The 140,947-nt window shown below is 40.3% G+C and overlaps 1 protein-coding gene across 21 annotated transcripts; it reads left to right on the top strand.

Annotated features, from left to right (window-relative positions):
• Positions 1-5,926: 5,926 nt before the first annotated feature.
• JAKMIP3 (Janus kinase and microtubule interacting protein 3) lies at positions 5,927-104,299 on the top strand. 21 transcript variants are annotated; one of them, XM_065407354.1, is made up of 21 exons: positions 5,927-6,061; positions 29,316-29,813; positions 53,443-53,658; positions 55,581-55,700; positions 58,310-58,456; positions 59,487-59,618; positions 60,897-60,932; positions 62,463-62,522; positions 64,397-64,525; positions 66,921-67,049; positions 73,282-73,365; positions 81,153-81,215; positions 84,788-84,886; positions 89,196-89,294; positions 89,391-89,450; positions 92,832-92,897; positions 93,627-93,695; positions 93,787-93,864; positions 100,482-100,685; positions 101,287-101,352; positions 104,114-104,299. In XM_065407354.1, the coding sequence occupies exons 1-21, from the start codon at positions 5,927-5,929 to the stop codon at positions 104,297-104,299; spliced, it is 2,676 nt and encodes an 891-aa protein (XP_065263426.1). The 21 variants fall into 21 exon arrangements, with proteins under 21 accessions (XP_065263426.1, XP_065263428.1, XP_065263429.1 ...); XM_065407356.1 differs by lacking the exon at positions 104,114-104,299 and adding an exon at positions 103,204-103,254 and having other exon boundaries at positions 92,832-92,960; positions 100,527-100,685; XM_065407357.1 differs by lacking the exon at positions 104,114-104,299 and adding an exon at positions 103,204-103,254.
• The last annotated feature ends 36,648 nt before the right edge of the window (positions 104,300-140,947 follow it).

Below are 140,947 nucleotides of genomic sequence, written 5' to 3' on the forward strand. Positions count from 1 at the left end.
TTGTTTGGCCACAGGCTGGAGCATGCCCAGTACAGACAAAAATCTTTGGGGGATAGCTGTGAAATTCAGCAAGGCTCTACGGTGCATGTTGGAACTGCAATTTTTTACAAAGGCTTAGAACTGGACAGATTTGTCATGGGGATGGCAAAAAGGCACATCTCTGACACAAAGGACCACCCCCTGCCAAATTTCTAGTCCCTGCTCCAAAGAATGGGGGCACTAGAGCTATCCAAAGAAAATGTCACCAGAATTTAACATGGGCAAAACAACATATTTTCCCTTAGCCTCATTCCCCAAAACAGCTGAACTATTTTGGCTGCTATTTAAATAAACAAATAATCAGCCTGAGACAGACACGTACTATGGAAATTTTCAGCCCAAATGGGTTAACTTTTGGCAAAATTATAAGCAACCGAAAAAAGGTCTTATAATGAGACGTATCAGGCAGTCTTAACAACAGGGGGTGCTACCATATATTTGGTTACCAAAAAATGATGTTTATTTAAGAATCATTAGCTCTGTTTTGCACAGGAGAGAGGCTGGAATTTGAAAGCCTGTACAGGGATGTACTCCCCTGTGTGACATGAAGCCCAACTTCACAGGGGCTCCCTTTGCAACAGCTCTTTGGGTTCAAAACTGACAGGGGTTTGTGAGATGGGGCTGTTAGCTGTGCTGCTACATAGATTAACTATTCACTCCGATGTACTGATTGTGGAATGGGTTTGGCTACATAGCCCCCATCATCACCTATAGTATCCCACAGCTGTTAGGTTAGTCCGTAGTGCTCCTAGTAACATACAGTTTACAGTACTTTTATGTTTAGCTCATTGTATCAATTCTTTGATTTTGTATCCAGTACCAATTTAAAAAAATTGAGTCTTTCACAGTCTGTCAGAAAAATAAACCCAGCTGAATAAAACTAATCTCGTAAATACCAGTTTTCTTCAGATTGTTACGTATCTGATATTCAAATTTAAACTGCTATAAGGTTGTTTTATATGCCTCTAATCTGCTCAGGATCTAAAACAACCCCTGACCACACCTACTGTGTCCATCTTTGCAACATATGGCTTAAGAAAATAACAGTAATATGCATGAATATTTTGTTATTACAGTAGAATTCAGTGCTGGTGGCTACAGACTGTTCCAGTTCTGGTCTATATGAACTGAAGTTTTTCATAGTGAAAATCCTCTGACGTATGACAATCACTACAGTAATAGATCTCATTAATGAAAGAAGCAAAAATTTTGAATACTAAAGAAGGCTAGGTTTATCGAATTGTAGAATTTGCTTATAATATCAGCAGCTTTTGTTTGCTTTTTCTGTAAATTGTATTCAACAAAAAAATATATTAAAAGAACTTTAAGGTTGCAGAGTCAAGTACTCAAAAGTTAGGAAATGCCATAATTAAGGTTGCTCGTACAATCTTAATTCAGCTCTCTAGTGCATATGCAGTCTTTAATTACATGATCACATGCTATTTTTTCCACAGTCTTCCACATCTCCCTCCAAGTTCCAGTCTCTCTCTCCAGTCAGTCCCAGTCTGTATACACACCATTCTTTGTCCAAGCTATTTTCCACTGCTTCCAGTAGCTCCCAGTCCTGCCCCCAAGCCTTTTCTGCTCTCACAATCTCCTAAACCCAGTCTCCTTGCCAGTCCTATTAACCCATGTGCAATGAGTTGAAAGATCCTGCAAACAATTACATGTGATTAACTTTAAGCAGATGAGTTGTTCCATTCAAATCAGTTGGACTACTCACATGTTTAAAGTTAAGTACATATAACTGTTTGCAGGAGTGGGGCCCTAAAGCTGAACTACAAACAAAACAAAAGCAGTCTTTGTTTCTGCCCTTTATTGTGACTTTATGATGTATAAAGATCTCCCCAGAAAGCTTTTCAAAAAATCTGTTTGTGTTTTCCCCATAGAAATATTGGAAATAATGGAACATTGTAATTGAAAAGTCCTTGCCTTCCAAGAGAGTTGAGAGAGAATGTTGAATCTTTCTTCTACATCCCAGGTAGAAGTCTGGACCAGCTGCAGCTCAGGTTTCAGCCTGGAAACAAGATGTCATTATTCAGATTTCTAAGATTTTTTAAGTCCTTCAGGGGAAAATAAGGAAATCGGGAAATAAAATTATTGATATTGCTATTTTAAAGAAGAAAAACAATTTAAAGAAATCTTTGTCATCTTTATGTATAATGGAGCAGTAAAGGTAGATGATGGTTGTTGCTTTGTGTATGTGTTGTGGTTCACCTTTAAAGAAAGAAGGAAATGGGCTTCCTCACCCATAATCCAAAGAGAGTGCAAGAAGGAGCATCCATTTCTTCTCTTTAACACGCTATCTTGATCCCCCATAGAGATCAAGTTGAACCACTAACACTCAGTAATAAATTGCTTGCTGCCAGGTTGTTGGCCTTCTGCTGCAAATCTATCTGTAGGGCCCTACTAAATTCACGGTCTATTTTGGTCAATTTCACAGGCATAGGATTTTTAAAATCATAAATTTCATGATTTCTGCTATTTAAATCTGAAATTTCACAGTGTTGTAATTGTAGGCATCCTCAACCAAAAAGGAAATGTGAGGGGTGGGGTCGCAAGGTTATTGTAGGGGGGGTTGCAGTACTGCTACCCGTACTTCTGTGCCGCTGCTGGTGGTGGCGCTGCCTTCAGAGATGGGCAGCTGAAGAGCTACAGCTGCTGGCCAGGAGCCCAGCTCTCAAGGCAGAGCTGCTGCTAGCAGCAGCACAGAAGTAAGGATGGCATGGTATGGTATTGCCCCCCTTACTTCTGCGCTGCTGCCTGCAGAGCTGGGCCCTTAGTCAGCAACCACCACATTCCAGCCACCCAGCTCTGAAGCAGGGCCGGTGCAACCATTTAGGCGACCTAGGCTGTCGCCTAGGGCGCTAGGATTTGGGGGGTGCCATTTTCTTTGGCAGCGCCCGTGGCGGCCGGATCTTCGGCCGCCCCGGTCGCCACCGGCATTTAGGCGGAGGGAGCTGGGGCAGTGGAGCGCGGGGAGGGCCGCCTGCAGCAAGGGGGGGGCGGCACGCAGGGGAACTCCCCGCCCCAGCTCACCCCTGCCCCGCCTCCTCCCCGAGCACGCCGTGGCTGCTTCACTTCTCCCGCCTCCCAGGCTTGCGGCGCCAATCAGCTTAGGTGCCGCAAGCCTGGGAGACGGGAGAAGTGAAGCAGCCACAGCATGCTCGGGGAGGAGGCAGGGCAGGGGTGAGCTGGGGCGGGGGGGTGCCTCAGGGTGTGGGGTGGGGAGCTGCCGTGGGGGGGGCACCTCAGGGCAGAGGGGGGAGCTGCCACGGGGGGGGGCGCCTCAGGGTGGAGGCGGGGAGCTGCTGCGGGGGGGACGCCTCAGGGCGGGGGCTCGGGGATGGGGGAGGCGCAAGGTGGAAGTTTCGCCTAGGGCGCGAAACATCCTTCCACCGGCCCTGCTCTGAAGGCAGCACAGAAATAAGGGTGACAATACCGCAACCCCCCTAAAATAACCTGGTGACCTCCCTGGAACTCCCTTTTGGGTCAGGATCCCTGTGAAATCTGTATAGTATATAGTAAAAGCACACAAAAGACCAGATTTCATGGGGGGAACCAGATTTCACAGTCTGTGATGCATTTTTCATGGCCAAGAATTTGGTAGGGCCCAACCTATCAGCTATAACAGTGGGCCTCACGTTCTTCAGGGCAGGACTTTCTAACCCAGCCCCACCCATTCTGGGGTGTGGGGTCCTCTGACCTTGTCCTAATGAGACTGAAAGTTACAGCCATATAATATCTGTTGTTGTTGCTGACCATGCTGCTAGAGAAAACAACTTTGATTCAAAACAACTTTTCATTGTGAAATTTTAATTAATTTATACCAAAAAAGGGTTACATTTTAAAAGGTCAGAATCCAAATACAATGTTTTGAACTTATCAAACATTTTGCCTGACCTGCTCCAAAATGTTTATTCTCTTCTGATTTTCATTTTGTGGGGATATTTGAGATTTTTGACTTTTTGTTCTGTTTCAAGATGAAAAAACATTTTTGAATCTCAAAAACTCTCCTGGGATGAAAACAAATGATTCCTGCCCAGCTCTATTAAAGTGGCAAGAGACATGAAGTACAATGGGGATTTGGCAATATTCAGACATGATTCTCACATCTAAGCAGCAGAGTGAAAGAGGAATAAAAGGAAACCTTGGCAGCAGTCAGGATAATTAGGAATCTTTAGTTCGCACATAAATGTGGAATCACTATAGTATTTTAACAAGATACTTTTGTTATAAAAACAGCAGTTTCAGAAAATTTTACCTTGAGTGAAAGAAGAAATAGACAAACAGGGGCATTGACTTATAAGATCACACAATGTGTCCACATCCTCCTGACCTAGTAAAAGACCATGAGTGGATTGAGTTTAACATTCTGAATAGTCTTTCCTGACAACTTTTTGTTGTTATGAAATGACATATGCTCAATCTACTGAAAAATAGAACTGTAATTATAGATCATGGGGAAGAAATGAGGCACTTTGAGTGACTTGTTGATAACTTGTGTAGCACAGAGTTTTGTTCCCATGGCCAGGGCCGGCTCCAGGCACCAGCCTGGCAAGCAGGTGCTTGGGGCGGCCGCTCCGGAGAGGGGCGGCAGGTCCAGCTATTCGGCGGCAATTCGGCGGACGGTCCCTCACTCCTGCTCGGAGCGAAGGACCTCCCGCCGAATTGCCGCCGCAGATCGCAATCGCGATCGCGGCTTTTGGGGTGGGGGGGCTGCTTGGGGCGGCCAAAACCCTGGAGCCGGCCCTGCCCATGGCTAGACAAATAATTTTCATGGACTGTCTGTAAACTAAGAGTTGTGTGAAATTGGATCACATACAGACAAATCCTAATAACTGCTCTCCTTGGGTAAAATTTGCCTTCGTACAGAAAGCACAAGGCTTATTCATCATGTAAGCTTGATGTCAGCCCCCAAACGAGGGTATTGTAGATAGGCTTTATGTTGTACCTTTCTGCATTTCATCCAGTTTGACAAATATGTTTATTTTAGCTTTATTTTTCTTTGCCAGGAACATAGAAAAGAAATAATCCTACCAAACCTCTGATACGCAGAACGCGTTCAACATCCAAAAAAAAAAAAAGTGGGTGGTAACTGTTATTCTCAATAACTCTACTGACCTTACCTCAAGAGTATTGACTTATAAGATCTTTTATTTTCATTGATAATTTGGCATCCTAATTTCTGCACATACTCTATTGTACATTCTGTGTATGCTTAATTATGCTTCCCCAATTTAGAAGTTTTATTATGGAACAATCTTGTGCCACACTACTGTCAGTGGGTGACATTAAAGTAGTGGAGACTAAAGTAGGAGAGACAAGGTGGGTGAGGTAATATCTTTTACTGGACCAACTTCTGTTGGTGAGAGAGACAAGCTTTCGAGCTTACAGAGAGCTTGTCTTCAGGTCTCTTCTTCTATAGTTTAACATACAGTCCATATTACCTTTAAGGGGACTCTCCAAGGCACTGCCTGTCTTTATAATATCATTGTTGTAGTCTGTTATTTGAAACTTAATTCATCCTCATAAATACATGAAAATTAAAAATTTTGTTGGCAGTTGTTTATCATAATCTTACTGAGCTGTGTAAATTGATACACTAGGGGAAAACTGCAGGCCATTAGTCACTGTGACAGATTTTATTACTCTGAATTAACTTCTCATGAACTGCTTTGAAATCTTGTCTGAAGTCACTACAATGAATCTTGCATTAGTCTTATTTGCTAATTGTGGAGCCCGCTAAACTCTGGCACTTTCACGGCAGTTGTGATTTCCCTCTTTCTAGGTGAATAAGAAAATGTAGTGGACAGAAGCAAGGAAGAGAAACCTCAAGTGGTGGAACGGAGGGTTCTCTCTGCTTGGGATGTCACGCTGCCTCACAATGTCAAAGAAGAGTGCTAGCAGCCGAGCTAAGGGAGAAAAACCTGATGCCTTAGCTGCCTTACAAGCTGCCAATGAAGAGCTCAGGACAAAACTCACAGACATTCAAATAGAGCTCCAACAAGAAAAGAGTAAGGTGTGCATCTTTTTTTCCATTAATTAAAGAAAAGAATATCTTTTATTTTCTAAACGCCCCTCCTTCCCAGCCCTACACAATGGCGGGTGAGGTACAGTGCTATTTGATAGCCACTGTATAGCATTTTTTCATACACAGGGTCAGAACTACCCATGTACTGCTGTGTTTTGTTGGTGTGTGTTGTGTGCGCTCATAATCTGGGAAACATTCATAATCTGAGTAAATTAGATTCAAGATTTGCAATAAATCTCAATAAAATAATGTTGAGCATTTTTGTTAGAAGGTTGCTCATGAAATAGTACAGTAAATTTTACATGGGGTTCCTTTAATTTTTACTTTTGGTATGAAACCTGCAAGTTATGTTTGCACTATATTTTTGCACAAATCCATGTCTTGATGAATTATTTAGTAGCCTCTCTAATTGGCCCCTCTGGTGGCGGAAGAAGCTATTATCAGCAGGTACTATACATCAGAAAAAGAAGGGAGGATACCATCATTAATTTGTTAAAGGTACACATCAAACAAGCAGGCATGGTAATTTGTGCTCAGGACAATTTGTTCTTTAATTCTGAGCTATGGTAGCAAATTAGACTAAATGGTTGTGTATTCAGAAGCATGAAGCTTGGATTTGCTATTAGAATAGTTTACTGAAAACTATTAGTGACCTTTTTTAGGAGTGGTAAATATATTTTGTGCCTTATATGGCAAAAATCTGAAAGAGATTCTGCATGTAGCAAATTGTTAAAATATATGTAATTTACCAACTTTACTAACATTCCGTGCAAGGCAGACAGAGAAGATCATGATTTTAAAAACTGCATCAGTTGTATTTCAAGGTGTGATATGAGCTAAAAGACTTTATTCCCTACACATGTTACAATCCATCTGTTCATCATATTCATCTAGTACTTTCAGGGTTACAGCCTTTTGGTGGAAAAGCAAAGGAGTATAAATATCAAATTCCTTAGCAACCAGTGTCTCAGATGCATACTGAATGCTTGATAGAGAAGGAAATGAAGTTGCAAAACAGTATAGCTAAATGCCAGCAAAAGCTACAGGAAAATAAGCATCTATCCCAAACCAGACAGATGGCATGTTCGTAGCAGTAGGCTCAATGCTATCCAAATCTTTTGTCTCTCTCATGAATACTTTTCCACTAAATGTTTACCTTTTTTATTTTCCTTGCAGACAATTTGCATGATACAGGGATTATTCTCATCCTTTACTTTTTCCACAATATAGCAATTGTGTCTGGGTTTTCTGCTAACAACCCATCAAGCTGGATGCACGTTACTATTCTAGATCAAGCTCCAAGATTTCCAATCCCCAGTCCCAAAACCAAGCCACAGTTTTGATTTGCACCTTTATAGCCCAACAAGCTGTGAAGTCTGGATCTGAACTTCAAGATATAAGGGTGTTTTGGAGCCAGGATTTGGCCAATCTGTTAACTATGGTTTGATGAATTTGCTACAACTAAGTTCCCCCATCTCAATTAATTGAGTGTTAGTATTTACAAAGAATTTAATTTTTCAGAAGAGCTAAGATACAATGTAAAGTACACCTACTTCAGCAGGAACAGATACGCACTGTGCATTTTACCATAATTTGGATCATTACTTGGCACTGTCGAATACAAACCTTATTCTCAAGGTGGTTTTCAAGATTATACATTGATTTAAAAAACACACCTGTTCATCATTCTGTTGTGGACAGGAAAGCTCAGATCATTCAGACTGAGTACGGCTTTGTCTGCTTTCACTATTTAATACATCTCTTTCAGCTAGGAGATCTGGTGAGTTCATACTGCATTTTTGAACTGAAATACAATTTGGCTCTGTTTAGGCTCTTACGTGCTCATGGTATTCAAAAGCATTTTCCAATAATGAATTACATATAACAGTGACTAACTGTGTAGGATAGCATGACAGTTATGTGTTCAACAGTTGTACACGTACACACACACTCCCCTGTATTACTGAGAGAATAAACGCACTGTTGGACAGAAGATCTGGATTATCCCCTGTGATTTTTGAAATGTGCCATGACATCTTTGATTTCAGCTGGACATCCACAAAAGATGGGCAGAAAGGGCTTTAGTTTAACCACCAATAAACTGGCTAATTCCTAAATGTTTAACACCTTGGACACTAGTTAATTTCTAAGGATTAAGAGGTAGTCACTGTGAGCTCTGAGGAGAGAGGGAGTGTTTCTTGTGTTGAGGCCAGTTTTGGAATCTTATCTTCATTAAGTCCTGACTAGTCCTGGCCCCATTTGCTAGAAACATCTTCTTCCAGTCCTGGCCTACTCTCCTGTGTGCCTCACTTCCCTTCCCCTGCAGCTAGTTTGTGTCCCTTCAATTCGAGAATAAGCAGGAAGAGTTGGAATAATTTCAGAGTCAAATCAGGCATCTGGAGAGCACAAGTTCTTTTCGTTTAGACACACCTCCATTTTCCAGTGTCATGACTTATTTTCATCTACTGCACTAGGACTATGTGTATCCTTTGTTCTATTCCTATTGCCCTCTGCTGCGTACATGGCCAACAGTCTTGTCAAGTATGGCCAACAGTCTTTTCTTTGTAGCACGTGCCTCAAAATGGATGGGACAACTGAGGCCAAAATTTTCTGAAACACTTCAGAAATTATGTTTTCACTGGCACTTAAGTTTGAGACAACAGAATAGTAGTTTGAAGGTTGGGATGGGAACAGAGAGAGGAAAATGGTTTGAGAATGATAGGAGATATGACTTGGAAGAGAGATGGAGAGGGAGAGAATACGCTGAGAGAGTGTTTGTAGGGGCTAGACCTCTGAGCTCTTGAGCTTTCTTCCTGTAACCCCATGGTGTAATGGAGCCAGAGTTTGTTGACTTTCAAGCATGGTGCAAAGCCTATTTGTTTATCCAAGAATTTTTCAGAGAGAAAGGGTTGATTAGGAGATTTTCAGGTTAGGAGGGAAGATCTTACATTTTAGAATAAGAACAATGTTGTTGTTGCAATGGGTAAACTATATAGATGTACTGTGTGAGTATAATGTAAATCGTTGACACTCAGAGCATTGGATAAGTATATTTTATGAAATAATCTGGTGGAAGTGTGTCCTTGGGAAGTCACGTAACCTCGATGTTCTTCAGTGTACCTGTCTATTCAATGTGGATGATAATACTTACCTATATACTTACATTGTATTAATTAATGTTTATAAGGCACTTAGAGATCTGTGGATGAAAGGTTCCTAGAATTGCAAAGAATTATTATTTGTTTGATTGATTGTGCTAAAATCAAGACAAAATCAGGATGTTGTCTTTCAGGTTTTATCTTCATTACTGATCATTTACAAAGGTCTGTTAATTTTGTTTCTGTTTTTCCAAGCCTAATTATGTTTCCTGTTGTGTTGACCTTTAGAGATGTTTGGTCTTTTCCTTTGGCTTATTGGTGTCCTTTCTCTTATTTTCATAAATTACCTTCTCCACTGAGGAATTATCCTATTTATAATACCACATGGCTATTTCTCGAGAGAGATTTACACGTTATCCTATCTGTAATACTACCTGGCTGTTTCTCAAGAGAGATTTATACATCTGTCTTATGCAAATCTCCTATCTTCAGAGTTTCCCCCTTTATGAACTAGTTTTAGGGTCAACACAGTTACAACAACACTGTGAAGTATAGCAATGTTTTCTCTATTGCTTTGGGGAGAATCTAGATCCCAAGAATCTAGTCTAGATTACTTTGGAGAAGGGTAGATTCAGAGTGCAGACAAAGGCTAATATATATGCTTTGGGTAATGTGGGCATATGTCACAAATGCTGTTGGATGGTCTTGTTTCATAGCCTTCAGGCTATCGGTGGGAACTTTGTAATAGGAACAGTGTAGTTTTGGAGTTTGAGTTTAAACATTCAGTACAATTATATTTATGGGCGCTGCTGAAGGAAATTTGTTTTTTTGTAAAAATGAAAGATGCGAGTTTCCTTAGCACCAAACAGCTCCTGGAGTCTGATCCAGCTCCCATTGAAACAAATAGGAGTCTATTGATTTCAATGAGAGTTGGATCAGGCCCTTGTTGAGAAATTGTAAAGATTGTTCTGAACGATTCAATGGCTTACCCGTATCACAAGGACACTTGCAGAAGCATGTCAGTTGGATTTAAACACCTACATAAGTGTTATCCTAGATAGGAATCCTTTTTTGAACCAGAGCTATGGAGAGGTGGTTGGGGTAATTGAACTCCCCTAATTTCATGTATATTTTAGTCTCCTGTTTCTTCATTCAGGCTCTTTTGTTAAAAAATAAAAAGCTCTTCCCTCACTGTGCTGACGCCTCTGGCATTCTACAGTTATTGTGGAGATGTGTGCCTCAGCTATGTGTGACAACTGCAGTACCTATGCCTTAGAGGTACTGCAGTTGTCACAAATTACTGTAGCTGTGAAGTTGTGTAAAATTAATTTCAAAATGAATGTCAAAACCAATTTAAATCAAATTTGATTTTTTTTAGACGTGTGCCCAGGTTAACTGTGTGTGGGAAACTGCAGCCCAGGGTAATTTTTCATGCTATGTTATAATACTGAAAATCATGATTTACAGCAGTGGTTCTCAACCTTTTTGGGCTCAGGACCCATTTGTAAATGTTTATGGCCTGTCGTGATCAGTAAATAGTCTGGGGGTGGAGGCCCTGGGGTGGTTTCAGTCAGACCCTCCCCCACCTCCCTGTGCGGTTGGGTCCTGCCTGGCACTCACCCCACAGTGGCAGTCCCTGCAGCTCCTGTGCTGTGGGGCTGGCTGGGCTTGGCTCTCCACTCTGGTCGTTGCAACCTCTGGGGCTGCAGCGCCTCTCAGGTTGGCCCCGGCCCTCCTGACTGGACCAAATTTGTGTGCGTGGAGTTGTAACCTGGCTCTTGGGGTTGCAGTGCCACTCACTCTAATTTGGCCTACCCAGAGTCCCATTATCATGACGGCTGCGCTAAACCTGAGTGGTGCTGGGATCCCAGAGACTGCAATGCCTGGAGCAGGGAGGTGAGCCCCGCCAGCCTTATGGGACTGGAGTGCACCCCACCACTGGCATGTCCCCGCATAGCTGGGCGTTGTGTTGCAGGTTCTTTCTCCATCTGGCATCCTGCGGCAGTCTCTTTTCCTGTAAGAGAGACAATGTGGGTGAGGTAATATCTTTTATGGACCAACTTCTGTTGCTGAGAGAAACAAGCTTTTGAGCCGCACAAAGCTCTTCTTCAGGTCTGGGAAATGTACTCCAACCTGAAGAAGAACTCTGGGTGGCTTGAAAGATTGTCTCTCTCAACAACAGAAGTTGGTCCAATAAAAGATATTACCTCACCTTCCTTGTCTCTCTAATATTCTGTGACCAACATGGCTACAACTACACTCTTTCCTGTAACTGAGCCCTCTAGCCTGGTCATATTTAAATCCATCCCATTGTCCTTACAAAAATGTCTTTGGCCCTACCCCTAAGCCCTATGCTCCTCATGCCCTTCTCTCAGGGTTCTCTGTCATCCTTGTTCTCTTCTCCTGCCTCATGGCACTTTACCAGTGGCTGGGAGAAGAACCCTGGTTCTCCCAATATACCGAGTTCAAGCCCAGGGACCCTATAACCAGCAGTAAGGGTCTGATCTGCATAACTCCTTGATGCTATCTCCCTGGACTGCTTTCAGTCTAGTCTTTCTCAGGTCTCCTCCCCCACAATGTTTCTAGCTTCACCCTTCTTTTAGGGATAGGACCCTCCCGTGGAATCACCCAGCAAACTCCAAAACATAAACATAAACTCACTTCTGCCCTCCTTGGGCTTGTCTTTACATCCATCTTTGCTTTCCCCTGCTCTGTTCCCCAACTGAGTGCATCCCAGATATGACACGACCTGATGGTAATGTAGTCTACACAGGGTTATTAGAGATGCATTATGGTTTCTCATTGACTTGAAGGAAGATTTCTTCTCAATATGTAATAAATCAATAAAGAATAATGAACCAGGATTTTTCAGTTACTACTCATGCTAATCTTTAGAAAGCTTTTAAGATGTGGAAAAATAGGGAACCCCATCCACAGTTTAGTTTTGAAAAATGTAGTAATATTAATTGAAAAATTAATAATGAAATAATATCAAAACCCCAGCATAAATATGCAAAAGAGAAGAAATTCATAGTTACCTTTCTAATCTTCAGTGGAAGGTGCATACACAGCAGAAAACTGAGGGGTAGCTGTGGGAACAACTGGCAGCAGTTGGTTACCCTAATTCTGCATGTTCTGGAAATTTGTATTGACACCATTACATAGGTCTTCCATGACTGACAAAACAGACAGCTGATAGAAGTATGTTGGGGATGGTCATGAGCATGGTCTAATGTATATGTGCACACATGCAACTGTTTGGACTAAGGCAGGAGCCTATTAACACTGCTTCACTGCTTCTATGGCATTCCAGTTCATGGAAAGTGGTGTAGGCCATCTTCCTCACATTAGTCAGAACTTCATAATATCTAGTTGCAGTCCTAGAAGAGAAAGAGACTCCTGTTAGGTGGCATTGTAGTGATATTAGGATATCATTGGTTTTGAAGGCATAGATTTACTTTTGTACACACTTCACATGAAATCACTGCTCTAAGCATAAGTAAATGAGCTAAGTGCAGGGAACTCCATGGAAGTTTAGGGAAACAGAATTCACCCTTCTCCACATGCCATTCTGTGCACTAGAATAGCGGCCACTGCTTCCCCACTCTTGTTACAGCATCTTGTTGGGCTGCTGGATTTGAAGAATCCATGGATTGACTTCCCCCTCCATAGCTCATGGAGCATATGGAGGCCTCTCTGCTCTATATATCCCTGGGGCTTAAGTAGCATGGAAGTAATTGCACAGGCCCTGCACACTAGTCATGTTTCCCCTCTGTGAATATAATGTAAGCACTGAACCAGTGCAGTAAGGGTAATATGGTGAAGCTGCAGCATTAACACCTCTTTTGCCTAGATCAACAAAGAAAACTTTTGTTTACAGAATTCCTTCTTATTAAGAGTTGCCAGAGTGATTTAATTGCCCCTGAGAGGAGAGTTGCTTATTCTCCTTAAATAGGGCTAATTCATTTTGCTCAAGAACTGCCTTGAAGTTACTAAAATAGACTTCATTTCAATCTGTGTTTGTGGAATAAACTTCAGAAATAAGAAGCAGTTTTTAATTGAGAGAGAATTTTCAAGTACTTTATTTTTGCTCTGTAAACATTTCTCATTTTGATGTGTTTCTTAATGCTACTTATGTGTGCTGCAGTGATAGTCCATTGGCATTTAAAAAACTCTTGCTATCTCAAAATCTAAAACACTGTGAGCTAAAGGGTTTTTTTTTTTCTTTAAATGGAAAAAAGAACAACTTTTGAAGTGAGATGTTAAACCTGAGCTATTTTAAAAGGTTAGGATCTGTTCCTCAGCTGACGTCAATCAGAGTAGCTCCTTTGAGGTCAATGGAGCTATGCTGATTTACACCAGCTCAGGATTTAACCCAGGGATCGGTAACCTTTGGCACGCAGCCCCTCAGGGAAATCCGCTGGCAGGCCAGCACATCCCTCGGCCCACGCTGCTTCCCACAGCCCCTATTGGCCTGGAACGGCGAACCGCGGCCAGTGGGAGCTGCGATCGGCCGAACCTGCGGATGCTGCAGGTAAACAAACCGTCCCGGCTCGCCAGCGGATTTCCCTGACGGGCCACGTGCCAAAGGTTGCCGATCCCTGATCTAGCCTAACAAGCTAATGCTTCAGTCATTGGAGAAGGTATGTGATAACATATCTGGAACAATGAACAATGAACTAACAGAGCTCTTTAAATAGTTAGGAAATTGGCAACTGTGTGCTAAACTAGTGTACTAGACTATATATCCTCCCTGTAGTTTTTAAGTGTAAGTTTATTTTCTAAATCATAACCGATCTGACAACCCAGAAGTACAAAACATATTTATATTTATCCTCTTCCTCTTTGCAGCCTTTACAAGCCCTCATAGCAATGTGTTTCCAGTCCTCCCTAATGAATATCCATTGTGTCATTGCAGGTGGTATTTATTGGACATTTCTTCTTCCTTCCATGATAACACCAGTCATGACAAGATAAACAATGCATCTTTTCTTAACGGTTGAAATATACACGTATGCAAGGCAACAAATCCAGTAATCACTAATTAAAAAATAAGAAAGATTTTTGGCAGATGTAAGTGGTATACATAAAAGATGTCTGCTATGGATGAGCAATTATAGTCCAGAGTTTTGAATAGACAGCATATTTGTAATTCATTGCCATTTAAAATACATGTAGCCTATATTTAATGCTTGCTCCAATATTCTCTAGCAGATTAGGTGTTCAACCAGTTCAACAGTATTGCAGCATTGAATCATTTATGTAACACAGCAGCATTCCTGGAATGACATTATTAAAAACAAACTATTTGTGTGTTGTGTTAGGAAGTGTTTAAGTGCTAGGTACTATAGAACAGTGCTTCTACCTTCAATAATTTCATACCGGATGAATCCCCAAAACAGACAGCCAGATAGTCAGTAAAATGGCCTACATTTATTTTAATTTAACTGTTATTTTATCATTGTAATTTTAACTATTTTTTTAGCCTAGAGAATCTTTATTTTCTTGCAGCTAGTTTGTTAGTGTGTGTGAATTGATGTCCTCAATGACCTGGTTCTTTGTTAGAAGTGTTGTGGTGTATTTCATAGCATCATAGAAGATTAGAGTTGGAAGAGACCTCAGGAGGTCATCTAGTCCAACCCCCTGCTCAAAGCAGGACCAACCTCAACTAAATCAAAACTTTTAAAAAGTGTGTTAAAATTATAGGCTGTCATTTTAAATTTCAGTTTTTTGTTTTTTTTTCTAAACCTGTTTGCAGGCGAGGGGGCTCTGTAGAGAAGTGTGTGATCTGGACCTAGCAACAGTCAGTTAAGTTTACAGCCAGCCAGCCTGCCTAGAGTAAGGTTAGGGTTACCATCCGTCTGGGTTTCCCCGGACATATCCGGATTTTTAAGCTTTAAATGGCCGTCCGGGGGGGACAGGGAACGGGGGGTTAGATTGGTTGGGGGTTCTGGGGGGGGCTGTCAGGAGAAGGGGGTGTAGAGAGCGGTTGGGGCAGGCAAGGGACAGGGAACGGGGGGGTTAGATTGGTCGGGGTTCTGGGGGGGGGGCTGTCAGGAGAAGAGGGTGTAGAGAGCAGTTGGGGCAGGCAAGGGACAGGGAACAGGGGGGGTTAGATTGGTCGGGGGTTCTGGGGAGGGCTGTCAGGAGAAGAGGGTGTAGAGAGCAGTTGGGGCAGGCAAGAGAAAGGGAACAGGGGGGTTAGATTGGTCGGGGGTTCTGGGGGGGCTGTCAGGAGAAGGGGTGTAGAGAGTGGTTGGGGCAGGCAAGGGACAGGGAACGGGGGGTTAGATTGGTCGGGAGTTATGGGGGGGGCTGTCAGGAGAAGGGGTGTAGAGAGTGGTTGGGGCAGGCAAGGGACAGGGAACAGGGGGGTTAGATTGGTCGGGGGTTCTGGGGGGGGCTGTCAGGAGAAGGGGGTGTAGAGAGCGGTTGGGGCAGGCAAGGGACAGGGAACGGGGGGGTTAGATTGGTTGGGGGTTCTGGGGAGGGCTGTCAGGAGAAGGGGGTGTAGAGAGCGGTTGGGGCAGGCAAGGGACAGGGAACAGGGGGGTTAGATTGGTCGGAGGTTCTGGGGGGGGCTGTCGGGAGAAGGGGGTGTAGAGAGCGGTTGGGGCAGTCAGGGGACAGGGAGCAGGGAGACTTAGATAGGGGGTGGAGTCCTGGGGGCAGTTAGGGTGGGGGGTGTCTCAGGAGAGGGCAGTCAGGGGACAGGTAGGAGGTAGGGGAATTCTGAGGGGGGTGGGAGGGGGCGGGGCTAGGGCGGCACCCCGTGTCCTCTTTTTTGATTGTTGAAATATGGTAACCCTAAGTAAGGTGGAATGAGTTGTTCCTCACTGCTTTAGGGAGAAGCCTGTTTTGTCTCCCTCTGTTTTGGGTAGGGTTGCCAGGCGTCCAGTTTTTGACTGGAACGCCCAGTCGAAAAGGGATCCTGGCGGCTCTGGTCAGCACTGCAGACTGGGCTGTTAAAAGTCTGGTTGGCGGAGCAGCAGGGTTAAGGCAGGCTCCCTGCCTGCCCTGGCTCTGCACATCTCCTGGAAGTGGCTGGCATGTCCCTGCAGGCCCTAGGTGGGGGGCAATCAGGGAAGCTCCACGCGCAGCCCCTGCCCTCAGCGCCGGCTCCACATCTCCCATTGGCCGAGAACCGCGGCCAATGGGAGCCGTGGAGGCAGCGCTTGCGGGCCCAGGCAGCATGTAGAGCCCCCTGGCCCCTCCACCTAGGGGCCACAGGGACATGGCAGCTGCTTCCGAGCCAGTCGTAGCCCTGCTGCACTGCCGACCGGGAGCTGCCTGAGGTAAGCACCGGCCAGCTGGAGTCCACGCCCTGATCCCCCCTCCTGCACCCCAACCCCTGCCCCAGGTCAGAACCCCCTCCCGCACTCCAAACCCCAGCCCAGAACCCCCCCTCACACCTCAACCTCCTGCCCCAGCCCTGCACCCCAACTCCCTCTCAGAGCCTGCACCCCTGCCCCAGCCCTGAGCCCCCTCCTTCACCTCAAACCCATCATCTCTGGCCCCACCCCAGAGCCCTCACCCCCTCCTGCATCCCAACCAACTGCCTCAGCCCAGAGCCTCCTTCTGCATGCTGAACCCCTCATTTCTGACCCCATCCCATTAGCCTGAACCCCCAGCCAGAGCCCTCACCCTCTCCCACACCCCAACCACCTGCCCCAGCCCAGTGAAAGTGAGTGAGGGTGGGGGAGAGTGAGCAATGGTGGGAGGGGGGATGGAATGGGTGGGGTGGGGCATGGTGTTCAGTTTTGTGTGACTGGAAAGTTGGCAACCCTAGTTTTGGGGCTCATGTGTGTTATCACTGTGAATTCTAAGAAATAAAGTACTGTTATGCTGCAACCTTCCAGCAAGAGTATTTTATGTTTTTATTTAATTTCTCTGTTTGTATGCTATGCGGTGAAACTTAACAGGTGCAGTAAATATCCAATACAGATACAATATCATTATTATTTGTATTACGGTAGTGGTTGGTAGCCCCACTCATATATCAGGGCTCTTTTGTGATAGGCAGTGTATCAACAAATAACAAAGAAGTCCCTGCCCCAGAGCTCCCTCAATCTGCATGTCAGATAGGACTCAGCACCAGGTGGAGGATGCAGGCAACAGAGTCAGAGTGGATTAGGAGGGTAAAATAACCACTTATCTAACTAATGCCAGACAGGTTAGATTTGTAGGTATTGCAGCAGAAATAAGTTTTGAGGAGAGATTTAAAGAGGCTAAGGTGGTAGCTTGATATATGTTGTTATTGCAATACATATTATTTTATGTATAGGCATTTGGAAAAATGGGGCTTACATTCTACTTCCTGAAAGTACACATAGACAAGAGGAAAACATTCTATACATGAAACACATGCACAATATATGAACTGCTCTAGATGAGAACTTTTGGTCATTTTATAACATGTATTAATATACTTCCATTTAACATGTGTTAATTAACATGATTATTATACATGCTAATGTAGACACTTCAGAAACATTTGTTCCTGGAAACTTACATTTTTTCCTAGTTATGGTTTATCCCTGTAATACTCAGCCTGTCTACTAGAAGGGAGCACAGTCAGGATACCTCTATGCTACACCAACCTTAAGCTTTGTTTTTTGGCTCCTGGTGGTCATTACCAGGGCCGGCTCCAGGCACCAGCGCAGCAAGCAGGTGCTTGGGGCGGCCAACGGAAAGGGGCGGCACATCCAGCTCTTCAGCAGCAATTTGGCAGCAGGTCCCTCGGTCCCTCTCAGAGGGAAGGACCTGCCGCCAAATTGCCACCAAAGAATGAAGTGGCGGCGGTAGAGCTGCCGCCGAAGTGCTGCCGATCACGGCTTTTTTTTTTCCCCCCCGCCGCTTGGGGCGGCAAAAACCCTGGAGCTGGCCCTGGCCATTACCCACCAACAGAATTTATAGTAGCCCTCAGACTGTTCTAACACAACATCTAGTGCAGGGGTAGGCAAGCTATGGCATGCATGCCGAAGGCGGCACGCAAGCTGATTTTCAGTGGCACTCATACTGCCCGGGCCCTGGCCACCGGTCCGGGGGGCTCTGCATTTTAATTTAATTTTAAATGAAGCTTCTTAAACATTTTAAAAACCTTATTTACTTTACATACAACAATAGTTTAGTTATATATTATAGACTTATAGAAAGAGACCTTCTAAAAACGTTAAAATGTATTACTGGCATGCGAAACCTTAAATTAGAGTGAATAAATGAAGACTCGGCACACCACTTCTGAAAGGTTGCCGACCCCGATCTAGTGGAAGAAATGCAGAAAGCAGCACTAGGATCAGTATAGTGCTTTATGCCCCCTCCACACCCCACCCTGAGCTGTATGTGTTTCTGGAGCTCTAGAGAATCTGGCCTATTATTTAATGGAGGGCTTGTCTCCATGGTTCTGCAATGTAGACTCCAGGGGTGTGAGTTGCAGCGTGCAACTGCTCTATTTAGATTCTGCTAGCACAAGCTAAAAGGTTCCTAGTTAGTTTTAACATCGTTCCATTTCTGTTAACAGTAACTACAGGGCCGGCGCAACCCATTAGGCGACCTAGGTGGTCGCCTAGGGCACTAACATTTGGGGGGCGGTGACCGCGGTGGCCGGATCTTCGGCCGCCCCGGTCATCGTCGTTATTTCGGGGGCGGGACCTTCCGCCACTTCTGTCAGGGGCAGCATTTCGGGGGCGGGACCTTCCGCCACCTAGGGCGGCAAAAAAGCTGGTGGCGCTCCTGGGTAACTAGATACATTTTAGTTTGCATTTGCAGAGTCTACACAGGGCAGTTGCAGTGCAATGGTTTAGTCCATGCTGCAACTCATACCCCCATAGTCTACACTGCAGTGCCATGTAGGCAACATTAGATATGAATACATTTTATCTAAGATACATCCTGCTACATTAGATGTGTGGCTATCCCCTGGATTTATGGGCATTTTGCCTTTAATTACCCAAGAAATGTGTTCAAGTATCCAGTATTGTAGCTACACTATTTAATAAGTAGACTGCTTATAATATAAATGAACACATCAACAGTACTACACAGGGCCTTGAGAGGATTTAGACACTTTTCTTTCTCCTTGAGTTCCTCTGCCAGAAGACACAATTGATTATAGGCTGGATTAATGACATACTACTAATAACTTGCACTGTTTTCAAGTTGCAGTAAGCCAAAATCCCCGATTTTAAATGGCACAATTAGTACCTATACAGGAGTTGAGAAAATCTCTTTACTTTTTAGATAATTAATTGTAACTTGTAGCTGAATAAACGCAACCACCATACACTGTGCTCAATTATTTACAATGAATTGTGCCTTGTTTATATATATTTTACCAAAAATATTTTATAATTAGTTTGGTGGGGGAGTGAGGGGGCATAGTGAAGTAACAAGCTGAATATTCTAGGTATCTTAATTTATTCCAGCAATTTTCTTAAGTGCTGCTGGTGGACCAAATACTGTGATTCATGCTGTAGTTAACAAATATGTCAAATATGTCAAAGTAAGATTAAAAGGCTGACACAAAATAAAAAAAGTGTATGGTAGGAAATTCAGACATATAGCTTGTCCTCTGCTGAGGTCCCTTTGTGCTGCTGGAATGGAGCTAAAGCAGCCCTATGCGACTGTTGAGAATCCCCTTAGCATAGCTGGCTTAACACTGCATTTGCTCAGTAGTTAGTATTCAACAGTTTTGAATCCAGACTTTTTAATCCAACCAGCTTCGTTGCTTGCTAACTCTGACAGCGTTTTCTAATGCTGTGGAGCAATAACAGTTTCCCTTTCTAGGTCCAAGCATGGATTTAAGTGCTTTGTTGAATGAGGTCCCTAGCTTGCAGATGTAGTGCTTCTTCAGTGATCCAGACTCAATATGCTTGACCTTGTTCAGTTACTGTTTCACCCAAGCTAATGACAGTTCTGAGGAAAGTAGGTATGTACGTGTAGGGAAAACAAATTAAAGCCTGATTCAAAGCCCACTGAAGTCAACAAGAGTCTTCCCATTAGCCTTAGTGGGTTTTGGATCCAACCCATACTAATCAGCAGTGTAAAATGCCTTTGCAGCCAAATCCTGGTAGCTTCCAGTGGAAATACTTATGCGAGAGAGGCCAGTGGGATTTGGTCTTTGATCTTATATATAGCAAAGGGTTTGCCTAAAGCACTGGTAATTCTCAACATGGAAGCATTTATCTACTGATTTATCTATAGATATCTGACCCAGATGACTTTTTAATACTTTCTTCACAGAGTGAAAAATACTTTTCAAATGTGTTTCTTTATCATTTGATAACATATAATGTTTAATTAGCCTCCATGCTAAATCTAAACTTTTTAATTGCCTTACTTAGACTTTAGTGTTTCTTTGACAAGCATCTTCATTTATTTTTTAACCACCACCCACTTTCTAAAATGTCACAAGGCTGGTTTCTGATGCAATTCCTCCTAGTAGGATGTTGAACTTAATTAGATTGTGATCGCTACTACCTGTTAGTTGCACTCTTGTTAATTTTGAAACTAACTCCTGTGTGTTACCTAGCCCTAAGGGTTTGTCTCTATAGAGATGTTGCATTGTTTTAACTAAAGGTGTGATATTAAACCAATTTAGTTAAATCCAAGCAATTTCTGTATGTATGCCAAGCCTAAACTGAGAATAGCCTCTGCTCTTTTTTGCTCTACAACTAGATGTGCCAAGAAGCACTCATTTAAGGTAAGAAATTGCTTCTCTACAATTTGTTGTACTTGTCAATTTATATGCAGGTAGCTTGCTCTGTATATTTGAGAACAAGCTAACTAAACATTCTTGTAGGATAATTTGATCAAAGTAAGACACTAAGGTTAGGTAAACAATGTTGAATCCATTTTGTTTGCAGGTGAGTACTGAGGCAGTATTTAAAAGCAGTAATTGTAATTTCAGAGTGTTGTTTATGGGGATCTGTTAAGGGTAGCCTGCTGTCAATTCAAATTACTGCAAACTGATTTCACAAGCTTTTTATTACAGCCTGCACTATGCCTATCAATGGGAGCACTGCAGAAAAAATACAAGCCACAAACAGTTTTATTTTTACTATTCTTTAAATGGATTGCTAACATTTAAAAAATCCTAGCTTTTAGTTAGTTAATATTTTGCCCACAGTGTGCTGTCACCAGCCTTATATATTTTTGTCCAGATAATGAGCCATAATGTACATGCTCACGTAATAATCATTTATTAATAAAATAATCAATACTTCATTTTTAATGCCTTGTCATTAAACTTTTGCATTCAGTGGAGTGTGAATCATGTAACAGTTTAACGGATCATAACAAATTTATGTCATTTATGTATAGTCTACTTCTCTAAAATTGTATTGTAATGTACCATTTATTAATGTATGGAAATCAAGGGCAATAGCTGACAATTAATGGATAATTATTACCAGTACAGTTCTAATTCTGTTGGTACTTCCTTGTATTAACTTAATCATTAGTATTAATCATTAAATTACCCACAAAGGCAGGTTAATAGAGTAACCTTTTATTTTTATTATTGTGATTTGTTTTAGTCATTTTCTGCTGGGATTCTTTCCTCTATTTCTACCTATGGAAAAAAATGACGCAGAGACTTGAGTTAATAATTGCTGTAAAAATATTCTGATCCCTGTTCCTCAAAGCTATATTAGTAAATATTATTTATTATTATTATTATTATTATTTCTTTATGTTAGAATGTAGAGACCCAACACTTTGCTTGTGTGTTGTCTGTCTATCACTGTTTGTCTTGCCCATTTAGGGCCTGATCCAAACCCCATGTAAGGTAATGGAAGTCTTTCAATAGATTTCAATGGTGTTTGGTATTGAGACTGTAAGGTTTTCAGTGCAGAAACCATCTAATATTCTGTGTTTGCACACTGGGCTACAATCCATTGAGATCTCTTAAACTAAGCCTAATTACTATGTGATAGGAATCCTTCTAGGCACCTCCTTTCTTCCTTAGCAACTCTTTGCTAGGAGAAGACTCTCGTTTGTTTGCTAGGAAACTGCTAGTATTAAAGATTCTGGGATGCTCCCAGACCCCTTAGTTACTAAGTTGATAACAGCAAGTCTGTTTCCTGACTTTATGTAATTTTAGACAGGGCATAAACAGGCCTATATGAAAATTATTTTCAACTTCTAAGCTGGGAAATTTTAAAATGATGATAAACTCTGGAGTGATGCCTCGGTTTTGTGGGTATTATCTATTACTTATTACCCACAACCATTATTTTTTAACCCTGAAGCATGTCTGGTTACTGGTTTTAACAAAAATGACTACATGAACTGTAGTCCCTCTTCCAATCGCTCTCTTGTGACCTCCAGTAAAATAGGATTGAACTCAGCAGGTCTAAAGAGGTGAAAGGTTTGGTTCAGATAAACACTCGTCAGTTTGGGCTGTTATCTGAATGTTATCTCTTTGGGCTACGAAACTGGGCTGGAAATCTGGTTAGAATATGCTTTCTTGTGCAATCTCCAGCGCTTCCGCCTAGAAACCAGAAATGCAGTGATATGCAATCTTGAAAACAGCAGGGAAAAAGAGAACAACCTTTTTGGTTAACCTCAAAATTGGTTGGGTCATGTTCTGGGTGGAAAGACTGTGCTTGAAATGGAGAAGTGGAGTTGCAGAAGTTTATGCCATGTCTGCATTTCTCACTGCTGATAGTTGGGAAAGTTGTTGATTCAGATCACTATGCTTGCAGGTACGTGGGGATAATGCCATAACTCTTTGTTCAGTTTGATCACTGGCATCTGGGAAGCAAGCGGATTTGTTATTTCGTGTGATGCAGTTTGTCCATTTCTATTCATAACAGAGTTTGTCGGTGTGACGGGTTGGATCACAGAAACCCCCTTGGGAGCTGCCACCTAATGTGCAAAGACTACCCCTGCTTCTGTTTTCCCTGCCAGCTCAGGACTCCAGCACCCTGTTTTGCTGAGCCAGACACTCCAGTCTGCTCTAACAAAGACTCAGGGTCTGAATCACTTGTCCCAAAGCTGCAAGTTTACCCGAAACCAGCTCACAGGAGTGTGCTTGTCTTTAGCACTCAGATGCCCAACTCCCAATGGGGTCTAAACCCAGATAAATCCGTTTTACCCTGCATAAAGTTTATGCAGGGCAAACTCATAAATTGTTCGCCCTCTATAACACTGATAGAGAGATATGCACAGTTGTTTGCTCCCCCAGGTATTAATACATACTCTGAGTAAATTACTAAATAAAAAGTGATTTTATTAAATACAGACAGTAGGATTTAAGTGGTTCAAAGTAGTAACAGACAGAACAAAGTAAGTCACAAGCAAAATAAAATAAAATGCGCAAATCTATGCCTAATCAAACTAAATACAGATAATCTCACCCTCAGAGATGCTTCAGTAAGTTTTTCTCAGACTGGACACCTTCCAGGCCTGGGCACAATTCTTTCCCCTGGTACAGCTTTTGTTCCAGCTTAGGTGTTATCTAGGGGATTCTCCATGATGGCTCCTCTCTCCTTCTCAGTTCTCTTCCACCCCTTTATATATCTTTTGCATAAGGCGGGAACCCTTTGTCCCTCTGGGTTTCCACCCCCTCCCCTCACTGGAAAAGCACCAGGTTAAAGATGGATTCCAGTTCAGGTGACATGATCACATGTCACTGCAAGACTTCATTACTCACTTGCCAGCACACACATATACAGGGAGACTCACAGGTAAACAGCCATCTGCAGACAATGGGAGTCATCAAGATTCCAAACCATCATTAATGGCCCACACTTTACATAATTACAATAGGCCCTCAGAGTTACATTTTATATTTCTCGTTTTAGATACAAGAGTGGTACATTTCTACAAATAGGATGATCACACTCAGTAGCTTATGAGCTTTGTAATGATACCTTACAAGAGACCTTTTGCACAAAGCATATCCCATTTGCATTATAGTCACTTATTATCAAATTTTTTATAAAACTATCCCAGTTACATTATATTCACTTATTATCATGTTTTTATAAAACCATGTAGACTGCACAACGTCACAGTCGGTATTCCTGCAAACTTTTTAATAACAGGGCATTACCATTTTAACAATAGGTAGGAAAAATTGCACTCAGAGTAAATATAGTTTTCCCTTTTATCAGCAGTTTATCACTTACAATCTGCATCAGTTTATCATATTTTAGTAGACGAGGGGAGAGGAATACAAAGAGAGACTATGAGAGCTTTTACAGTTTTCTTTCATACTTCTAAGGATGAAATATTGCTCTTTAAAATTTTTGAATTAGCATGAAGACCCCAGCAAATCTTTAACATCATAATGTGCATCGGATATAATTTCTGTTCTGTTGCAGCAAATTGGAATGCATTTTCTAAGGAATTAAGATATGATTATGACATTTCCTCTTATTTGTTTTTTTTAATGTATTTTTGGGTACACTTATAGCCACTGACATCCCAGCTGAAAAACAAAAAAAAACCCATTAGAATAGTTGTGGAGAAATTCACAGTGCAAGAAGCTAGTGTTGTTTTTGTTGGGCTCTTTCTCCTTGTAAAAGCATCACAATATAGAGGATGATAATAATACTTTGCTCTTCTACAAATCCTATTATTTAAAGTGTTTAACAAACACTAACATGTCTGTGTCACAGTTCAGCGCAACTTCCCCTGTGTTTCCTCTAAGTGGTCCAGCAAGGGCACGCACTCTCAGGCTTTCAGCTCCCCAGCTATTGCCTTTCTTGAGTAGAGACCTAGGCCTCACTCCCTTCTGCCTGGGGTATTTCCAGATCGTACAGTTCCTTGCCTTCAATGTGTTATTCCCAGCAGAGAGTGGCTTCCCAGCACACCTGCTTGCTTCCTCTTCAGAGATGGGAGGCTTGTCTATACTAGCGAGCTTACAGCAGCACAGCTGTACCAATGCATCTGCGCTGCTGTAAGATCTCTCTTGTAGCCACTCTATGCCAACGGGAGAAAGCTCTCTCATTGACATAATAAAACCACCTCCACGAGTGGCGGTAGCTATGTAGGCGGAAGAAGTTCTCCCGCCGACATAGCGCTGTCTACACCGGCCCTTCTGTCGGTGTAACTTATGTCGCTCGGGGGTATGTGTTTTTTCACACCCCTGAGTGACATAAGTTATACCCACAAAAGTGGTAGTGTAGACAAGCCCTAACAGAGTGATTGTCAACAGGTATAAGTTATCCACACAGCACAGAACCTACATACGTGCTACGAAACTTACCAGACAGCATCCCAACTCTAAGGTGGGCTCTGGCAGGAGCAGTCCTTCAGCACCCACCCATGGGCTTTCCTTTGTGGTCACAAGTTCATCACAGGTTCAGCTTAGAACAAGCACACTCATAACACTTTAGTCCATTCTTTATACAGTTCAGGGGTCTTTGATCTGGAGTTTCTAGGAGCAGGAGTAGACAATGGGTTTTTTCTCTCCAGGGCATAGCTTCAAAAGGGTGGATTCAAAGGGGTCATTTGCATTTCCCTCACTCCCAAGGTATTTCCTTTATATGCATTGTCCCTAAAAAGTCAATTGAAGTTCCTAACATTTACATTGGTCAAGTCCCTAGAAAAGTTGCATACAATCCTACAATAACACACAAACAATTACATGTTCAGTGCAATGGATCCCAGAGGCACCAAACCCAATTCAACATGGTTTAACTTTATAGAATTAAATTTATCTTAATTCCATAAGGTTTGTTCAGGATATAGCAGGATACTGTCAGTCTGTCACAGTTAGCAACTAGTGAAAGAGAGCTATATCTCAAATGTAATACTGAGCTGTTCAATAGTCCATTACAAGACTACACAACATGTTAGGACTGGAGGTAAAAAATACTGTATCCAAACTGTGAAGGAAACATAGATAGTATTTTAATTATATTAAGTTTGAATTTCGCTACAACACCAAGTTTAGCATCCCCCACCCCACACACATTAATGATATTTGAAAATGTCCATGAAAATTGTTTTTGACAGAATATTGGGTTTTTGATAAAATGAATTTTTTTGGCTAAAAGTGTTTGTTTCTGAGAAAATTTAGACATTTTGATGAAAAACCAAACACCCAAAACCGAAAAAGTTTTCAGTTTTTGGCTGCAAATTTTTGGCCAGAACCACAAACTTTTCAGTTCAGGAATGTTGACATGTTTTGACATTTCTGAATTAAGGTTTTGCTTCAAGTCTGTTCAACAGTAAACCTATTCTCCTAAGCTTCTGGGAGAGCGTCATGGGATTTGTAGTTCAGATGTCTCATGTCTCTATTCTCCTCTATAGGCCTGGCTCCCCACTCATACTACATCTCACATGATGCACCACAGCCATGTGACTCCCACGATGCACTGTGACAGGTCAGCAAGAGAGAGGCTGTGGTGTGTCATGGGGGATGTTGACCAGCCAAGAAGCACAGCCCATAGGGGAGAATAGGGAGTCAAAGATCCTGGAGAGCACCCCCTCCTGATCACCCACTAGGACTGCTGTGAGCGGAATCCAAGCCTCTGAGCTAAGGATCCCCTGGGGTATGTTAAGCTTCTAGGGCTTCAGCCCTGCTGCTTTCCTTTGGCCTCTCTGGCACATTTCCTGGGCATTGAATCCCATTTTGCTGCTGCTTCTATAAAATGGGGCTCCTCAGCCCACCTGGCCTAGGCCCAGGACCAATACTGACTTCTGAGATACCTCAATTACTTAAACACACCCCTTTCCCAGAAATTTACCACAAAGGTGCGAAACTTCCGGTTTAGTTTTAACTCTATCAAGGGCACGCGGCAGTTGTGAAGCAGTTAACATACAGAGAAACACTTTGCTCAGAGTCTAACCCCTTTATGCTCTTCATTACTTTATCGTGTAAAGCACAGGAGAGTACAGATCATACAAAATAATAAACATCTGAAATGTCTTTTATTTTCTATCTCACCCTTTTCTTGGGAGCCCTTGGGGAACTATCTGGGTCTGGGAAGGCAGGCAGGCGAGATGTCCCCTCCTCACGCAGACTGCTGCATGCTAGCTGGTCTCTCTCCCTCCTGGAGCCCCTTCCCAGCTTCTGTGACTTTGTGTTCTCCTGACTCAGGCTTCCTTTTTCTGTTTTGTTCCCCTATACCAGTGTGTTTCTTTATTTTAAACCCATCCTGGTTACCTGGCCTCTTTTGTTCTCCCGGTAACTTTCCACTGCTTCCACCTTCCCCACTCCCTCAGGGGAATCAGCTAAAGTATTTTTTCTAAGGATGCAAGTCATCCATTGTCCCAAATGTTTGAACCTGAATATGTTCAACAAGTCCCAAGCACCTTCTGTTGAATCTGTCTGGGGCATACACTCTACAGAACTTGTCAGCAGTAGTGGACTACATACATATAGGCACTCATGACACAGCAGTTTTTCATAATACAACTTCATAATATCAGAATGCATAAGTTGTAAAGACATAGCCCCAGTTTCATCACAAGGGGCACAAACTAAAACTCCCGTGAGGCACCTCAGCAGTGTAGGTGAACACAGTTTAATGTCAAACTGACCCAAATTGAAATGTTTTGATTCAGTTTCACATACTGAAATATTTTGACTTGGGTCAGCCTGACCTGAAATAACATGTTTAATTTAGATTTTCCTGATGGAAACTTTACGTTTTCATCCAAACTCATCAGTTTTCAGGTTTTTTACAAAAAGTAAAAATTTTCCACTGGGGGAAAAAAGAAGTGTTTTCCAACCAGCTTAAGTCACACCTGTCAAAAATTTTAAATGAGCAAAAGTAGTCAGCAGCTTGGAGTTTTCATATCATTGAAAAATAGTGGATGCCCTTTCAAAGATTTGTGGTTAATTTTAACTGTGGAGCTTCCACTGACTTTCACCAAGGGTAAGATTAGGGATGGTTGAGTTCATGAATCAGAACCATTCCAAATATTCACCCAAAACTTGAACAGAAACCAAATTTAACTTAGTTTTTAAAGAAATGGGCTATTTTTTAGACATATATTTGTTTTTCTGTTCTTGGTTCCAACTGGGATCAGTAGTGAAAATGCCAAGATCATACAAGAAAGGTTGTTTGCATGTTTCCAGCCCAATTTTGGAGACTAAAGATGTTTGGATAATTTAAATAAGATTCAGATTTTTAGATTCCTTATCTAAATTGAACCTCTAAACCATGAGGTTCACCCATCGGTAGTGTGTGTGCACGCGGGAACGTGTGCACACACTCACACAAACAACTCAATAGCACATTAGCATAAACTTAAGAGAAGGGGGGAAGAATGAAAGGAAGGAGGTTTTTAGCCAGTGCTTACTTTTAGTGTAACGACCAACCTCATTAGAAAGTACTGGTCATGATTTTAGGGGTCATATTCCTTATCACAACTGATTGCGGTGATGATTTTAGCTGAATATATAGGAATTACAAAGCAGACATGACACTTATCTGGGCTTCTGGATCATCTGCATGAGACAATGGATCTATGTGGTACTAAGACTAGAAGTGTTCACAAAGAAGTGTTTATGTTGCAAATAGAATTGACTATTATTAGCTGAGAGTCCCACTGACTAAGTCATCTATCTGAATTTCAAAACTAGGACTGGTTGTAATAAGCTCTTAAAACTCCTTAAAAGGATCAGCTATATTTTTAACCAAAGATTATGACATCAAAATAAAACATTTTCCTAAAATTCTGAAAAAGCCTTTTCCTCCCCAGGAAAATATTGTAGTGTAGATTTTGTTTAGCTTTATGAACAATTAGCTTGTGTCTAACGATTCTAAATATATTGTATTCCCTCATTTTAAGGCTATTTCTTGCATAAAGGTGTTTGGTGCAGTGAAGTCTATAGTAAACCAGTGGATATTTCTTCTGGACATCAAAGGAGTTAAGTACCTGAGTTCAGTAATCTGATTTTCATCTGAAACCATTAGAGAAAGGAACATTCACCACATAATAGAGCGATGGATCATAAAATATGAAACAAATACCAAATAAAGTCTAATTCTATGTATGATATAGCACACTGCAGTAGGTTTGTGTTTTGAGCTAATAAACAATTATATAACTCTAAATTACAAAATTATGAAATGAGAACTGCCATTATATGTTGCCCCACATTAGAATACAGAGACTCCCACTAAAAGAATTATTTTGTTTGCAAAAACCTGTATCTTTTTTTTTTATTCTCTTTTTAGATCAGCAAGTTGGAAAGAGAGAAAAACCAAGAAGTTAAACAGATCAAAGAGCATGAACAGCATAAAAACACAGTGTTGGTAACGGAACTTAAGGCCAAACTTCATGAAGAGAAAATGAAGGAACTCCAGGCTGTTCGAGAAGCACTTTTGAGACAGCATGAATCTGAGCTTCTTAGAGTCATAAAGATTAAAGATAATGAAAACCAGAGATTACAGGGCCTTCTTAATGCTGTACGAGATGGGGCTCCTGATAAGGTTAAAACAGTGCTTTTCACAGAAGCGAAAGAGGAGGCCAAGAAAGGGTTTGAATCTGAGAAAATAAAAATGCAGCAAGAAATTTCAGAACTTAAGGGGGCTAAGAGACAAGTGGAGGAAGCCTTAACTTTGGTCATTCAAGCTGACAAAATTAAAGCAGCAGAGATAAGGAGTGTGTATCACTTACACCAAGAGGAAATCAGCAGGATCAAGAGAGAGTGTGAAAGAGAAATTCGCAGACTGGTATGTGTTGATGTAAATATATATGCTTTTTGGTTTTGTTTGTTTTTGTTTTTTTGGCCATTAAAAAAGAGCTCTGGGCTGGAGTAATGGTTCAGATGCACATGATTGGGCATCCAAACTTTTGGGTCCTTATTCAAGCAGGATCTCTGACTTTTTTGAGGTTCACCCATCACAATGACAATGTCTAAAATGAGGTTTTCTAAATACATAGGCTAAATTTTTAACATGTTTTTACAGCATTCTTTCTGCCACTAAGGTGAGTGCTGCACAAAGTTTGTCAAATGCTTGGAACAAACATTCTGTTAATACAGATAAGGGAAATCCTGCAAGATGATTATGTTTCTCAGCTCTCAGAAATTTAGTTCAAGGCTTTTCCTTGTTGTGCTGCAGCATCATGTGTTTAAATTATAATTTCTGTTCCAGAAGGAAAGCTGCTCCATGTCACTGGTGAGCAATATATGGTGGCTTTGAAAACAGTAAGTTTCACAAAGCTGTGAACAGAAATGGGCTGAAATCCTAATACCATCTGTCTAAATTCACCCTTGTTATCTTTCAGTTTGGTGTAGATTTAACTACTCAGTGCCTGCAGAATGGATAATGGGTACATAAAAGAAAAGGGAAAAGTGTTATGCAAATTTCCCTGCACCAATCCATATTGCAAATCTTATCCACAATGTGGTTCTCTTATCTACTGAGTAAATTTCTGTTCTATTGAATAGTCTGCACTTCTTCCTCTTATGAAAGTCCCACTTACGTGAATGGGAGTTCTGTGCATGGAACAGAGGTTATTATTATTATAATGAGTATTAGCACTTAGCCTCTAGAGCCTCCAGTATAGATGGAGGACCCATTTTGCTAAACACTGTGTAGACATATGCAATATCCACAGTGCAGGTTAAAGATGCGATTGTTTTCAGAAGCAAACACATTTGCATTAATTATTTTGTACTCTGTGATTCTTTTAACCACTTTTCCTCAGAAAAGCTCTTTTTGAGTCCCTTTATTATGTGATTAACACTGGGTGGAATAAAGTAATTGCAGTTGATCAACTCATGGTATAGAAGCTCAGAATATTTCAGTGGGTAAAAATATTAATCCCAGGTAGCAAAGTATGTATCTTTCTTCTCAAACTGTTGGAAGCACATCTCTAAAATACCTGTTTAATACAGCTGCAAAATGTGTTACTTTCCCCTGAAGAAAATCAGAGTTGAAGCCAAGTTGACCTCCAAAGGAGTTTGTGGAAAGAGAATGCTAACAACTAAGGAAAAGTATAGGACCATTGTAATTATAGACAGATAACTATGAATTTATAAATTGCTAATAGCCAATGGGTGATATGGTAGAAAAATAAGAATTTCCTACTCCTTTTGAAGTACTTGTAGTTATCCCACTAAACTTCAAATTGGGTTGAAAAATAAAGCACAGTCAGAGTAGTTACAATAGAGGGCCGCCCAGAGGATTCAGGAGGCCTGGGGCAAAGCAATTTCGGGGGCCCCTTCCATAAAAGAAAGTTGCAATACTATAGAATACTATATTCTCGTGGGGGCCCCTGCGGGGCCCGGGGCCTGGGGCAAATTACCCCACTTGCCCCCCCCCTCTGGGCGGCCCTGTTTCAATACAAGGGTTTTTGGGTACGTCTTCACTTACATCCGTGTCCGGATGTAAGCAATCGATTTTCTGAGTTCGATTTATCGCGTCTGGTTAAGACGCGATAAATCGATCCCGGATCGATCCCGGAAGTGCCCCGGATCGATCCCGGAAGTGCTCGCCTTCGACGCTGGTACTCCAGCTCGGCGAGCGGAGTACGCAGCATCGACGGGGGAGCCTTCCTGCCGCGTCTGGACCGCGGTAACTTCGGACTAAGGTACTTCGAATTCAGCTACGTTATTAACGTAGCTGAATTTGCGTACCTTAGTCCGAAGTGGGGGGGTTAGTGTAGACCAGCCCTTAGTGTCAATCCTTCTGAGGATCTCTTCATGTCAGTAGAGACACAGCATGGTTACTTTGTAATAGCAGACCATTTCTCCATCTTGTGTAACATAGAGTTTAAGTAGCTTGTTATGCATTATCAAATTTGTGCCAAGTTTCTTACATTGTCTGTGTCATTGTAGAGTACCTAAACACTATACCTATATGTTAAGTTAGTACTGTATTAACCAGGATCCTTTGAAACACCTACTTAGGTGCCAGGTAGCTCAGATTTGCCATCTGAGCCCATCTCAATGAATTGTGACACATCTAAAACTCATTTTTAATAATGAGTGTTGTATTGATAGACTGTTGAATTATTGATCATGAAAGCATGAGACTAAGGGTATTAAAATGCTTTTCCACTTTTAAAATGTAGTGGATAGGCCAGATCTGATTTAGATGGGCAATTCATTGGATTTTTTCAGCCTTTTAAAATTAGAAATTTTGAAATAAAAGTCAAATATAATGAAAATCAAATATTTTCATGTAATTAATGCATTTCACCTAACTTGTTAGTGTGCCCTCAGAGTTAGTGTGCCCTCAGACTCAATCTTGTATTTTTATTTATTTGCTATAATGTTGATAATGAACCCAAGTCAGCAAAGCAATTAACAGTGGGGTTAGATTGAGCATCTGGTTTAGTCCCATTGAAGTCAATTCTTAAATTTAAGCATAAAACTAGTATTTTGCTGCATTGGAACCAATATTCTTAGCATTGTATAAGGCACAAAAAAGGTATAGTCTTTGCCCTGACAAGTTCATAGTAAGACGTTAATGGGACTTTGAATGGAATTGTCATTCCTTAAGTACCTGCTCAATACTGAACAGAGATTTTTCCATGAAGTCTACTTTCTCTGCTATTCCTTGTGTCATGTGTCTAGATTACCCCATTGTTAGAAGGACACCTTTCATGTGCTCCAAATACGGATTCCACAACAACAAATCCTCAAAACTCTCTAAAGGAAACAAAATCCCAATTCATCTTGTGCCATTCATCTCTATGTCTGATTGTATGTTTGTACTATTGCTGATCAGCAGTGTATGTCACATGCCAGCTTCCTCATTTGTGGTCAACTGGACGGGGGGGGGGGGGGGGGTTGAGGGAAAGTAACAAATTTAGAAACATTTTGTCAGACAATGTAGAAAATATTTGCAGTAAAAATGATGGAGAGAGGTAAATAACAGGGTCCCCCAAGGATCTGTACTTGATGTATATATTTACATTTAGCCAGATTAAAATGCAAGTGCTCTGTGTCAATGACCTATCCTCGGGGTGAAAGTAACTTAAATGACTTACCTGTACGCAGGGCGGCTGGGGTCCTGGGCAAGGTGCGGAGGGTGGCTCTGGGCCCCCGGAAGGCGCGGGGTCTTGGGCAGAAGGGGCGGGGCTGGGGCCAAAGTCCCCCAGCCAGCCCTTCAGCACTGCCTGGCCCATGCCACCTGGGGCTTTGGCAGCGATTTTAAAGGTCCTGGGGCTCCCGCCGCAGGCACGGTGGCAGCCGGGAGCCCCGGGCCCTTTAAATCACTGGGCAGCTGCCCCTTTTGCCCCCCCCCCCACACCCCCATCAGCAACCCTGCCGGTACGGTCGACTGTGTACCGGTGGCCACTTTCTTACCAGTACGCTGGACCAGACCAGACCGACTTACTTTCACCTCTGCCTATCCTCTTAATCATTTACCTTCTCCCAATTTTTTTCTCATGTGCAAAGTTTATCAATGATGATTTTATGTTTTCTTCCAAGTCATTGGTAAAAATGTTAAATAGTGTAGGACAAAGAACGAATCCTTGTGGGACCCCACTAGAAAAACCATACCCATTTGATAATGATTCCCTGGTACAATTACATTTTGAGACCTATTGGTTAGCCAGCTTTTAATCCATTTAATGTATGCCATTTTAATTCTGTATCTTTCTATTTTTTTTTAAATCAGACTGTTGTGTGGTCAAGTCAAATGCTTTACCAAAGTCTAAGGATATCACATCAGCAGTATTACCATTATAAATCAAAATTGTAATCTCATCACAAAAGTTATCGAGCCAGTTTAACAGGATCTATGTTCTATAAACCCATGTTGACTGGCATTAATTACATTACCCTCCTTTTAATTTTTTATTAATATACTCCCTTATCAGCTGCTCCATTATCTTGTCCAGGATCAACATCCGACTGACAGGCCTGCAGTTACCCCGGTCATCCCATTTACATATTTTAAATATTGGCAAAACATTAACTTTCTTTCTGTCTTCTGGAAGTTCCCTAGTATTTCAAGACTTATTGAAAATCAACATTAATGGTCCAGAGAGCTCCTCGACCAGCTCTTTTAAAACTTTTGGATACAAGTTATCCAGATCTGCTTATTTAAAACTGTCTAACTTTAGTAGCTGCTGTTTAACATCTTCCTGAGATACTAGTAGACTGTTATCATATGATATGAATATATCTGTTTTTCCCCAAATGAAGAACAGAAATATTTATTAAACACTTCTGCCTTTTCTGTATTATCATTGATAATTCTACCATATCTAATAGCATTTTTAGGACTCTGTTTGTTCCTAATATACTTAAGAACTCCTTCTTATTGTCCTTAACTCTGCTGGCCATAGATTCTGCCCTTTTGCTTCCCTTATCAATTTTCCACAATTTCTATCTTCTGATTAATATTCATTACCATCAACTTATCCTATCTTCTATTTGGTGGTTGTGTGTATATATATAATTTTTATAGCTCCCTTCACTTTTCCTCTAACATAGGTTGTTTTTTAAATCCAGTCAGCCTTCTTCCTTGACTGTGGCTTTTTGGGCATCTAATAAAGAGTTTTTAAACAAGTTTCTGATTAAATTTGACCTTCCAGCTGACATGGCTCACAATTGTTTTCAGCTTTGTAAAACTGTCCCCTTTAAAGCGCCAAGTGTATGTACCACTGGTCTGGACTTCATTCTGTTTTTACATTATTAATATGGTCAAGTCATGATCACTTGTACCTAAGTTACCATTAATTTGTAGTTCTCCAATCAGTTCCTCTTTATCTGTCAAGACAAGGTCAGATATAGAATTCCCCTATGTTGGATGCTACACTTTTTGAGTTAGGAAATAGTCATCTGTAGTATTTAGAAATTCCAAGATAGGATCTCTGCCTTTGCAATTACTGTATATAAATGTTTTCATTTATTAAACCAGTTGCAAAGAAAAAAAACAGTATAATGCGAGTCCTATAAGAGAGTGTGCATACCAAAAATCATGAAACAATATGTTTTTCACTTTATAAATTAAATATTGTTAATAGAAACATAGACATTGTATGGTATATTATGAGCTGGATCTTTCACTGCTGTAAGTCAACACAGGTCTAGAGATTTCTGTGGAGCTATGCCATTTTACACCTGCTGAGGATCTGGGCCTATACGTTTCAAGATTTTAAAACTAATATACATTTGTTCTGATTTTAAAACTAAAATGCACCTGTTCCTATGGTGCAGGAAGCTATTGGTAGTTTGTTGTGATGGCATATACTGCTTTACTGAAATAAGCCAAGGATCATATTTAGGTACGGTTTCAATTAACCAAAGTATACATTTATTTTCTAATGCAATTCCTAGGTGATATTTTTCAGTTGTTTTTAAGGGCTTGGTCCTGTTTAGTACTGACCAACCACAACACTCCCTGAAGTCAGTGTGCCATCTTAAATTCTCAGCATCTAAATTGTGATTTAAAATAGATCAGTGTGTCAAAACAAGACTCCAGGGAAAGTATAACTTGAGAAGCACTCAGCAGTGAAAGAATAGAATTCCCGTAAGTCATGAAGGGTGATGCTAAATGAGTATGCCATATTCTCTCAGCATTTCTTCCTCCAAGGGTTATATCCTGATTTTTTCAGAGGCACTACATACTAATCATTCCTGTCAATGTGAGATGAAGGCAATTGGACTTCAGAAAATTATGTAATTAGTGTATTAACAATATAAGTGGCTAAAAAAATGAGTGTGTGAAGGCAGAATGTAGGTAGTTGTGGGGGTTAGAGGTACCAGGCAAATATTATTTATGATTTTGAAGCACTTGGAGGGGAGGAAGGTGATCTGGAACAGTCAACATGGATTCACCAAGGGCAAGTCATGCCTGACCAACCTGATTGCCTTCTATGATGAGAAAACTGGCTCTGTGGATATGGGGAAAGCGGTGGACGTGGTATATCTTGACTTTAGCAAAGCTTTTGATACAGTCTCCCACAGTATTCTTGCCAGCAAGCTAAAAAAGTATGGCTTGGATGAATGGACTATAAGGTGGATAGATCGTCGGGCTCAGTGGCTAGTGATCAACAGCTCAATGTCTGGTTGGCAGCCCGTATCAAACTGAGTGCCCCAGGGGTTGGTCCTGGGGCCGGTTTTGTTCAACATAGACTCATAGACTTTAAGGTCAGAAGGGACCAATATGGTCATCTAGTCTGACCTCCCGCATGATGCAGGCCACAAAAGCTGACCCACCCACACAGAATCTTCCAGCCTGCGACCCCTGCCCTATGCTGCGGAGGAAGGCGAAAAACCTCCAGGGCCTCTGCCAATCTACCCTGGAGGAAAATTCCTTCCCGACCCCAAATATGGCGATCAGTAGAACCCCGAGCATACAGGCAAGATTCTACAGCCCGACCCTCATTTTACCTGCGATGGCACGTTAATGCCTAAATGACTACAATCACGTTATCCCATCAAACCATTCCCTCCATAAACTTATCAAGCCTAATCTTGAAGCCAGAGAGGTCTTTCGCCCCCACCGTTTCCCTCGGAAGGCTGTTCCAAAATTTCACCCCTCTGACGGTTAGAAACCTTCGTCTAATTTCAAGCCTAAACTTCCCCACGGCCAGTTTATATCCATTCGTTCTCGTGTCCACATTAGTACTGAGCTGAAATAATTCCTCTCCCTCCTTGGTATTAATCCCTTTGATATATTTAAAGAGAGCAATCATATCCCCCCTCAGCCTTCTTTTGGTTAGGCTAAACAAACCGAGCTCCTCGAGTCTCCTTTCATAGGAAAGCTTTTCCATTCCTCGGATCATCCTAGTGGCCCTTCTCTGTACCCGTTCCAGTTTGAGTTCATCCTTTTTAAACATGGGAGACCAGAACTGCACACAGTACTCCAAATGAGGTCTCACCAGCGCCTTGTATAACGGAAGCAGCACCTCCCTGTCCCTACTAGAAATACCTCGCCTAACGCATCCCAAGATCGCATTAGCTTTTTTCACAGCCACGTCACATTGCCGACTCATAGTCATACTGCGATCAACCAGGACTCCGAGGTCCTTCTCCTCCTCCGTCACTTCCAACCTATGCGTCCCCAGGTTATAACTAAAATTCTTGTTAGTCATCCCTAAATGCATCACCTTACACTTCTCACTATTAAATCTCATCCTATTACTCCAACATCTTCATTAATGATCTGGATGATGGGATGGATTGCACCCTCAGCAAGTTTGTGGATAACACTAAGCTGGGGGGAGAGGTAGATACGCTGGAGGGTAGGGTTAGGGTCCAGAGTGACTTAGACAAATTGGAGGATTGGGCCAAAAGAAATCTGATGATGTTCAACAAGGGCAAGTGCAGAGTCCTGCACTTAGGACGGAAGAATCCCATGCACTGCTACAGGCTGGGGACCAACTGGCTAAGCAGCAGTTCTGCGGAAAAGGACCTGGGGATTACAGTGGACGAGAAGCTGGATATGAGTCAACCATGTGCCCTTGTTGCCAAGAAGGCTAATGGCATATTGGGCTGCATTAGTAGGAGCATTGCCAGCAGATAGAGGGAAGTGATTATTCCCCTCTATTTGGCACTGGTGAGGCCACATCTGGAGTATTGCATCCAGTTTTGGGCTCCCCACTACAGAAAGGGGGGACAAATTGGAGACAGTCCAGCGGAGGGCAATGAAAATGATTAGGGGGCTGGGGCACATGACTTATGAGGAGATGCTGAGGGAATTGGGCTTATTTAGTCTGCAGAAGAGAAGAGTGAGGGGGGATTTGATAGCAGCCTTCAACTATCTGAAGGGGTGTTCCAAAGAGAATGGAGCTAGGCTGTTCTCAGTGGTGGCAGAGTGGATTATTCCTTTTTTCACATATTGGATTATTCAGTTACACTTGCTCCAAATGTCTGTTTGATTTAGCACTGAGTATATTCAGAAAATTTAGAACTAGCAGATAACAGTCCCACAGTCCAGAGCAGCCCCCCAGTTGTTGGAAGGAGCAGACAGGATCATAGGATGCTCCATTGACACATATTTAATGTGTGTTTTTGTGTATGTGTGTATGAGTATGTCTACACTACAATTCAACACCTGCAGCTGGCCCAAGTCACCTGACCCTGGCTCATAGGGGCTTGGGCTGCAGGGCTGTGAAATTGCTGTGTAGGCATTCGGTCTGTCTTGTTTTTAATATGTTTTTTTCTGTAATGCTTTTTTACCTTCAGAATAAAGTAGGCTTGCATATGAAGAGCTGTGTGATAATTTATAACTGTAGCAATTATAACTGTTAGCCGTCTCTGAAGAGAAAACAAACAAATGTCCTTGGGCACCCTGTCTGTGCTGGGAAATGCAGTGAGGGCAGGGAACTGTGTATCCTGGAAATACCCTGATCAGAAGGGAGAGAAACACATGTTCTACCCAAGAGAGGCAACAGCTAGGGAGCTGGAAGCCTCAGAGTGGGTTCCCTTGCTGGACCACTGAGGGGAGATATAGGTGCTGCAGTTGCCCTGAACTGTGACAACTGCGTAAATGTGTGTATTGTAAAAGGCATAACCCTGTTGGAAGGGAGATGTACTCATACTGGCAGAGAGGAGACTAACGAGCTCCTCTGGGCCTGTTCAATACTAACGAGGTGCTCTGCCAGGTTTTTTCTCTGACTGGAGTTTCAAAGAGAGAACCGGCCGCAGCAAGTGGTGGTGAGCAGGAAGAGGGTTGCCCCGCCTCAGACAGCAGAGACAGGCCTGCCGAGAGGGAGACAGCATCAGGCCTCGCCGCTCCCAAAGCTGCATGACCTAGCCTCAAAGCAGTATCCCCCAGAAGAGGGGCTGGAGGTAGACCCCCCTTTTTAAACAAAGCCCAAAGGACTAACCCAGGAAGACTATCTGATATCCAGGTCACCCTTCCCTCTCTTCCCTCATGAGAGAGGGGAGTCTGTAGGAAAACAAAGAAAGAGGCCCGAGAACTTTTGTTTGTTTGAAGAACCTCCCTCCCTCCCTCCTTGGGTATCCACTGACGGGGGCTGTGGGGGGGGGGGGGGTGGAGGGAGAGGGAAGGAGGAAGACATTATAAAGGAATGGAAGTGGGGTCTGGAGGGGACTTGAGGGAGCCCTTGCCCCCCACCCAGTTTGCATTTACTATGCACCCTTCTCTAACTGTACCCCTCCCACACCTCCAGCAACAAGTTGGGTTCAAAAGACACTTAAGTTGTACCCTCTTGTCCCGTGTACCTCCACAGTGAATTAGTTTCCAATGTATATGTGTTTGTCATAGAGCAAAAGGGGTGTATTCACTGGAGCTCATTTAGAAGTTATGAGAAAGTTTAGAAGGCTATTCAAAAATCCATTGTACCTGTGACTGTTACTGGTGTTACAAATTAGCTATTCTAAGTGATGCTGAGTTGGGGAAGTCCTCCAGCTGTCTGACTTGTGTGACACTAGCACTGATTTTGTAAACTAACATATTTTGCTTCGGGCAAGTCATAGCTAAGTCTCAGGCTCGATATCTGCACAATGTTCCTGCTGATCTTCTTCCCAAATAGAATATAAGTGGTTTCTCTGACCTCCATTGATTTATACCAGCTGGGGATCTGGCCCATAATTCATAAACGTTGCTTTGCTCTTCACTGCAGTGCAAATGCCCTGTTGCACATTTAGGGACTACATGTTTTTGTAAAGGGCATGGCAGACATCCAGTTCTACATTGTTAATGGAATCATGACAGGACATTAAAAGCTCCTCGGCTTATATGCAATTCATTATTTAGTAATTTTAACAAAGGCGGTGTGATAAGCCACACCAACAAACAACTATTTCACCCTCTGAAAAAATACTGTTTTTTGTAAGTGTGGACGAGAATAGGTTCTACCCACAGATCAGTCAATAATTTTGCAATGAGATTAAGCCTTTTTAAATAAAAACCCTTTGAAGCTATTTATTGCTGAGATGTACACTTCTTAATTTCTAAGTCAAATTATTCATCTTTACAATTACTCACAGAAGACATCCTGCTGCATCATGGCAGGCTTAGCTGCAGAATGGAAAATAGATCCATACATAATCAGCTACAATTTGCTTTAAAAAGGTAATTTTGTATTGTTCCTATATTCTCTTTTCAAATTAAGATTGATGTTATTTTCCTTTTTCATTATATGTAGATATGATATAGAAGATGATCACATCTCACTTTAGAACTGCAGAAAAATATAAAATAACCTTTTAAACAACAAATATTATATGGCAACCTCAAATTGAATAAATAATGTATGACTAATTCAGTAGTTTTAAACTGTGAGCTGCAGGGTAAGCACTAGTTAATCAACCAAAGAGCAGCATTATGTGAAAGGGGAATCTCTAGAGGTTCAACTTAACCCTGAGGGGATGGGAATTAATTCTGGTCATGATCCAGTAAAGCATTTCACTGTGTGCTTAACTTTAAGCACCAGGAATACACCACTCTTGTGTAATTTCATACCATAGGTGCTTAAATATTACATAGTCCTGCAAATGATAGAAACGAATGGAACAAAGAGTCTCTGATCTCATAAATTTCACAGTTAATATTTACCACATGGGAGTTCCAACCTATTACAGAGTGCAGCAGGTTACTTACCAAGTGACGGGGGGACATTTATATGTTAATACCAGTGATCCATGAAATCATAAACTTTGGACTCATTTGGATTCATCTGCCTTCATCTATGAACATTGCAGGAAAGAAAATTTTGGATTGAAAATGGGTATAGTTGAATTCTAACAGTGTATGTAAAAACATTCCACTTAATAGACTTCTCAGGCATTTTATATGAAAGAGTCATGAAGTTATGACTTTTATCTCTTGTATTTGAGCACTTCTAATTAGATCAGATGTTAATAACCCAGTGCTGATTACCTGCAGGCAAATTGTGCCCATCAAACAATATTGCTAGAATATAATGTATACGCTACTTTGCACAGAGTCAAAATGTTTCTTAAACATTTAATTTCAGATTTTTACACTAGTAATATGTAATGTCATAATTTTATTTTTCAGAAGCCAGTAGCAACTAGAGATGGATCAGACCTAGCAGCCATCTTTTCTATCCCCATGTGATGGATTTTCAAATGGGCATTTTCTGATCTACTATTAAATGTCCTAAGTGAGCAGTCTTTTACTGCCTCTTTTGGGAGATTATTACAATTTCCACAACATAGCCATACTGTTAGAAATTTTTCCTTTACTCAACAACATCCCATTATTCTTACTTATACTTTCTTGGACCATGCTAAAAATGATCTTCTCTTTTGTTTACTTCTTTGATATTTGTATATGCCCATGGTTATCACATCACCTTTAATCATTGCTTTGCCAAGCGACACCTGATTCATAGATTAATATCCTTTATGGCCAGAAAGGACCATCATGATTAAGGCTGCGAGTTTGTCATGGAGGTCACGGAAGTCACAGATTCCATAACGTTCCAGGACTTCTGCAGCGGCCAATGAGGCTGGCCCAGGGGCCACCTGAGCAGCTGGTGGGGCATTGGAGGGAGTGAGGGCTCTGGGTGGTGCTTACCTTGGCGGGGCTCCCCAGACATGGCAACATCCCCCTCCCTCAGCTCCTAGCATCCGGTTCTGCGCACCACCTCCACCCACAGGCACCGCCCCCGCAGCTCCCATTGGCCATGGTTCCCAGCCAATGGGAGCTGCGGAGCTGGCACTCGGGGCAGAGGCAGCACACACAGCCAGGTAGGGAGCCCGCCAACCCCTCCCTCCAGCGCCTGTGGGGTTCCTGGGCCACGCGCCGCCCCTCTCCCCCAGCACCCATGGGGTTCCTGGGCCGCATGCCGCCCCCTCCATCACTAGCAGGAGTCCCAGGCAGCGGGCCACTTCCCACCACCCCCACGAGGACCCCTGGCGCCCCCAGGCTGCTCCCGCCACGAGCACCTGCAGCCCCCCCTAGGGTACGCCTCCAGCACCCGCGGCACCCTGGGCCGCTCCTCCCCTCCAAGATTTAGTCAGGTGTATATAGTAAAGTCATGGACAGGTCATGGGCAGAAAACAAAAATTCATGGCCCGTGACCTGTCCATGAATTTTACTAAAAATACCTGTGACTAAAATGTAGCCTTAATCATGATCATCTACGCTAACCTCTTGTCTTGCACAGGTCTTAGAACATCATTTTGTAATTCGAGCATCAAGCTGACCTTCCTTTGCAACCTAACCCTGATTCACCTGGTGTGCTACTTTCTACTCATACAAAGAGTACAATTAGGCCCATATGGTTAGGAACAATTAAATGTGTTTAGTATATAGCCTAAAATTGCACTGGCTATTTTTCCGTCTTATTACTATATAAGTAATGGATTTTTCATGGAGGACCAAAACCAAGGATTTACCAGCATTTTTTAGCTTTTGAGACTAAATGAGATCACAGCCTTGATGGTATGGCTGCAGACGTACATAAATCCAATATAAATTCCATGGTCACATAAAAGAGATTCCATTTACAGCTGAAATAAGATTGGGCTCACAAGTGCATTTCAACATCAAAGGGCAAACACTGACTGGAAAATAAAATTTTCTTTGTAAGTGTTGAACTTAAATTGAGTATTTTAGAAGAAAAGCATTTGCTGGAGGCGGAAGTCTTCAGAGAGCAGATGATGACATTGACTCCATTTCTTGTGTCAAGGAAGTTCTAATGCACAGGGCTTATTATTTTTAAAATGTGACATCTGTTTTGAAAATAATACAAAATGTGATTTTGTAAAACTGGGATTTTACATATGGTTTTACAAATCATCACTCAGTAACTTCTCTTTCCCGCTGGATACAACAGAATTTAAAGCAGCTTTTATCACCCCAACTTAGCATCTGGTATGTGATCTCTGATCACACTTCTAGTTTCTGTGATTTTCATGTCTGTCATAATGCATTTCATCAAAGTCCTCTTCCACTGCTATTGTCTGTCCTTATGAAAAATGTTAAAAGAATGTGTCCCACATTTAAAGAAATGGGAAGAGGTTTTGGTCACATAGAACATTATTTTATCTGTTTAATAGAGTGAAAATTGTAGCTCCTAAACCCAAGATATTTTTTTTCTTTTTGCACATATGGCACGAGCTATTTATGTCTGGAAGGTTTGTATGTGATGATCTCCAGAGAAGCACAACTTTAGCACAGTCAAGCTGTCCCTGGTTCACTAGCTTAAGAACAGTTATGAAAGATGAAAATCACATGTCATATTGTAACAAGTAGACATATGAACAATGTCCTCTTAAAGAACTTGTAATTATTTAATAAACTTAATTTTTATTTTTTAATTTGGGGCTCTCTAAATATCATAAAATGATACCAAAGTGGCTTCAATTACATTCTTAGGGTCTAGTCTCCCTCCAGTACATGCACATTTTCTGTTAACATTAATGGGAGTTCTACATGCATGATGCATATCAAGGAAAAATGGGTCCATTAGTCATGTTAGCATTATCAGATTAGTTGGATTGCAGTTTATGCACAGTAGGGACTAAAATCCAAGATAATGTAATGTCAGTGTAGGTTTCATATGAGATGTATGTTGGTCAGAAAAGATAAGTGACAAATAACAGGATAGAATGTTTAAAGGGAACTATACTATGGACCAGATTTTTAAAAATTACTGTTGTTGACAGTGACCATTTAAAAGATTAATAGCCCACCGGTGTAGGATCATGCAGTGTTCCAAGTATCCCTGCTTCTTATAGAGATGCTCTAGCAACATAGGGAAAAAAGGCAAAAATCTTGTTGCTTACCAAGCACTACATGTTTACAGACACATGCGTCTGACACTTCACTTTCCCTAGGAAGCGATAACATATTGAAGAAATGTGGGCGTTAAAGCAAAGTGTCAGGTGAGTAGAGTAGGAAGCAAAAATCCTTCAATTGCCCATTTTACTGTTGATTGACTCAGTCCTTTATTTGTAAGTAAGAAAAGAATGGAAGACCTGCTGGTTAAAAATTCCCATGTGCAGTAGTAAAGGTGATTTCTCGGTTTAATGGCATCTCCATCAGGCTTCTTATAGTCAGAGCTGGCCAAATTATTAATTATGAATAATATTAATTGAAAATATAGCTAATTTTTCCTGTTTGCAGTTTGATCCATATTTCTACTAATGTATTTGTTATTCACATCTATCCATTTGATAGTTCAGATGAACAATTATCAGCTTATGGTTTTGGCCATTCATATTTCTGTGTGATGGTCACTTAAATCACATGGTAAATAATAATAGGATGACTTAAACATTGTAAAATTCAAATGATGAGTAGTGAATAACTAATAGTGATACCAGTTCATTCATATAATATAATATATGTGTGTGTGTGTATAAATGTGAACATTGTTGTTTGCTTGGAGATTTTCTCCCATCATTCAAACAGATAAACCCCTTTTATGTGGGTGTTCCCAAATAGTGAATTACAAAGGAACAAAACATGATCCAATTGAATAGGAGTTTCAACAAGTGGTCACAAATACTGTTTTGTAATATTTACCTAGCTCTGATAGTTAAGAGTCTGTTGGCATCAATACTGGGCCAGATCCTGGCCCCTGCTACATTCCCTTTCCATCATTTTGGCAACAGAAAGGGAATGGAAAGCTGCCCTGTCATAAGTTTGCATAAGGGAATCCCTGGATGGCATAGAAAACTACCTGCTTCTGCTCACACCTTATGTAGTGATTGCAAAAGGAATGCTTTATGAAAGATATATAGATATTGTGACGGTGTTGAGACTCACCACCTGGCGCCTCCTACTGGTTGTCTCGGGAATTAGCTCTGTCCAGTGGAGCGCCCCCTCCTGGTGGTGTCCTGTCCATCATCTCGCACTCAGTTGGCGTGTCCGGACCCGCGTTGCTCCCAAGCTCGCGGCGTCCTCTTCGAGCCACTGCCCTCCGGCAGTGCCCCTTAGTCCATCCTTGCCCCCTTCCAGGGGAGGATCAATCAGCTGCCTCTCTGCGTTCTGGCCGATGTGTCCAACTGCACCCTCAAAGTCACTCCCCTCTTGGCAGGGGGTTGGTGCAGCTCTAGATGGCTGCACCGTCGGCCGGGTGCAAGGCAAGGGGGAAAGGGGGGGGACCCAGGCCCGCCCACTGCTCTGGGTCCCAACCCAGGGACCCTCTAGTGGCAGCCGTCCTGCCCTCCTTCTGTCCCTCCGTCTGTCCACGTCCCTGGGCTGCTTCCCCTTCGGCCCCTCGCACCGGCTAGGCCCTTCCCTTCAGGGCCTGCAGTCTGACAGACTCCAGGCTGGAGTTACCCTCTGCTCCCCCGGGCCTGCCCAGCACTGCGCTGTCCCAGGTGCTAGTCTCCCAGCCTGGAGACAGACCTTCCTCTGTCAAAGGCCTGGGACAGACCCCCTGCTCCTTTCCTGAGCACCTTTCTTATAGGGCTGAGCCTGGCCCTGATTGGCTCCCTCTAATCTGGGCCCTGATTGCCTCCCTGTCTGCAGCCGCCCCACTACAGATATACACAATTGATACATAAGATGACAGTATGTAGCACTCAAAAATCTACAACAGTGTTCCTAGGTTTTGTAGGCTAATAAAGCCTCTGCTTGTTGTGCATGGCAAATGGCTTCTTGTGTGCAGCTCTTTACATGAAGCTCTTAACAGTGGTCATTTCAGAGGTATAGGAAAGAGCAGAAGCGGGAACTTCTGGAGTATACTGTGTGACGGACTGACAATTTCCTGCAATATCCTGAATGAACTTTACTGAATTAAGTTAAATTTTATTGAATTAAGTTAATCATTTGGGGGCAAATTGTAGTAAAATGCAATTGTGTATATGGTATTGTGGAATTGTATGTATTTCTATGGGAAGGGTAAATAGGAGAACAGCAGGAAGTGATTAAGCAAATTCATTCAAGTTGCAGCATCGCCAAAGAAGCCACCCCGTGGAAAGATATGCATAAATAGTTCAAACTGGATTCCCCAGAGATCAACAGACAAAGAGAAGACTTTTGGATAAAAAGCCTGAGTTTAGACAGACTCAAGGCCTTCTTCCTGATCCAGCAAATGGAGGGCCCCAATCCTTAGGGTAGGGTTGGAAGGACTGGGCCTGCCAGAATCCATGTTTGGGAAGCTTATTAGGATGTGTGTAGGTTTTTTTCTATTATTTTTAATATGTTTTTGCTGTATTGCTTTTACCTTCAGAATAAAGTAGGGCTTGCTTAGAAAGAAAGTACCTTATATCTGTAGCAATCACTAGTCTCTGAAGAGAAATCAGACAGGTCTGTTTAGACAAACTCTGTTTTCTGGGAAATATACGGAGAAGGCAGGGTACTGTGCAGCCTGGACATATCCTGACCAGAAGGGAGAGAGAAGCAGGTCTCTACCCATGAGTGGGAACAGCTAGAAACCTGTGAGTGGGTGCCCTTGCTGGACCATTGAGGGGAAATACAGGTGCATTTGCCCTGATTTGTAACACTCTGAGCTCCAGCTCTTCTGGGCCAGTGGATTCTTCTAATAAGAAGACTGCGTTCCAGCCAATTCTAGTTAGAACTGACCAAAGGCTGCCCCTAACTTGTGCCTGAGGGTGAACCATCATTTACTGTGATATGCCACAAATGTTGTAGAAAAACTGTTTTTACAAATGTTTCAGACAGTTTTAAGAACAATGTTATTAAAGTTTTATTTTTCATATCCCTCCTCCTGTAAAGCCAGCCTTAGCTACAATGAGTCAACCGCACAGGGTTCCTAACTCCCATAAAACTTCTAAAACGGGCCTAATGTTGCTTTTCTGCATATAAAAATATCACTGTGTTACAGTCTGTTACCTTTAGACCATATAGGGCTAGCGCTGGCTCCCGTTGGAAGATGAGTATCTCTTCGTGGCAATGATGAAAAGCTCCCATTTCTAGAGCTGCAGGCTGTGTGATAATTGCAAGTTGTGACATGTATATGCACAGAAAAGCTGTTACTGGTGTAGGACTCCATTCTGCCGGGTACAGGTGGAAAAAAACTACATGTAGGAAGCAAAGACTGATGGAAAAAATACTGGCTGCTGGTTGAAGCTGCTCTGTAGTTCAGAATGTTAGAACAAGGCATGGAGGTGGATTAGTGAGCAGACTACTGGTGAAGTGGTCAAAGGCACATGATAAATTCACTTATCACAATGCTCTGGAATTTATCACCTAGCAAGCACCTTCACATATGTGATATACAACATCAGAGATCGGCAACCTTTGGCACGCGGCTCGCCAGGGTAAGCCCCCTGGCGGGCCAGGCCAGTTTACCTGCCGCGTCCGCAGGTTTGGCCGATCGCAGCTCCCACTGGCTGCAGTTCGCTGCTCCACGCCAATGGGGGCTGCGGGAAGTGGCGGCCAGCATATCCCTCAGCCCACACTGCTTCCCTTAGCCCCCATTGGCCTGGAGTGCCGAATCGCAGCCAGTGGGAGCTGCGATCGGCCGAACCTGCGGACACGGCAGGTAAACAAACCAGCCCGGCCCGCCAGGGTGCTTACCCAGGCGGGCCACGTGCCAAAGGTTGCCGATCCCTGTACTACATGTATAAAAATATTCCCCAAGGACCCAAATACATAAGGCAATCTTTTTTTCCCCCTTCTCTTTCTGAATAAGAGTTAAATTCTGCTTTACAAAATTATTTTTTCTGTAAATACATTGTTATATTTTAAAAAGTAAAATGTTAGTTGATTTTATTACAAATTCAGACTAAACTTTAGCATTTAGGGCCACATGTTTAAAGTGGGCTTTATCTTGCCCTCTTCATCAGTGCCTGTAATTCTGCACACAGAAGGCCATATCCTCAAATGGTGTAAATTGGACTCATCTTCATTAGATTCATCGAAGCTATGTCAATTCAGTTTTGAGAATCTGGCCCACAGATTTTTGTGCATACAAAGGAAAAACTATCCCTTGTATTTATGTATGCAAATGGGCTTTCCACATGTGCATGGACAAATGTAGGGTTTTAGGCATGAAAGATTCTCCACCCCCAAGGTTGTCTTTATTGCAGTTGAAGTATGCCACATTTAACAGGTTGTGGGAGAGCCGGCTGTTGTTGCTCTCCCCATGGTCATGGAGAGCCTGGCTTCAGGCAGACAGGTGGCCTTTCATTTTTCTGCTATCTGTGCTGACTGCAGCATGGAGCCTTCAGGGAGCAAGAGGAGGTGGCGATGGCTGGTAGGGAAATGAGGGGGAGAGTGAGGGACAGGCTTGGAGTAGTGGCAGAGAGGAATAGAATGGGGGAGCAGGGGCTGGAAAGGGACAAAATTTCAGAGGCCAATAGGCATTGGGGCAGAATAAGAGGCTGCCCATGGTTCTCCCAACAATCATAGTATGCTTCTGTTTCTGTGATGGTAACACCAAGAGGCCCCTGCTGTGATCAGAGACCCATTGTGCTCTGTAATATATAAACATTGGAAGAACAGTTCCAGCCCGGAAGAGCTTACAATCAAAATCAATGAGAGAGAATGGAGGGATTATTATCCCCATTTTACAGGGAAGTGAGACACCAAGAAAGTTGGCCCAGGGCTCACAGAACTAGCAGAACTGGGAACCCAGATCACCCAAGTCCCAGTCCAGTGCCTTAATCATTACTACCTTGGTCATCCCTGGTTTCCCCAGCATACGTGTCTGCCCCTTGTTCTCCCCAACTCCCCCTGGCTTCTGAAGTCTGCAGGCAATATGCTCCTGCCTCCCGCAAGCCTGCTGCTATTGATAGGGGCACCTGGGAGGGAAATCTGACATTTTTCACTGTTGAGAAATGTCACATACGAAGATGCACAAAACTTAGCAGCTGTGAATTGCAGGCACAAATTTAGTCTGTTTTATAAAGTGAAACCTATGATGTTTGAGTGCTTTTGCTCACATTCCCCAGATGTGCACTTCGGGGATAGTAGGCAGAGTGTTTCTGGTAAACTTTCACTAGAAGTTTACTCACCTTGAGAGTGAACTTTGTCCATTTGGCATTTGCTTGCCCATGGACCAGTTCTGAGTTACATATGATTGGTTAGGCAGTCGAGGAAGGGGTGCTGTTCATCCAGCACCAGTTTGATTTAATTCAATTTTGCATTAACATGGATTGTGTGCAGATGCTACATGGATGGATGCCAGGCAAAATAAATACATATGAAAAATGAAATCAGTAAACAGAGACTATAGTTCTTTTTGTTGTTTTTGTATTGGATCTGGAGTGTGAATTTTTCAAGCTATTTAGGAAGATGGAAGGATATTTCATTATCAACAACAACATAATCACCCTTTCACTGCTTGTCTTCCACTGCATCTGCTGTGTTGCTATCATCTATTCATAAGTGAATGGACTGAATGACAGAAATCAATGTTGGGTTGATACAGCACATATGCTCAGCTTAGATGTGCTTAGAATATTTAGCAGGAGTTAATTAACATTTTGGACTTTGACTAGTTGACAGTATCCCTTCACTGGGAGACTGTCATACCCAATCAATTTATAAAATATAAAACATAGTATACAATTGTGTAATACCGGTACAATGTTCTGAGTTATTCCCTCCGGTGCAATTAGTTTGCCAAGGACACAACGTGGTTAGCTACTCCTCTGTAGTGACAAACATTAGAAAAGATCCAAAGAGGCAAATATATTAATGTATTTCAAAACACTGAGAAAATCTTCATGCTGAAAGAAGGAATATGAAGGAAAATTGAATGAGGGTAAGTGCTATTGCATATAGAGACGTTCCCTGGGTCTCTCCTTCTGTCAGAGTGCAAGTGCGCATCCCCAAAAGGTCAGAGAGACTGACTTGAGAAGAGATCCCCTTTCTTTTCGTTACCATTCCACTAATAAATGATTGACAGCTCATTCACCGGAACTTCTGAAACTGATCGCTAATGCAGATTATTTTAAACATTCTAATTGCTTGCTCTGACATGCTGCCTATGGGGAAATGTTTATGTCATGTAACAGCCTCTTCTTTGGCAAGGATTTTCTCATTTGCAATTAAAACCTTTTTCTGGGAATAGCTTTGGCTTTTTGAGCATAGACATACGAAGCTTCAAAAGCAGACTTCTGCTGTTTACAGTCATGTTAATGATGCTTATGGAGACTGCAGAGCTATAAATGCCCTGTGAACATTACAAGAGGAAATTTCTACAGCATTGAAGCTCACATATTGATTTTTATATTGCCCTAGAGATCATGTCATAGGGTTTGAAATCAGTTTGATGAAAAATATTAGAAATTTTATTTGCTAGCACAAGGGATGGGGGGACCCAACTTTTCATGCCTTTACATTTGCATAATTGGCAGTAGCTATGCGCACTGGCTGTTTATTAATTAGCACTTCAGCATAAAAATTCATTCTAGGTGGAGACAGCCTGCTAAAAATAAAGTGGGAATATCCACACTGGTAAGCAAGACATTCTCCTTTAGACGATTGGATACTGTGCTCATATATATTCATTGACATTGTTTCACAAGTAGTCCTGTTATCTAAAGCAACCATATACAAATATAAGGAAGGTAGCCACATTAATCGAAGGCACTTCATTGTTTCTATGTAGAGTAATGAAACAACTGTGTGCAATAGCTTTGTTTTGGACACACACCTGGAAATTCACAACGATCTTTCAGTGAGTGGCAAATAATTTTCTTTTTTAACAGCACCTTAATGTTATTAATGCTGTGAAGAAAAAAACCCTGTAAAATAATCTTTTAAAAATGCTTTCTTCATTTATTCAATACATTTTGCTGCTATAAAATTATATGAATATATTTATGTTTAACAATGAACTGTAAATATAAGAACATTGTATTTAATCCATAACTATGAACTTAAACAGATAGGAAAGATGTGAATATTAATGTTTTCTTATTTCCTCACTAAGCTAAGATTTAGTCTTTTTTTTTTTTTCAAAAATCAAAAGCTTACTAGAATATATTATATAAATATATTTACTAGAATATAATTATTTTGTTGAATCTTTTGTAATTTCATGTTTTTCTTAATTGAAAATGTTGTCTGTGTTACAGAATTTCTTTGTGTTCACATAAGTGAGACTTTGGCTATATAGATATTTTTCATTTAAAGTCTCTTAGTTTACTGTTTGATAATGCATGCCATGGGAAGACTTCATCAGACATCTCTTTGTTATGAGGCAAACTTTAGTAGATTGCTGCATTCCTAGGAATTCACTATTTTAAAGCATCTTTAATAAAGTAGTACACAAAATGTATTTTATTTCCTCAGTTTTCTAAGGAGACTAACTTTTGCATAGAAAAATATCATACATGCACGTATTTAATTTTACATGTCCTTTTCACGAAGGTAGTTTACAAACAATACTTGTTTTTCTTCAATTAGACTCTGTATTTACTTCCTATAATATTGTAGATCCCACTTATGGGTTTATTGCTTTTATTTTAGGATGTGCAAAGCCGGTGAGGAATTGTGAATACTTTAGATAGAGCACATATCCCTCCATTGTTACTGCAGGTGTTGCTAGTACTTTCAGATAATGAAAATTGAGTGTTGTGTACTTTGCTGCTCTTATCCCAGAGTCTGCACAATAGGAGGGCTCTGTATTTTGAAAATAATCAGTGGACAAGATGATTGCCATTGCAAAACTAATAGATATATATTCCTCTCCTTCTCATCATAGATACCTTTACTGGGGCTTTTGAGGAAGGAGAGCAGCTAGGGGAGGGATTGTGCTCAGCTACCCAACTGAACTTTCAAATACTGGACTGAGATTCTCAAACACATAGGGTGAAATCCTGACTCCACTGAAGTCATTGGCAAAACTTCAGTGGGGCCAGAATTTCACATGTAGCATCTCTAGCCCCAGGCTCAATGCAAGTAGATTTGCAGTTTTGTGTACATATTACACACAGCTCTGCTAAACAATGACCAGACAGTAGATATTCCCTACACAGTATGAAAAGTCTGGAAGTAGGAGCTAGGTCCCTAAATACCTTTAAAAATCTAGCCCTTAGGTCATAGTGTGATCTTAGGTACTAGGGATGGTGTGCCATATGTGGTCTTATGTATTGCATCAGCTGCAGTATTTAGACACAACAGGATTGCTATGAAGGGAATGTCAGCCTTGACTCTGAATTTCCTTATTTGCATCAATCTGTTTCACAATCTTAAATGTCTGATACTATCTTTGTGTGGATACTGGTGCTAAGGATTGTAAAACTGAGTCCAGTACTAATCAGTCTTATGAACAAGAATCACTTTGAAACAGATATAACTTAAGAAAAACTGTGGGGTTTTTTTTGTCTCTTAGTCCTGTGTTTGACCATGATATTAATAATTTAAAGCAAATTAATTCAATGAAATATTCGGCTAATTAATTCCTCCATTTTTATCTGTGTTTGGGAACAATCCTATAAAAAACAAAACAACCAAAAACCAGTAGACTGCCCCGTTCTTACTGTCTGTCCCATTAAGGGGAAAGCATTCTGTCTATGAACAGCTCACTGTTAAAAAAGCTGCTTGTTTCATTTAAATGTGTAGTGTTTCAGGAGTATTTAAAGTACTACAAAGATTATACACACACACACACACACACACACACACACATATATATAATATGGTGTCTGAAGTTAGGAACAATATGGTTGCTTTAGGAAGTTGACATGATTAATTTTTCCCACACTGATTCATTATCTACAAGTATATTTGACAACCATGTAACTTGTGAGTGTAGTATCTTGTATTTCCACATGTACTGGATATTGGTGTAATCTAACTGGTGAAGATGCTGTAGTTCTATTACAGTAGTGTATATTATCACAATCACAAAAGGACTATTTAGGCTGCTCTTGGAGAATTATTATTTATTAAGCAATACATGGTTGGTCTTCTGCACAAAGGTAAAATTCAGATCCTTAAAGTAAATAAGACTGTAACTGTCAAAATTCCAAAATTTGGGGGTTTAATCTTTTGGCCTCCCTCCAATCCCAAAATTTGGTTGTTTCATGTCCAGGGTCAGCCCAGCATTCAGGTAGGGTCCCGCTCTTAAATTAGCAACCAGATATAAATTCCAAACCATTTGCTCTGCAAAGTTTGGGTGGGTTCTTGAGCATTGATTTGGACCCATCTCTAATTCAAAGCACCTGGGACCTGATACTAATAATTCAATAACAATAAATAGATACAGTAGCTGAGAAACTCTTGGTGCAAAATGATCATTTCTGCTGGGTGGCTCCCAAAGTAGTTAAAAGTATAGAAATAATTACTGAAGCAATTAAGCAATTCCGTTCATATGGCCATTGTCAAACACTCATTGCTATTTTATTTTCCAAAGGGTGTTGTTTTTTGTGTTAAGGAATGTCAAATCTGTGAAACTGACTGTGATATGGTTGCCATTGGGTACAGTCCAAGATGCTGTGCTAGTGTGATGCTGCCAGTTTCCATGGTAACCAGAGACCTGTAACATGCATGCTTGTGTGATTGTATTTTGTTCTCCTTGTAGATGGAGGAGATAAAATTTAAAGACAGAGCAGTCTACGTGCTGGAAAGAGAGTTAGGGGTTCAAGCCGGGCATGCTCAGAGACTTCAGCTCCAAAAGGAGGCTTTAGATGAACAACTTTCCCAGATCAAAGAGTCTGATCGGCATCTGAGCAGCCCCAAACGGGAACTTCCTTATGCAAGTGGTGCAGGAGACGCTTCAGATCATTCAGGAAGCCCCGTAAGCACTTTCACGTGGTTTCACCTAAACAAGCAAACAAAAAATGACAAAATCTTGATGAGTGCACATTTTAAGCAACAGCTTTCCCATAGCAGTACAGAGCAAACCAAGGAGATTTCCTTTAATGTGGCAATTCAATAGTGGGATCTTTAAAACTAGAATCAAATCTGATCATGGGAAAGCTTTTGCTTTTTCGGTTTAGTTTGGTTTTTGTTAGCAAGGTGAAATATTCAATTTTTTAAAATGTATCATACTTCAAACACCTGCTTTAATTTGACAGTGTGACATAGTATCTGCTGACAAATTATGCAAATGCTTTTCTAGTAATGTGTGTGTGTGTGCTAGTTTTCCAGTCTACTAACACTATGTGTTGTAAGCAAATGTAAAAGAACAATTTACAAAGGGAAATCAGTAAAGGTAGTGTGTGTAACCAACAGCATGCAAGCTTACAGGGTACTGCAGTCCGACTAGAACATCTCTATTATTAATATTTACATGCTGCTAAGTGCTTTTGCTTTCAACCAGTGGTCTAGGAAGTGAACTAAATACCTACTAACCTATTCTCCACTGTTTCTTTCATATTATGCAATATCCTATGGCATTAAACTTTAGTCACCTTTTTATATTGGCTTTCTATGTAACTGTGCCACCTTCCTGCTTCTGCATTAATTTGCTAATAGTAAAAATGTTCAGTTAACTGACTTCATATGTCTGCGACATATGTTAACTTTTTTCATTGTTGATTCTCATCAAGATTTATTTTGCAGTGGTTCTTAATTTTCTCAGTAAAAGTATAGATAATAGAAAACACAAACAACAAATCTTTTTTATTCTGAGCCTCTCCTGCACCTGTTGAATGAGGAATCCTAGAACTTCTGAAAGTTCCATTAGGATCATGGACTTTAATTTGCTTGCTCTGATTAAAGTTCTGTACTTAAGTTTTATCAAACATTAGAATAATGCTAGTGAAAGAAAAAATCCTATAACTTTTGTAAATATAATGTAACTGCTTTCTGATTTAGAAGAATAAAAACATGTCTTCTTATATTTGTATTCATTTACAATTTGATTTAAACATTTTCACTTTTTGGTCGATTAAACCATAAACCTTTATAACTGACCCATTAAAAGCTAAAGTAGGGCCACAACTTCATAGAAGAGAAACTTATGCAATGGTATCATTGCATGGATTTCCTACATTTATTTTTCAGTATTTATAAATATAATTTCCCTTTAACAGACTACTTAGAGTGAGTCACATGTCTGAAATACTCAGTTCAACAGTGGCATATATTGGAAACATTGCCTTAGTTTTCAATTTTTGTCTTTCATGTTTCCAAGTTTAACATTTGTGATTCTGTATTTGCATATACATACTTTTGCATTTGCATACTTTCTTACATTTCTGCTCCTTCAATTTTCTGTTGGTCTCATCTTGCAGTTTTCAGTTCTAAGGCAGCGGTTCTCAACCAGGGGCCCGGGGCACCTGGCAGGCCGCGAGCAGGGCCAGTGTTAGACTTGCTGGGGCCCAGGGGAGAAAGCTGAATCCCCGCTGTGTGGGGCTGAAGCCTGGGGCTCCCAGCCCTGCCACCTGGGGCTGAAGCCAAAGCCTGAGCAACTTAGCTTTGCGGAGACCCCTGTGGCGTGGAGTCCGGGGAATTGTCCTGCTTGCTATCCCTTAATGCTGGTCCTGGCTTTTATATGCAGAAAAGCAGTTGTTGTAGCACTGGTGGGCTGTAGAGTTTTTATAGCATGTTGAGGGGCCTCAGTAAGAAAACAGTTGAGAACCCCCGTACTAAGGCACAGATTACATTCTCCTGTGTAATAGGTTAGAAATAGTTGGATTCAGACAATAACAAAGTTGGTGTCTTTGAAAAAGTTTGATCTTATGAACAGTTATTTGCAGTTGGTCTTTGTTTTAGGAACAGCAGCTGGATGAAAAAGATGCCCGGCGTTTCCAACTTAAAATTGCTGAGCTAAGTGCAATCATCCGGAAACTGGAAGATCGGAATGCATTGCTGTCAGAAGAAAGAAATGAGCTTGTAAGTAAGAACTACCATTACATTTTAGGAAATGAATGCATATCAGAATTTGCACTGGCAGGTGGACACTCACTAGAGACAACATTAAACTCCTTTATCGTGGTTCATATGGTAACTGTTGCAGAACATATTCACAGAGTAAGAGAAGAACATCTGCTTTGGAAGATTCATTATGTAGTATCAGCTCTCAGTTGATCCCCAGAGAGTGAATGGGGACATTATCCAGGCAGCATGGAAGACCTGAAGAGCAGAATGGAGGCTCTTGAATTTGTGAAAGTGGGAGCAAAAATGCACAGCTTCTTGGAGGTGCTTCCCACCTGGCAGAAAACACCATGAGAAACATTTATCACCATAAAATTCACTACTAGGAGGTCACAGAATCAAGTACTCTAGCTTGATATAAAGGGGTAATTTTAAAACCAACCATTCAGCTGTAGCCATGCCTGTCTCCTGTAAAGAGCTAATCAAATCTCATATCCTGGTCAGCTCGCCCCACCCCACACTGTCCTATCCCTTTGTATGACATGGCAAAATTGGTCAGTGTATTATGGATTCCCCCCCCCCCCTTCTTCTGAAGCATCAGGCATTTGCCACTGTCATAATTTGGATTTCAGAGATGATGAACCAATGCCCCGATCCTGTAGAGTAGATGCCATGTTCCTGTTTTGGCACTTCCACTGCTCTTTCCAGGCAATTAAGTGACATACAAAATTGATGGGCGGAGGGCAGATATGAAAGCCTAAAAAAGAACAACTTTGGATTCAGGATTAGGTTTAGTTCAGGTTTTGGGAGAAGATTGATATAGGCCTTTATTACCCAAAACTATTTGCTCCGTCTTATTGGTTGCCCATACTTGTAGAATCTAATCTCTATTGAGTTAAAAATACACAGTGCACAACATGGAGCATATTAGGTTTACTGAAATTGAGAACACCGTGTATAGAACATCGTGTGTCATCTCTGGTACGACTTTATAGGCTGCAATGGAATTACAGTAGGGCTGAATTTGGTCCGCTGTGTGTTTGAAATGCAAGAATGCTGTTTAAAGATTTGCTAGTTAATGGTATGTATGCTGTCAAACACAGAATGTATTTTACAGTACTGGTGCCATGCAGGAAAACTGCATATAGACTGAATTATGGAGAATATTAGACCAGCAATTCAAAAGTGTAATCTGGGGTTACATATAGCGTCCATATTAGATTAGAAAATTGCTAACCCTGCTTCTCTCTTTCCTTTATGCCTGGTAGTATTCCATACAATAACATAACATTGTCCACAATATGATTAGTTCATAAAACAATTTTATTTTTAAGTAAATATTGGTTGGCATTTTTTTCAGTGGAACCTTTAATTAGGTAGTGGTATATTTTTTTCTGCAGTGTGCTCACACTATGCCCTTTAAAGAGACTCAGCCTTACATTGGGCTTTTACTCATGAAGGATTGACAGTTTTAGAGTTAGAAAAAGTCTTAGGTTGCTACAGGTTTTGTTGTTGTTTTTTTAACTTCTAATGAACTTATTAAAACTCTTGGAAGAGGCATTGTCAAAGAGTCACCTTGTTGTAATTTAGTTATAACTTAGTGCCCAACATGGGCTTCTGGGCTGAGCCTGAACTGATATGTGCTCAGCTTGTTCTGTATGCTCCAGTACTAGAAGTGGCACAGCAAGCAGAGTGATGATCCTGCCTCCTGTTCACTCTCCCAAGCATCCAATGCCCAGAGTTGCCAGGCTGAGCCACTCCCTGCCCACTGAGGGGAGGGAGTGCAATCCTGTGATGACATCCTCTCCAATGACCTCTGATATGAGGAGGGGAAAGAAGAATTTCTGAACCCTTCCTGCCCCTGCCCTCCCCACTCCACCCCGGTGGGCGAAAGTTGACATCTCTAATCCAGGTTTCTCTCCTCTGGCCTGTTGGGGGACAGAGAGAAGAACTGTCCCACAATAACAGCACAAAGGAACAAACAAAATATACCCAAAGTCCAGAAGAAGGAGAGGGAAATGAAAATGATTTATGGCTGTATTCATAATGTTGAGTGACAGGTGCCATGTAAGAACCTAGACAGGTAAATCGAATTGACAGATACAGTTGAATCCCTGCACCTTCATGTGATCAGCAGAAGACAGTTTGATGGAGTGCCTTGAGGACATGATCTAAAGTTCACTGATATCAATGGTAGTTTTTCCATTGATTTCAGTAGGCTTTGGATCAGGCCCCAAGTTAGCAGAAATTGGAGGGGACCTGATTTTAAAAACTGCTGCTGTCATATCGCCCCTGGCCCTGTTGCATGTTTTTTCCTGTACCCCCAGTACTTGACTGGATATGTGAATGAAGGGTTTGTGTGTGTAGGCAAGGGAGGGGGTTGGGTATATGGGTGAAGGGTCAAAGAGGTCAAGCGTCTTGCCCAAGGTCACACGGTGAGTCAATGGCAGAGACAGGAACATAATCTAGGAATCCAAGATGACACTGCTTTGCATTTTTCAAAATTGGAAGTGAATTATATTACTCTGGTAGTAAAATTACTTTAGTTGTAATAAATTCTATCAATATGTCTTAAAGTGATAAATGGAAATAGTTATACCGTGTAATGCATTTTTTTAATATTTTAGTTAAAACGTCTAAGAGAAGCAGAAAGTCAGTATAAACCTCTCCTGGACAAAAATAAGCGTCTCAGTAGGAAGAATGAAGATTTATCCCATGCCTTACGTCGAATGGAAAATAAATTAAAATTTGTAACTCAAGAGAACATAGAAATGGTAGGTTTCCCCCTTGCCACTGTCATCTATAAGAAGAGCAAATAACTTAATATATACAGGTTTGAGGAAATCAGATATTTAACAAAAATATCATCACAAGCTTGCAGGATATTAAACAAGTGTTTTCATTTTTCTAAGTGTTTTTTCTGGTATTATTTTATATATAATAAGTGATTATGGCTTTTGCTTATTAACAGATGACGTTCCAGTTATACAGTGAGAAAGTGATCAAGAAAGAGTTTGCTTTTCAGGCATTGATATCCTAGTTCAGCAAATGTTTTACTTTTGCTTTTTATTTATTTTTATTTTTTTTCAAATTCTGAGCTATAGTAAAATGCCTATATTTTGATCCAGCTGAATGCTCAGTAGTGCTCAGGAGAATATGGATGCAAATTATCTCGCTTAAATTGTGATTTTCGTATCACAATTGCCTTGCGGTGATTTGGAAATTTGCACCGGTGACTCAATATTTTTATTTGTTTATGTTTAAAGTTGAACATTAATGGTAATTGAGTAAGTGAGAGATGACATGCATTCAGCAGGACCAAAAACACTTTAATAAAAAAGTTCAGTTGCTCTTACACTCTCTAGATCCAGTCTTGCTGAAGATAATGGGAACAATCCAGAAAGAATTAACCTCCATTTAGGATTCCTTTTGCCACATCTTTAAATTCCTCCTTCAGCAATATAAAGCTGAACAGACTGTCTTTTCCAAGACTGATGTTAATCAAAGTCCTCAGTGGGCTACCAGATGGTGCACGAGACTGACTTTCCTCTCTGGTGACTATGAGCATGATGCCTTCCTGATGTCCTAGCTTCTAGCTTTTTCTAGCCTGAGGAGCTAGAATCCCAACCTAGATTTATTGTTTGATGGGGGGCAGGCAGAGGGGAGAGATAGAGAGAGAATCACCATCAGTTTAGCAAATAGCCTAGATGAATTACTGGTTGTAAAAGGGAAGGATTATATGCTGTGCTTTGGCAAAGACTTTTAATCATTTACAATTTTGTTCTGTGGGGTTTTTTTTTTCAGAGACAAAGGGCTGGGATAATAAGGAGACCAAGCTCTTTAAATGACCTTGACCAGAGTCAAGAAGAAAGAGAAGTTGAATTTCTGAGGCTACAAATTATTGAACAGCAAAATATCATAGATGAACTCTCTAAGGTAATCAAATAGCACAGCCTTCCTAGTGCTCTTGGTCATAGCAAAAGAAAAGAAAACACCAAGCAAACAGGAACAGCTTGTGTTGTCAACAAACATACGGTGATGATTTCCATGGGCTTCCCTTTATAACGGAACTGAACTTAAAGTAAAATGTGGAACATTTTTTGAAAGATCCCCTTCACTCAGCTCAGCATTTGTATAAAGGAGCTTCTTTCAGATTTTCTGAGCTTTCTTGGAAACACACTAATGGCCAGATCCTATTCCCATTAAAGTCAATGGGAAAACTCTCTCTGATTTCAATGGGAACAAGATCAGGCCTAAAAACAGGAAACTTATGAAAGGGAATATTTTCCAATGTTTCGGGCTTATTTTAAGATGCTTAAATCTTTTAAAATTTGTTTTCCTTTTAATAATTTCCTTTTAATAATGCTTCTTGTGATCAGTTAAGTTGAGGCTGCAGACCACAGGTGTTTGGTGTAGAAAATGAAATCATGAATGGATCCTTAAGCAAGCTTCATAGTAATTTTTTTTAAAAAAATGCTATGCAGATTTTTCTTAAGCATCCCAAAGCCAGTTCTATAACAACTGTGGACCATAGGTCATCTACATGAGCTAATGCTGCTTTGGGGATTGTAAATTCAGTGAGTTTTTACTCAGTTTTTCACTTTGGGCAGGGACATTAGGGAATTTCAAGTCAATATAAATTTCACATGAGGAATCCCGCTGGGTTGAGGAGTGTTTATTCCATAGACAACGAGTGTTTTCCTGGCTCAGTCCCTCCTCCTCAGGGAAAAAGCAGTATGATGTTGTAAAGGCAGCACTCCTCCACACTTCCACATCCCTCCTCCTGGATCCACCAGGTTTTATCCCCTCTACAGGCAGTATTGAAGGGGATGATTTGGCTTTAAAAAATCCCAGTCCTTAGTCCTTACTATGGTAAAATTCCAGTTACAGCGAATGAGCGTTAAACCTAGGTATGGACTGCAGCATCCAGTTAAATAACATTCTATTGCAATACTGATTACAGCTTTAAAGTGGCACCACCACAGGATGTTAGCCACACAGAATGGAATGTTCTAACTTGCCAGCATTGTCACATCCATTGTGGGGGGTTTTCCTGAATAAATGAAAGATTTCTTGTGTCTTGTGTTACAACTAAAATAATTCAGACTTTTTTTTTTTTTTTTAAGGGTAGAAACAGGCTGTGCAATTAAGTAGAAAGCAAACAAAATGTATATACCCTTGCACTTAATGACATTCTCTAATTATTTTTATTAGACTCTTGAAACTGCTGGCTATGTGAAGAGCGTAATAGTAAGTAAGGCATATATTTAATTTCACTATGTTCCTTTCTGTGTATTTTAGGCAGTGGTTCTTTGAGATCATGCAGGCCAGCTGCAACATCTCATATTTTCTTGTATTAATGAAGTGTTTCAAAGTAATATTTGTTATGAATTTACTTTATATTCAGAGGCTAGATTTAACCCAGGGACTCTATCAATGAGGACCCTAGCAGCAGAAATTCCTTGGGGTGGGAGCAGGATTGTGATACTGGAAAACAGTTTCAATTTCCCTTTCACCAGTGGGATATATGGAAAGACAGCACAGCCTAAAAAGTCAGCATGGGCAGTTGCCCAGACAATGCACCAATTAGTGCATCCACTTGGCAGCCTCAACACTGGGGTCCTGTCGCCCCCTAAAATACAGAGCTGCTTCCTGAGCTGAAAACCCAGAGGGACAGTTTCCACTAAGCTGCAGTCATGCTTTCTACAATGGGCCTGAAAATAGTTTTGTCCTATCCATACTGGTGTATTGAGAATCTGTGCAGTGGGACCCATTGCTATCAGATAAGGATCCCTTTTGCTGTTGTAGATGAGCATTTATTGCGTGCAAGTCACATCTGCTAACTTTTATTGACGAAAGTCTGTTTTCACTGCTGTCAGCACAACAAAGCCAATGAAGCTAAGGAACGGTGATTTATATTCTATTCTGCCATTCACAAAACTATTAGCACTAGTTTTCTGATTGGACAATCTCCATTAGTGGTGATGATGTCAGCAGCAATAAGAATATGTGATCAATCTATCCCATAATATGTTTTGAATCCTGTTAGGAAATGAATGAGCTGGAGGATAATGTTTTATCAATATTGGGGGTTTTCTTTGTTAACCACCCAGAACAAAACGTTTTTCATATTGTGTTAAAATTCAGTACCACTAGTATTAGATCTTTGATAATAGCCACTGACTAAAAATACTTCCTGATAACAGAAAAAGCTGAACCCTGATCTTCAGAGGTGCTGAGCACCCATAGTTCCTGTTAAGGTCAACTGAAGTTACATAAGCTCAGCACTTTTGAAAATCAGGCCCTGAATTTTCTACAGTTGGGGCAGATGACAAGTGCCCCACGGTTTCTTTTGAAAATAATAGAAGCCATGCACACATCCACGAACAGTGTTTACCCCATGCATCTCAATACTGCCAGGATATTCCATCTATTAGAAGAGCACTATAACACAGAATTCAATGAATGTTCTGCCCATCGAGCCCCCTACTACAGTGTGTAGGATGGAGCAATCAGTTCTCCTTAGTTGTCAGGATTTTCATCTATATACTCAAGCAACTGATATGTTCTTACTGCAAACTTGCAATATTTTGGAGAGCAGTTAGCACTTGATTGATGAAAAATTGCCTATTTCTCATTGCATTACAATGCTATGGCTGATATTGAAACTACTTTTTCAATTTTTTCTCAATTTGAAGGATAATGCAAACATTTACACAGAGCAATTAAAAGATAAAACACTGACATTAGCTAACAAATGTATCTAATTCATTTTTCCAGGAACGGGATAAGCTTTTAAGGTATAGGAAACAAAGGAAGAAAATGACAAAACTCCCTAAGGTAAAAAAAAAAAAGTTTAAATCTATATTTATTTGTATAGAGCTGATGAGCACAACCGTCTTGCTTAGTGACATCAATGGTCCATACAAATGGTCATCAACTCTCAAAGTCTGGCAGCAAGGGTGCATGCTGGCTCTACTGAGGGCAATGGGAAAACTCCCATTGACTTCAATGGAGACAGGATTTCACCTTAAGGATCTAGGGTTCAACAAGCAAACATTAACTCTCCAAATTAGAAGTGACTTTTGAGTCACTTAGATCAAGCAGTTTAAGAGCAATCCTAAATAGATTTTTGTGGTCATCTAAAACAGGGCCCCCAGAGGCGGGGGCAAGTGAGGCAATTTGCCCCAGGCCCCGGGCCCCGCAAGGGCCCCCACGAGAGTTTTTCGGGGCCCCTGGAGCGTGGTCCTTCACTCACTCCGGGGGCCCCGGAAAACTCTTGCGGGGCCCGGGCCCCCGGAGCTTCTTCCGCTCCTGGTCTTCAGCGGCAATTCAGTGGCGGGGGGTCCCTCCGCTCCGGGACCTGCCGCCGAAGTGCCCCGAAGACCCGCGGCGGGGGGTCCTTCCACCCTGGGACCCACCACCGAAGTGCCAGGTCTTCGGCGGCGGGGGCCCCCTGCCGCCGAAGACCCCAGGCCCCCGGAATCCTCTGGGCGGCCCTGATCTAAAACAAGAATGTGTGGATTGATTTTGTGGGTGGAGCATGGAAGAACAACATCACCTTTCTCACCCCCAATTTCACCCTTGATGTCGGTAATATTCATTAGTGATATATAATGCATGTGCTATAGGAAGTGAACTGTTTAAACTACACATTGTTTGCTTTTTAATATGTGTGCTTTAATATATAAATTGTACTGTGTATCGCATGAGCATCCCTCAGGAACTCAATAACAAGTGACAATTTGTGTAAAGAGTAGACAGCTCCTGTGAATTAGAAAATCCTGAAGTGAACTCATTTTTTTACAACAGTGCCTAAAAATGTATGTAAGATGTAAATAATTCATTATAAAATTTAGCAAAATGCGCAAAAATTATTGGTCAGAAGCAGTAGCAGCATTACAATTAGTGCTCAGTGAGCTGGAAGAAGGAAATGTTAATTACAGAGTCTGTCTGAGGGATAATTAATGTACTTGTGCAGTGGTTGGAGAGGGTGAAATGTCAAGGAGCTGAATTAGTAGTAAACTATACTCTACGTGAAGGGTCAAAGCTTCAGTGGGGTTACAGAAGGTGTAAGTCAGAGCAGTGGCCCTTGTGTTTTATCCCTAACTACTGTGGGCCAAACAAATCCCAGACTAATTGTATGAGGCTACGTGTGTGCTGGTGTGTATCCATACAGATGGATCGGGGAATGGATGATGTGGCTAAAGAACTGCCTCCTGCCTAAAATTTGAAGCAAACTAAATAAAATAAATATGACAAAATACTTGTAAGAGAGAACTCCAGGCTTCCAAATAACAAATAAAATAATCCACTCAGCAAATTAAAGCAACATATAGTTTTACTAGAACATTATGGATGGTCTGAAAAAAGTTTAACATAAATTTATAAAGAAGCAACTTCTGTATTTAGAAATAAGTAACACATTGGAAACTCTCCTGATATTTTAGTATGAGAACAATTCATTTCCCCCTGAGAGAGTTCATTAAAACAAATGGAGGGAAACCACACTTTGAAAAGCATATCACTGTATGCTGAAACAGAGTACAAAGTTTAGAATACAAATTTTCTGTTTAAGCCAAACTCTGCTTCAGACTTACTGGAGATACCCATCAGAGGGTTTTTCGGACATTTCAAGGGGCTCAGCTGGCTATGCCATATTGTAAGGTTTATTTGCATTGTTCATCTGCATTTACACATTGTCATTTGGTCAGAAGCCGGTTGTGGAGACATTTTTTGGCTATGATGAAGAAGCTTCTCTGGAGTCTGATGGTTCTTCTATCTCGTATCAAACTGACCGAACAGATCAAACTCCTTGCACTCCTGATGATGACTTGGAAGAGGTATTTTCCATTAATCTAGAATATGTGATGACACTTAAATTTATCCTGTGTATTCTTATATCTAACTCAGAATTGTTGGTCATATTATTAAGACAATTATCCTGTCCTTGTTTATGGAGAACTCCACATTGATATACCCTTTGACTGGAAAACTAAAATCTGGTGTAGTCAAATGATCATGAGCTTAATCCTATGCATGGAGGCTGATCATTTTGGGGCAAGTCACCCCACTATTGTTGGCAAAAACCTGAAACTTTATGTAATTCCTATCCCCAAAAGTGTGGGAGTTAGCAGATTTTTAGGGGTGGGAATACTGAAAAGGCTGTGTGGACCTTATGGCTGGGAAGATTCATATTGGGACTGAATGCATATTTAGCTTCACATATAAACTGAGCTCAACATTCATCTTATCCAATGACTTCACATTTTGACCTAAGTGTTTGTCTACACGACAAGCAAAACAGTGCCACAGCTGCAGCTTTGCAGCGACACCGCTGTAACACTGTAACATTCTCATGATCGTGACAGAAGGTGGGTTTTTTGTAATTGTAGTAAATTCACGCTCTCGAGAGGAAGTAGCTAAGTTGATTAAAGAATTTTTCTATCCACTCAGCCTCGACTACAGTGCAGGTTAGGTCAACCTAATTGTGTTGCATAGGGTGTGAAATTTTTCACTGCCTTGAGCAATATAACTAGGCCAACCTAAGTTTTAGGTGTATTCCAGGCCTAAGTACAGAGCACAGCCCGAATCCATATTGAATTGAATTGTCCAAATCCATGGTGTGAGCCAAGGCCGAAGAAAGACTCTGTAAGTACTTCTATCTTTTCACCAGCCCCTCAACAGAGGTCGCCATTCTGCAGCTTCTGATGTCAGAATAAGAAGAGGCAGCTGTTAAGAAATACTGCAGGCAGGCACCGGTGGCCAAATACCACCTGTATTTTGAAGACTATTCCCAAAAGTACATTCAGATAAAGGCAGTGAGTGTTTTCAGAATCTCATGTCAGATCTATGTACCATTACCTGTCTCTAGGCTCCAGCAAGAAACTTGCTATAGAAAAAAATAAGCCCCATGATAGTGAACTATGTTTTTACAGCATCTGATTCTTTAATAGCTGCATCATTTCAGTCAGCCCTTCACCATCTGTTTCACAGTTTAATTGCAGATTTCTAAAGAAGGGAGTGTAATAATTCATATCTGTGTCATAGCTGGCTACATAATTTAAGAGTGTGTGTGTGTGAGAGAGAGAGGGAGAGAGAGAAACATAAATCTGTTGATTCATTTTTAATAAACACATTGAGCAAATACTTCTCCCTGTTCCTATAGCATGAAATTCACTCATGTGCAGACAGTTGGTTCAAGTTCCGTGCACCATTGAAGTTGGATATAAGCCTTCAAAATAGCCGTGGCTGTTGCATAGAGTGAATTTCATTCATATCAAATTCATTATATTAATGAACCATACTAATGTATTACAGCATTAAAGCAGGATAGGTAAAGAAGATCAACGAGAGGCGCTGAAGATCCACATCTCTCATTTGGTACATCTACACTGAAATAAAAGACCAGCAGCATAGCCAAGGTTGCCCCGGATCAGCTGACTTAGTCTTGCAGGGTTCAGACTGTGGGGCTAAAAATTGCAGTGTAGGTGTTCAACTCGTGCTGGAGCTTGGGCTCTGTAATTCCATGATGGGGGTGGGTCTCAGAGCCCGGGCTCCAGCCCAACTCCAAACATCTGCACTGTATTTTTTAACCTCACAGCCCAAGCCCCGGGGGCATAAGTCAGTTGACTCCGGCTCTGAGACTCAGTGCCATGGGCTTTTTTTTATTGCAATGTAGACATAGCCATTGACTTCAGTGGTAGTTGTGGATGCTCAGTGTCTCTGAAAATCAGGTCATCCATTCACTATTCACTCCTTGGTCTTTGTCTCATTTGAAGAACATAGTACCAATGCAAATGTCATATATTAATTCAGAAATGCCATTGGCACATCACCAGTGGTGACTGTGTGTGGTGCAGTGATTGAGGGTAAGTTCAACCGTCATAGTGCTTCATGGATGACATACTCTGCATCTTTCTGCAAAAAGGAGGAACTTTTCTTCATAATGGTTGTGATCAGCAGTGCTGGCAAGTAGTGCCAACTCTGAAAGAAAGACACATCTTTCATTTCAGTGAAGTGTGTCTACGTGATATTTTCCTGGAAAGACTGAAATAACTAGAGAGCACTTAAACAAGATCTTATGAACAGCACTTGCTAACTTGTATTTTAAAAGTACTATAAATTATTGGCTCTAATGCCACCAACTTCCTTCTTCAGAGAAAATAATATAGGTTTCTGTGAGGCTTTCTTTACTTTCAGTTTTGGAAGAATCCTTTTTTTTTTTTTCCATTTCAGGGCATGGCCAAAGAAGAAACAGAACTGAGATTTCGGCAGTTGACAATGGAATATCAGGCTTTGCAACGAGCATATGCTTTGTTGCAAGAACAGGTCGGAGGAACATTGGATGCAGAACGAGAAGTTAAGGTCTAAATGGCTTATATTACATGAAAATAAAGGATTGCAATTATGTACATTTTTCTAATTTTACTTGCTCAGGTTGTTGTGATAACTAATAGGCCAGATCTTTGGCTGGTGTAAATCGGGGTAGTGCCATTGAAGGTCAAGAAGCTATGTCAATTTACACCAGCTGAGGATCTGGTCTGTAGTAGTTTAATATGCATGTATATATGATATAATCATAGGTTTATAAAGCACCTTTCATGATGATAGGTTCCAAAGTGCTTTTGGACAAAGTAATACACAGGCTAAACTTAGAGATTATGCCACCAACCATTTCTGGGCCAAAACACAGCAACAGTATACAGAAGTTTAGGAGAGGAAGTGAAGATTACCTTCCAAATAAAATTGCAGATATACTATAGATTGAATGAAAGTAATTATTCAGATTGGAATTTGACCAGGATGACAGGGTGTACTGCACAGACAATTGTATATTAGCAGTAGTTGAAAAAGAGTTAAACTGGGTTTCAACATTTTTCAGGAGGCTTCTCTTTCCCCCCCCCCCTCTTTATTTTCCTTTAATCCTCCTTTAATACCTGTTTGATATTCCTCATGGTAGGGTCTGTCCATAATATTGTCTGCTGTGAATAACTAATGCGTCTACACTGCTATCTCAAATGCAGTGTTGTAATTTATGGTCTCTAAAAGCAGTCAGATTTCCATTCTCTTACACTGAAGTGCTGATTGCTGAAGAAACCATGGCTAATGCATTTATATTTTTATACCACTGATCAGCTTACAAGAGTGTCAAGCAGAATATTTTATGGAAAATTAAGCTCCCCGTGGGTAAAAATCTATTACCAATATTCGTAAATAGTTAATGCCCAAAATTCAAACCTGGATTTACTGAGATTACTTGATTCTGAATAACATTTTTAAAAGGCTTATAGTTCAAAACGAGATTCATTTTCTTAATTGAATTGCAAAATGTACTATTCCATTGTGCCTTCCTATCTTCCTCCAATGTCCCCTTAGAAAGGCAGTTGCAGCTATCTAATTATCTTGCTTTAATTTACATTATAAATACATATATGTACTGTAATATGAATAAATTATACATTATAAAGTGCTGGAAGGACAATTAATACAGTCACATTTAATTTTACTATTTGAAAATTGATGGAAAGGATTAGAATATATCCGGTTTGGACAAAGAACAAAATATGTACATATTAATTCTGTAAGCTCTCAATTTGGCCCTAAATCTATTATGTAAGCGATGGATCAGTCACTTTCACTTTTCATAAGCACATTGTTCCAGGAGAATCCAACACAGTCTTAGGGTAAAATGGCCACATTAGCAACAACTTTATTAAAATTATAAAAAGTTTGAAATATTAGTACAACCATGAATATTTCCTACAGCAGTGTGGTAGTCTGATTGCATTCCCAACCCATAGGCAATCCCTTGAGACAAATTAAACATGAAACACGTTCCCCTGCTTGAGTTCTAAGATTGAATCAATATTTTGGCTTTCCAGACCAGGTCATCTAGCTAATGTTTCATTTCCACTGAATAACTTAAAGTAATGGGTAGGTAACTCCAAAGCAGCCTACACTGCTGGGTTTCTCTAATGTTCTTGCAAGTAGACTAATCCCTTGTCTCTCAGGCCTGGTCTACACTAACCCCCAACTTCGAACTAAGGTACGCAACTTCAGCTACGTGAATAACATAGCTGAAGTCAACATACCTTAGTTCGAACTTACCGCGGTTCAGACGCAGTCCACACGCGGCAGGCAGGCTCCCCGTCGACTCCGCGGTACTCCTCTCGCCGAGCTGGAGTACCGCAGTCGACGGCGAGCGCTTCCGGGATCGATTTATCGCGTCCAGACCAGACACGATAAATCGAACCCGGAACTTCGATTCCCAGCCGCCGAACTAGCGGCTGGGTGTAGACAAGGCCTCAGATAGCCAGATTGAGAGATAGGTATTGTCTCACTCTATTTGATCTGTGAAACAGTTTTAGAAATTACTCTTCTTTAAGGCTTGCCTGCTATCTGCTCTGACATGGTAGAAGTTGCAAACATTAAGAAAGTGATGGTGAAACAAGAAGCAATTACAAACATGAAATAATTCAATGTTTCCCAGTTCAAAACAAACAAAAAGGAAAGTTCACCCAGATAATGCAAACAATTAAATAAGGCAATTTATACTGACAACAAAATATAATTATAAGATTTCAGTGTTAAGTGGCTAACTACCTGCCCAGGTGGATTTATAGGTGGGAAAAGCTCCTGGGGTGTCAGGTGCAAAAGGAGCAGAACTGGTCTTTTCCTCATGCTGCTACTGCTGTCTGCAACCTGCCCAAACACATTTATAGGCCACCAACCTACCCTTGTTCTCATCAGAGCAATCACCTGATCCAAAAGGTACCTTTTCTGAAGTCGAGGTTGAGGGTACAATGACAACCCTCAATGGCTTTACAATTGAGTTCCTCTTAATGGTAAACTTTTTTTAACACAGATTCTGTTCCAGTTAAACAATATATTCTCAGTTTATACTTGGGTAATTTTGCTATTGCCTTGGGAAGAAGCAGTACAATATCCATGGAGATAAGTGCTTTCCAGAATTCTGTTCCAAGTAAAATGGGCAACTTTTCTTTAAAACATAAACTGAAAAACTTTTTGCCAACCAATATTTCAGTTCTGGGTTCTCTGTTGTGCCTGCAAGACCTGATGGCAATGCTAGTATTTAGTGTAAGCAGCAATAGTCCTTGCTTTATTTTTTAACTGTTAGTGGGGACATCAGCTGAGTAGGAAGAAGTGAACCCTGAACTCAGGTCTTGGCATGAAAGCAGAGGAGGAGTTGAATTTGGATCATTTTGTTTTCAGATGTGTTTGTTTATAGTTTTTAAATCTATATATGCTCTAAAATTCACTTACTCTGAAAATATATATTCTCAACCAAACTGAGTGCAGGAATAAACAAAAGAGTTGCCTTCATGTATGTTGAGAAGCTAGCAAAAAGCCAACTACAAGCTCATCTAATTAAAACTAATGTTCTAGACTTGGCACAATCTGGATTCAGGCCAGGACACAGAACTGAAACCATTTTAGTGGCACTGATGGATGATTTCCTCTTGTCAATGGTTAGAGGACAGATATGCATTGTCATCCTGCTGGACCTCTCTGCAGCATTCTACACTGTTGACCATGAGAGTCTGTTGTCTCACCTAAGAGAGGTGACAGGGATCCAAGGTAATGTACTAAAATGGGTTGTGTCCTTCCTGGAAGGATGGTGCTAACAAATAGTGATGGGAAACTGCAGCTCCACTGCTAGATCCCGCACTTGTGGAGTTCCACAATGATCAATTCTCTCTCCAGTCTTTCTCAACATCTGCATGCAACCATTAGGTGAACTGGTCAGATGGCACAAAGACTCAAGTGTCGGCAATATGCAGAGGATACACAATTCTGTCGATCCTTCACCACATATGACCACTACCACCAAGATGGCCCAGTGCTTGGATGAGATCAGCACTTGGATAAAGTACAGCTGCTTGAAGCCGAACCCAAGCAAGAGAGAGGAGATGCTGATAGGTAAAGTGAAGTATTTTGAAGAGCTTGCAACCACAGAGCAGTCTCCTTTGGTTGAAGATACACACCCACAATTGGTCAATTCAGTCCATAGTCTAGGAATATTCTTGGATTCCTCACTGACACCGAGCTCTCACATATCAGCATTTGCAAGTAATGCTTTCTACCATCTCTGCTTGACTAGGAAACTCTGTCCCCTCCTGGTGGACGAAGACCTGGTCTCAGTTATACATGAATTTGTCACCTCTCAGCTGGATTTCAGCAATACAATATAAACTGGGCATGAAGCCTTCAGTATTTAGGAAACTCCAAATAGTTCAGAATGCTGTAGTGCATCTTTTGAGCAATACTGGCTACCAAGAACATATCAAATCTGTGTTCTGCTCCCTACCTTGGCTTCCCATAGACTAGGGTTTCAGTCCTTATCTTCAAAGCACTCATTGGTATGGACCCAGAGTATCTAAAAGATCATCTAAAGCTCCAAGACAAAGAATGTGATCAACAGCTTCACTCCTCAGACACAATGGAATTCTCAACAATAAGAGTAAAGCTCACCCTCACCTCTGCAGGAGACTGAACTTTTTCTGGGGGCAGTCCAAGATTGTGTAATGAACTCCCCTCAAAACTAAGGACTGTCACAATCCTCGCCACTTTCCATTTCAAGTACAAAAAGCATTTCTTTGGTCTTGCCTTCTCTAATATAAACACAGCAATGGATCTATTAAAAAAGACACACCTACCAAAAGAAGACACTCAATTACGTATGCTTTTTCCCCTGGAAAGAGGATGAGAGAACAAATAATGTGACAGATGTGTAGTCATGTTGCTTAAGGCACTACTGCAAGCGCTCAGATACTATGGTGATGAGCACAGTATAAAAATCTATATAGAATAGAATAGAATGCCATTGTGGTAGAATACACCCCTGTATTCATACCGTATACACTATTGTAATTGTACAAAATATGCCTTGTAAGGTATCATTTGAAAACTCATAATTTGCTGGTCAAGATTGTTCTGGTAAAATATGTGTGGCAACATTGTATGTGAAGTTATAAGATTCCCCGGTATGATGTTATTAATTAATACATGTTCCAAATGCCATAGCCCTGGCCAGGCAGAAGTCAGGTCTGTCCTAAACAAAGGAAGGAATGTGTGCTTGCCTTAATTTGCATTTCAGCAGTAAACAGAGTCATCAAGCAGGAAGGGAAATCAAAGGAAGTTCTAAGAGGTGAAAAAAGCCATCAGGGAATATTCTTCCACGTAGACTCTTTGTCTCCTGGGTCTCAGTTGGAAATGTTTTTCAAGAGGGGGACTGAAACTATAAAAAAGAAGGGACAATCACACAAGATATCCCTCTCTCTCTCCCTGCCCATCACATTCACTGCACTTGAAGAGACAAAGGAAGCAGCTGTTGGATTTTGGGGGAGGGGATCTGACCTAAAGAGTTTGGTCAGTAAGACTGCTGACAGCGTGTGGCGAGAGAACTTTTGCTTTGAATCTAATGTAGTTTGTTAAGTTAGGCTTCAGTAAGTGTTTTATCTTTATTTTTCTTGTAATCATTTCTGACTTTGATGCCTCATTTCTTATTTAAAATCTATCTCTTTGTAGTTAATAAACTTGTTTTATCTAATCCAGTATGTTCAAGTTGGTATCTGTGTAACTCCAGTTGTGGTAACAAGTTGTGTGTGTATTTTTCCCTTAAAGGAATAATGGACTAAATATATTATTACTGTCCAGGAGAGGGCTGGGTGGTACAGGAAATATATTTCTGGGGCAAAATCCAGGACTGAGGTGTGTGTTGGGGTCACTCTGTAGCATAACCAAGGCAGGTAAGAGCCAAGGTGTGGCTGGCTGGTTGCAACACACACACACAGAGACATAGCAGGGCGTGATTTACGTTTTGAAAGGGATCACGCAGGTACTCATTAGCCTGGATTGTACCCTGGTATGTCACACCCATACATCCATATTTTATGTATAAAGATAGTTAAGAATTAGAATTAGCTTTATTCTCCATAAAATATATACATCACATTTACAGAAAGGTGTTGGACTGTGAACTAGCTTTCCATTAGCCTTTGTGCTTGAAATCTACGTATAGTACAGTTAAACATTTGTGTACTCAAAATTATGGTCTTAAAGTAGAGGCTGCTTTTGACAATTTGTGCCATCATATTTGTTGGTCTCTTTTAAATCAGTTTAAAACAACAAAAATACAGGTAGAAATCAAGCATGCCCCTCAGCCTATTAATGTATCTTTCCTCCCATTCTTATGGGAAGACAAATCTCTGTTACTCCATTTGCTTTTTTAAACATCCTGTTTTGATAGAACTGGATACGGGCAAAACTCTTCTGATCTATGAACAAAGAGTGTAACAAATATTCTAATGTTAGAAGCAATTAATCTTTTGCTGTTTAAGTGGCTAGTTAACTGGATGATGTTCATTTTAATCTTAAATTGTATCTTAAAATTGCTATCCCATCATATAAGTTTTCCTTTTTTAATGATTGGCCCTGTCATAAAAGTATTTCACTGCAAATTAATTCCCCCAAATGTCTTTAATAAGTATTTGATATATTTTAAGTGTTTGATGTATCTACATTAGCATTTTGGCTTTTAGAGAAAGTTTGATGTATCTTTTCTCACATCCTACAGACGCGTGAGCAGCTCCAAGCAGAAATACACAGATCACAAGCTCAAATAGAGGACCTAGAAAAGGCACTTGCTGAGCAGGGACAGGTAATGTACTCTGAGAAAAATATTCATTACTGCAGTCTCTAACGATAACTAGCTGTTCTGTAAATTTTCTGCAAAAGAAAAATATACTCACATTATAAAGTTTGTCATATATGATAAAAGACAGAAGTGTAGTTCAGTTTTATATATATATATATATATATATCTCAAATATTATCACTTTGATAATACTTCCTAAAATATTTGGCCCTTTATTAATTACAAAACACATCTATCAAGCAGCAGTTATGTGTCGTTATTGACACTCTTAAATCCATTTAACTGCCCTTGCATAATTATGGGATTCCCCTTCAAACTGTGTACCATTGGATTAGGAGAGATTAATATCACATTATTCAACAAATGAGTTGAATAATTCATTAGAACTGACCATTAAATCCATGCTATCTAGGGCTGAGTGAATACTGAAAGAAAAATGTGTGAATGTACATTCATTTGCATAAAGAGAACTTTAAATTTGCGAATGTGAAAATTATACACTAAAAACCTGAATCAAAGAGTTATGCTCATCCACGCATGGAATACACTATGTTACCTGGGGGCTAGACTCTCAGTTGGTGTAAATCTGCATATCTCTATTGAAGTCAATAAAACTACACAGATTTACTTACCTATATGAGTATCTGGTCCATAAGTGCCTAATCAAACTTACTGAGCTTGCATTTTGATATTGAATATTCACAATAAATGAGCAATCCTTAGATAGAACGAGAATAATTCACAAAGATATTTGGCAAAGAACTTTGAATAATTAATACATTTTGAGAAAATTGCCATGTATTACTGGACAGTTCATGAAGAGAAAAAGAAGCAAAGTTCATTGAAGAAATTATATTTTAAGGATTATTTGTCAAACCTCATTTTTATAACCACGAAGAACAACTTCTTTGCTCGGAATTTTAAAAATATTTTAGTCTCATACACAAGACAAACTCTACAACATTCAGATATACATCATTCAGAGATAAGAAGCAGAAAGATGGTCCAGTAGCTAGAACATTAGTCTAGAGACCCTGGGTCAGTTCCTACTTTGCCACAGACTTCCTATGTGACTTTGAGCAAGTTGGTTACGGCCAGGTATTTAAGTACCTAAAGATTCAGACAGGCATCTAGTGGCACCTACTTGCCTTTGAAAATCCTATTAGGTACCTATCTCTGTTTTTAGTTACCTAAGTATCTTTAAAAATCTGGCCCTTCGTTCTTCAGGTCCCCATCAGTAACATGGGGATAATAGCACTTCTCTACCTCACAGAGCTGTTGTGAGGCGCTCAGATACTACAGTAATGGGGGCTATATAAGTGCCTAAAATAGATAGGTAAAATTTCAGAAGAGATACATAGCATATATGGAATATTCTAGCATTTAACCATGGAGCTGCGTGGGCAGTAGAACTAGCATGTGCATTCAATGTCACTGGTGGTGCTTAAAAGCAAGGAAACTGTTGTGCACCTAACTGAGGGCTCCATTCTGAAGTCCTCAGGCAGCATAATCAGTCATATAATTATGGGTCCAAATTTATTTTTATAACTGTTTATTTTTATTTTAAAAGGTATTTATGGGAAAGTGCACAGGTAAACTTACAACTAAGCACACAGGGTAAAATTCACCCCTGAGCAGCAGACCAGCACAGGGGCTGAATACCACTTAAGTCCCACCAAGAACTATTAAATATGATTTATTTTAAAGCACTCTCTACTGCTTTTATCCTTTATCTCTCACACAGCAAACTACTGAGGGATAGATTTGGTTCTGATATCTATTTGAAAATGTGTTTGTTATATGTACTGAAAAAGTCCTGTAGCAAAGTCCAGATTATATCTTGGCAATAAGGAATACAGGAAAATAGTCCATGTTTTAAACTCATCATTTCAAAAAATAAGTATTTTAGAGATTTTACATCTCCCAGATTACCAGCATGCACAATGACTGTGAAAAGAAATTCAAAAGACATTTGAAAGAAAAATGTTCACTTCAATGCAAAGTAATGTTCTAACTTAACATGAGTAAAAATACGCTTTTGCCTCTAATGGTTTTCTCTGCAGAGATTGTTGTTTTGTTAAATGAAGGAGAAAAGTGGATATTACATTAGAAAAGCAGTTCCTAGGCTGTTTAACAGGAGCAGTGAGCACACATGTTGGTACAGACTACGTGCATTATCAAGCAAAGAGATGACCATTAGTGTGCAAAAGCTTTTCCTCTTTTTTTTTTTCAAAATCTTACATGAATTTGTTCATGCAATGGAGCTGATTTAGAATGCCTATTGTGCAACTATGTATAGTTAATTGCACAAAATGTCTGTGTTTTCAGTTCAAATAATCAGTTAAGTAGCTTTTACAAAAAGAGTAAATTAACATACAATTTTATTTTATATACACAAAGTTCCCTCTTGAAAATTTACCCCCAAATGATTTGCATATTCTTCTTCTAGGATTTCATCAAGTTCTCATTGAAATCAGTCTTAATATTGCCATTGACTTTAATGGGACTTTAATGTAGAGTCAAAACATGTTTTAAAATGTGTTATTTCTCTCTTTGATTTGCCAGTGGGTACACTTAAACAATTTTCACTTCTTGAATCGCTGCTGAATGTCTGGCATGATTGACTTATTTAAAGGGAGGTTCTGTACTTACTATCTTTAGTCTAGCCTGGTGATTTCATCCTGCCACACCCTCCATGATGCTTGGGCTTGGGTCTAATATTATTTCCATTGATTGTTGACATTCTAGTGCCTGGCCTATTCTGCATTATTAAATGAGCAGGTCCAGATAGAGTTTAAAAAGAGCTGGCTGAGTAGCTCCCTGGACTGTTAATGCTGATTTTCAATAAGTCTTGGTGCACTGTGGACATTCCGGAAAACTGGAAGACAGCTAAGGGGTAAGGGGTAAACAGGATGACTTGGGTAATTATAGGTCTGTCAGCCTGACTGATTCCTGGCAAGGTAAAGGAGCAGCTAATACGGGACTTGATTAAGAAAGAATTAAAGGAGGGTAAGGTAATTAACACAAATCAACTTGGGTTTATGGGCTAGATCCTGTCAAACTAACTTGATATCTTTTTTTGATGAGATTACAAGTTTGGTTGATACAGTGTTGACATAATATACTTAGACTTTACTAAGGCATTTGACCTGGTAATACATGACATTTTGTTTAAAAAATAAGAATGGTATAAAATTAACAGTACATACTGTTATGGGGTGATTTGTTTCGTCAGCAGGCCTATTGGTCTGGGCCTCTAACTCCAGTCCTTCTGTCAGTGTTTAGCGGGGACGTTTGGGTGGTCAGCAGGCCCCTCAATAGAAGCTTCCTCTTCTGTTACTGTAGAGTGGTGCTCCTCCAGGAAATGGCTTCTTTCTTCCCACCCTTCTCACCCCCCGCCTGGGGCTCCTGAAGCTCCTTTGTCCTGGTCTTCTCCCAGAAGCATGCTGGGCAGTGCCTGAGGGTGGGGACTACATGGCCCACTACTGCTCCAGCCCTTACCCTGTCTCTGCCTTAGTGTGGAGTTTGTAAACCCCATCATACACACGTTAAATGAGTTAAAAACTGGGTAAGTGATAGGTCTCAAAATGTAATTGTAAATGGGGAATTTTCATCGAGCAGGGGTTTCTCCAAGCAGTCCTGCAGGGATAGGTTCTTGGCCCTATGCTATTTAACATTTTTATCAATGACTCGGAAGAAAATATTAAATCATCACTGATCAAGTTTGCAGATGACACGAAAATAAAGGAAGTGGTAAATAATGAAGAGGACATGACAGGTCACTGATACAGAGTGCTTTTATTTTAATATGGCTAAATGTAAATGTATACATCTAGAAACAAAGCATGTAGGCCATACTTATAGAATGGGGGCTCTATCCTGGGAAACAGTGACTCTGAAAAAGATTTGGGGGTCATGGTGGATAATCAGCTGAACATGAGTTCCCAGTGTGACTCTGTGGCCAAAAGAGCTGATGCGATCCTGGGATGTATAACACAATCCAATGGCTGGAAGCTGAAGCTAGATAAATTCAGACTGGAAATAAAGCATACATTTTTAAGAGTAAGGGTAATTAATCATTGAAGCAATTTAGCCAGGGTCATGGTTAGGGCTCTGTGTTTGTCATGGAGGGTTGCGGAAGTCTCGGATTCCATGACTTTCCACGACCTCCATGACTTCTGCAGCGGCCAGTGTAGCTGACCCCAGGGCCGCCCAAGCAGCTGGCTCCAGGACCAGCTGCTCAGGTGGCTCTAGCGACAGCCACACCAGCTGCTGCTGGAGCAGCCCTGGGGCTAGCAGCGGCTGGCCCTGGGGACTGCCCGAGCAGCGGTCCTTGGGGCGGCTGGAGCAGTCGCTGTTGGCGGCCCCTGGCAGTGGTCCCTGGGCGGCCAGAGCCTCGACAGCTCCCAGCAGCTGTTGCCGCTAGCCCCGTTCCCCCCTCCCAGCAGCAGACCCCCGGGGACTCCTCCCCAGCAGCGGATCCTCCAGGTCCTCCTTAGCAGTGGCCCCCAGAGCACCCCCCAGCAGCGCCCCCCCCCCACGAGGTATTTATAATATAAATCATGGACAGGTCACAAGCCATGAATTTTTGGCCATTGCCCGTGACCTGTCCATGACTTTTACTAAAAATACCCGTGACTAAATCATAGCCTTAGTCATGGTGGATTCTCCATCACTGACCTATTTTTAAATCAACGTTGGATGTTTTTCTAAAATCTCTGCTCTAGGAATTATTGTGAGAAAGTTCTCTGGCCTGTGTTATACAGCAGGTCAGACTATATAATCATAATGGTCTCTTCTGGCCTTGGAATCTATTAATTATGTCCTTGCCTCTGCATGCCATTCTGATCCCTTCTGACAGCAGTGTTGATGTCTGAAGGCTTGGCATCTGTAAATGTTTACATAACTAATATTAGACAATAACCTCAAAGGTAACATCCCTAAAATAGAAATGGAACATGCTATCATGAGCTTTCTAATTCATTTCTTACAGAGTGTGAGTGGCTTTGTATTTTTGCAGCTAGCCTTGCTATCTGTTGGATACCAAGTTAAATTAATAGTTTATGACGACCCCAACCATGAACCAAAGAAGTCAATAGATATTTTAACAATGGATTCTATCTGAACATTATAACAATAAATTCCTTTTAAGGCTTTTACTGAACTAGCTTGAATTCCAAGGCTGGTACAGAATCTGCATGCTTAGTGTTGCCATTGCCTGTTGAGCTGTGAAAAAGAGAACCCAAAGGCAGCTAAAATTGGAGATGTGCTGGATTCAAAATACATTCCACTCACTTGTATCCATACGCAGTGAAAAATATTCCTGCATTTATAGAATACGAATATCTTCATATCTAGAATTCTTGCAGATAACAAACGCCCATACTTCCTTTGGATGGATTGCTAGATCCATTGAAAATATAAAAAATGCTGCCTTTATAGCACATTAGTTATTTACGTTTCCAATCCAGAAGATGATACACAAAATTATTTTTCACAACTTTCTTTTTAAAACCTCAAAAAGGGGAGAAAAATCTAGTGGACTGTTAATGGAAGTAGAAGCCAGGAGCATCTGAGTCAGAATATGGCAAATCATTTGATTTCAATGTGAGCTGAGGCTGTTCTACTTTTACTTGAAGCTGCCCAGCAATTTTTAGGCTCAAACCCATACCTGTTTACCCATTGGTAAAATGAGGCTGCTAATATTTACATAAATCACAGGCAGGCGCGGCTCTATGTATTTTGCCTCCCCAAGCCTGGCAGTCAGGCAGCCTTCAGCAGTATGCCTGCAGGAGGTCCACCGGTCCCGCGCCTTCGGCGTACCCGCCGCTGAATTGCCGTCAAAACCGCGGGACCGGCGGACCTCCCGCAGGCATGCCGCCGAAGGCAGCCTGACTGCCGCCCTCATGGCAACCGGCAGGCCGCCCCCCGGGGCTTGCCACCTCAGGCACGCGCTTGCTGCGCTGGTGCCTGGAGCCACCCCTGATCACAGGCATTGCAAGGGTTCATTAGAGAATGGGCTTGATTAATCTAGTGTTACAGTAGCATGGGGATAGGCTCCACAACCTCAATTCTACCAGGGTGCCCACAGGTCAGTGATGGCTGAAGAGGAGGATGGGTAAGGCAGATGGGTGATGTCTTCACTTAAATTTCCACTGGGGCCTTGACATGGTCATCTAGTTGTCTCTCCTGGTGGAAACCCTAAAGGCGTGTAGGTGGGGGTGTGCTGGCTGCCTTCCTCCCTGCACCAGCTGTGACCTGGTCCAATGTTTGTGTGGCACTTTGAAAATGAAAAGTGCAACATACTTTGAGCACTAAATATTATTATAATTCTGTGTAAAATTCTATTTTTGGTCCCAGTTGAAATAGGTGACATCTACAGAATGTGGGGGTAAATGTGACCCGAAAGGTGAAATACGTCTATTTGTTCTTATCTGAATTTTCTTTTATCAGCAAATGTCTAAATAAATGAGAGTCCTAAAAGTCACATTAAAAATCAATATAAAATTTTTTCAGAAGTTCTTTTATCAGCTCAGGTTTGGCTTTTACAGCCTTTATTCCCTTCTTACATCCCTGGAGCTTTCACAGGTTTTAAACCCCTCTCCATATGAAATAACCTGGAGAAACCTTCAATAAACTGGAAATTCCACCCCCTAAAGCTCCCTCATCAATATCCTGGCACACCTTTAGTGTGTGATTCTCCTCCATGTGGACTACCCAATGAGAATAGGTTCTCCATGTTCTGGCCCTTTAAAAGGTGCCTATGGAAAAAAGATAAATTACCCACTCCCCATTTTCTCCCCCTGCTGTTCAGCTTTTGGAATCCCATCTGCCTGCATTTCTCCCTGTAAATGTTTCTGCTGGATCTTCCAAAATTGGAGGACTCAGCAAACTACTGCCATGCCTTCCGACAGGGAAGGGAAAAGAGAACTGGCTACACCAGCCTAGGAGTAGAATTTCCATAGTAGCTCTCTATTCAATAGCCCCCACCCCTTCAGGTAGGGCCGGAGGAGGGTCCCCCTAAAGTGATGGAATATAGTGGGTCCTCCATCATTATCATTCAGTTACAAACTTCTTCAAAAGATGGAATGAATCATTACACAGAACTGAATTTTGTAGGAAAAAGAAATTTTGATTTCTATTTTCAGCAGAGTGAAAAATTGATTGTTCAAAACATGCTCTATATATGGTGTCTTCAGAGAATAATTGTGAAGATATTTATTATTAATCACTCACATAGCACTTTCCAAAGGGATTTACAAACTTTAACTATGTGATCACTTGCTTGCCAGCTCAGCCCAAAGCATCAGTGATCTCAGTGAGCAACTTATGTTCCAGTTGTTTTCCCCCCATTTCAATCTAATAAATCTTATTTTTTAGATGGATGAATTATTTTATCTTTGTTAATCTTGGGAAGCATGGAAATCAAAATACAATAATTGCTATTATCTGTTTATTAAATTGTTGTAATGGAGGTGCCTAACATCTCACTTTTATTGCAATCATCATTCATTTCATTGATTGACAGGATTTTTCATGTTTATTTTTGTTAAATTGGAGTATTTATATTCCAATTACATTTAAAAAAACAAAATACTATGTTAAAAGAACTTTAAGATGCAAAGTCAAGCACTCAAAAAAGTAAGGAAATGTCAGAATTAAGGTTGCCTGTTAAATTTTAATTCAGCCCACTTCTGTGTATGCATTATGATACAGTATTTAATTACATGATCATATACTATGGCAGCACTGTCAGTTTCTCCTATAATATTAATCATTTATATTTTAAGGACATGAAGTGGATTGAGGAGAAGCAAGCATTATATAGAAGAAATCAAGAACTTGTAGAAAAGGTATTTATTCTCAGCATTTCTATTCCTACATTTAATATATTTTTAGTTATATAAATAAAAAGAGATTAAGGAAGGGTGAGGTTGGGCTGCCATGTACTGTGGCTGGGAAGGAGATTAAAGATAATCTAGATGTGGTTCAAAAACTATAAATGAATGCTTTGCCTCGGTTTTCAGTAAAGATGCTAATATGGTACATGTGCATTAAGGCAGTACAGCTGATGGAAATGAGTGTCTAGAAATCAAAATGATCACATCTGAGATGGAAGAAAAGAGCATAATGTGCTCAGATCAAGGGGAACAGATCATTTCCATCCCAGAATGCTGAAAGAACTGACTCAAGAGATTGCTGGTCTGTAGCAACAATCTTTAATAAATCTGTCTGTCTCCCATATGATTGGAGAACAGCTAAATTAATGCCTATATTTAAGAAAGGGAAAAATGTGATCTGGGCAGTTACAGACCTGTTAGTCTGCGGTGTGCAAGCTTTTAGAACAAATTGTGAAGGAAAGAATAATTAAATCATAGAGGTAAGTGGTAAAAGGGATGCAATGCAACATGGGTTTGCCAAAGGTAGATAATGCCAGGCTAACCTGATTTCCTTCTTTGAGAAAACACTGATTTTTTTAGATAAGGAAATTGCAATAGATCAAATATACTTGAACTTCATTAAAGCATTTGACATGGTACCATGTGGGAAATTATTTGTTCAGTTAGGGAAAATGGGAATCAATACGTAATTGTAAGGTGGATAAGGAATTGGCTAAAGGAGAGAAGGCAATGGGTTGTGCTAAAAGGTGAATTATCAGACTGGAAAGAGGTTACTAGTGGAGTTCCTTGAAGATTGGTCTTGCGACCATCCTTAGTCAATATTTTTGCACAAAAGGTAGGATGAGCTAATGAAATTTGGTGTTGATACAAAGTTGGGAGGCATTGTCAATACAGAGGAGGATCGGAATATTGTACAGGAAGATCTGGATGATTAAATTAATTAGTACAAAGTGAAAGGTCATGCACTAAGGGCCTAATAATAAGAATTTCTGTTGCAAGCTGGGGGCTCATCAGTTGGAAGCGACAGAGGAGGAGAGAGACCTGGATGTGTGGGTCAGTCACAGGATGACTGAGCCACCATTTTAATGTTGTTATGAAAAAAGCAAATGCAATCCTAAAATGTACTAGGTGAGGCAATTCTAGTACAGATAGAGACGCATTAATGCCATTGTACAAGGCACTGATAAAACCGCATTTGGAATACTGGGTACAATTCTGGTCCCCCATGTTCAAGAAAGAGTAAATTAAATAGGAACAGGGGAATGGAGGACCTATCTTATGAGAGGATACTGGAAGAGCTTGGCTTGTTTAGCCTAGCAAAAAGAAAGCTTAGACGGGATATGACTGCTTTCTATAAATACATTAAGGGAGTAAATACCAAGAAGGCTAAGGAGTTATTTAAGCTAAAAGAAAATGTGGGCACAAGAACAAATGGATACAAACTGGCCACAAACAAATTCAGGCTGGAAATTAGGAAAAAGGTTTCTAACCAGCAGAAGGGTGAGGTGCTGGAACACCCTCCCAATAGGAGCTGGGTGCAGGAACGGGGGCAAACAACTAAATTAGTTTTAAGAGAGAGCTGGACAAATGTAGGAATGCAATTGTATGATGGGATTGTTTGTGATGGTAAAAGACAGGGCTCCAAAGCCCTGCACGCACTTCTGCTTTATGTCTTATGTTCCTAAAGCTCATGCTTCAGGGTTTCAGACAGCCACTGGTGGGGTCAGGAAGGGATCCCCCTAGTGTATTCTGGGAGGGTTTTTTTATCTCCTTCCTCTGAGCATCAGGGGTGGCCACAGCTGAAGATAAGACATTGGACAGGGTGGGCCAGGGCTCTGAAGTGACATCAGTCATTCTCTCTCTCAGGTGCTTGGCTGGCTGGTTCTTTCTCACATGTTCAGAATCTAATTGGAATTTTACCCTGGTCAGATTGGCAATGACCTTGGGGAGTTTTTGCCTTCCTCTGCAGCATGTGGGTGTGGGTTGTTGCCAGGATTATCTGTAAAAAGCAACAGAGGGTCCTGTGGCACCTTTAAGACTAACAGAAGTATTGGGAGCATAAGCTTTCGTGGGTAAGAACCTCACTTCTTCAGATGCAAGTAATGGAAATCTCCAGAGGCAGATATAAATCAGTATGGAGATAACGAGGTTAGTTCAATCAGGGAGGGTGAGGTGCTCTGCTAGCAGTTGAGGTGTGAACACCAAGGGAGGATAAACTGCTTCTGTAGTTGGATAGCCATTCACAGTCTTTGTTTAATCCTGATCTGATGGTGTCAAATTTGCAAATGAACTGGAGCTCAGCAGTTTCTCTTTGGAGTCTGGTCCTGAAGTTTTTTTTCTGTAAGATGGCTACCTTTACATCTGCTATTGTGTGGCCAGGGAGGTTGAAGGATTATCTGGATTATCTCTGTCTGTGACAAATAATAGTCTAGTTTCCTGTGGGTTGTAATACTTTGGCCTCATTTCAGTTGTTGGATTTAGTGTGTGGGTGTTGGTAGCCTGTGATATACAGGAGGTCAGACCAGATGATCTAGTGGTCCCTTCTGGCCTTAAACTCTATATTTGTAGAAGCTTAAGGAATGCATGTGGTTTGTTAGTATTATTTAAGTACCACTATAAAATGTTTAAAAAGTATTCCACACAGCTCTAATCAGAACAATTCTCATACAGTAATAATATCTTCATCATGCCACAATTCAGAAGGATGGATAAGGTCATTTTATGGAGCTCTTCACCCACCTTAGAACTCCTTGATAAGGGGAACTAAGGGGATGGTCACTCTGTGGCTTCTGAATTTCCCACACCCCTGGTCTATTTACTCAGCAATCCCTTCATTTCATTCAGTGTATCAGGCTGTGCAGAGAATATTCCTACTGTGGACTTGTAATACACATATAGGTCTTGAGTCTGCATCCGTACCCACTTTGGCCTGGTCTACACTGGGAGGGGGGGATCGATCTAAGATACGCAACTTCAGCTACAAGAATAGCATAGCTGAAGGCGACATATCTTAGATCGACTTAAAATCACTTACTTCGCGTCCTTGCGGCACGGGATCGACGGCCGCTGCTCCCCCGTCAACTCCGCTTCCGCCTCTCGCCGTGGTGGAGTTCCAGAGTCGACGGCAGAGCGATCGGGGATCGATTTATCACGTCTACACTAGACGCGATAAATCGATCCCCGATAGATCGATCACTATCCGATCCGGTGGGTAGTGTAGACGTAGCCTTTGAGTAGTCATCTAATTAAAAACAGTGTAAGGGTTGGCGAATTAAGCCCTTACTGATCAATCCTGTTCCACTGTGTCTAGGATCTAAGCAGAATGCTATCAGAGCTGTGAAATACAGAATCACACCTTGGGCCCAGAAGATTTGTAGAGTGACCTTGAAGTGTCACTGAATCCAGAATGTTTGCTTTTAAGCCATGAGCATTGCCCAGAGAAGTTGAATTCTTAACAGATTTGGGTTTTATACAAAAGTGAAATGAACCATCATTTTTTTTTAATATTTAATTTTATTTTTCAGATAAAACAAATGGAAACAGAAGAAGCTCGGTTAAAACATGATGTTCAGGATGCTAAAGATCAAAATGAACTCCTGGAGTTCAGAATATTAGAGCTTGAAGTAAGCAACAGTTATCTATACAACCGTTGTATACCAAATTGCATAACTAATGGGAGAAAGGATAGACAGCATACAGTAAGATGTTTATACACCAATGCAAGAAGCCTAGGTAACAAAATGGAGGAATTGGAGCTCCTGGTCCAAAAAATGAAACCTGATATCGTAGGAATAACCGAAACGTGGTGGAACGGTAGTCATGACTGGAGTACAGGTATGGAAGGGTATGTGCTGTTTAGGAATGACCGGAAAAAAGGTAAAGGTGGGGGAGTGGCATTGTATGTCAATAATGAGGTAAAATGTAAAGAAATAATAAGTGATGGAATGGATAAGACGGAGTCTGTCTGGGCAATAATTACACTGGGTAAAAGAACTACTAGAGCCTCCCCTGAGATAGTGCTTGGGGTGTGCTATAGACCACCAGGATCTAGCCTGGATGCGGACGGAGAACTATTTAATGTTTTTAGGGAAGTAAAAACTAATAAGAACTGTGTAATCATGGGGGACTTTAACTTCCCAGATATAGATTGGGGAACAAATGCTAGTAACAATAATAGGGCTCAGATGTTCCTAGACGTGCTAGCAGATGAATTCCTTCATCAAGTAGTAACTGAACCGACAAGGGGGGATGCAATTTTAGATTTGGTGCTGGTGAGTAGTGAGGACCTCGTTGAGGAAATGGTTGTAGGGGACAACCTTGGCTCGAGTGACCATGAGCTAATTCAGTTTAAACTAAATGGAAGGATTAACAGAAATAAAACTGTGACTAAGGTTTACGATTTCAAAAAGGCCAACTTTAATAAATTAAGGCAACTACTTAGGGAAGTGCATTGGGCTAACATACTTAGGGATCTAAAGGCAGATGACGCCTGGGATTATTTCAAGTTGAAGTTGCACGAGCTATCGGAGGCCTGTATCCCGAGAAAGGGAAAACGGTTAGTAGGCAGAAGATTTAGACCTAGCTGGATGAGCGGGCGTCTCAAAGGGGCGATTAAGAAAAAACAGAAAGCGTACAAAGAATGGAAGAGGGGAGGGATCAGCAAGGAAACCTACCTTATTGAGGTCAGAGCATGTAGGGATGCAGTGAGAAAGGCCAAAAGCCGCGTAGAGTTGAACCTTGCGAGGGGAATTAAATCCAATAGTAAGAGGTTTTATAGCCATATAAATAGGAAGAAAACAAAGAAAGAGGAAGTGGGACCGCTGAAGAATGTAGATGGAGTGGAGATTAAGGATAATCTAGGCATGGCACAATATCTAAATGAATATTTTGCATCGGTCTTTAATAAGGCTAATGAAGGGCTTAGAAATAGAGTGAGCAGGACAGAGGGGAATAAAGGAGGGGGGATTGACATTACAGCATCAGAGGTGGAAGCCAAACTTGACCAGCTAAACGGGACTAAATCGGGCGGACCAGATGATCTTCATCCTAGAATATTGAAGGAACTGGCACAAGAAATTGCAAGCCCCTTAATGATAATTTTTAATGAATCTGTAAACTCGGGGGTGGTACCGTTGGACTGGAAAATAGCTAATGTGGTTCCTATTTTCAAGAAGGGGAAAAAAAGTGACCCGGGTAACTACAGGCCTGTTAGTTTAACATCTGTAGTATGCAAGGTCTTGGAAAAAATTTTGAAGGAGAAAGTAGTTAAGGACCTTGAGGTGAATGGCAATTGGGACAAATTATAACATGGGTTTACGAAAGGCAGATCGTGCCAAACCAACCTGATCTCCTTCTTTGAGAAAGTAACAGACCTTCTAGATAAAGGAAATGCGGTGGATCTAATATACCTCGATTTTAGTAAAGCGTTTGATACTGTACCGCATGAGGAATTATTGGTTAAATTGGAAAAAATGGGGATCGATATGAAAATCCAGAGGTGGATAAAGAACTGGTTAAAGGGTAGACTGCAGTGGTTAGTACTGAAAGGTGAACTGTCAGGTTGGAGGGAGGTCACCAGTGGGGTTCCTCAAGGTTCGGTTTTGGGTCCGATTTTATTTAATCTATTTATTACTGACCTCGGAACCGAATGTAGGAGTGGGCTGATAAAGTTTGCGGATGACACAAAGTTGGGAGGTATTGCCAATTCGGAGAAGGATCGGGATATTCTGCAGGGAGACTTGGATGACCTTGTAAATTGGAGTAATAATAATAGGATGAGATTTAATAGTGAGAAGTGTAAGGTGATGCATTTAGGGATGACTAACAAGAATTTTAGTTATAAGCTGGGGACGCATAGGTTGGAAGTGACGGAGGAGGAGAAGGACCTCGGAGTCCTGGTTGATCGCAGGATGACTATGAGTCGGCAATGTGACGTGGCTGTGAAAAAAGCTAATGCGATCTTGGGATGCATTAGGCGAGGTATTTCTAGTAGGGACAAGGAGGTGCTGCTTCCGTTATACAAGGCGCTGGTGAGACCTCATTTGGAGTACTGTGTGCAGTTCTGGTCTCCTATGTTTAAAAAGGATGAACTCAAACTGGAACGGGTACAGAGAAGGGCCACTAGGATGATCCGAGGAATGGAAAACCTTTCCTATGAAAGGAGACTCGAGGAGCTCGGTTTGTTTAGCCTAACCAAAAGAAGGCTGAGGGGGGATATGATTGCTCTCTTTAAATATATCAGAGGGATAAATACCAGGGAGGGAGAGGAATTATTTCAGCTCAGTACTAATGTGGACACGAGAACAAATGGATATAAACTGGCCGTGGGGAAGTTTAGGCTTGAAATTAGACAAAGGTTTCTAACCGTCAGAGGGGTGAAATTTTGGAACAGCCTTCCGAGGGAAACGGTGGGGGCAAAAGACCTCCCTGGCTTCAAGATTAGGCTAGATAAGTTCATGGAGGGAATGGTTTGATGGGATAACGTGATTTTAGTCAATTAGGCAATAATGTGCCATCGCTGGTAAAATGAGGGTCCGGCTGGAGATTCTTGCCTGTATGCTCGGGGTTCTACTGATCGCCACATTTGGGGTCGGGAAGGAATTTTCCTCCAGGGTAGATTGGCAGAGGCCCTGGAGGTTTTTCGCCTTCCTCGGCAGCATAGGGCAGGGGTCGCAAGCTGGAGGATTCTCTGCGACTTGAAGTCTTTAAATCACGATCTGGAGACTTCAACAGCTGAGTTAAGGGAAAGTGGGTGGGCCAGCTTTTGTGGCCTGCATCATGCGGGAGGTCAGACTAGATGACCATAATGGTCCCTTCTGACCTTAAAGTCTATGAGTCTAGGAGTCTATGAGTTGTCACTCTTTCTGCATTTTGTTGTCTAAGGCTAGAAGGCAGCCAAACTCGAGGAACCCCTTTGCTTTTATATTGAAGATGAGCTCTTCATTAAAAGTGACATCAATGACTGGTACACAGTGATACTAAAAGAGGATTAAAAATACCCCAAAAGAACAGCATATCAAAATTGACTAATACTGATTTCTACCTGTCTTCCTACATAAGTTTTTTTAAGATCTTAACCTTTAATCTCTAGTTAGAGCCCAATTTATGTCACAGATGACTTTTTACTCTGCTATTCTTCCACTATACCTGTTTTAAAATTTAACCAGTGAAGTAAAATCAAAAATTAACACACAGAACAATAATTATTAAGGAGTTTTTAGTTGTGATTGCTAAAAACCATTCAGCAATATACTGTTATTGTTCAACATGCAGATCAAGGACAACCCTTCACATTGTACTCATTCCGGTGAGCTTTTTTTTTTGGTCACACAGACTTTTTGCAGAATTTATGGAGAGCATGGACCTTCAACGCTTGAACAACACTGCTGGTTTGCAGCATTTGTCAGACAGCACAGACAGTAATATCCCAAACAGATGTCATTTATATTCCTTTTGATTTAAACACATCCAGGCTACCCAAATGTAGCCCACTTACATAGCCAAAATAATGACTAGACAATCGTGATTGGTGAAAATTGATGAAGCAGTGTGAAGAAAGCTTGTATTATTACTGTGTAAGCTTGATTTATTCTCTCTGTGGATAAATAGAGATCTTCACTGCCTGTCAGTCTAGTGAAATCTTCCACAAGCATTACAACTTCTCAGATAAAGAGCACTTTTCCCTCTGCATCTTAGAGTAAATAGCCATAAAAGGCAGAATGAAAGATTTCCCACCTTTTTGTACAGTAAATAAAGATTCTTATAGATAGTGCTACTCTGTAATTTACATATTTATGATGTATTACTTTTTCAGAGTACGATTTATGGAATGCCCATATTTATAACATATTCTTAATGAAGCTGAAACTTACAGTACAATATGATGGTTAATTTAAAATTAAATCTCCTTAAATATAATTATTTTTATTTTAGGAGAGAGAAAGAAGATCACCTGCTATCAACTTTCATCACATTCCTTTTACTGAGGGGAAAAGTCCTCTCCAAGTTTACTGTGAGGCAGAAGGTGTAACGGTAAGTAATCCCCTTTCTTAGGATTGCTTCCTCTACATATCAGGTTATGCTATATTCTGACTCCTTCTTTTCTGTACGCTTTTCTCTTGTTGTTAGGATATACTAGTAGCGGAGCTAATGAAAAAGTTGGACATTTTAGGGGATAACGCCGTAAGTGTATGTTCCTTTAATAAATTGTGCATGTTTCTGTTAATTATTTGTGCTTTTATTAATGTAGCATTAAGACAATCTAGAGCATGGGCTTTTTTTTGGTTTGTTATTGAGGCACTGGGTTACAGGCAGAATGCTCGCTGCAACTTAACATAATGTGTTAATGGGCCTTTCAGATGTGGCACAAAGCATCTTAATGTTATAACATGGCTCTTTGATTTTCAATTTCAAAGGTTGGTAAAATTCTTTTTAAAAAACATGTTTTTTCATGGAAGATACTATATCTTTCCATTGTTCATGTGTTCTTTGCTTATTTGCTTACTTGTATTTGTTTGGTTTTGCATTTTAATAACTGCATTTTAACTTTGTAAGGCACCTCAAGCCTTAGATATAGGCACTTCTAAACTGAAATAAATACATACATACATTAAATAGAAATAGTTTAAATAGCAGAAAGAAGAGAGGAGGTGGTACTTAATAGTTGGGGGGGAAAGCCTTTGCCCACCACTTTAAAATCCTTTTAATTTATTTTTTTAAATATTGTTGTCAAACTCCTTTTTTGATATGTTTTTGGATTTTTACATAAAGCCTGAGGTACAGCCTTTATATGGGTTCAGAGTAAGGAGAATGGGAAGGTGAAATTCACCCCCTTAACCCAAGGGCCAAGCTACAGGGCAGTTGCACAGTCCCCCTGCCCATTTCTCCACCTGTTATTCCAATTGGGCTGAAGTAGCAGCCACACCCTCTCTGTTTGGTTGTGCTGGAAACTGGAGTCACTGGATCTGCATAAACATGGATGCATGGTTTCTCACCTGGCTAGTCCCCAGTTCTCTCCTCTACTAACATTCTACACCAGCCCTGCAGAGACAAGGTCCGTGGTGCAAAGAGAGGGGTTTTCAACTGATCAACATTTAGTACAGCCTCTATGTGATGTTTAAATGATGTGTTTAAAGCTAACACATGTATGCCTGCCTATATTACAATCACACCTTCATTTGCAGTGTAGCCATATCTTTAGTGCTTGTAGCCAGCAGGACTGCAGTCCTTTCTTTTGCTGAAGCTGAGATAGGTTTGTTAAAGAAACCTCTATTTAGCTTTTGCAGTAGAAAGTGAGAGTTGAATAGGAGTACTTGTGGCACCTTAGAGACTAACAAATTTATTAGAGCATAAGCTTTCGTGGGCTACAGCCCACTTCTTCGGATGCATATAGAGTGGAACATATATTGAGGAGATATATATACACACATACAGAGAGCATGAACAGGTGGAAGTTGTCTTACCAACTCTGAGAGGCCAATTAAGTAAGAGAAAAAAACTTTTGAAGTGATAATCAAGATAGCTCAGTACAGACAGTTTGATAAGAAGTGTGAGAATACTTACAAGGGGAGATAGATTCAATGTTTGTAATGGCTCAGCCATTCCCAGAGTTGAATGTTGCCAGCCAGCCACAAAGCTCCAGCCAGGCATATGTGGAGGCACTTTAAAATAGCCTCTCTTTTCCTGTGAGTCTCTAATTAGGCCATGTGGGTCATAATTTCTCCATGCGCTGTTTGATCATTCTCAGGCTACATATACATCGTGAGCTACGGACGTGATTCCCAGTTCACATACTCTCACTTTAAAGACTAACAGATTTATTTGGGCATAAGCTTTCGTGGGTAAAAATCCCACTTCTTCAGATGCATGGATCACGAAAGCTTATGGTCAAATAAATCTGTTAGTCTTTAAAGTGCCACCAGACTCCTCGTTGTTTTTGTGGATACAGACTAACATGGCTACCCCTCTGATACTTGATACTTGCACTAGCCCTTATCTGAGCTAGCATGCTAAAAATAGTAGGGTAGCCACAGTAGCACGGGCAGCAGTGGCATGGGATAACTGCCCCAAGTACATATTCACTAGGTTCAGGCTGGTTTGTGCTGCCTAGATCCAGGATCACAGAACCAAACAGACAGCTGAGACGAGTCAGAAGAGGAATAAGAATGAGCATTATTAATAATAGAGTATCCAAGAGTATATAAACAACTTTACAGACATACAAAAGTTTGAGTTAACTATGTAAGTGCTGATCCTACAACCATGCATGTGAGTAATACTTCCATTGTCTTCAGTTGAACTACTCACATAAAGTTACTCACATACATAAATGTTTCCAAGGTAGGACCCTAGGTAGACATACACAGACAAGGGAGGAGACAGAAGGGAAAATACAAGCGAGATTTTTTTACCATTTTTTATTCTTACACTTTCCTATTTTTCTTTATTTATTGTTAAACCCTGACTTATTTGCTCACCTTTATTATTGTTTTTTAAGAATACCTACTGATTCCTAGGCTGTTTTTATTTTGTTTCTATTTCTTGTTGATGTTTTTTTTAATTGGTTTTACTGTTACTGGTTTTCTTTTAATGCATAGAAGGGACTGCCAGATGTGAGCAGTCCCATTTAACTCAGTGAACTGCTTATGGGCATTGGAGTTTGCAGGACTGGAGCCTTTCCTGTTTTTTGTTCTTTCCTCCAGACATTTCACTTATATTATGAACATGTTGATATTCAGTGTGCAAATGAGTCCAGGCCCAAGATTAGATTGGTGACATCATTCTTGTGCAATGCATGGCCTAATACATCAATGTGACATCACCAGAATGCTTAGCAAAGAACTGAGATGCTGCTTTCAGCACTGGGTGCCCTGTAGCCTTTCTATAATGCTAATGCCATAATGCTGCCCAGCTAACACTGACAAAGAATGTGGTCTGTTAAGGCTTGTGCAACAGAGGCAAAAGCATAAAAATAACATGCCAGCTGGATAATATGCAAAATTCTAACCATTTCAAATCTATGAATATTTTAGTTTTCATTTGCAGTTCATAAGTGTAGTTTTAATAATTTAAAGATTGCCAGCAATAAACACACACATGCATATTGACGGTGTGTTCACTTTTAATCAAAATCTGAAGTAAAAAGAAGGTTTTAATTAGACATTTTCAACAACCAACACTTTTGGGACTTTCACATTTGCTTCTTTTCTTTTCTTTACTATGTGTTGTCTTGTGTAATTGTGCGGTTATCCCCAGTTGGGAAAAGAAAGGAAACAGTGCCACTTAATAAAAATCAGCTGGTTTTTGATGTGCCAACAGTTTGTTGGTAAGTGTGAAGCTTTTAAAGAGAATTAGGTGTACTTACATTATTGTGTATGAGAACTTCTAGGAAATACAGTTTTTTACTGTAACAACTCAGCATTAACTTTAAAAATTACAACCATATTCTATATTAAAATATGAATTTTTATTTCATATTATTTAAGTTTGGATATATTTAATGCAAGCGCTGCCCAAAACCAATACCAAGGCATTGAGGTTTATTGTAATTATATTCTCCTTTTGGTGCAGAATCTGACCAACGAGGAGCAAGTAGTTGTCATACAAGCAAGGACAGTTCTGACACTGGCTGAAAAGGTAAACACATATACATATACATATACATATACATCCCTAGTAAGTGAAATCATGTTATACAAAGTTTTGCCCATCTCCGAATGGGTTGACTTGAGCACATTGGTAATGTAAATAATTGTTTCTTCACAAAATGATAGAATTTTTTAAGCACAATTATCCTTTTGTAAAACTTAGTAATTTATGAGGAAAAAATATATAAAGATAATGTTCAGACAGTACCATAATTTATATTAATGCCATTTGAGTTATAAAAGATATATTGCAAGGCTTTGGAAAAGTGTCCATCCCCCAGTCATCAATGTATATAATAATTATCTAATGTGCTTGATACCTGCCCCCCTTAGTGGCTTTAAATTAAATGTATCTCATATGGTATGCTAGAGTTGTAATAAAAGTTTAGTAGAAGAACATGCTCTTTGGCAAAAACAACAAGGAGTCTGGTGGCACCTTAAAGACTAACAGATTTATTTGGGCATAAGCTTTCGTGGGTAAAAACCTCACTTCTTCTCTATGCATCTGAAGAAGTGAGGTTTTTACCCACGAAAGCTTATGCCCAAATAAATCTGTTAGTCTTTAAGGTGCCACCAGACTCCTTGTTGTTTTTGTAGATACAGACTAACACGGCTACCCCCTGATGCTCTTTGGCAGAAGTTGTGTGCTGTCATTTTGACTCTGGAAACTGATCTATTAAGATTTAGGACTTAATCTCTTGTTATCTTTTATATACAGTGGCTACAGCAGATCGAAGTGACAGAATCTGCACTACAGCAAAAGATGCTAGATCTTGAGAATGAAAAGGTACTATAGGGGGTGTTTTGACAATAAAAGAACAGTCATTCAAGTTGTTGCTAAAGTAATTGAGATAACCTAGTCTTCTTTACACCCTTAGGAGCTATTTAGTAAACAAAAGGGCTACTTGGATGATGAACTTGACTACAGGAAACAGTCTTTGGATCAAGCACACAAGGTAAGAAAAGTCAGTCTTGGTAGACCTATGCTACCTTTAATAAATTATCTTATATAATCCTACTGTCCTTCTGCATACAGAACTCCCATTGAGTTCCAGTGGCTGGAAGAGTAGGTAAATTGAATTGTAAGCAAATTATTTAGACCTTGATCCAGCAATGAGCTACATATGGGCAAACCTCATGCTTGCATGGTGCTCTTTGCAAAATCAGGGCCTTAGATATTCATGTGTTGTTATTATTTATTAATTTGTATTGTACAAACAGTTTAACATAGCTGAGATTGTAGATTGCAACTGATGGAACAATATTTTGTGAGTATTCTCTTTTCCCTCCAAAAATAAATCTTCTATCTCAGGATTTGTCCCAGGAACCTAGGCTACAAATCACCTAGCTAAAATAGGTGTACCCTGCATCTACATTAGGACAAATGTTGAGTTTACGTCAGGTTTACCTAGCATAGATTAGCTAACCCTGACCCCTAAATTTGACCACTTTACTTACTCAGTGAACAGTTTCCTACAATTGTGGTCATATTTAGAGCTGTACCTATAGATTCGCACCACCAGAAAAACTAGCTAAACATACTTATGACTTATTTATACCAATATTTTGCACGGTTATAGCTTTTTCCTGTGCTTTGGGAATTATTTGTATCTTGGACACGGTCATGTCTTCTAAGGGCTGAGAAGAATACTTCAGTCCTCCTTTTGAATGTCTAATACATGCTATGGTTTGAGAACATTTGGGGGAGCTTTTATTCAATACCCTTTTTAGTCCTCTGGGTTTTTTTAAGAGCTTGATCTTGCCAAGTACTCAGCTTTTCCTGGGACTAACTTCCATGCACAGCATCCCTGGTCAAGAACTGCATATAATAAGCAGTTATAAAACAGCTCCCTATTTCTGAAGTACTCTGAGAGTGGGCATAGCAGTAAAGGGGAAGATTGATTGGCATTGTCATAACTCCTTTCCCTTCACATATTCCTCAAACTTCCCACAGCATAAAACGAACTAAAGAAAGACTGTTGTTATGTTATCACAATGACACCACCCACATCAGCTGCAATAGGAAGAAAGCTAGTGTGTTGGTGCTATTTCTGAGCACAGTTGAGCATATTGTGAGTCAGCTGTTGCATTCTCCCAATGCAATCTGTCATAATATTAGGGAAGGAATATCTCAGTGATGGAAGGTCTACAGAGGTCATGGAAGGCACCAGAGGCGGCTCTAGGCACCAACAAAGCAAGCACGTGCTTGGGGCAGCCCATTTTCAGGGGCGGCAGCCGGCAGGGATCCAGCCTGGGAGCTGAGAACCAACAGGGGGCCCTGGGAGCTGTAGTTCCTTGGTTAGCTCCCTGCCTATAGAGCCAGCCCTGGAGCAGGGAAAGAACTACATTTCCCAGCATTCCCTTGGCCACTACCAACAGGAAAGAGGGGGAGGGAGTGAGGAAGCTGAGACCTCATGCTGCAGCCTGCTATGAATGGAGAGCTGCACTGCGAGTAGGGATACCATATTTTAACATTCAAAAAATAGGACACTCCACAGGGAGGGAGGGTAGCCCCACCCTGCCACCATCCACTCCCTCCGACTGCCCCCCACAGAAACCCCAACCCATCCAACACCCCTGCTTCCTGTCCCCTGATCACTCCCTCCTGGGACCCCTGCCCCAACTGCCCCCTAGGATCCCACCCCTATCTAAGCCCCACTGGTCCTTGTCCCCTGATTGTCCCCTCCTGGGACCCCACCCCCTATCTAAGCCTCCCTTCTCCTTGTCCCCAACTGCCCCTTCCTGAGACCCCCCCAACTTCCCCCCTAGGACCCCACCCCCTACCTGTCCCCTGACAAACCCCTGGGACTCCCATGCCTATCCAACTGCTGCCTGTCCCCTGACTGCCCCCCTGAACCCCTGACCCATCTAACCCCTCCTTCTCCCTGCCCCTGACTGCCCCCCCGAACCTCCGCCCCATCCAAACCCCCCGCTCCCTGTCTCTTGACTGCCCCCCCGGAACCCCCTACCCCTTCTCCAACCCCCCAGTCCCCTTACCGTGCCACTCAGACCAGCGTGTCTGGCTTCGCGCAGCACCAGACACGCTGCTGCATACATGCTGCGTGCTCCCCTGCGGAGCCCTGCCTTCCAGATTTGAACACCTCAAAATTCAGGAGTGCTCAAGCTCAGTTTGGGCAGCTGTTACTCATTTCTCCCAAATCAAATATACTGATCCACTGTAACTTGCTGTAGAAAAAGTAGGATAAAATTGAGCAAGAAATGCTTCCCAGTGGTTATTAGGACTGGAATTGCTATTTTCAACAGCCATTGCCTTTTTGTTTGTTTATTTGTTTAAAAGGAAGACAGTGATATTGCATTGGCAAATTCCCCATAGAAAGAAAGAGTGGAACAAAAGAATAATAAAGGCACCTCAACTTTTCCTCATTTATGTAGGACAGTCTTATAATATGCATCCAGATATCCTCCAATCACACAAGCTGAAAACTGTTCCACTTTACTGCAGTTCTGTAACCATATGGGAACCAATCCTGTCTGTGTTCTGTGTACATCTAAAATTCCTGCTGAATGACCGGCCCTGGGAGTGAGTTACCAGTGACCCAGGGCTGCGGCGGAAGGAGGATGCAGGTGGGGGGGGGGAGAGAGCCCAGGGCTGGGGCGGCAGGAGGTGTGTGTGTGGAGCAATGGTGGGGGGGATAGGGGGGAGCCCAGAGCTGGGGCGGTGGGGGTGGGGTGTGGGGGTGGGGGGGAGAGCCCAGGGCTGGATCGGCAGGGTGTGGGGGGGGAGAGCCCAGGGCTGGGGCGGCAGGGGTGTGGGTCAGGGGGGGAGAACCCAGGGCTGGGGCAGCAGGGGGGTGCGGCAAGGAGCCCAGGGGTGGGACGGGGGGCAGCCAAAATTTTTTTGCTTGGGGCGGCAAAAAACCTAGAGCCAGCCCTGGAAGGCACTATAATATTGCAAGCCTGAGAAGTCTCTGTAGTCATCTCTGGAGAAAATACATGTAGTTCAGCAACTAATTTATCTGGTGTCCACTATCCAGCTGGTCAGAGCTCATCTTTGCTCACTCTTGTGCCATATGCAGAACGCTATGTATCTGGGATTATATAAATGATGCATGAAATGAAAAATCCCTGCAGACTGAACCTAATGTACACAGAATGCAGTGCAGAATGTTCATAGACAAAACAATGTTGCTTCACCTGTTTTATCTTCAGAGACTGATTTAAATATGGAAATCTTCCCAGATCAAGCATTTACCCATTTAACTTAGAGAATGAAGCTTTACCAGGGAGTCATAGAATACTTTTATTCCTGGTGAGTGCACCATTCCCTCTCCATTATCTGTGTATAATCCCACCAAAAAGTCTAGCAGTTGGTAGGCTGGCTACAGCAAAGTATTGTGTAGCTATTCAGTACTTCCAGCTTCCTAATACTGTGTGTTCAGCAGTTTACGTCCCATTGTTATTCATAAAAATATTGACAAATTAGTGGAAATTTAGGGAAGAGAAATAATAATAATTGGTGGGCTGGAGAGATTGATTTATACTGAAAGCTTGCATGTTTATAGATAGATATATATCTATTAATCTATCTATCTATTTATCTATTAATCTATCTATTGATTAAATCTAATCTATTAATGTATCTATCCTACGATATAACTGAGGGAGGACATAGATCTACAGGAATTTGGAGAGTATATATACTAAGGAGAGAGAGGCATTATTTATAATAGTAAAATGGAGCATAATATATAGCAATGGGATGAATCTGAGAAAAGGAAAAAGAAAAAATTTCCTGACAGTGAGCTCTATTGGATTATATGATATTCTCCCAAACAAAGTGATGGAACACCGTCCCCACACCTGCATATGGGAGATTTAAAAGTAGGTGGGACAAAGCACTAGTAAATGTACAATAGGGAATAATTTTGCTTTGTCAGAGAGATGGACTAGATACCCTAATAGATCTTTCCCATAGCCAGGGGTGCTGGAACAATTTGTATAGCGGGGGTGCTGAGAGCCATTGAACCAAACTGTAAACCCTGGATATGATGGAATCCACTCTGAGGCAGCACCCCTAGTTCTAGCACTTATGCTCATAGCTAGATTCTCCAAACCTAGCTACACAATATATCCCATGCCAGCTACTTGGGGAAAGGATGAGCTGAGAAGATGAATAATTAGGGAGAAAAGGTTTATAATACAATTCAGAAATGAGACACTTTTCTCCTCATGTTTCTGGTCGCTTCCCGGTTCTTTTCTGTGGCAGTAGTGTTATGGGGAGAGTTTCAAAGGCACAAATTGGAGTGTAATGGCCAACTCCCAAAGAAAGTCAACAGGATTCAAGCATCTAACTCTCTTTTTCTCTTTACAAATCCCCTACTGAAATACTAATGAGGCTACATTTGGACTAACCTCTCACAAATTCTTGGTTTTTGGATATATCTTTTAGTTTGGAACGAGGCTCCTGAACGGCGGTTGTGGAGGTCAAGAGGGGTCAATTCAGCTTTCTGCCTCGGCGGGATAGCCATTGTGGGCTCCCCACCCTTAGTCTATTGCGGGATCTGTAGTGATGTTGGGGTCAAGGGTGATTGCCAGTTTTGGTGTCTGGAAGAGATGTTTCCCATATGGCATGATTGGCAAACTACTGTGTGGGTTTTTTCACCTTTCACCCAACATCCAGCAGGTCTGGTTTGGGGATTTAAGTTACAGTTGTCTCAAATTTGTCAGTTGATAGGCCAGAAAGGGTCCGATGTCAGGTCCCATAACCCAGTGAGCTGCCTGGGCCTTGAATCTGCACATAGCATTGCATGGTGACAGGATAAACCGCTATATCTTGTGCAACCCCTCATCTTAATTCTCCTGCCTCCAGTGATGAGGAGGGGAGCAGGTCAGGACGCTGGTTTCCAGGAAGGGTCCAATGGCAGGCCTGAGGGCATAAAGGGGCATGACCTTCACACTTACCCAGAGATTTATAGTCCACCGGGGCAGCTGGTGCCAGTTGAGAACTGACTGGAACAACCCTGCTGGGTAGTTCCGGGTGCTTACCCTGGTTAGGTAATCATTTTTAAATAAAGTTGTACCCTCTGAAATTCATCATATTATGGTGTCTATGTCTCATTGTTTCTGTGTCCACACCAAATGTCTATGAACATGTTTTTCTGCTGGGATTTAAATAACTCCCTGCAACCAAAACATGGTGCAGTTGTACTAGTGCAGCCATGAGAAAGTGAAAGTGACAAGAAATAGAGGAGAGAAAAAAATAAAACTGACCAGTCTATTTTCAGTCTTCAAGCTGAATGAAATATAAAATGAAAGCAAACAGTGGGTGAAAAGTGAATACGCCATCTCACGTGTTTATTAATTACACAAGTCAGGCCACTTGTTCTTTTTATATATTGCTCCTTTAAGAGAAACATTTCCTGCTAGAATCAGTAAAGGAAATATTTTCTTCACAATGTTGATAACCAAATCTGTATATGAACAACAAAAATTACATTTTAAAAATACATCGTCAAGGTAGCAGAATAGTTTTTACTGTTTAACACAGGGTCATTTCCCAACCTTGTTTGTAATATTAACAACCCCTTAGAACCTCAAAACTGAAATGGAGATTCCATACGTTTGTTGTTTTCGCGATGTTACACTATGTTGTTAATATGGCTGTGAGGATGCAGACTTTTGTTTTGTTTGACAAAGTATTGAAGCGATTATTTAAAAATCAAATATACTCATGAAAAGAATTAGATGAAAATTATATGAAGGAAAGTCAAAGTTTGGGTCTGTCTATGTGTCCTATATAGGAAGATGTTACCATTGTTTATTACAATTCTGATCCAATCCTGCAGTACTTAAACAGTTCCTATTGACTTCAAGCATTGACATTAAGTGGAAGTTAGTTTTCATTATACATACAGTAATTTCCTTGTACTGGACTGTAACCTTGTGCCTTTCCTACTATATATTAGGGTTAAATTCTCCCTTAACTCTTTGTACCAAACTCTCATTGACATCAATGGGACATCTGTACATTGGAAGAGGATAGAATATACTCATTTAATATCTGGAAACCTTACAATGTTAAGTAATTGAATGTTAATTCTTATTTCAGGAATATGCTGTGGGGCTGATTGTGCCCAAGTCCTGGCTCCTGTACACCACTCCAGCAGTGTATAGAGACATAGAGGAGAGAGAGAGTCAGGGACAATTCCGCTGGCTCAACAGTGTAAGGGGTATAGCACTGGGTGCCCCAGTGTAAGGGGTAGTGCATGCCTGTAGTGCTCAGTACTACCATGATTCTGGAATGCACAAAGGCAGGTGAGCAGAGGCTGCTGCAAATGAGAGCAGTCCCTGGGGCTGCTCTAACTTACACTGAGGACCTCTTTGGCTGTCACTGCAGCCCAGAGTCTAGGCAACAAGAAGGCGGCTTAAAGGAATCTTTGCTCCCTTCCTGATGGGCTATGCTTCTCAGGTGGTTCAGCACCAAGTCTGCCAAGATCACTTCCAGTTGCGTCGCTGCTTGGGACAAGCCATGCTCTCAATAACATTGACAAAATCCTCGGCCCACCTGTAAGAGAAAAGGATAAGCTAACCGCCTGATTTTGGTTTTGTCTAGCAAATTCTGGAATTAGAAGCCATGCTATATGATGCCCTGCAGCAGGAAGCTGGAGCCAAAATGTCTGAAATTCTTTCAGAAGAGGAGAAAAGCAAGCTGAAGAACGCTGTAGAGCAATGGAAACGCCAAGTTATGAGTGAACTCCGAGAGAGAGATGCCCAGATTCTGCGTGAAAGAATGGAGCTCATTCAACATGCACAGCAGGTACACATTGATACAAAGAGGTTTGTCTCCCTCATTTTTAAGCATAATGAACAGGTGAGCTCTGTCCCTTTCTTCTTGGCTATGCTGCTTCTTTTACTTCTATATAAGAGGTAAGTATTATTATTTTATTATACTGAATGAGGATCAGTGTATGTTTCAGCTTTGTGAATCAAATGTTTCCTTTAGTTCTTGTCCAGTTCCTTTGCCAGCAAGCCAATGTATCTGGGTGAAGTTAAAAGTAAGGGCTGAGATTTTCAACGTCACCTGGGGGATTTAGACACAAAGTTTCCCATACATTTTAATCAGCATAGGGCATCCAAATCACTTAGGAAGTTTTGAAAACCTTATTCATAACCTTCAGCTTTTGGGCCAGATTCTTATTCGCCTGGGCTATATCCCCAATATGAGCCCTGTGTTTGTTTTTTCAATGTCTTTTTCATACAGTCATTGTATTGGATCAGGACACATCTACAAATGAAAACACAAATCAGTTTGCAACCACAGTATATCAGTTACAGTTTCCTTTTTTTTTTAAAAGACTCTCTTCCCAGTTCAGAAAACTTTGTTACTAACACATTGTTTTATGGTTTACATCTTACAGAGAATTAAGGAGCTAGAAGAAAGAATTGAAGGTCAAAAAAGACAGATAAAAGAATTAGAAGAAAAGGTATGGTAATATAAATGAAACATCAATGATAAGATATACATATATGTGGCTATATTTGCATATATCTTAAGAAAATAACCTTATCAAGAAAGTAAAGTTGCAAATAAATGTTCTTGTAATGTTGATTCACTCTTGCGCTGTTGGTGTAGATGGTATTATTGCAAAATCTCGTGTAAGAGATGGACAAACCTCTAAAGCCTGAGGTTTGCTTCAGTTAAACATCTGAAATGGTGATGCATTTCTGAAGTTTATCCAAACTTAGCCATGGCTATTTGGTCTGGAAAGCCTATTCTCACCAGTTCTCTGTATTCTGATTGGATGGGAAGCACAATGACAGAGGCCTTTCCCCAGGTATTTCAATACTTGGGCTTCCAGTCTTGGCTGAAAACAGGAAGTGCGGAAACATATGAGGATAGAAACAAACAAGTTTACCAGACCTTTTCAGATACACCTCTACCTCGATATAATGCGACCCGACATAACATGAATTTGGATATAACGCAGTAAAGCAGTGCTCCGGGGGGGCGGGGCTGTGCAGTCCAGTGGATCAAAGCAAGTTCAATATAACGCGGTTTCACCTATAACGCGGTACGTTTTTTTTGGCTCCCGAGGACAGTGTTATATCGAGGTAGAGGTGTATTGGGATGGTTTGAGTTTAGGGCAAAGTTTCAAATCAGTTGTCATTTTATTGGAACTTGTGCCAATGTGAGAAAGGTTTTAGATCATAAACTCTTTGTGGAAGACACTGTCTTTCTCTCTGTTTGGGAAGCACCTAGCAAATGCACATTTTGAGTGCTACTATAGTGCAAATAAATAATAAAAATTAATAATAATTTCAAATAAACTTGTGAGCTTAAAAAGCAAGAAGATATCTGAGGAGATGCATTAGCACAGTGTCTGGCATGTATCACGTCCAGGCTGACCTAATGCTGGAGCATGGAAGGGAGCATCTTGCATTTCAAAATAAACCCTTCTGGGAAAGAATGCTCCAAGGTTGCAGTTTGATTTTTCCTCTCTTCACCTCTTTTCACACAGATGTCTAGTACATGGGCTTGGTGTTGCAGAACTATGCAGATTTGGGCAGGGGAACCTATGTAACTTGGAAGCAGGTCAGGGGATTGCAGAGCATCACCTTTACAGCCATTTCTCAAGCCTTTGGTGTTGCTGTCCATATCTCCTATGTGAAGGTCCCAAACACACTGCTCTCAGCCTGTCATCAGCACTTCCTCATCCTGACACATTTGAAGTTGGCATGAGGCTCATTTCCCAGCATATAAGGAGATTCAGAGGCTCCCCTTCTGACCACTTCACCTGTCACCCTTCCACTCCACTCAACACGGGAATATCAGGGGTTTCATGACATAGAGGGCCTTGCACCAACTGGTGAATTTTATCCTAAAAGTATAATAAACCACAGTAAAAGCATTTATTTCTAGGAATGGGTGAATCTGTTCATATATAATAGCAATTCATCTGAACTTTCACCCAAAACTAGAACCAAACCTAAAGAAAACCTTTTTTTGAAGGTTCAAAAGAGCTAATTGCTTTCCTCCCACCCCTCATTTATTCCTGCCCTTCTTGCTTCCAATCTGGACAGGGTGCATATGTGCAGGAAATCTCATGAGATTCTGCTCAGTTTTGCAGACTCAAGAGGTTCAGTTGAGCAGTCAGAGAGTCTGAACCTTTGGAAGTTCACCCATCACTACTTATTTCTCTTCCTTTCAAATGACAGTTTTGCCTTCCTCTTGTCTGTAAACGTGGGTTATTTCTCACTAGACACACTGTAAATTCTTTTTCTCTTTCTTTCTTTCCTTCCTTCCTTTTCTCCTTCCTCCCCTATTTCCTTTTCAGTTTTTATTTTTGTTTTTATTTTTCTCTTTAGCTTTCATTCTTTGGTCATAGTTCATCAGCCCACATACAGATGGTAAGTATTTTGTTTGCTGATTATCTCCTGTTTCTGGTCCAATTCTTGTCAACCTTCAGTGCTCTGCTATCACTATGCAGGCTGCATCTGTAGTGTTGTCAGGTCAGCAGGGAATCACTTGATAATGGAAATATCTAAAGAATTTGAAACGTATGGAAAAGAATAAGGCATCCTTAAATGATCTCTGTATATAGGCTGAACAAACTCTAATTTAAGATTTCTCCATGCAAAGGGAAGGACGAGGAAGGCACTAACTACTATAGAAGTAAAAACAACCCCACTAAGCTGCTAGAAAATTGAAAAATAATGTCAGTTTATCAGTATTCCCATGATGGCAGATTATATTCTGGCATGAAGAAGTTGCTATAGCTAGCCATTATTCAGTAATCTTATTCAATATGAATCCATTATGTATTTTCAGTATCCAGCTAGGCTTGCATGATGCAGAGTTTGGTTTAGGCTGAATCACTTCTGTAATCTTGTCATATTTTCAGATCTAATTGCAAGAAATTGTTTCCTTTAAAAGTATTATGTCTCAGGGCCCTTACATTGTTTGAATGTAAATTTCCCATTCTGTTGAGTGTGACCATGTCTTTAAGGAAATAATGGGAAATATTTGTTGGATACCGTCATCTAATTGATGGCATTGTATGGGACAATTCCTGCTGTACATAACATTTCAATAGAACGTATGCAAATCCTCTATTATATGAATAGTCTAGTTTAAGTTATCATAGATTGTGAATGTGAACCTTATAGATATTTTATGCATGTTATTTTTTTTTCCTGGATATACTTTCCTTTGATCCCATGTCTTTGAAAATTTTCTTGTTTCAGACTACTGAGGAAGCTAGAAATGCTTATATTCTTATTGAGCAAGACAGCATTGGTTACCAAGGTGAAATAAAAAAGAAGACATTACTATTTCTAGAAGCCCAAATATATATTTTGTCACTGAAGACTGAGGATATAATCTTTTTGACCCTTTTAGACAATGAATTAAGATGTATGGGAATTTCTTAAAGTGGAGTCTGCTCTTCTGATGTCTATGGCTGTACATTTTTATATGCTAGAATTAGAACTGTCTAAGAAGAAAGCCAAAAAAATTTAAAAAAAAATTAACAATTACAGGCTTCTCTAAAGGAAGCCCCGTCTCTGCTGCTTGAAACAACTTTCAGCTTTACATAAAAAGCAGTATACTAATTCAGATAAAGTGAATATATTTTGGTTCCCTGCTAAGCAGGTAGTAAACTGCTTCTGTAAAGAAGTGATCATGTCCTGTTTTATACGTCACTCATGTATATGTGTTACTCGTAGTTATTTAAATACATGTCTTAAAGGAAGATTTTAAAAAGAGTTCCAGACTAGTCTATGATGAAAACATAAATGTGAATGAAATGAAGCATTGTATTCCAAGATGTTTTTCCTTCAGTTGAAATGGGAAGTAGAACTAATTCATCTGATAATTTCAGAAGAATGTATTTCTTTTCCATAGCACAGGGTATGTATAATGATTTGTTGAATATCCCAAGCACTTAATGATGGTGGGGAGGTGTGTCTACAAAGTTCTGAACCTTCAGAATGTGAAGGTTTCATTTTGTTCTGAAGTTTCAGCAAACTATGCTCTGTAACACTAAGAGAAAAATGGCACAATAATGTATAATGCACTTAAGTTCCTCAATGAAGATGAAGCATTCAACGGTGTCTCATGGAAACTTTGAACCTGTAAAGGGAATAGAAGTGAAAATGTGTCGTCATTGATCTGAATGTCCAGAATGCTGGAAGGTGGGAATATGTGTAAAAAAGAAGATTTGATTAATTTGAGAAAAGAAAGCACAAGCAAGGAAGGTGGGAATCCCTGATTGTATCTCTTGGATTTAAATGTCAGAAAAATGAAAAAAAAAATGTCTTCTGTAGAAAGATACACAAAGGAAAGACTCTGAAAGAAAGCACACAAATGCACTTCACCAAAAAGTAACAAGAGAAATTGAAACAAAGTGCCAAAATCTGGATTTACCAATGAATATATAAAAAGCATCTCATCTGGCCTTTTCCACAACTGCTGTGTATCTAAAATAGGGAGCAGAGAGATGATGAAGAAACTGTACCTATTCTTTGGGAAGCATAACCGAGAAAGCAAAACTAAAGAAGTTACTGAAAGGTAAGAAGAAATGTCTAGCAGATCATTGATTTGCTTACACTTTTGTAAGTACAAGAATAGGGTTTGATCCTGCAGTCCTCACTCAAGCCAACATTGTTTTAAGTACAGTATAGAGGAAACTCTGACCTGATCAGTATTTGTTGTAAATGTTATGTATCCACTTTTCATTTTAGGCAGTGGCCTCATGTATTATATTTCAGTATAATAAATAACAAATGATCATTTTATTCTCTAGATCCATGTTTCCTCTTAATCAAAAATACTTTTAAACTTATCAAAGACTATCAAATTTGTACAAACCCACAGACAATCATATACATGTAACGGATGTGAATAGTAGTTTCCTTTTGGGATATAAAAGACTGAAAACTTTCCTAAATAATGCATATCTGTTTAACACTTTCACACAGCTTTTCTTTAGTGGAGTAATTTATGCTCGTGCTTAGTTATCTGTATGCTTATCAAGAAGAGAACTGTGCCTGTTGTTTAAATTCAACCACAAAACTATTTGAAATTGGTTTTGTTTCAAGTCTGTGCTGCATGATTCAGAGGAGGGACTTGAGGGGGTGTCCCACATCTCAGGTGAGTGCCTTAACCAGTGGGCTCTAGAAGTCAGTCTTTTTCTCTCTCTCTCTCTCTCACTTTGTCCCTGGCCCAATGAATATTTAATTATTTATACACAGCATAGATTGAGAGAGACAGAGACTGACTCTAGAGCCCTGAAAAATTTTTACTGTTTTTTGGCCAGCTCTACAGTTCATTGGTGTGACGAAGTAGTAGTAAGCAGAGTAATTACAATAATGCCTACATACTTCTTTTGCAGTTCCTACTTTAGTGGGAACTGACTCATTGTTTTATATCTAGCTCACATCATTGTATTCCAGTTCTACAAGGTGAAATTTGTTTTCGTGAGTTCAGAGTTCAGTCATTGCATTAGAGCTAGTCCCCAGATTTTGGTTCTGCTACACCATTTAGAATGCATCTGAGTGAATATGCGCCACTCAAAACAAAACCTTGCTTTTGGGTTCATAATGGGGAAAGTCATGCTAATTCACACCCAATCTATTTAGAACTTTGGATCCTGTGAACCGTGCAAACCAGGTTTCATGCAAAACTTTGTGAACCCATTTTGCACTGAGCTTGTCAGTTTGTACAGCTGTTATCAGATGGTCAGGAATTTTCTGATGAAACTTATTTAATCAGAAAAAATGCTGATTCATTAAACCAAAATTGTCTGAGAAAGGGTCAGTTTCAGTCACTCTCCTGATTCAAAACATTTCTAAAAAAAAAGTTTTGAAATTGTGAAAACATCCTGTTTGACACTTTCATATATCAATTTTGTTTTAAAAATTAGGTTGATTTATGCTAAAAAGGGTTTTGGTTAAAAAAAAAAAGTCAAAATCTGAATGAAATGTTCCACAATTATCAAACAAAATATTTTGATTGACCCAAACCAGAAATGTTTTCAAGATTATCAGTTTGCAAACATTTTTGAGATTTTTTACTTTTTGTCCAGCTTTGGGATGGGAAATTTTTTTGCCATCTCAAAAAGTCTTTCAAAATGGGAAAAATATTTGCCACCCAGCTCCAAACAGAAGCATTAGAAGAAACTATTGCCTAAATATCATTGTTTCCAATGAGATTATCATGATAGATTATAACTCAATCACTGTGCAATCCATCATATCACCATTAGCAGAAGAGGACTAAAAATATAAGCATTTTCTCTTTCCATTTCACCCATGAGTCCCTCCTCTTGTAATTTTTTTCAATTACTTTTAGTTTTTTAATAAGAGTTGGAATCCAGGCAGAAAGATCAGATCTTGATTTGAATTTCCCCAAAGTTTAAAGGTGTTTGGATGCAGGGTATTGGTTTGTCCCATTTATTTAACGTTTTTAAAAATTTAAACAGATAAGGGAGTGTAAAGACAGTTTGCATGGGATATATAGGAAGTGTTATAAATGATCATTCTGAATTGGTACTGTCAGATTTAGTAACGCATATTGTTCTCATATAGTTACAGGTACATAAATTGCGGTCATGTTCATTCTTATGAATGTACCCTTCTTTGTATCATTTTCTTTGAACCCACAAGCCAGTCCAGTTGTCCCAGAGGAGCTGATATGTCTCAAATTTAGCAGTCTAACATCTTAAAGACAGGGAGAGCACAACTGCTAAATTATGCTCAATGAGAGCAATGTGATTTATATGCTTGGCAGCACATGACGAGAAGCTCAATGAAATAAGATAAGGAAAAAAATTCAGATCTAGTGTAATCAGATTAGAACTACAGCTAACCAGGAAACTTGGGGTGACTGAGGTAAAAGGTGACAATGGAAAAAAACAACCACCACAAAGACTCCTAAAGACAGCAAAGATAAACTGGTTCCAGTCAACCCAAAACTTTGCATATCCCTCAAACTTTTCTGAGGTTTGTGCACTGTTATGCTTTCTAGTTATTGCTGGCATGGGAAATGGATTACAGTGGAGAGAACTTGAAGCTAATGGAGGGTAAGAGCATTTATAATCCACTATATATTTAACAAGCACTACTGTATAAGGATGTTAACATGAGTGGCTCTGGTGCTAAAGGAAAAAATGAAGGCTTCAGCCATAAAGTAACCTCAGCAAAAAAGTCTCTCTACCAATCTAGATTAACAACAGTGAATATTCTCAAATCATACATCTCCTCATTTATACATTTATATGCATTCCCATTTACATACTTATGGTTGGTGATAAATATACAGTAAAAGCTGTGTTGTCCGGCACTTTATCAACCAGAAAGCTCTATTAACCGGCATTTCTGGTATCTCCCAATACAAATCTTCAATCTAGTAACTGGGACTAGTATCCTGCCTGAGAAGTTATGCAATTGCACATTCTGCACTCTACTTTTATGCAAAAGAGGCAGAAGACAACTAAGCAAGCTGATATCAGGGATTTATTCAAAAAAGCAGCTTCCAGGGTGTGTCATAGGGTCATTACAGATTCAGTCCAATCTCCTATTCCTTCTAAATCTACAATGGTAATTAATGTTGATAATGATGACCCTGAGGCACTGCAAGATCCTGAAGTGCTTTCTGAATCATCAAAGAAAGATTAAATTATGCTCAGTATAGTTTGTGGTAAGTGTATTTTTAGTGATCTGGGTGTATGCCATGCGCTGCCCATAGTGATATGTAGTGTCATAAGATAACCTATTGTATAGAAAACTTTACCTGTATACACCTAAGTGCTTCAAGAAACCAACCACTCTACAGTGCAGTACTACTATTGGATTGGTGAGTATCTGTATACTATTTTATACTTTATTCGTTTTATTGTATTCTAATTCTTGGAAAATTGGTATTCCATTGGTAAATATAACTCTTAATTTACTGGAATTTTTGACTAACCGGCACCCCCCATTCCTCCGACATGCTGCATAACAAAGCTTTTACTGTACGTTGTATATAACCATAAAATGTGTACTATTCAATCATCTCATTAGATTTGCATCTGTTGCAAATACAAAAGGTAATTAGGGCTTCTTGAAAATTTTTGTTTGAAACTATTTTTCAACAAAAAGTTGGGTTTTCAAAACTCAATTATTTTTTCTCCAAAAAGTGTTTGTTCTTCATCAAAAACCCAAGTATCCCAAACTAAAATGTTCTCAGATTTCTGCTGAAAACTGAAAAATTACTATCTGAAATGCTGCCACTCTACTTCGTTATCTAGATTGATTTCCTAATATGTGTTCGCTACCACATTTTCGCTTTGGTAGAGAGCTTTGGTGAATAGGGCTTTTATGAGCTGAAATGAGCCTTTAACCACACATTATTTCTAAATTTCAGGGCACCGCTCAAATGCAGCCCTTTTGGTTATTGAATTTAAATGAGGCCAGACAATTCTCCACAAACAGTGAGACATGTTTGGTAGCTGGAAAGGGTGAGTGTCATTGGAGTAGTTTCCGAGACGTAGAACTGATCATCAGAATCAGCCACAGGAGGGAGCTACAACCAAAAAATAAATAAGCTGTACAATATTTTTTGCTTTTGTGTTTTGTCAGGCTGCTTGCATTGTTACATAGTTTGGAGTTTTAGGATGATTGTGTTGTCTTAATTATTTTGTATAATGTGTATTTTAAATTATACTTGAGATCTTAGAACTGTAAGAATAGGTATTGTTTGCACAAGTCAAAATAAGTAAATACCTTCAAGTAATACTACTCAAAAATCTAGCCATTGTAGTTCAGCCATAGAAAAACAATCATTCATTTTCCTACATTTCAATCTTATAAACCAGTGTATCTGTTGAAGTACCAGTTGGCTGACAAAAATGAATTACTTAGGGATACCTTTTCACTGTGATGTGCAAGTATTTACAGTCCATTCTTGTTAATAGTCAAAGGAAGTATACAGCTCAGTGGAAACTTGGCCTTAAACGCACTGAGCTGTGTGTGTATGTGCATACCTGTGCCTGTGTATTTATGTACAGAGCTCTGTGTAGCTTGAAATCTTGTCTCTTTCACCAATAGAAGTTGGTCCAATCAAATGTATTACCTTACCCACCTTGTCCTTCTATTATATATAACACACACAAAGACACAGACACCCACCCACACATGCTTTATGAAATAAGACTTTCAGAGCTAAACCTCAGCAGTTGCCAGTAAGGTGAAATTACACACACAACACAAGTTTACATGACCAAAATAGTACCTTCACATACAATCATCTACCTGCAGGCATATGTTTTGTGAGTGCAGTTACATATTTATGCATATCCACACATTCAGCAAAATCCTAAGAGGTGCTGAGCCCATTGATGTCAATGGGGATTGCAGATTCTCACAACTTCTCAGAATTAGGCCCATATTTTGTACAGCGTAGCCCAGGGGTGGGCATACTACGGCCCACAGGCCACATCCGGCCCTTCAGACATTTTAATCCAGCTCTTGAGCTCCTGCCGGGGAGTGGGGTCTGGGGCTTGCGTGGCTCCCGGAAGCAACAGCATGTCCCCTTTCTGGCTCCTACACATAGGGGCAGCCAGGGGGCTCTGCGCGCTGCCCCTGCACCAAGCGCCACCCCCCCAGCTCCCATTGGCTGGGAACCGCAGCACCTGCAAATGGGGCAGCGCTTGGTGCACCATAGGAGCCAGAGGGAGGACATGCCGCTGCTTCCAGGAGTTGCTTGAGGTAAGTGCTGCCTGGAGCCTGCATCCCTGACCCTCTTCTGCACCCCAGCCTCCTGCCCTAGCCCTGATCCCCTTCCTGCCATCTGAGTCCCTCGGTCCCAGCCCAGAGCACCCTCCTGCACCCCCAACCACTCATCCCAGCCCCACCCCAGAGCCCACACCCCCAGCTGGAGCCCTCACCCCCCCCCCCCCGCACCCCAACCCTCTGCCCCAGTCCAGAGCTCCCTCCCACATCCTGAACTCTTCATTTCTGGACCCACCCCAGAGCCCTCACTCCCCCTTCCGCACCCCAACCCCCAATTTTGTGAGCATTCATGGCCAACCATACAATTTCAATACCCAGATGTGACCCTCGGGCCAAAAGGTTTGCCCACCCCTGGGGTAGCCAATAAGCTTTAACAATGTAAGGTGAAATTTGTGAGACTCTATACACTACTGAATACCCATTTAAACCTTAACATGAAGTTTAAGAGGGGCGCAATTGATGCATAGGACCACATTATAGTCTGTTTGTATTGAGGGATGTGGATGGAGAAGCAGACCCTGAGGTGGGCCTCAGGGCCTGAAATTGGACCTGCTTGGGAATGGATGTTGCAGAGGACTGGTGAGAGGTGATCTCTACAACTAGTCCTGTTTAGAAGGCAGGCTGCCATGTGCTGGACAAGCTGGAATTTCTGCTTAACCATGATGAATAGTCTTGGTAGAGAGAGTTATAGCAGTCCAGTCTTTAGGTAACAAATATGGGGGTAGTAATTGCTTAGCTCTCACAGCCAATGAGATCTCTGTGTAATGATGTTGGTCACATCTGCTCAGCACAGGCCAGTGTATTTCAACATAGTGATGACAATGAAGTCCTTGGTATAGAATGATTTCTCTTGAGGTCTTATGTATATATATAGAACAGGAAGTGGGGGAATATTGACCCCCGTGGGAGTCTATATACACGTGCTCTTCAGAAAGAACAGCTGCTCATCACTACTCTCCAAGATCTGCTGGAGATAAATTACTGCAGACAGTTTAGAGCTCTGTGTCATCCACCTGCCAGGCCAAAGATGGTTGTTCTACTTTCTGGTAGCCTATGTCAAAGATTGACTTAAGAGAAGTTGTAAGGGCATAGAGATATGTCCTCGTTCCACAGCTTAATTATGATTATGGAGGCTGCATGACATTGGTGGGGTTAGTTCCAGCTGGAGCAAAGCTGTGAACACTTTTTCAATGATTTTTGCCTAGAAATGGGAGGTTGGAGACATCACAGTAATTTTCAAGGTCATTGGCATTCCTTGTTGGTTTCTTGAGAAGTGACTGCACTATTGCATGCTTCAGGAATGTGGTTAGCTGACTTTCCCCAAAAGAATCATTAATAAGTTTGATCAGTAGAGGTCCTAATTGGGTCCTGTCATGGGCAGGGATCCTACATGGCAGACTGCATGTTCCTCAGAGCTTCTAGTCCTTGTATTTGTTAGATGGGTCTACATTCTATTAGGGATGTTGGTATGGACTCAGCTTTTTCATTTAAGAACGAATTTGACAAGAATCTATTTCATACAATGTCTCTAAATGGATCTTGGGCATAATACATTTTGCTATTTAAATTATGATCATTATAGTGAATATTGTACACTATTATTAAATGAGGTGTATTACACTAAAGGTGATCTGAAAGCCAATGGATTGCACTCAGTCCTAGTGAACACAGATGTGGCTACCATTGCAGGGGATCCTGGCCATTTACACTGGGGCTTCGTTTGTCCCTATGACCCTATTTCTTTTTGTAGATAATTAGCTTTCTTTAGATTGGTTTGTTTAGTAGACAATCAAATTGCTCCTTTTTATTGTTGTGCCTTAATTTCCAGCAGTGATTATTTTGTTGTTGTTTTTAGGAAGCCAGGAAGAAAAATGTTCCATAGCAGCTCCATGGGGACACAGGCACTGATTTTTGTTTTTGCTGTTGGGTGCTCCTGTCTGCCCCCTCCCCTCTTCGTGAGTGGCAGGTGGGGCCTCGGGGGGAAGAGGCCAAGTGGGGGCGGGGTCACGGGGGAAGACACCGAGCGGGGGCAGAGCCTCGGGGCTGAGTTCAGGCAGAGCAGGAGGTGGGGCCATTGTCTGGGCGCTAGGGCCCACAAAAGAATAATACAACCCATACAGCCCCTATTTTTTTCTGTGGGTGCTTGAATCCCGGAGCACCACAGAGTCAGTGCCTATGCATTGGGAATTTCTGAACTACAAGTGCTTGAGTTTCACTTTATTATCTTATCAGTTGCACTCTTTATATAAATTTCCATACATTTTGTTTTTAAAAATAGCTGTAACTGGCTTATTTTACAGGGGCAAATTCTGCTCACCTTTGCACTGGTGTAAATCTTGAGTAACTTTTTTGACCTCAACAGAGAACAGAATTTGGCTCAAAGTATGTGAACTGTATTACTCTGAAAGCATTTTCCTACAGATAAAAAAAAACTGCCGATGTGTATAAAAGCAGAGGATGTCTGGCTGCACAATACTTCTGCTTCAGTGTTTCAACCATTTTAAACAAACGGAAATGCATTGAGATGACAATGCCGACCTGAATTTACAACATCTAGAGATGAGATTAGATAAAGGTCCTGAGGCGGGAATAATGACATCATTATTGCTTGAGGACAGTTTAAGCACAGTGCAGAATTGAAGCACAGCTGGGGAAGCTATTTGGTCATGGAGAGGTTTCAGTTCATAAAATAAGAGGCTGCGATTTACTATTTTAGTGATTTCTACTGGCAGACAATTTGAAAAAGATCCTGCTCCATTTCTCCTTGTAATTTAAGCATTTGTTTTATTACTGTCATAATTTAAGATGCTATCTCAGTACCAAACAAACCCTCATGACAGGACAGTTTGTTAAATTGAACTTGACATATGTAAAAACAAAATAGAACATTTAAATGGCTACTACATGATTCGAAAGTTGAAAAATATGCAATTTCATACTTTAATTGACTATGAACTATAGTACTTAAAATGTTAAGAAGCCAAGACCAAAAATATTTTATTGAGGGCCTCTCTCAAAAACAATACAATCCTATGCTATTCTTTAGAATTGTTGGTGTCTATATACCCAGATCATTAGTGTATCCTACACTGATTATATGTAACTGTCTGGGAATTAATGCTTTGAAGTCTGTGCTTGGGTAGTACATTATGTGGCTAATGGATAATATTTCTACTAGCTGTTGTCATGTAGCTGTACTTCCAACTGATTTTTTTAAAATAATCAAATTGCATAGAATGCTGAATGCAACCAGACAAAAGTCACCATGTGAAATAAACCTGAGGTGCGGGGAGGGAGGCTTGTTTCAGACCAGTACAGAGGAGATGAGCATACATCTAAATAAATTACAGAACATGTGCATGTATTTCTCAGCACCCTGCTCGGAAAGCACAGCCCTGGGAGTTCTAATAACACTCATTCAATTAGAAACAAAGATGAAAATGGCAGCACCTACTTTGCCTCGACGCTCAGTATGTGCCGTGTCCAGTAGTATGCACATTCTGCAGCGGATACTACTAAATGAAGCTACTGGAAACTCAGTGATGTCACTACAGAGAGGCCAGTTCAGACATTTTCTTTGGGTTTTATCTGTTCAGTTTCTCATTCCATGGTGAGTTTTGCTTTGAACTCCAGAGTTAAATGAGCCCAAAACATAAATGTAAAACTCAGTCTAAATGGTGCTGAGTTTTACCTGTTTTCCTATGAAAGGCACATGACACCATGAACTTCACACAGTTACAACACAAAACCATTATTCAATCCAGGGTTTTGCAAAACATGGTCTGAATTCACTCAGAAAGAATCGCAAATATTTTCATAATCTTAGTCTGAGTTTTGAATTGGTAACAAAACTTGAAACCAGGGAAAAAATCATGTCAGTGTCCAGTCACACTGTAAAGGTTTTGGGAAGTTCTTCTACTAGACTATTTTCAGCATTATTTCCTGAGTGTGAAAGTAAGATTGTGGCAAGATCATTCTTGCCTCATCTCTTTGGAAACTAAGCTGTCTAGACTAGAATAAAATATCTGGAAAACTATTGTTACTTTATCTTACCTGAGATACAGTACTTTGAGATCCACACCGGAAAAGAGCACAACAAGAGAGGTATTATTATTGCTAGAATTAAAGATGGACCTGGACTGCAAAGCTCAGATGCACACCTGGACTCTCCTGAAGTTCATTGGTGCTCACATCTGATATTTGGTTCAGGCCCATTTCTTCTTGTTACAGTGCTTGGGCAGATTAAGAACTACTAGACAATCCCCAGTACAATGTTTTATTTGTTTAAACATCTCAGTAGTCACATAGATATCCATTCTAATTTGTTGCTAAGACTATTTTGTATAAGACCAGTTTATAAATGTCCTTTCACTTATGATGGCATTAAATTCACCAATAAAAGCTTCCCTCCATATTTAAAGTTCTGTAAAACGTGCATATTAATGGCACAGATTCTTTGCAGTGCCTACTTACCCTGTCACAGCACAATGAGCTCCTATTGCTATCCCTCCTCTCGAAAGACTCAATTTCGGGTGTGTCAGGCCTTCATAAAATACAGGGTTAAAACCTCAATTACCATTTAAAAGGGTCCTTACATCTGTTAAGCTTCTTCACAGCTGTTGCATTTGAGGCAGTTACAGTATTTATTGGTAAAGAATTGATTGTTCCCATCTGCCAGTGATTCTCTGTGATGTCCTTGGTATGAGGCACATAACAGACTATTGTTTATTCTGTTCAGTCATATTTGTGTTTGTAGTCCAGAAAGCTTTAAATGTCTTCAGGATAGAGATTGTCATCTGAAGAAGAAAACTTAGCCGGTAGAGACATTTTAGCATACCAAGAGACTAGATAACCTCTACATGACATGACTGATTCTTGACATGCTTTGTTGGTTAAACAAATGCTGCAGCAGTGGAAAAAAGTTTCCAAATAATAATAGAAGGGTTAAGGAGAATGGGTTTCCAGAGTTGTGTCGGAGAACAATAAAAGAGGAAAGTGTTCTGATCAGCTTGATAGTGACTCAGTTTTCAATGAGTCACTTTTTTTAAAAATAACAGGAGTACTTGTGGCACCTTAGAGACTAACAAATTTATTAGAGCAAGTACTCCTGTTATTTTTGAGGATACAGACTAACACGGCTGCTACTCTGAAACTTTTTTTAAAAAGCTACAGTGTAATTAGATATGTCTCCCATCTGTCTCAGCAGGTGGGGGGAACTTGATGGGGCCAACTGTGATGGGGGACAGTCACTAAGGGACACTAGGTAGCGCCTCTCCCTGGGAGTCTCTGGCACGCATTGGCCAGCTGGGGGGAGGAGTGCTGATTGGTCAGTATTCCCCAGCTCCCAGGACTTAACCTTGCATGGGGGCCAGGTAGAGCCTCTTTCAGCTCCATTCCAACAGTCCCGCCTTTCCCACCCAAGCTAGGAATGGGAACCCGGACAGACAGATCCTGCAGGACTAGCCAATTGCCCGTTTGGGGATCAGGAAAGAATTTTCTCTCATGGGCCAATTGGCAGAGGACACAGGGGAGTTTTTTGCCTTCCTTGCAGCACCTTCAAGCCACAGTGGATTAAGTAGGAATGTGCTTAGTACCTAACTGAGGTACTGGGCTGATTTTGTTTATTCATCACAACCTGTGGCCAGTTTCCAGTGTGGTTAAGAGAGCAAAATGAACAGTTTCCAGAGGTAAAAGACCTGGGATTTTGGTGATGGGTTAGAGTGAGACCTTGCAGCCTTTGCATGCTGAGGTCAGACCTTGTGGCCCTTGCAGGCCAAGGTCCCCACCATTCTGCACCCTCTCTCCCCCTAGTCGGGGGGGAGTGGTGCTTGGACTCAGAGAGAGCAGAGTCCTGAGGGGTAGGCTAAAGAGAACCTACCCGGCATTATTTATATGGTAAAGTGACCTGTAATGCTAATTAAATGCCTGGTATAGGAGAGTGTGGGTGATGGGCGGGTAGCGCCTCTCCTCTGTGTTAAAGTTGAATAAAAGTTGTGGCCTGCCACTTAATTCCATGTATGTGTCTGTCCTTGTTTTGCTGCTGCGTCTGCCTCAAACAGTTTTCCTTCATGTGGGTGTTATTTTAGGGGAAGGGGTATATGGTATTATTTTCTGTAGGATAAAATCAACGGGTTATCATTTCGTAAATGGAATCCAAACTCATTCTTAGCTAAATACTGAACTGAGATGTGCTCCTCATGAATCTAGGCCAGTGAGTATATTTTAGAATAAGTATAGGCTTTTTACTGAATTCTTTTAAAAAATAACCGTTGGCCCACAAGTCTTTAATATTTCAAGCTTTAAAAAGATTCTGCTTCTTAGCACTGGCAGTTCCCAGTGACATAACAAGTAAAACCAGCATATTTTATGATTTAACTACTATCATTATGCAGATGAAGGCCATACAGAACACAGCAAACTCAGTATTAGCCTGAAGTAAAGGTTTAATTAGCTATTAAAGCTGTTGTGTTTAACAGCATACTATGACTTAATTTTAAAAGCATTACATTTGTGAAATCACTAATGATATATTACTTATTATTTCTCAGTAACTCCAATTTTTATTCTTTTTGCTGAATATTATATTTCTTTCCAAGCCTTGTAACAATCAAAAGAAGGTTATTAAATTGACATCTTATAACAATGAATAGTAAAAAAAAAATGCATAGATTATTGAGGGCTTTTTATCTGGTTCCTGACAGTGGCCTTGGTCATCTAAGTAGCATTTTTGCATTGCACCCTCTAATCAGAACCAGCATTTCTACATTCCAGTCCAGTCCAATTGGAGTGATCTTCAGCTTTCACTGATCTCTTCATCACACTGATATCCCTCTTCACAGAGCAACTATCACATGTTACATTTGCACTACAAACAACTCTTGCAAGGAAGCATATTTCACGTCAAGTTCTGAAAGGCAATGCATATTTTAAAGCTTTAACTCCCAGTGCTCCCTGGGACATTAGAAGTGTCAAACACACAATACTGTCCACTTCTAGCAACCTCAAGAGAAGATCCTCAAAGTGAGGATCCTGCACTTTCTACAACAAAACAAACTATAAGTATCTCTATATTGCCCCCAATGCTAACAGAATTCTACATTTTGTAGAAATTAGAAACACTTCTACAGGGACAGACATCTTATCTACTATATGGACACTTAATCCACCCCTTTTCTAAGAAGATATAATCATGTTTGATTCTCCTGTCCTGTTTTTTGGATATTAAAACTTTTAGGGAACCTGTTTGTATGGCTATTGTTTAAAAAAATCATTGTAGTCCATATGAAACAGAAAAAGCCAGGGGCCAAATCATCAGCAAATATTTGAAATATATGGAAATTAACTTACATTGTACTTAAACTTTTTTTAAAATAGGAAATAATATTCATCTCTATAAATAAGAAGGAAGTGTGGTCAATGGTTAGATCACATAACTTTTATGCATCTTATTTTCCTTATCTGTAAATTGGAATATTAATGCACATTGGTACTCACTTTTTAAAGCACTTTGAGATTTATTATTGATTTTATATTATTACCTGCTACTCACTGAATGCCGGATTCAAACAAATATTTATATGGCTTCTAACCCTAAAGTTTTGTGGCTGTGTTGGTATTATGTGGGTAAGAGGAATTCAAGGGTACACCTCAAGCTAATCTCTTTGGATTTATACCAGTATAACTGACATCAGAATCTGACCCTAATGAAAATACAGGCCCAAATTCCAATTTCAGTTACAAGTATAAATCCAAACCATGCACTTCATAATTATATTCATTTATAATCATCTCGTAACAGCATTTTCTTTTTCTTTTCTTTTTCCCAACACATTAGGCACCTCATGCTGAGTGCTTGAGAGAATGTGTCTATATTTACAAATAAATATACCCTTTAACTCTTCATTCACCTAGTGCCTGATCCAAAGCCAGCTGAAGTGAATAGGAGTCTTCCATTGACTGTAGTAGATATTGGATCAGGCCCTGAGTTCACAAATTAAAATACTAAAAGACATTGTTTTAAACTACATATTTCCACATAAAAATAGGTAAAAATACCTATTTCCAGAGGACCAGATCTGATATATTGGTGGGTTGGGAAACCTGGCCACATTGAAGTCAATGCCAAATCTCCTATTGATTTCAGTGGAACCAGGATTTCACCCCTTTACTCACATCAAATAATGTCTTATTCCATGAATAGTTCCATTGACTTAACTGGGACTACTTGTAGAGTAAGGTACAATTCAGTGTGAGTAAGGATATCACTAACTGGCCTTGAGTTTAGGTGCTTTTTCTAATCTAGGCAAGTCTCCAGTACTTTAGAATCTGTAATTGCAATGTATTTAATATTTGCTTGTGACAGGTTTGTAGTGTCCTGTCTTCCTCCTCGTGTTAGCTCTCCTGCAATTGATTCTTACTCCTTTCAGATCTTAGCAGAAATCCTTTAAAAAGCTTATACAGTGGTCAGTCAAAACAAACCATTTACATAGCCCCCGCCCCCCTTTATTTGCATTTAGTGGTTATGTCAAGGTTGTTGGTTTTTTTTTAATGAATTACTGAACTTTTAATTTCCTCTGAATCATTTTAAGGGTCAAAGATGAAAGAGATTTGAAATCTCATTTATAATCTAATCAGTTTTGTCTCACTTTTGTGCTAGGAATGGAAAAATATAATTTGTCAGTTTGCTGAGCCCTTTAATTCTATTTATTGTTATTGCATATATCATAACTATGCATAACTAATGAGTTTATTTTAAAATCATATTTGTTTTTTCAGTAGACTCATCTTTTTTAAAGAGTGTCATTTCTTTTTCAGTGCAAGACATATTTAAAATAAATTCCATAGTGGGGCAGACATTCTGAGTTAGCAAATATAAATAAGAATCTCCTTAAACAATTTAGTGTATCTGATAAACCTTAGGGGCATTTTTTTTTAAGAAAAAGCATCAATTATACATGCAGTGAAATGAGAAAATTGCTTTAGAGGAAGTTCAAACACTGGTCTACCTTAATGGGCGTCCATAGGACTTCAGAGCTTGGGAGATTTGTGTATGATTCTCTAAAGTATTAGCTCTGCCTGTTCATTCAAATCCAGAATCCTCAACTTTGTGGGTTGTTTCTTTGTTTGTTTTGAAATGTTAACCATGTTTGCTGAGCAATCTCTGATCTCTCTCTTTTTTTGTTTGCTTTGATTCTTTTGTTGGGAAATACAATTAGTTTGTTCATATTAACATACATAGTTGAACTCTGAAGTGCAATTACAGTCAATGTTCTGATACTTTCTAATATAAATGTGATTTGGATACATTACCTCAGGGCCTGACCCTATAAACCTAACTCATGCGACTAGTCCCATTTAGCTCAACAGGACTAATTGTATGACTAATTAGTACTCATCATGAGTAAGGGTTGCAGATTCAGGGCTTTATACATTAACAGGTTACTTATGGTGGATATAATGCTTTTGGACATATTAAAGATAATTCTGGCAATGCTATTCATTAGACCTGTCATATGATACATTTACAAACTGCTGCTAATATACTGAAGGAGCTTATGTATGGCTGCCCCAACATGGTTCACCATGGAGCAGTAGGGGTTAGGAAACTCCTTCCCTAACACCTTCCAGAGGATAAGCTAGACTAAACATTTCAGAGACGCTGAGTCTGTGAAAGGAGTTCCCCAGTTATATACATAGGAAGAGATGTGTTGCATGCATGAATTATTGTTTGCACACCAGGTGTTTTAAAATACACTATATGTTAAACCAAATTCCCAAATATTGGGTTAACTCATTGATTCCTAATGTATTTCCTTTTAGAAATTGGAAGAACAAAACTCAGCTTGTCACAGCCTCCCTTTGTGAGCACCTGAGTGTAAATGGCATCATGGCTGATCCTTTAAATCCCATGTGTGTAGGCTCTGCCAATCAGAAACTTAGAAAATCTAGCATGTGACTTGCCACATGATTTGTTGCAATGAAACTGGATGAAATCTGAAATAAACCAGTGTAATTGATCTAAACATTCTTGTCTCAGCAAAGAGAGAAGAATATGTTCCTGCCAATTTTGATGAAAGGATTGAGAGCTTAACAATAACCTTGAATGAAACCTTACTGGTTTGAATTTTGAATGTAAATCCAAAACCAAACAGATTCACCTGGTTTAGGGTTTTGCAGTGAATAGTTCACATAGCTCTATTCAAATCGTTTTTGTGAATTCAACCCTGTTTTTTTAAACATACCCAATAAACAACAAAATTGGAAAGAATATGGTATCTGTAATAATATAGTAAGATGATATTTTTACTGTATTTTAGCATCTTTTATCACAGTCACAACATACTGCATGTTTTCTAATACTATTTTAAAATATATCCATAATGGGAATGCTTTTTTGAGAAATATCAAAAGTTACTGTTAATTCTCAAGATTTTAGATCTTGCTAATTTTTGTTTGAATCCTGATTTGACAGATGTCATTGTAAGAAGGATTTGGCCTACCATCTGCTATTACTGTTTGTTGCAATTTTAGGTGATCAGATTCTTAAACGTTTAGAAGGCTATTTTTCTTTTAGAGGCAGTGTTCAAACTTAATTTAATTCTAGGACAACTTTTAACCTTACAATGACTATAAATCCCATGATTAAAGGCATAGACTTTGTAACATTCAAATTGGACTTTACAAATATAACAGAGGGGAGCAAACTAGCATTTAAGCAGGCCAGAGAGTATGTGTGTGAGGTGAAGACAGCATGTTCTCTCTGTCTACTTCACTCCAACAACACCTACAAGCCAGCAGAAGACCATCCATATGAGCTCTGCATAGTCAGGGTTCTGCAGATTTCTGGGGATTAACACAGAACAGAAGTTGTCTCCACTGAGTATCTGTTTTCTGTGGCTCACTTCTATTGGACTCAGCAGATTTCTCAATGGAAATCTGTGCAACAGTCAAGTCTGCTAGAATCAGCTTTCAGACTCCTCTCTGGCTATTAACTACCCAGAGTGAGTGCAAAGGGAAAGACTATTCCAAATATGGCCCAATATCCTTTGGGGAAAGCAGAGTACTTCCCCCTAGAACCCTGGTCTTCACACAGTTTTCAGACTATAAGTGAAATGCTGGCCCCACTGAAGCCAATGGGAGTTTTGCCATTGACTTCAATGGGACCAGTTTTTCATCCTGTGTCTACTTCTCCCTCCCCAAATCCCTCCACTGTGAAGGAAGCATGCAGCTCCACCAGAGATTTTGGAGAAGTTTTGCTTCTTCGTGGGTTTTTCCAAAGTTTATAGTTAATTTTACTCTTAAATTGTTGTAAGTACGAAAACGCATTTGAGATTTAGAGAATGGATAAAGAGAGAGTTAGAATGAACAGCATGAACTACAGGATACTAGCATGTACTAGTAAAACTACTATGGTTACTGAGTTAGGAGCATTGTAAAATGGATGAAATTCATCAGGCCAGAGTAAATATCATGTTTCCTAGAATTAATTTCTGGAAATCTAATAATAAAGTTTTTAAAGGATGTAATAATTATAAGTATATATTCTAAAAAGCTACCATTAAAAGGTCAACTACAAAAGAGAACTACATATAAGTAAGATTAAGCACTTGTCTAGAGGAGGAAGGGAATTCCATGTTATGGCTGAAAATCAAGGCTGACACTTAGCCAAATGGCAAGAATAAGGGCAATTTTTTCCCAAAAGAAGAGTGAATTATGGACAGAGTGTCAGTCTGGATTTTCTGCATTTACTCTACATTTCTGGCTCAAGTAAGCTCTTTGCTGATTTACAGTGTAAGTATGGTTGCTTTAAATGCCATACTTTAAGGCAGCAAATGTTCCTGTAGTAGTGACCTGGAGATCTGTAATAAAAAGTAATACGTGTCAGCAGCAAGATTCTTGAAAAGGATTGTCTTGCTTCTGTTGTTTCATGCCTCACTGTACTTGCAGATCAGTTTAGACTGTGTATTTTTATTTTCATTCAGGATCAACACAATATACAAGAATCAGGTTTATTTTTATGCCACTGAGCCAGAATCCCACTATAGTAGGTACTTTTTTCAAAGCAGTGCCGGGTATTTAGCCACACATCCTCCATTAAAATTTAATGGAAGTGGTGACATCTTCTGCACTGTTTAGAAATTTAAACTTGTATGTCCACTACGAAAATGCCCAGAGAATGAGTGATGAGTGTATTCAGTTCCAGTTTTTAAAAGCTGATGCCTAAAATACACATACAGATCCCTCATTTACACATGCAAATGCACACTTAGATGTGAAATTACTCATTGTTGTCACCAAAGGGCTCATTGTGCTCTACAGAAAGTTAATTTTGAAAGTTGGGCCCTTCATGAAATATACCAGAAATCACACTTTTTACACTGATCCAGTGCTACATATCTAAGCAGGCTTGACCTCGGGGATTCCCTATCCAGAGTTTTCACAGAGTTTCCATAATGTGGTTTCCTAACCCATGAATTTTCAGCATGTCAAAATGTAATATTCATTTTGTGCTATCTGTCAAAACTCTGTGCAGTTAGACTTGAGTGCCCTTTGGATTGGGGCAGCATAGGCAGCCATGTGTGCTACATGTACATATTGCACATACATTAAAAATGGATGTTTCTGTAGAGCAGAGAAGTTAAGAATTGATTATAGAGACTCATAAAAGCCCCACAACCTCAATAATTATAATAGATAAACATTTAAATTACTTTTTCTTTGCTGAGGAAACAGACTAATGTAATGTATTCTACATATTACCAGAAATATACAATAAATTGTGAAGTAACATCATAAATTGCTTTCTATACACAATACCGTTACCTTTCCCAACTACCATTACAAAGTCAATATCTTTGTTTCCTAGCAGAATTTTTTTCTTCTAAAAAATCTATAACTCATTCCAAACTGATTTCATTCCAAAAAGGAATGAAGCCCCCATTATAATGACTCACCACATCATAACAATCAGCACCCATAAAAATGTTCAAAAATATTGTGTTGGTTATTAATTTTGATTTTAAAATATTGCATAATAAGCTTCCATTTATCATTTTTGCAGTCCATATGTGGAGTATTTCAATTGATCCATCACCACGGAATTTTGGTTATGGGGTAATGGCATCTGGGATACTGTGAAATGTCTCAACAAAATTCAATGAAATTTTGAGTCCGATACCTGGGGTGGTGGGGAATTGTCTCAAAATTGAGCAAAATATGGAAGAAAGCTGAAGATGAGCAGCTGGTGAGAAAAAGGAAGGTGAAAGATAAACCAGGCTGAATAGAAAGACCTTGCCCCTGATTTTTTTCCTAGAAATGCTGAGTTATTCTCATTACGCCCTGATGGCCACCTCTTGAGTATTCATGAAGCTCATAGCCATAGATTCCCCAGTTTGAGTGGGTGGGATCCTTGACCAGTTTGTGTCTGTGTGGGACCTCACATCATCTAGTAAATCACAAGCCTGCTAGGTATCAGCTGGCTACCTGAAATTGAGCCATCTCCTTCTTTGAACTGCAAATATGGACTTTAGCTATGAGGGGCCAGCTCAACAAGGAGCCAGATCAGACGCAGACTGATGGCAAAAGAGGGAAGAGAAACCCAGGCATAATTAGCAAAGTGATTATAATGATTGCTGAAAGTTCCAGTTCTTTTCTCACCATAACCCTACTTTAGGGTTGTTAACTGTGACTGTGGTTTGACACAGACTTTCTGAGTATTCCTATTAAGCATACATAGTAGTCCAGATTTACCCCTGATATAATACCACTGACTTCAGGGGAGTTACAACAGGGATGAATTTGGGCCAGTGTTTTCTAAGCTGCAAAATTGCTGTCTCAGTACAGAATTAGTCATTATTCTTGGAATGAAACATGATGAAGATGAACAGATCCAGTGAATCATGCTCTGGTACAAGCATAACAATCCAAAACCATATTGTTATATTGCTGCTGTTTTGATGATGTATGATCCTCCAACAGTTTTAGCCACAATTCTTTTTTCTGTTCCATCTTGCATCACTGCAAGACAGGATTATAAGTAGTATGACTGCTAAAAATATTCTTTAAAAGAAAATGTTACATGCTCCCTTTCTAAAAAAAATTAATGATATGCAGTGTTAATTACTGAACGATTTTAACTTTTTTTAAAAAAAATGTTAATAGAACAAAAATCGCTGTTAAAAATGCTACTGATGAGCATCAATGAATCAGCATTATGTCATCTTACCGAAAGCATTTTTATAGCATGCCTGCATTAGATTTTCTCAAGACACTATTAAAAAGAGGCAGGTAGGTTTAACGATGCTGCAAGGTCCTATGTCGTTTTGCAGCTGTACTTTTCCTGATGGTTTTGCTCGTTTCAGAAACCCAAAGGAGTTGAAATTTATTGTCTTCATTTATACATGGGTCCATTTATGGTATAAAGCCTTAAGGATGACTGAATAACAATAGTCAAAAAGCAGATATCTTCATCATCACCCTTATTAGTAATCTCCGCAAAGTGCACAGTGATTGAACCTGGAGACAAAACTGCCCTCTCATCTACATCAGTATCTCATCTGTGGATTACAGAGAGGCAAGTGGCTTTCATTATAAAGCTCCATAGCCCCGATTCTGCAATCTAATGTGAGTGGCAGAAACTTGTCCCCATGTAGAGCCCTGTTGAATTTGATGGCACTCCATTAGTATTAAATCTCCTTTAAAAATTAGTGTGCCAACTATATATGAGAAAAATAGACTGACTTCAATGGGGTTCGGAGCTTGCATTTGACATTTAAACTCTGGTTCTACAGGTATGCATGTGAATGGTAAACTTTTATGCACAAGTTGTCCCACTGACTTCAATGTGAGTAGCCATGTGTGAAAGTATTTACAAGATTAATTGATAATGTAATAGTATTTTCCTATTGAAAGAAATATAAAAATATTTTCAAGCAGCAACAATTATAAGGAATTTACCAAAAAAACGCTATAAATTGATAAACATATTCACTGATATTTTTCATGTAACAGTATCCCTTAAAAGAAAATATTTAAATACCAAAGTCAAGATAATAAAAATACATTCCAAACACCAATTCAATGGAGATTTAAGAGAGTTGTGATGATACCTTTCTTTATATTTGAGAAGAATAATGTTAGTTCATTATGTGGGTAACATAAGATCTATTATGTCCTTAATTACTGATTGCCTTGCTCTTAGCTGTTTGGGTTTTGTAACTGATATTATCACATAGCATCCTTAACTGCTTTTTGAAACTATTTTTGTTTTGGGAATTAGCAGAGGACTTCAATCTCCACATATGTCAATCTGCAAGCTCTGAATTGCAGAAATTTTCATGACAAAATCATTTTCAGTATCTGCAGAGTTGGTTTGGTTTGATGTGGTATATTTTGGTCTATCCATAATCTTTGATTTGTGACTTCCATAGGACCAAATTCTGCTCTCATTTACAGATATGCAAACTCTCCCCTCTCCATCTACCCTGATTTAGACCATACAAACCTCTGACTGAAGGTAATGGGAACGTTATCATTATAATCTACAGGATCAGTATCTGATTTTGTTATAAACTAAATAAATTCAAAAATGCTCATCATTGGACTAATTTTGCACCCACTGAAGTTATTGGGAGTTTCATCATTGTCTTTAATGAGAGCAGTTAGGCCAAGTGTAGGTGCTTTTGAAAATTTCATCCTAAACACCTTATTTATGAGAGTAAATATTAACAGACACTATTTAGAAGATACATAACTCTGGCTTAGTTATTCATTTATTTACTTTAGTGCAGCATTGGCCAAAATATACAAGACAGTCTGCAGCCATATCATATCTGGCCCCTGCTACTACAAGCATATACTTATGTTAGTTTAAATGTGCAATATTTAGAACAAGATTGTGCCCTGGTCCTACATAGCAGTGCAAGGGAGTAAGGCCATGAACCTTACCCACTGCATGTCCATGTAGGATTTTCTCCAACTGTAGCTGGAGTCCAAGGATAAGAGCAAGAGTGATGTGTCCAGTACTCATCCCCCCGCCCATGAGTGAGTGGGGAACAAGTAGATTCATGGCTCTACTCCCCATGTGTCATCCAGCAGAGTTGGCAGTCAAAGATAGGAGGGAGTAAGTTGCACCTCAGAAGAGGTTGTAGTAACCTACTAAGTGCCCTCCTCCTTCCCCCAAAGAGCAATAGGAAACAGGAGAAGCTCCAGATCGCCTCCTGGGTGACACAGGTATACCCCACCCTGTGCTTGGGGCTGAGCTCTGAAGGTCAATCTATCCCTTAATGTATATGATCAAAAGAAAAAACCTCTCTAGAGGGTGGGCTCATGAAGGGATGGGGCTACAACACAGTCGAAATAGTTTTCTATTGTAAAAAATATCCCCCTGAAAATGGCTTGCTTTCGGCGCAGCCCATTCCTATCTCAAAGAAGTTCTACTGCCAATGACCTATATATTTTTTCTATGATGCCATTAGCTATATTTCAAACTTGGAATATAGTTAAACCTCTCTGACATCAGAGCTATCCAATACATCATTTTGTGTAAGTATCAGAGGAATATTTTTTCCCTGACTATAGATGCCCTCTGTAGAATATCCATATAATAGTGTTTCAGTCTTTCAGTTCCTCTCCCTAGATTTTCTGTGGTCTAGCTCGTATGCCTGAGATGCAGAAAGTGCTCTACCCATTAGTGTTTATAAAGGTGTGAAAGATTTATTTTCTCTAGAAAAATCTTAGACCAAATCCGCAATAACTGGGCCCATTTACTTCACCTTGTCTGGCCCCTTATTTCACCATAAGATTAAGTAATGTGCAAATTAAAGTTTTTAATAAAAAAGAAAAAGTGAACCAAATTCTGCTCTTGAGAATGCATGCACAGGCACTAATTTCATCAGGTCACACGTAAACATCAAGGGGCAGAATGTAGCTCAGAGTTCTTAAATCTGAAAAATATTTGTTATTAGTAATCAATTGTGTTTTAGACCTGAACAGGATGATGCCCCAGGGCAGTTTCTTAATTTTCTATAGCTTTGTTTTGTTTAATTGGGCACGAATCCAGCAAAGCATTTAATTATGGGCTTAACTTTAAGCGTGTGAATAGTCTTCTAGTGCTCAGAAGGCTCAAATAGACAGATACTAGTAATAGCAAAGCCTCAAAAAGAGGATAAGGGAAATGCCTCCTGTGGATGGGCTGCAGTCATAGCTTCTACAAGCTTTAAAACACACATCACTATGTGGCCAGATTTTCAAGTGGTGTAAATGGACATACATAGCCCCATTTAGGCAAATGGAGTAACGCCAATTTACACTAGCCAAGGATCTGGCCTGCCATCTCCATTGTCATATATTTAAACTTTGGCGGGGCTTATTTTGAGTAAGCAACCACTGTTGGTTTTTCTTTTTTGGAAAAAATTCAATTCCAAAACTACCTCCATATTCCTCTCCCCACATAATTCTTCCTCTTCTCGTGTTGTTGATGACTCCTCCCCTATGTAAAATGAGCAATAGCTTATCTACATGTGATAAAATGTGAGTCATACATGTTATAAATTGACTCCTTTCACTTTTTGGTTTTCAACGACACTGTATAAGTTGCTAGTGATAGGGCAACTAGGAGGGTTATAAATAGGCAGCCTTGTCTGGTTTTCCTTCATAATGGAATTCAGTGTCTTCATTCTTGCCAGGACTGAAGATAGGACCTGAAACTCTTTCTATTGAAGTTAACAGCAAAAGTCCTACTTACTTCAAAAGGAGTAGAATTGAAACCATGGTGTTTGTATTATTTCTATAATATTTCTCTGAAGCCATAGTTTCCAATTGTATATAATAAATAATCCCCCTCTCATTGATTGATTGCCTCTTCTGTATCTAGGGATAAGGCAGCTACTGGGTTCCATCTCTTTTTATGTTTCATACTCTTATAATCTTCGTAGTCCGCTGCTTTTCTCTCAGGAAGGATGAACCCTGCTTGGGCTGAATGTCTCATTGTTAGAATTACCTAATTCACAGCAAACATTGTGATGAATAGTTTATAGTCAGTGATTAACAATGAAATTGATTAGTAGTTGCTATACAGCTGAGGGTCTTTTCTCAGGCTTTCAATTAGCATTTTTATTTCAAAGACATTTCATGAGCAAAGCCGAAGAAAGCTACACTGGGTTATATTTAAATTTAATTTAATTTTTACCAAATGTGAGGCCAAGAGGTAGCCATAGGAACAAACGTTCATGGTGAAAGGGGCCATGAATTCTGTGTAGGCTCTTCCAGTCCTACACAATAGCTGTTATGTCATGTGACATCGGGTTTGAAACAGTATTTAAGTGAATTCAGCTCATGAAAAGTATTAGATTGACAGGTTCTGGAGCCAGAAGTCACTTATTTATGCTCACTGTCCAGAAATAAGCTTCGGTCCAGTTCTGGATAGACTACCTCCAGCTGTTAAAAGGTTGTTTAATCTCTGTGCTTATTCTATCCTTTGTCTCTTTGCTGAGACTGCTGTTAAAATTGCTAGTTAATGCCAGTTATGATACTGGGTTTGTTTTGGGGTGTCTAGCCTTTTAAGTAGTTCACTCCCTTGCTAACTCACCAGATAGAGTAATATTTGGTATGGCAGTATATCAAATGTTATCCAGCTATCCAGCTAAATTAAGTCCATACATGGATTTCACCTGGTTATCTCTTAGTTATTTCTTCAAAATATTTTTCTTACTTTGTGATGCCTTAATGTGAATCCATACTAACTATAATTAAATCAAAATGTTCTAGGTGTAACTTTATTCTCTCCCTGATGTATTTTTCATACTTGCACTCCAGCTTCATAGTCCTTTAGAACCCTTCTTTAGGTGAATTTCTTACTAATTCAATAAGCCTGTCCTGTCCTGTCTCCAGTGAGGTTTTCAGTATATCTGAAAGAGTTTATCTTATGGCTTTCACACAGGATAGATCCTGTCTAGTCACTGAGGGGATTTGTTTTTTGTTTTTTAGTCAGCTGATGACAGCAGTTTTTTAATTATCTGTTGGGACATCATCCTGACTTCATTCTGAATTTTTTTTCTTCCTCCCCTGAGAAAAGTATGTCTGTTTCTGGCAGCTGTCTCATACCTTCCACTTAGATCAGAGAGAAGATGACATTGTTTTGCAGTTGTAATTCCCATCAATAAACTACCCTGTGATTGCTTATTCCCACTGTTTCCAACATTTCACCTAGCATTCCTATTACTTGTTTTTACCTTTCTTTAACTTTCTTTGTTAGCCTAGGATAACAGCATCACACAATTGAGTTGGTGCAAATCATTTCTTCTGTTGAAAAACTAACCAAATGAAAATTATATATCTAAAGAAGCAGAATAAAGTACTGGAAAGCATTAATTCAGCTGCTCAATGTAAGTTTTAATGACATTACATTCTTCAATATAAACTTCATCCTATTTTCCCCAAAGAATAATAAAATAACCCACTTGCAGTGCTAACAGTGTCTGTTTCTCTAAGCCATATGGTGGCTTATGCTACTAATGCCTGGTTCAACATTGGCTGTAAGGACAGATGGACCATCTGCTGAGTGTCAATTGGGAATGGTCTTATCCATTAACCATTATCCTCCTGTCCTCCTACTAGAAGAATACTAAAGGCATGATCATGTGAAATGTGATTTTCAGCTCAGGGAGATGTGTTTAAGCAAACTGCTAGTAAATCCCTTTAGCTATCCTATATATGCCCTTGAATTACAGTATTGGTAGTGGGATATGCAGTAATATGATAACTGACCGATTTAAGTCAATGGTTCATTTTCAATGTGAATTATTATCCAGAATCTTTGATCACTCCCATTTTAAGGTTGATTTTTAAATGATATCGTAATGAGTCATCAATAACAAGAGCTCATTTACCGAGTTGTCATTGTTCTGCTACTATCCTCATTTTTGAAAAACTTTCCATGATAAATTCTTTTTTCGTATAATTAGAACCTTCTGAAAAAATCACCTCTTCAGATGAATTTTTCCATGCTTGGAAGGTGATTTTTGTGTGTGTATTAAATTTTAGCAAAAATCCCCTCAGCTGTTTTTGAATTGAACGGGGATGAAAACAATAACATTTAAAATGAATAAACAAAAAATCCTCTAGCCACTTCCATAGAAAAGTTAGCACAAAACAGCGGAAGGATGACACTTCAATTGGTATGGACATGGTCCTCGGTGAACACAGTTAATTATATCATTTGGCTTTATGTAGAATTACTTCAATTATCTTGACTCCACCTCTGGCGCTTCCTGCTTCTCTTTGTTATTAGGTCCTCTAAGTCAGTGGTTTTCAAACTTTTTTTCTGACAACCCAGTTGAAGAAAATTGTTGATATACGCAACCCAATGGAGCTGGGGATGAGGGTTTTCGGGTGTTGGAGGATCTCATGGCTGGGGCAGAGGGTTGGGGTGCGGGATGAGGGCTGCGGGGTGGGGCTGGGAATGAAGAGTTCAGGGTGTGGAAGGGTGCTCTGGGCTGGGGCAGGGGGTTGGGGTGCAGGAGGGGGTCAGGGCTCTGGGCTGGGGATGAGGGGTTTGTGGTGCAGGAAGGGGCTCAGGGCTGGGGCAGGGGATTCGGGCATGGGGATGGGGCACGGGGTTACCTCGGGTGGCTCCCAGTCAGCGGCACAGTGGGGGTGCTAAGGCCGGCACCTGTCCTGGCACCATGGACAGCGCTGTGCCCCGGAAGAGGCCAACAGCAGGTCCGGCTCCTAGGCAGAGGTGCGCAAGCGGCTTCGCGTGTCTCTTGCCTGCAGGCATTGACCCTGCCAGCTCCCATTGGCTGCTTAGGATGGGGGCAGTGCGTGGAGCCCCGTGGCACCCCTGCCTAGGAGCCGGACCTGCTGCTGGCCGCTTCTGGGATGCAGCGCGGTGTCAGAACAGGTAGGAACTAGCCTGCCTTAACCAGGCAGCACCGTCAACGGGACTTTTAACAGCCTGGTTGGTTTGAAAACCACTGCTCTAAGTAGCATGGTAGTGTTTGGATTAGAGTGCCAGTAGTTTAGACAGGAAAGTGATGATTAATAGCCACCTTTATTCATTTTGTATTTCTCTGAGTTCTGTATCTTTTTAGGGATTGCTTATTTTTCTTTTTGTTTTTTTACCATGTCATATGCTATATAAATCCTGTCCAGAGACTGGCTAGGAAAGGGTTAGTTACCCTTTCCCTCTACAGAAATGAAGTTGCCTACAATGGCTGCAGGATAGCAGGACTAGGGCCAGGGCCGGCTCTAGGATTTTTGCCGCCCAAAGCAAACAAAATTTTGGCCGCCCCCCCCCGTTTTTTAATTACCCCACCCCCATCCCCGCCTCAACTCCACCCCTTCCCCAAATCCCCAGCCCTGCCTCCTCCCCCCAGGCTCTCAAGCCTGGGAGGGAGGGGGAGCAGCGGCGCGCGAAACGGCTGTTTTGCGCGCCGCGGCCGCTCGGGATCTCCCCCTCCCTCCCAGGTTTGAGAGCCTGGGAGGGAGGGGGAGACCCCGAGCGGCCGCGGCGCGCGAAACAGCCAATTCGCGTGCCGCTGCTCCCCCTCCCTCCCAGGCTTGAGAGCCTGGGAGGGAGGGCGAGTAGCGGCGCGCGAGCGGCAGCGGAGGTGAGCTAGGGCGGCCGGGGCACATTTTTAGGGGCGGCATCTGGCGCCGGCCATGCCGCCCCTAAAAATGTGCCGCCCCAAGCACCAGCTTGTTTTGCTGGTGCCTAGAGCCGGCCCTGACTAGGGCAGCTGTGGGAAGCTGGGGATTTAGTCTGCTGGTGAGAATCCTGGAGGAAGGATCTTTACAAGGAGGAATGGAAAATTGGCTGGAGCGGGGCTGAGGGGGAAAAGGGGGAATTCCTCTCTCTCTCTGGAGCTTTGTTGAACTTATGTATTTGACTTGGCTAAAGCAAACCATGCCTTGTACCTTTCCTGGCCTTTGGTGAGAGAAGCTGTGTTGTATTCATGTTTGGCCTTTAAAGGGTCAGGACATTTTTCACAAATTGCTTTTGTTTTAAAATAAATCACATCACAAATGTGTTTAAACTCCACCTCCGGGTGCAGAGTTATTGCCTGCTCTAGCTGACATACCACATAAAGTTTTCAATGTTAATGTCTTTCCTGAAACTGACCAATAAAAGAAACCCCCCAAAAAACAACCCTTACAACTCGCAGAACTTAAAGAATGAAAGCCTTTAGAACATGCTGCAAGAGCAGATAAAGCTCACCATCTCTTGATCTAATATACAACCATAATAATTCCTGGTGCCACAACAGACTACAAGAATTCCATCTCCTTTATGCCCTGGAGTGACTGGAAGTCAACATGATACTGGTACTACTGCTTTTTTCATGGTGTAGGTGCTGGCCAGCAATTGAGATAGTGCTCACTGACTGTACTTTCAAAATAGGTACAGTTACTGAGATCCCAGCAATCATAGCGGGGGTCATAGTAACTACTATGGACGTAGTCATATATCTCTAAGTTTTCACAAAAATATGATTACAGTTCAATCAATTTGTAATATCTTTATTTTTTCAAGTTTAATATATAGTTTCTAATGTCTATAGTTGTTTAGCCTCTACAGCACTTACAAACATTTCACAATTTTCTGTTGCATTTTACTATTATTCATTTATTTAGGTCTCAGTTCAGCCCCTCTCACTCATGTTGAGTACTAGCTTCATTGAAATTCAAATCTGGAGTTTACTTATTATGTGTTAATCCTGAATATTGTGCTTGTTATTGTACAAGATATGATCCCTGCCCTGAGTAGCTTACAATCAAACAAATTAAACATCAGTCACAAAATGCATTGGCAAACCTAAGGAAAGGATCTGTTTTACAGCACATCCTTAATCGTACCCCATGCTTTGTTGCAAAAAATGCTATTAACAGAAAGGAAACGAATGTGCAGACGTAACTTCCCATAGCATGTCACCCTCCCACCCCTTCTGCTCCAAAAGTATGTTAGCCTTGATACCAGCTGTATTTGTTTTTGGTTTTTTTACCAATCTCTCAATGTGTTTTTCTGTGCCATCCATTACAGATGGAGCCCCACTCCCTACTTTGGCCACCAAGTCACTACTGTCTCCTCAGTTAAATCCTTCTCAAAATCTTATCTCTTCAGGGATCCCTGCAGTACTGTGTATTTATATTAATTGCTTCTTTATCTTCTCTATCACACACCTCTGTGTGTGTGTGTGTGTATATATATATAAAAATAATTTGTATCTATAATAAAGAAATACTGAATCTCCAAGAAGGGCCCTACCTAAACTGAATTACTGTATTATCATATAGCAATAACCCTTAACTTCCTGCACCCCATCTACTCTCTACCATTGGTCAACTTCTCTCATGTCACATCTTGAGTTTAGACTATAGAGGCAGGAGCTGTGTCATTACAGATCTTCTGCGAAGCACCTAGCATAATTTTGAGGACTATAACACTTTCAAATGCAATCTGAAATTATAAAATATAAAAGTTGTAAGACAAACTATTAAAAAAAGACAAAAACATTCTTGAAGATAAACTTTCTCACTGAAACTATTAGAATACATGGCATAGAACTTCTGGGTGGAATGTCCGAAAGCAGCTTGGCTGAGCTCTAAGTAAATGGAAGTTTTACCATTGATTTCAGTTAGGCTGAGCCTAAGTGCTTTATAAAATCCCTGATTTCTTCTCCTTCTCCACTCTTTTCCCAGATAGCTTAATTCCATATCTGCAGACTATCTAAGGGTGAAATCTTTCTACCAGGGAGATTTGTGGGAAAATCTCATTGTCAGCAGATTCATGTATGTGAGCAGAGCAGTGGATCTCATTTCTTTGCTTGCCTCTATGATCTGGATATTGCAGATGGGCTATGGAGGAGTTACTCAACCTGCATTCTCCCTGTACATGCTCAGAGTTTAACCACTAGCTAGGCCCATATCTGGGCTACAGTTGTGCATAAATTTTTAGTTTAAAGTTGCTTGCTTCCTCTGGCTAAGTCTGCCCTACCTCTTTAATTCTCTTATATATGGGGATGCAAGTAAAACAGATTTCAGTCTTTATGTTCCTGCCACAAACATAGCTCCCTCAGTTACCTCAGTACAACTGTTTTCCCCTCCTTTTTCTCATCTGTGTCATGGCTAACTTTAAATTTCCAACTATAGAATATTAATCCTGTAATAGGGCACTTTAAAGGAAAGGGGGATGAAGCATTTTTCTTGAGGGAGCCCTACTTGAATGCATTTACTCTGTTCCTGCAAGGGTGGGGTGTCACTTCTGTGGTACCTTTCCTTTCACTTCCAGGGTCCCATAGATATTCCTCAACTGAACTCTGCAGGATTATTGCTTCAGTGGCCCTCTCCATGATACAGGTCTTTGCACAGCCCATTAACTCCATGTGAAAATTTCAGTGAGAGTTAATGCTGTTAATGCTGTGGCATCTCTTTGGCTTCTTCTACTGAGGAGCCATAAGGTGACTCAGCAAATGGCTCTTACTATTGGAGCAAAAATGTAGAACATCATCCATTCATGCAGGACATCTCCTAAATCCATGCATCGGGGATGCATCTATGCATCACTTCCCCACATATAGCCTTGAACCACAGAGTTAGGAGGCCTCTGCTCCCTTCCAGATCTGCAAGGTTACAAAACCTCCCCACTAGTGGAGATGAGTTCTAGAAAATTCTGCTAGATTCATCTCAGTGAGTTATTTGCTCCTTTAGTCTCTGATGGGGGGCCATCTGGCTCCCATATACTATTAGGAAGTTCAGCCAATTGTGCCACGTCAACATCTCTAAGGAAATATTCACCCCACTCACAATGCTTCACCCTTTACCAATGTGCTCTCTAAGCTGACCACTCATGACATCTCCCAAAGCATCACACAGCTTATATCAAAGACAGAGATGGATACTAGGCCTAAGCAACACATATATAGCATAATATGTATACAAGAGAAAGAAGACTTGCCTGTAATCCACTTATACAATGCTGTTTCATCAACTTACAAGCTTTATTATTCTAACATCCAATGGGTAACAAATAAAGAACCATAACCAAACATGCTATAATAGTGACCTAAGGGTGGATCATCATTGCAATCAGTCAGACTCATAGTTCCTCCAACTGTCATTGTCTTAACCATACCGCCACACATGCCAGATTCAGGAAAGAACATCTAATATTTGAGACAGGAAAGTGTCATACACAATGTTTGACATGGTTAACAGCCTTTTAGGCTAATATGACTGCTCAGCAATGTTTGCATTTTCAAGGAATGATATACTAAATACATTTTTGTGTGTATTTTTGAATGTGTTCGTGCTTGGCAATGGCTTTTTTACTTAGGATGCAAGGATGTATTTTTCAATGGTTTAGCATGAACTTGATGGGTGAAGGAAAACATATCCTCTACGAAGTAGCCACTGGATGTTCTCAATGGCTAATTACATTGTGACCTGTACAGTAGCAAATGTGTAGCTATATTTATATATCACTAGTGGTTCTACATCATAGGAGCTACTGTACATTAAAAAGTTATCCTATCTCAAATTCTGAAATTTTGAAAGGTTTAAATAAGCCATAAAATGTTTGACACTTCATCCTCCTTAACTTATCTAAGATTTTGTTAACATTTCCATTCCATCCCTTTCTCCAAATGGTTGTCTGACAACCATCCATTCAATATAGGGCTGATCTCCTTCTCAACAATAATTGGCTCCTTCTCCTGAGTCTTTACCTTACATCATCTCATGTTTCCCATTTTTATATCACCCCATGTTTCCCTCTTACTTTTCATGAAAATTCCACTACACTTGTGCCACTGCCAGTCCCCAACTTGCACTTGTCAACATTTGAAAAGGTTAAAAGAAAATAAAGGAAGTATGTTAGAATTGAATTTACCCATTCTGCACATCCAATGTGCTATTACATGGATTCTCAACCTGGTAGTCATGACTTTCAAAGTGGTTGCAGATAGGTGTCAGGGACTGTCAGCACCCTTGTCCTTCCTATATTGATAAATAGGAGGGGCTTCCCAGCAAGATCCTGGCTATGTGGGGAGGCAGTCTCAGTATGGAAAAAGTGGTCCTGGCATGGAAAAGTTCAGAACCACTATGCTGCAGTACTCATGCACTTGGAGGAAAGACCTCAAGTGTTGGTAGTCTACACTAGCCTTTTTTGTCCACAGTTGTCCATTGTTGCTACCAATGAGTATGTTAGTACAGACAGGACTCCAGGTAGCCAGTAACATTTTTGCCATCATGCTACCTTACCCTTCTCAGAGCGGGTCTACAAGATACGGTATTCATGCAGATGACTGCTAAACTGAACCATAGCTTGAAATGGTGGATAATTTTAGTCAAAAAATCTCTAGCACAGACATTGCCTTGGGGTGACTTTAGGGTCACTGTTCATTCAATAGTAGGGATGCCATGTTGCACAGGTTCCCCCCACAAAAACGGGAGACTGTAGTACACTATGAAAGATGTAGTTCAGTTGGGGATCATGGTCCATAGAGAAGGGTGGGTACATGAGAAGTAAACAACAATTCCCATGAGGCACTCCTACTCCCACTTTCAAACAAAATCTTTCAGTTTTGATTTTTTTGCTGAAAACTCGAAATTTCCCATGGAAAAGTTCAATGAAAAACTAAACAGTTTTCATTTTTGTCTAAAATTTCTGTGGGGGGGAAATTTGGACCTGCTGTATTCATGCTCTGTTGTTATTCCACTTGTTTCCTGTGATTAGAAGATTCCAGAAGAGTTTTTCAAGTTAAAAAAGGTGATATATTTTTGATGTAATATGGGTTTGTATCTTTGCTTCCACAGTGGTGTTATTTAATGCCATTTGCTTCAAAGTATGGAAGGTGATTCTATGACATTGTAGGCTTCATGATTATTGTGTCTTAAACTCTGATCCTGCAAACACTTATGCACATGCTTAATTTTACACATTGTGAGTAATCCCATTGAAGTTAATGGTATTATGGTGTGTAGAGTTAAGCACATGCATAAGTGTTTGCAGAATCAAACAGTGATTTCCACATTAAAATATGCTTAGTATAGAAGACTTTTTTCTTGATGCCAGACCATCAGACTTAAACTGGCAGCTGAATTATGTTCTTTCTGGCTTGTACATCATCTCCAGTAATAAATATTCCACTGTCGCAAATCTGCCCTGGGTTACACCTGTGCAATCCGACTGACTTTTTTTTTTTTACATCTTTACATTGTTTTAAATGGGACTGCACAGATGTAATGTCAAGGCACAATTTGGGTTGATAATTGGAACTTAGCTAACCTTTCCTTTGATGAAGCACAAACCAGAGAAGAATCTAATTCATTCTCCCATAGTTTATTGGTTCTGCAGTGCTGATAGATTTAAAGTAGTAAAAACTTATTTTTGTTGCTACAGCAAGTTTATAGGTCTCCACATAAAAACAGGTACTAGATCTGTCAAATAAAGTGTGCCATTTTTACAGTCACTTTAATATTTTCCTTTTGCTTTAGTTCTTTTGTTAATTACTTTTGTGGATAAAAAAATTGATTGTATACTGCATGAAGTAGTCCACAATATAGCTTCAAAATTTTACATTACATTATCTTTCAATTTTCTTCCAGTGAGAAAACAGCAAGTGGATGCAGCCATTTCTAACTGGTTTTAATTGATAGCTATCTAATACAACCTACTAAATCTCATGAAATAGAAACACCCAAACAGTTTGGACTATCATTACATGCTGGAAAGAGCATCTCTTTTGTAGTAAATACTTGTGTTTGTTTTCTACACTGCTTCCATACATATATTTTATAAATGAAGCTAAGAAGAAAATCTTCAGAATTTAAATTCTAGAAAGTCCTCCAGAAGCTGGCACATCTAGTGCCAAACTGAACTGGATACATATATTGTAAGCAACCATACAAAAAGAAAGGGAAATGAGAAAGAAAGATGAGGAAATGTGTTCCTCATCAAAATGTTATATTTGCATTTGTTAGTGTGTCAAGACCTTTTAAATCAAGAAGTGTGAGTTTTGATATGAAAATATGACCAATTTATAGAAGTAATTCAACTAATTCCAGTTGGATAAGATACAGATGCCAATATTGGGATTTGTATAGCTGATTTAATTGTTTTACCTTTGCATTTCATGCTTGCAATATTGTTTAATACTAAATGTACAATTTAATTCTACTTAAACATATGTTGTCTTTAAATATTTTATTTACTTAGAATGACACATAATAATATAACCACTTTCTATCTGAGATGTTACTGAACTCTAAATAAGAAATTGTTGGATTAAAGTTTAATGGAATGTACTATGCAGGCATCTATAAAAATGCCTTAAATTAAATGCCTGACTATACAGACCTAATGTTCCAGGTGAGCTTAGGAATTCAAATGCTGCTACTGGTGTGGATATGCATGGTAATATTTGATGCACTGGTTAGGAGTTTAGAATGTAAAGGGAGGCGTATTTGAAACTGGCTTGAATACATTTATTTTTTGTTTACTTGGGCCATGGTTTTGCATGTTGTATATATGTCTAGAATTCAGTTCCCCTTCTCCCCATCCCCAAATTAAATATTCTTAAACCCCACTTTAAAAAAAGCTAAATGTACAGGACAAAGAAGCATGTAAATAAGTGATGATACTTATGGAGATGTTAATGTTTATGTGTAAAAAAATGTTATGTACATAGAAAAGAAAAAATGGCTCAATGAATGTTTTTAAAATATTTCTTTTACACAGATGTTGCATTCACATATATGTGCTACATATTTTAAACACAGATTTTATTTCACTGTCAACTTTAAATCATTTTGGGCCTGATTCTACCAACTTAACATATGTTGAATAACACTTTGTTCCAATTGCAGTGTCACTGAAGCCATTATGTAAGGATGGCAGTATCAGATCCTGTGATTGTTGCTATCTTTTTCTTTTATGGGTCTTGTGCACCTTTTTAAAATCTGATCCTAAAAATATAGGATTACAGGGTGGGGCATTAGCCTAAATCTAGGTTTTTGTAATAAAGTTTTTTTTTTTCATATAGATTTAATATAAAAATGAAAAACTTGGAAATTAAAAGATAAGGCTAGTTTGCACAACCATTACTTACACTGGTGAGCACTTACTACTCACACAAGTAAGTCTCATTGGGCTATTCCAGTGAATAAGTTTTCACCAATGTTAGTAAGGGTTGAACAATCTAAACCATCATTTCTACGTGTTTTCTTAGCATACCCCAAATCTTGCATGTTACTTTCAAATTATTACAAAATTGAGGGCCAGATACAAAGAAGTATAACATTAGGTTGGTTATTAATATATTATGATAGGTAAGTTTTGCCTATGAGAATTTGAAAATTATGTGTAAATGCATTGACTCATAATAGCAGAGATTCTGAAGAGAGACTGAAGTAGTCATAAATGTTCACTGTCTAGATAACACTAATTATATTGATTGATTAGACAGCATGCACATAGCAACACAAATGTTTTTGATTGTCTAAACTAAAATCCATTTGAATTGCAGCTTAATTTGTTGACACCTGTATTTTGTGTATTTCAGGCCTATACCTATTGTTCAAGCTGTTGAAGGACTGTGGCTGTTATTTAAAGTGTTCAACTCTAGTAATATCTGTAGCCTTCAGTATATCCTTGAGTGCCTTACACAGCTTGTTAACACAAACACTTGTAGTTAAGACAAACAATATACCTGAGAGTCATTCTTGGTGGATTGATGCCAAATTGCTTTGCATCTATAATGCTACCATTAAAACCTTACAATAGGTAGTGTGTTTTAGCACAGTAATGGATTTAGTTTAGACTCAGGAAATCATATTGTGAATATGTGTATTAAACCATGTATTTATTTATTGTACATTTTATAAAAAGATCTATTGTAAATTTATGGAAAATATAAATTATATAAAATGTTTTCTCCTATGGCAAACATGCTGTGAGTTATTTGTGTTCTCTAATGTAATCTCTTAATAACCATATCCTAAATATGTAATGTTTGGTTCAGTGCTGAAATGGTAATTGACAGGCCTAAAATAAGACTGTATGTTGATCAACTACAAAATTTTACACATATTTTTGTATTGTGATTCATATGATATATATCGAAAGACTTTCTATTCATTTGTAAAATACATAAATTATTGTAAACTTTTAATAAAAAAGTCTGTTTTAAACCTTCAAAATAGAAAATGTGTTTTGTTATTCTTGTGGTGGTGAGAAGGAAGACTTTGAATCTGTTATATTAACTATAGCAATACTTACTCTACTGCAATATTGTGAAATTATCACCTGAG

The sequence above is a fragment of the Emys orbicularis genome, chromosome 7 (genome assembly GCF_028017835.1).
Source record: "Emys orbicularis isolate rEmyOrb1 chromosome 7, rEmyOrb1.hap1, whole genome shotgun sequence".
Taxonomy (NCBI): domain Eukaryota; kingdom Metazoa; phylum Chordata; order Testudines; family Emydidae; genus Emys; species Emys orbicularis.

What these genes read in the sequence shown, in the direction of transcription:
- JAKMIP3 (XM_065407354.1), top strand. Translation starts at nt 5,927, where the DNA reads ATGTCAAAGAAGAGTGCTAGCAGCCGAGCTAAGGGAGAAAAACCTGAT. An exon ending in TAGATCTTGAGAATGAAAAG is followed by an intron (nt 93,696 to 93,786) that starts GTACTATAGGGG and finishes TTACACCCTTAG; the next exon opens with GAGCTATTTAGTAAACAAAA. An exon ending in TAAAAGAATTAGAAGAAAAG is followed by an intron (nt 101,353 to 104,113) that starts GTATGGTAATAT and finishes TTCTTGTTTCAG; the next exon opens with ACTACTGAGGAAGCTAGAAA.